The sequence below is a fragment of the Clavelina lepadiformis genome, chromosome 2, assembly GCF_947623445.1.
Source record: "Clavelina lepadiformis chromosome 2, kaClaLepa1.1, whole genome shotgun sequence".
Classification (NCBI taxonomy): Eukaryota; Metazoa; Chordata; class Ascidiacea; order Aplousobranchia; family Clavelinidae; genus Clavelina; species Clavelina lepadiformis.
Window position 1 is genome coordinate 5,754,432 of NC_135241.1, and position 107,300 is coordinate 5,861,731.

Here is a 107,300-nt window from a genome sequence, read left to right on the forward strand (position 1 = left end):
ATAATATTATTACTCAACATAATATTTGCACGTAATATAAGGCAACACAAACCATATCTTTGTAAAGTTTAAAACGCTCTGAAATGAAATGTCTTTTCATCTTTATACGTACAAAGCTGTCAATTTATGATGAACACGTTTGAAACGCCGTTTACTCAACTAATTTATAAGTTGTCGCAAAAAAGGAAATGCGACAACTCTAAAAGACGAAGACGTTAAAAGACTCACGACCCAAAAAAATTGAGTTCGTGAGGGGGAGCGGGCATGACGCTACGACAGCTCTAAATACGCTACTATTCATGGCAACTCCTTAAGCGCCGACAAGCAATTAGCGTGTTGAAGAAAGTGGCAAAGCCTCGAGATCTTGGAACGTGCAAACAGGTGGATAGGAGCGCGCTTTGCACAAGATGGAATGGATTGAAAGTTTTTTTTTTGGCTTTTTAAGACTATCATTCTATGTAGTAAATAAAAAATGGCTGCTTTGACTCTAAATGCACGCACAATTTTTGCTCCGCAAAGTTAATGGTGAAAAATAAACAACATGCAACACAAAGCACAGCATGTTAGAGCCGTTTTGACCGTTCGATATAAGCGCTTTGTTTTATAAGCTGACAACGATGAGCGGAATTGTCATCATAGTGTGGTTAATTGAAAGTATGTAGTGTTACACCTAACTCGAAATTTAATTGTGTACTTTACGTGTCCGTAAGTAATTTTTCCTGCTACTGCGCGCTTTGTTTTGTGGTAATACTGTGATATCATTGTTGTTTATTGGCAAAGCGGGTTTACAATTTACATCACAAGTAACTGCTTTACATTGAGTTTCAGTTTCCCATAATTTGCGTTTCTTTTCGATGGCAGTCACCAGAAAGAGTCGTCATTTCGTCTTGTTTTATGCTAAAGGCAAGTTAAAATGTAAATAAAGGTTATTTATTAGAAAGTGACTATTTCACCGAAAGTGGGTCATGTAGCTCATGTAGTTAAATATAGGAAGACAGTCGGTTAGGTTAGGAGAATAGGAATGCAAATTGTTGATTTTAGTTATTTAGGGTTTAATTAGAATTAGATTTAAACTGGAAGGTACTTTTAGGTTAGGTTTAGATTACTACGTTATAACATTTATAAGAAAAAGAGTTTTGAACGCACGATTTTTCCGTTGAAATTGTAACAGCCTCTTTATTGTAGTCATTATTAATCAGACTTATTTTCTGACATTGCTCATCGTAACTTTATCTATGTCGTGTGCGATCTACTTTTGCACAAGACGAGAAAGCGATATTTCTCATGGGCTTCGTGCAGTGTGATATCATTTGAACAGTTTCCTAATATCACCAAGAGGTATCACAGTCATACTTTCATACTCGATTTATGGTCGTATAACAATAGTTATCAAATTAGGGCTATTACGAAACATTACAAACATTGTTTGCTGCTATTGCCCGGTTTCGGAACCGGGCAATGTGGGCCAAGAGCTGAGTGCAGATATCGCACGCTGTTCAATTGCGTTTACTTAGTGAATGCATACAGATTAAAAGATAGTTATCAATATTTTGTATGGATAAAATATACCAAAAAGTAGGTTAAGTAATAAATAACGTAATACAGTATATATTATTAGTTTTTATCTGCTGTAAAATGGTTATGAATAACAAAAATTTCATTTTAAATATTCAATAAATATTAAACATAATATAACTTAGTCGCTATAACTTTGTTTGACAACTGGCAATTTTTGATCGTCAAGTTATACGGTCATTATATTTGTATCAACGCCATTATAGCCATCATATATATATCAACAGCAGTTAAATAAATAACCATTATTTATTTATTTTTTAATTTGAATTTATCGACATTGACTGTGGGAAAGAGATTGAAAAACATGCTCATCTTTAACACACGGAGAATGACACTGAATAGAACGAAAAAATGTGGCAAAGCCGATAGGCTTAAAACATGGAAGATAGTAACCTACTTTTAAAATCGAAAAGGATCGAGCATAAACAGATGGCTTGTAAATACAGAAATAAAACTCAAGTAAAGTGAGCTTACAAGAAAAGAAAAACATTTCGTGTCTGACAAGTAAAGGACAACAGACTACAGAAAATAGGTACTTGTTCACCAGGATTGAAAAAATTAAATATCATCCCAACGTCAAAAACGTTTCACCAGAATTGTTACATTCTAATTTATGCAACAATGATGACTAGCTTACGTAGGCTATATAAGGCTTTAAATCTGTTCGTTCTCGACTTTGTCGTCTAATAAAAGCTGAAGATTTTAGTTAAGATTTATTGACGGGTTATTTCTTACATTAATTGTATTTAGGATAGGTTATTCAATAACATCCACATGTCCGACTTAACCGATGTTCAAGATGACAAAGAAGTCAACAACTTCAACAACTAAGCCTATAAGGCTAGTTTTAAAGTTATACAACAACAAAACATTTATTTATTTATTTATTCTTCTTATTGTCATGTCACCCGCTCTCCCAATTATGCAATATTATTATCGATGATATCGATAATAGGTTATACGTCCCGTTTTAGCCGGGACAGTCCCGGTTTTTAAGGCTTTGTCCCGGCGTCCCGGTCAGTCAACGAAAAATGTCCCGCTTTGGCATTTAGCCAGCCAGCATTGGCCTACGCTACACAAATATTAGCATGCTGTGATTAGTCTGTTTAGCCAATTCATTAATGCTCATTAATTTCAACTTTCTAACAGTCTTGATTTAAAAACGCGATTAATAGTACAGTAATGGCCAAGGTATTTATTGGATCGACCGCCATTTAAAAGTCTATCGAGATAAACAGACACTTCTAGTCGCGAGGACACACGTTTTCATGAAGGTCTCGTAACAATATGGTGGCGTCCTGAATTAACTTGCCAGGCTGGGCATGATGTTGCTCATGGGTATTTTGCCTGATATCGTTCCAGCCATTTTGTCAAGACTTTTATAAATGTAAATGTTAACATCGCTGTTTGAAAGAGAGATCGGGAAATCTTTAAATCTTCTTTTACGTCTTTTTTGTAGATTAGCGTAATCAAGAATTTTTTACTATACAGTAGATTTTGGCGTGTAAGCATTTGTACACCACAATGGTTTGGGCACAATGTCACCACAGCTGTATTTAATGTTTGATAAGTTATTTACCTTAAAAACGTCAGTTTCGTTAGCTTCTAAAATTTAACTGTCGAGCGACTCTTTTTTCGGGCGCTGACCGGGTGGTATTATAGTCGACAGTGATGTTGAGTCTTCACTTCGTTCTCGTTTGTCGGCTCTTTCTGGTTCTTCTGTTGATGGGCATTGGAATCATAATAAATCGATGGGGAGGTGGCATGCGGTGTACGACTATCAATCTGGATGCCGAGTAGATTGGACAGTTAGTGACAAATTTGGTGTTCTATTGTGCGGTTTTCCAAAGACAGAACCTTGTTTTCAATTTTGTCCCTGCAAAATGTGGTCAAAGGTTTCAAATAAAACAAATCCGCATACACGGGAATATTGAGTATGTCATAACCGCCGTGTAGTGACGCTGACCATCGAACGCAGCCGGCATAAACGTTCGTTTAACATTGTAAGTAACGTGGCAAACTGCTGTGCTTAGCTCTTAATTAATGAAGAATATTGCCTCGCCTTGGCGAGGTAGAAAAATAAATTAGACTCATTGTATTGCTCCCAAACACGGAAATCTTTAGTAAAAGGCGATATTTTATTACGGGAAAAACAACAATAAAGAAAAAATATGTACAAGGCAAACTTTTCCAAAAACTACTTGCAAGATACTTCAATTGAACATGTCGGTGATGGTAATTGATTTAAACAAATGACAATAACAATAACACAGATCTCGAAATCTTAGTGATAATACATTCGTAAATTGTAAGCAAGTACGATAAAGGTTGTACATCGCAATTAACAATTACAACAAAGTGTATCTAGAATTTACAAAAGTTCTAATTCATAAAACAGTTTGATAAGGACGTCCAAGCAACGGGACTAGCGTGGTCATTTGTCATCAAAAGCTATGGTAGGGGTGGCGTGAAAAACTTTTGCATTGCAGCACACAGTTTTTCAATCTGCTGTTTATAGGGGCCTTCATTTCGCCGGTCCCATGTGCGTCTTGCATAGACGGTCCTCTTAATAGATCGGATAATTTCGTCAGGGTTAAAAGTTTGGCTTTCAAACAAAATCGCGTTCCTATGTTTCCAAATTTTTTGTTTTACCACTGTTAACCAATAGGTTAACATGTCTGCGGACTCGAAATCTGGGCCACTTATTCCGTCAAAGTTGGTTATTGTGGTTGGATCGAACTTAATATCGTCCCTACCAGTTAAGATTTGCGCAACGCCGGAAGCACATTCCCAAATAGCGTTTATTTTTTTACATTTTACTATCGTGTGCAGCACCGAGTCGGGGCCGTTGGCGCAAAAACGACATGCTGTTTCCGTGTAGGGGACAAAGTTGGTCATATCACCTCGAGTAGGTAAATCATTCCATATTACTCTGTAGTTGAAAGTTTTTTGGGCGTTGGAGAGAATTGCGTTGTGTACTCTGGGCCATGTCGACCGCTCTGGTGGAGTCAAATACAACTGCGGGGCACTTTCGCGTATGATACGCTGGTATATTTTTTTAACCTTTCCGCTTACGATCTCTTTCAGTGAGATACGGTGTTTTCTGATTATTTCGAGCATATGCTCATAATAAATCGATGGGGAGGTGGCATGCGGTATACGATTGTCAATCTGGATGCCGAGGAGGTTGGACAGTTGGTGACCGATTTGGTGTTCTATCGTGCGGTTTTCCAACGACAGAACCTTGTTTTCTATTTTGTCTCTGCAAAATGGGGTCAAAGGTTTTAAATAAAACAAATCCGCATACACGGGAATATTAATTATGTCATAACCGCCGTAATCTCTGGGTCTTTGAAGAACTTCGATGTCTGCGAACGTATTATTACTCGTCAAAATGTACCTTTCAATTGTCCTGTTTATGGTCTCGGCTGTCTTGGTCGTTATGGGCTGGCTGAAGGCGTTGTATGAAATTAAAGGGAGTAATTTACTTCGAACCAATATGCACTTGGCATCAAAGGTGGAATGTACTTTTTTAAGGCGGGTCGCTTCTTTTTTGAGGTTTTCTAACGGTCGTGACCAACTTATCGTGGGGTCGTAAGTTCCTATTGCTGTTCCTAATAATTGGAGTTGAGAGTTTGTCCACTGTATTGGCGGCAGTTGCGTCGTGGTATTTGGTTTGATTTCTGGGGTAAGGCCTTTGGATTTTGAGATATTGATTTTTAGGCCAGAGGCTTCGCTGAAATCATCCAGTAGTTTAAAAGTCTTTTCGGCAGAGTACGCATCTTTGAGGGTGAAGGTGGTGTCGTCTGCATACGCGACGCATTTTGTACAATACTTTGGGGTGGGACCCAAACCGTCTATTTCGACCGAGCTATTAATTGCGCATATTAGCGGTTCTACTGCCAATATGAAAAGGTATAAACTTAGCGGGTCTCCTTGTCTGACTCCTTTTTTTAAATGAAAAGGTTCAGATAAAAAACCGTTGTTGATTATCCTGGATTTCGCGTCAGAATACAAGTTTTTAACGGCAAGTAGGAAGCGAGAAGGAAAATGCATTCGTTCAAGCACCTTAAAAAGCCATGCGTGGTTGATTGAATCGAAGGCTTTTAAGAAGTCAATCGATATGAACAAATGGTTTTGGCCTTCATTTCTACTTTTTTCATACAGATCGCGAATCTTGATGATGGCGTCGTGGATCGATTTTTGGGGTTTTGCGAATTGGTTCTGGTGCGTAATATTGTTTAGTTTGCCTTTTAAACGGTTAGTTAAAATTTTCGTGTAAAGTTTCAGATCGCAATTCAATAGCGATATTGGGCGGTAATTGCTGAGGTCATTCGTAGGCCCTTTCTTATGGATTAAAATTATAACCCCTTCTTTGTTTGCATTAGTCGTGCTTGCGTCCCTAAACCACGTTTTGATTACTTCGAGGAAGCCACCACCTATGATGTCCCAACATTGGACGTAAAACTCAATGCTGAGACCATCTGGGCCAGGTGTTTTACCTTTTTTCATTTGTGTTAGTGCGGTGAATATTTCTTGGTCGCCAATTTCAGCGTCTAACGTCTCTCTTTCATAGGGCAATAAATGGGCTTTTAAATGTTTCAAGAAAAACCGTTGTTTCTTTTCAGATGTTATTTCTTTCGAGTAAAGTTTGTTATAAAATTTGCGGGTTTCTTTCAATATCGCTGGGGACGAGCTGTGCTTTACACCTTCCGAGTCGGTTACTTCGGTAATTCGGGTTGACTTCCTATCTTGCATGAATCTTTGAAAAAATTGTTTGGTCGGAGTATCCAAGTTTCTTTGCAAACTTTTACGCAATTTCTTATCAGCGGCTTTTCGTTGGAAATCAGCCAGTGATTTTTTGGCGGCTAGGTAATCGTCGTAATTACATTTTGCTTGGGATAGTCGTTCACAAACTAATTTATAATCGTTTTCGAGGCGAGTTTCTTCTTCCCTAGTTTCTTGCGCGATTTCTCTCGTGATTTCGATTATCAGGTCTTTAATCCTGTTTTTAATTTCCACCCACCATGCGGATAAATCTGGAATGAGTAAGGGGTGTAGGGTACGCCAGAGGGGCCATCTTTCTTCAAGCGTTTTGCGAAATTTGACGTTTTGAAAGACGTTTACATTATTTTTCCAGACTCCGCGGCCTCTTTTTTCTAGGGCGAAAGAAACGCAATTTGCTAGTAACATTTTGTGATCGGAGAGGGGATTTTCCATCGTTTGCAGACCGTCAACTTTTATTTGTTGGGATACATAAAAACGATCGATTCTAGATTTTGATGAACCGCTTTGCCATGTAAAATCTACATCACCATTTTGGGTTTGGTCATAGGGATCGTTGAGATCAAAAGCTTGGGTGAAGTTTTGGAGCTCTATTTTCGTTCTAGTACTTCGCTTTTTGTGGGGAGGGAAGCGATCTCGCTCTGGATCGTCGACAATGTTGAAGTCGCCCCCTATTATTAAAGGGACATTGGGGTTGACATAACCATAAAGCTTATGAAAAAATTCATTATTTTTCACGTAGTGTCCTACTTGAACATTTGGGGCATATACGTTGATGATCTGTATTGTTTTATTTGCTATTTTGATATTTGCGGCAATAACTCTTCCTTCGGCGTCTCTCCTAGTTTGTGCAAACGTGATTGCTGGGTGGTTTATTAATATCGCCGTGCCAGCATTGGCGTGTTTTTTCCTATTGGCTGCGTTAAATATGGAAGGGCCAACATCCCATTCGTTAGACCAGTTGTTTACGTCCTTCGGATTGCATTTTGTTTCCTGTAAGAGGATTATTTGCGCTGCAAGTTTCTTGAGCGTTTCGAACAAGGCTTTCCTTTTAGATGCGTCGTTTAAACCTTGGCAATTAAAACTGATGATTTTTAAAAAGGTTGTCATTACAAGGGTTGGTTAAACTGGTTGTTATCAATGAGCGTTGGGGAAAAGACACCCGCATTTCATTCTTCAAGTGTTTTTTGCTTAAGGCTCTGGCAGAATCTAGCGACGTTATCAGCAGGCTCAAATAGTTACTTATCTCGAGTTTGATGCATGTTTTACTGTCGACAAGGGTTTTTGTGCGCTTACGCGTGGGCATGGACCGATAAGCGATAAGGCTTGCACCTGTTTGTGTCGAATAGCCACGTGGGTCCAAAGCTTTTGTAAAAAACGAAAAACGGCTTTGACAAAAAAAAATCAACCTAAAATAGGAAATCTTCGTGTAAACGTAACTAAGAATTAATACCAAAATCATAATATTGCAATAGATATTTTCAATGTGTTGGAGATACATAAATAGGTTTAATATTATATGCATGAAGTGGCGTTCAGTTCGTGAGCATCTGGTACATATCTAAAATCACATGAGTCGCACGTACCTTGTTTGAGTCTGTTTGAGGATTTTATGTTTTCCTCCAAACATCGGCATTTAAAGTGAACCATAGGACAACAGTTGCAATATACCAACTGCTTGTAACTTGGTTTGGGCAGAATGTCGCCACAGTTGCATTTGATATTTGTTATGTCATTTACCTTGAAAACGTCCGTTTCATCAGCTTCTAACATTTCACTGTCGGTCGATTCTCCTTTCGGGCGCTGACCGGGTGGTATTGCGGTCGACAGTGTTGAGTCCTCACTTCGTTCTCGTTTGTCGGGTCTTTTTTGTCCTCCACTAGATGGGCATTTGTCGGTCTCAAGGGTGTCTTTGGGAATGTCGTCTAAAGAGTCTTCCTCGTCGCTGAATTCGACGATCGATCCGTCGAAATGATCTATGAGTTGGCCTTTTGATGTTTCTAATTTGGGTGGTTTTGTCTTGGCAAAGGGTGTTGAATGGCGGTTGTTCAGAGCACCCGAGTTGTTTGGCAGTTCTGGAAAATCTTCTTTTGAAGGTGAGTATCTGTCTGGAGATGTTCTTTTCATTTGCCTAAACGACACCCCAGCGAAAGTGCGGCGTGTCTCGCCAACTGCCTTCCACGACTCATTTACGACGTCTTGGTTTTTAACTTTGTTTGGACAATCCTTAACGAAATGTCCGGTTTCATCGCAATAATGGCATGTTTTTACCTGACCTTCATACTCCAACACGAACTTGAGATGGCCGAAACGGATGTAGGATGGTGGTTTTGCCTCCATTAGGTCTTTCTTCAAAACTTTGAAGATTCTTCTGCCGTCTCTCATGCCTTTAAACCTATCTCGGCCATGGACTGCCGATATGACCAAACCGATTCTCTTTAATGCTTCTACGATGCTTTCTTGTGGAAAGTGAATTGGCACCCATCCAACGCTTAAGTTGGTATGAGCATCACCTTGTGCGATAACATTCATTACCTCTTTGGCGTCTCTCAATTTTTCGGCAAGTTTGATGGCGGTTTCTTTAGTTATACAGGCAATTTCGACATTTCGGCCAGGTCTTTGTACGATTCCTTCTATGAACTGCAAAGGAATTTTGGTTTTGTCTAGCAGGGTGTAAATATCGGCTCTTCGTAAAGGGTCTTTTAGCTTTATAGAAACTTCCCTATCACGGTTGTAGTTTGTAGGTAGTTCAAACCGCCATTGCTTGTTTACTCTATCTGCATAAGTCTTCATCTTTTCAATAGTAGTCTGTGTCTCCATGACTATTCTGTAAAAAGGCGTAGGCTGCCTTTTGCTTGGCCAGCAAGCTGGTTTTCCTTCTGTCTTCCCGGTAGAACTTTAACCTGACTGGTTTTCTTCGGAAGGAGTGACTCAATAATACTGATTTGAGCGATCTTTAGTAAAAGGCGAAAGATTTATACTGTGAAGGGAAGCCAGAGTGATGATTTCAATAAGCTGAAATTGTACTAAAAAACAAAAATAACTTTGCGTTTGTGGTACTTTAGTAATATATAACATCATAGGCAATTATTGATAGTTTCATGGCATATATTTACGTTTTAATTGTGTTTAATACAGTTTAACTAACAAAATTTCTTTTTTTAGAACACTCTTAAAGATAATTACCTTGCTGTAGTTCAGGCATAAACGTTTGTCAAACACACGCTTCCCCGCTTAACCGTAATTGCTTGGCCGGCGTTTGAAGAAAAAGCGGGTTTCCGATTATAATTATTGAACCGTGACTACAGCGGCTTAAACTCACTCGGGCAGGGGTGACCAGCCTTGTTGGTTGTGTTAATTCTTATTTCTTGGTTTGTTCTGTATAGGTAGGCTTACCATACGTCCCGTTATAGTCGGGACAGTCGCGGTTTTTAAGGCTTTGTCCCGGCGTCCCGGCGTCCCGGCGTCCCGGCGTCCCGGCGTCCCGGCGTCCCGGCGTCCCGGCGTCCCGGTCAGTCAACCAAAAAGTCCCGCTTTGGCATTTAGTTAGCCAGCATTGCCCTACACTACCCGAATATTAGCATGCTGTAATTGGTTTGTTTAGCCAACTTGCTGAAGAGTCATGCCCGATGCGTGTTCTTGTTGCGTTGTGTTAAATGTAAAAGTAATTGTTACGTAATTCTCGCGGTTAATTGGTCCAGTAGTGGGTTGAATGTTAGCTAGTTAGTAATAGTAGGCTTGTAGGAGCAGGTGTTCTTTTTGCGGTTAAGTTATTGAAAGAACTTATTTCGTACCGGTACTTGTTTGCATTTCATTCTACAAACATCATTGTCTGACAAGACTCGTTGTTCTGAAGCGTCCCGGTTTTCAATCACAAAAATATAGTATGCCTAATAATAGGCTACGCCTAAACTGTGTTTTTTTTTTTTTTTTTTTTTTTATGTTTGTTTATTAAACGTTCTTAAAACAGTGTTAAGGCACGCTTAATAAGAAATAAATAAAAAAAATGATCGTATAAGTTTCGGGGAGAACACAGAGTACTTCAAAATTCGGAATAGACACAAAGTATAACGACGTAATGCATTTCGTAATTTTGGCCTGGGCCACGTTACAAATCAAGAAGGAACATAGAGGTTACACTCTTAGTTTACAGTTGAATTAAGATCGTCGGGGTTTGGTTCGTATATATATTCGCATGTTCCGCACTGGAAAGGCTTAAGTCTGTCTTACGCCTAAACTGTGTTTTGAAAGTACGACTTTGACGACCGCTAAGAGATTTTTAAAGACCGAGATTTTTAAAAAGTAAATGTTAATTTTTCGCTGCAGACGGAGAAGTATAAAAGTTTGAGAGGCAGTTGGATAAATTTAAGAGCTCGTTTCCATTGCCGAAAAAACGGGTTTAAAGACTGAATGGTGTTTTATTTAAACCACTTAATTCTGTTTAATTCTAAAATACCAAGAATAAGGACTCCAAAAAGAAGCTAATCTGTTAACCTTATGACAAAGAAATAATTCGCTTGTGCACTACTCGTGTGAGGTATTACACAAGGAACTCATCTGTCATAACGACCGCGAATGCTGGCGATAGTTGTTAGAATGTGAGCGAGGACGATTGATGGTTGATAACTTGTTTTACTTCTGCTTCGATGGATGAGTTCTCATTTCTCAAATTTGCGTGACTATGCTGTTAGTTGCTTGATTCTGTCTATACAAATTACTAAATTATAAAGTTCCCATTTTATTTATTATAAGACACAAAGGCTTTTGCCTTTGGGAAAATCTTGCTGAATGTTACATCGCGCTCAGTAACACGTGAAACGGTAAAAGGGGAGATCGTAAACATTACAACAGTATATATATGTGGCACACTAGTTCAATCGAGGAAATTATCTGACGTCATTAAGGAAAACTCAAGTCTAGTAAACACTGAATTACAAGATCCCAAATTAAATTCCAAACATCTCAAAACAACTCGTGACTCGTGACGTAATCGTCACATAGCCTTCCTACCCAGAGTAAAGCTTGCCTGAAATGAAATTGAAGGCAACCTTTACTCGACAAAATTATGTCTGTGGTATAATATTCATCACAGTTTTTAAAACAAGAATTTGGTACAGTACAATGACAGAGTTCGGTAAATATAACAAATATCGATACACCGTTTCACTTGAAATACAAAACATGAGACATAAGCTTACAGAAGTGTCGCATTTCCCTTGCGTGTCGAAGGTAAAAAAATGAGCGATCACGTCTGCGTGTGTCGTTCCGCGGCTGTAGCAAGCCTTGTTTGCGGTAGTAAGATGCACTTTGTTGCGATGTCCAGTGGACGTTGTTTCTTGATGCGTAAAAAATATATACAATAGTTTGCTCATGCTCTTGGAGATGTATAACACGTTAGTTAGGCGATCAAAACTTCATCACATCAACCAGGTATCAATGCCATTAGTACTGTTGTTTCCGAATTGATCTGGTTGCTAAGATTGTAGATGGAATGTCGTGAAAACTTCCTCGTTGACTAGCGTTCGTAGTTGGCTGATCTTGCTGTTGAAACTTGGTCATGAAAACTTCATAAATAGCTGGTAACATTCTTTCTCGCTCAATGTGCAACTAACTCAGCAATTTCGAACTTACTCGGGCACCAATTTATGACAAAGAAAACGATGATCGTTGAATTGATATCTTGTTTTTCTTCTCACTCGATGAGATGGTTGTCATTTCTCGAACGGTTTGCTTCTGCTGTTTGTTTAATTTCTGTCTATATATATTACTAACTGATAATGTTGCTATTTTATTTATTATAGGACACAAAGGCTTTCGCCTTCGGGCGAAGCTTTCTGAATGTTACATAGCGCTGTAGTAACCAGTGAAATCGATCACACGAAAAGGAAAGATTGAAAACATTACATCAGTATATATATGTGGCACACTAGTTCAATCGAGGAAATTATCTGACGTCATTAAGGAAAACTCAAGTCTGGTAAACACTGAATTACAAGATCCCAAATTAAATTCCAAACATCTCAAAACAACTCGTGACTCGTGACGTAATCGTCATAACCTAAGCCAGCTGAAAGTCTCAGCCGGACTGACTAGTGACTATTTCGAAAGTTCTCACACTCGCACCGCACGTGTGCGCTAGCGGTCTTTATACTTTCAAACCTCTGCTCCATCGCCTTGTGCATTGCAACGTGAAATGATTTGGGGTCAGGTAAGTTGGTGGACTTCACTCACCTTCGCCCAGTTTACTAAAGAGTAGACATTATGTTATTGTGCACTGGGTAAAGTTTGCATTAATTATTCATATGTTTTGCGTCAATCTGCTTTGTGCTCTGCAGTACACACGTGCGAAATATGACCCTCGTGAGTTACAAACCTTGCTATTTTACATAGGACTAGCCTAGGAATGGAAGTGACTAGGCCTATAATTGGTCACCATAAATAGACCATGCATCCCGTAGTTAAAGATTAGCCAGTTAGGTTAAGAGTTCAAATGAGTATGCAAAAGCTGGTTTAAGCTATTCAGGGTTTAATTGAAGTAAAATAAATGGAAAATTTAAGTTATTTGCCTATGATATAATATTTAAAAGGCAAATAAACATGAAACTATGAGAAATAGCTTGAAACGTACAATTTTTTTTCGGTGGAAGAATGGCAGCCCAACTTAATACGTTCTTGGTTTTAGGCTAGGCTATTCCATCTCTTAAAGGTTTTATTCCAATATTTTTTATTTTGTTTAGAACTGTGTTGATCTTCAAGACTAAAGTGAGTACAGGAAGATAAACTTCCTTACTGCCTAAGTTAGAAATGCCAGAATGTTCTATAAACCCTGTACAAGTATGCACGGCACTGTAAATCATACAACGTTTGAAAAGGGCGCTTATTTTCTACTTTAAATGCAACAAACTGGCCTAAATTTTTTCAAAACAGTCATCATTCATCATCACACAAATGAGGAGATGATTCTGTTTTAACATAAAATTGCAATTTTTGTTTGCGCAGTGTGTACCATTAAATTAAAGTCCAGACAGGAAACTTGGGCCTTGAGATGTGTATATATATACCTGTCCAAAATGTGTGGACAGCAGCGATAAAATTGCAGATATTTGGCAAAAACACCAATCAACAAGTCTAAGTCAGCAACAAAGTTGTTAAGGGTTCTTATATCATAGCTTTGTCAGTTAAGCCTGTGATTCAAAATAACAACGTTATTAGGAAATGTTGTGACATCACAGTGGCCAACAAACATTTTAAATTTTTGTCTGCTTATATTGTGCAAGTGCTTCAACAAGAGTTACTGCACAATAATTGTCATTCATTATTTTTAAGAACAGAGTGTTTTCTGTATGAAACTAAATTTGCGGCTAGGTAAACTATTGCATAATGGCAACAGTTTGTTTGGTATAAATATCTTTAATATATTAAAGACTGTTAGCTATTATATTTCAAGAAATTATATTATTGTTTTCAGAAAAAAGGGTTTAAGTTTGGTGTTTGAGATGTCCATTAACAGAGAGGAGAATGGAATTGCTCCTCCAAGTTTTTTACCACTAGCTCATTCTCACAACATTGCTCTTGATGGTATTGTTGGCAAAGAGAAGGTTGCAGTGGAAGAACCAAAAGATACAAGAAACCAGCTTACAATTTCTGAATCCGAGGAGGATCTTATAAATGGAAACTTCCAAGCGGAGTCATCAAGAGGTGAAACTTCAGCTTTAACTTCTCCTATTGATGAAGTTACCTCCCTGTTGGAAAATAGCAACGATGGTGATAGTTCAGCCATGTCTCCATCAGTAACTGTACAAAGTGACATTCCACATGCGGTTTATTCATCACCCAATGAAGATTGTAAAACTGATTTGCTTCAGACTGATTCCTTACCTGAGGAACTGTTAGTGGATTCTGTCAATGCAATGTCGTTAGTCTCACAAAATTTAGTCCAGTCTATCTTAAATGAAAATGATGACGCCCATGATGGGTCAAAGCTTGTTTTTAAGGAGTCTGAAGTCCTGACTCCCGGAGTTGAATTACTTTGGGAATCTGAGTTTGCCAGGCAATACAGCGACGCAAATGAAGATGGTCCGAACAACAATTTGTTGGACAATAGCGACGATGATTATAAAGAAAGAGACAACAAAGCTCATAGTGGATGGAGAAAGTTAATGGACGGTAATGGGGCCTACTACTGGAATATTGAAACTGGAGCAACACAGTATGAAGTGCCAAGAGAATTGGAGAATGCCACTGATAATAGCGATTTAGATACCCAGCATTTGGAATCTGTGGATTCCAGTTTAGCTGAATTGGAAGGTGCTGCATTTCGATATGCGTCCCTGCATATTAAAGATGATGATACCACAGATCGTGATGATAGCAGTGAATGGACAGTTAGCAGTGATACCGGAAGAATGTTTTCGGTGCGTTCACTTGGTTGGCTACCAATGAACGAGTGTTCTTCTGATCCTGAAACTAGCAGTGCAAATGTGAATGCATGCATACGTCATTTATCAAGCAGTCACGGTCAAATAATGGATGGCATTGGATCTTGGGGAGATGGTAAAAACCTGATGCTGATCATAGAGGATGAATTTTTGAAGCTAGTTGACCCCACCACGCAAACAGTCTTGTCATCACAGTCCATAAAACACATTCGGGTTTGGGGTGTGGGCAGAGAATGTGCGCATGACTTTGCATATGTCGCCAGAGACAGTCGGAGTAGGACTTACAAATGCCATGTGTTCCGTTGCGATGTATCAGCCAAAGCAATTGCACATGAGCTTCATACTGTTTGTAAAAGCTTATCCGATCAACATAAAAAGGCAATACTTGAAGATAAAGAAGCTGAGAAAGAAAAACTTGCCATGAGTACTTCTATACCAGCACAAAGGTCCGAAGCAAGCACCAAGTTTCCAGTAAAATACTTGGGTAGTAAGCCAGTTGAATCTGTGAATGGAATACAAACCATTAAAAGCGTTATTCGGGACATAACAACAGACAATACAGCTTTATGTGAAGATGCGACTGCCGCTATCAGTGCCTCTGTCCTGTTAATCACAAGTACAAGCACTCTCAAAACCCATGTTAATTGTCGCATGCGGTATATGTCATTTATGGGCATCGGAGATGATATAAGCTTGTTTGCTTTCATTAGCGTTGTTGGTGATAGTGCCCATTGCCATGTATTGCAATGCCTTCCTAATGCTGTAAAACTAGCACTGTCCGTCCAAGAGGCTTGCATGTTAAGGTTTCAAAAAGTGGTAGACTCCAAGCAAGTTCTGAATAATCCACCAAAAGCTGAAAGCTCACGCCGGTCAGTCAGACAGTTTGTAAAAGGGATATTTTCTCGCAAGAAAACATCTTAGGAAAAATCTCGAGAGCTTATTGAATAAGGATTTTATCCGCCAGTATTACATCATGAAGCATTTTATTACAGTTCTTTCATATATTTTATACGTATGAAATTATATATAGCATATTTCATTGTTGTATAAATTTATCTTATACTTATGACCTCCATTTAGGTGCAAACAGTTATTAAGCTCATATTTATAGTTATGTTTTAGTCTGATGCTGCTTATTTAAATTCATTAATTTATCAAAGAAGTATTTTGGTATAATATATATCTGACATAGTGTTCAGGATTATACATTTTTGTATCATAGTTATCAAAGTGCTTTATTTCAAAACATACAGTACGTCCTGAAAGGGTTTTATTCATTATAATGCTCTTTATTTTATTCTTTTACATGTTGCCTTCATGTTGCAACTTTTAGTTTTCTTTGATTTACACATCAACACTTCATATTTGTCATCTCAATGTTCACTGTTCCTCCAGCGATTTTAAACATTTGTTGCTGAGTCTTGTAACGCTAATAAGCTTTCTCAGAAGTGGCCATACCCAATGAAGACCTTCAGTCAAATTGTAAGTTCTGTTTTGTACGCATTACAAAATTTGAGCCAAATCATTCTTAATTATAGTTACCATGTATATTAGGATGTTTCATTTTTTCACCATTTTGGAATTTAAAAAAGCTTGGGGTCTCCCTAGGCGGTATTTTGGGCACGATGAAAGAATCTAAACTTTTTTTTTATTTATGACGTCATTTTGAGGTTGCACCCCCTTGCTGAAGTTTCAGTGGAGGTGCATTGTTTTAATTTGGCGATATCTTGGTAACCGATTGAGCTAGGGCCATTATCAAGATGTCAAAAGATGCAGAATGGCTGGTTTCCTATAACCACTCAATACATTTTAATTGCATTTTCGCTCTAGAAAAAAAGTTAAGAAAAACCTAAGTTTTGACATATTTTGTATGTTGGGAACTACATTGTGATTTGCATAAAAAATATGTCAAAACTTAGGTTTTTCTCAATAACTTTTTTTCTAGAGCGAAAATGCAATTAAAATGTATTGAGTGGTTATAGGAAACCAGCCATTCGGCATCTTTTGACACCTTGATAATGGCCCTAGCTCTATCGGTTACCAAGATATCGCCAAATTAAAACAATGCACCTCCACTGAAACTTCAACAAGGGGGTGCAACCTCAAAATGACGTCATAAATAAAAAAAAAGTTTAGATTCTTTCATTGTGCACAAAATACCGCCTAGGCAAACCCCAAGCTTTTTTAAATTCCAAAATGGTGAAAAAATGAAACATCCTAATGTATATACATAGTATAATATTTATTTTTGCAACCATCCAGTATGCCCTGTTTATCTTGCAATTAACAAGTAGATGTAATGTAAGAAGAAATCTTGTTTTAGTTTTGCTTTTGCAACCTGCTTTTTAGGTTACATGAATTTACTGGTACTGATTCTCACTTTTTACTTGCAATTTAATCTATGTGATTATTCTATTGATTTTCACACATTTTAGTTGGTTGTGTGCTGTATATAATCTTACTTCAATATATATACTTCCTGCTATTGGTGCTTTAAAAAATTGTCAGTATTGTGCTTTTATTAAATTTTTTGCCATTTTACCAAATTGTATTCATATTCCAGTCATTTTTACCTTTTGTTATAGACATATCGTTTATTGTGTATGATACATGTTTAAAATGTTTTTTGAATAATTTTTATTTTTTGAACATTTTGTCGAAGACTACATGTGGCCAGCGGCTGATATACTTCTGTAAATTATTTGTGTAGGTTTTGAATTTATATATATATATATATGGGTAAAATTTAAATTGATTACAGTCTGCTTGTTGGTGTTTTTATTTGTTAAACAGTTGTAGAATTATGTTTTTGTGACCAGTATATTGTTGCATTTTTATTTGCCCATTCTCAACATTTTACAAATTTGGTCAATACTTCTTTGCCTAGTTGACTGTAGTTTGCAATTTTTTGTAGGTTTGCTTGAACTAAGCAGTTGTTAATAAACCATGCAGTATTTGAAAAGCACTTATTTTGTCCTACTCATACTTTTTGGGAAGTTTTTAATAAATGAAGCTGTTAATACCTTTGTAAAAGACAAGCCACCAGATAGCTATAAAACTGGAAGACTAAGGCAACATGTTAATGATGATAGTTACCCATTTCGAAATATAAGCTTGTCTTATACAGAACGGGTGGAAGACTTGGTAAGTGTCATTTGTGTTAGATCACCCTTTTTCAAAATATATAAAACTTAAACCATTGCGGTTTTAAAGACATTGCACAAGTAATTTTTTAACTTACCATTTAAAGCTACAAATTAAAAATATAAATTAACCGCATAACTTCAATCCATATATTAGCCAATGCATACCACTATGATCAATACCTGGTACGAAATTGTATAAATTGTTTGTTTTAAGGTTTCTAGGCTGACCTTAGATGAGGTTATCCTTCAGTTAAGCAGAGGAGGTGCTCATGAAAATGGTCCTGCTCCTGCCATTGAGAGACTAGGAATTCAACCGTATCAATGGAACACTGAATGTCTTCATGGATATGTCACACAGACTGGAGGAGGAACGGGCTTTATTTCTCCTGTTGGCCTGGCTTCTACTTTTAGGTAAACTTTAATTGATAAGAAATATAGATTAATACTGTCTTTTAATCAATGTGATTTGTGACTTATAGTTTGCATGTTGTCGTAGTCAATTAATTAGTTACTAAAGATCATTTTCTGTTGTTTCATAGCACTAATGTTTTTAATGTGTTTAAATAGATTAACTTTTCTCCACCACATTAGTTCGTCTGGTTTTTCTTCTTTAGCACTAACCGTGCTTACATGGTGGGAAGGGTAGCAGCAGATGAAGCCAGAGCAAATCACAATAACTTTGTAAAACAAGGTGATTATGGAGATCACACAGGACTTGGCTGTTTTGCCCCTGTTGTGAATATTATGAGACACCCGCTATGGGGAAGAAATCAGGTTTGTATTTCGTATAATTGCATCCTGTATTTTTAGTTGAAAATAAATGAAATTGTATGAATCAATTTCCAGATGTATATTTCTCGGTGTGATGTGTTGTAAAGAAATAAATGTTTTGATTTTCTTCATATTGGGTTGTGTAATCGTGTTGGCAATCCAATTCAGCTTACGGCAATAACTTATTGAAAAATTTCTCGTATCAGTCAATGCTGCAGTTGTTAGGAAAATATTTTTTGCCTATAATTGCTACTTTACTTCCTCGAGCACATGCAAAATCTGGGTATGATTCCTTCCTTGTGCAATGCTAACGTAAACTTTTTATTTATTAGTCACCATTAATAATAATAGGAATACAAAAAAATTTTAAAGTTATAAAATTATGTTTTCCACATAAATATAGGAAATTTACAGTGCTACCTGCTTATACTCAATCATATTTACATGCATGTGTGCTCACTGAGGTGTTTTAGTTAGCCATGATGTATCAATTGCAATGTAATACTTTAAGGCAAGCATTACGCTTGTGATGTAAAGTATTTGTTAATAGGAAACCTACGGAGAAGATCCTATTCTCACAAGTTTGATGGCACGAGCTTATGTTAGAGGTTTGCAGTCAACCACCCCACTCCACAAGTCCTACAATAAGGAAAAGAAGACTTCAAACACAGCATCCACACACCAATATCCTGGCACTACCGCAACTTGCAAGCATTATGGTGTTCATGATGGTCCAGAAAATATCCCTACCTCGAGGTTTGATTGATTTGATTTTTTTAAGTAGACTGGATCAAATATTGAAATGAAACACTACACACTTAAGCTATTTTCGTCTGAAACAAATTTGGTGGTCATTGAGTAAAAGAATACTTTATCAATTTTGCAATTTTTATTAAATAAATGGAACATTATTGGATGACATTACCAAAACTGCCATATCCTTAAGTAAGACACTATTGACAAATGAAATACGTTTCTATTTACAGTAACAGCTGTTTTTAACATGCTTAAGCCAATAAAACTATCTGGAGCTGCCTTTCTGTACCTAGATTCAGTTTCAATGCAAAAGTTAGTGACCATGATTTGGGAACAACATTTTTGCCAGCATTTAGGCAATGTGTACTTGCTGGAGCTTATGGTGTAATGTGCAGTTACAATGCTATCAATGGTGTACCAGCTTGTGCTAACAAAGAAATGATGGGTAAGCTTGTGAGATCTAACAGGTAGTAAAAGTTTTTAGTAAAAATACTTTTATATCTTAAATGTAATTTTTATATTGCAAAAAGTGGTCACGTTTGTATATCAATAACAGAATAATATAACAGAGTTATATTCAGAATGGCCTGAATATATTTTATCAAAGCAATAAGTTTCCATATCATTTTCATACTTTTTCTGTTTTTTGGTCTTAATTCATTCTTTAATGGTGTTTTTCCTAATATTTTTTGTTTATTTTCTGTGTTGTTCTTATTTCTTTGTTAAATTTAATATGGGTGCTCTAGCAAATTGATTATTATTATCTTTAGTTGTTTTGTAATTTTTATGGCTGTTTTTGTTTAGTTTTTAAATGTTTGGATAAATATATCAATATAAATCTTTTTCTTACTTGTAACTAATCAAATCGTTTAAAAGTTGTATTCAAATTGTAAGAATTATCAAGTTATCACAAAGTATTTGATGTTACAGAGGATATTCTTCGTGGAACTTTCGGTTTCACCGGATATGTGGTGAGCGATGAAGGTGCGATTGAACATATTGACACTTACTTTCATTACACAAACACCCCACTTGAAACGGCAATTGGTAAGTTTGCTTTTGTTATAAAATTTGTGAATAGAAATGCTTCATTGTCAGTGCAACATATGCATTGCTAATGACATGTAAATGATGTCAAAAAGTATTTCGGCAGTAAATATATGGTAAAGGTGAACTACTGTAATGTTGTTCTGTCAAATTTTATGCATATCAAAATAACAAGTAATAATTATCGCTGAAAATTTACATTCTTCACTAGTTTCAAAGAATGCCGGTGTTGATCTTGAGTTGACATATATTGGCAAGACAAATCGCTTTACCTTGCTGAAAGAAGCAGTATCTGAAGGCAAAGTGAATGAGAAAGGTTTGAGGGAGTCGGCAAAGCGTCTCTTCTTCAATAGAATGAGTCTCGGAGAATTTGATCCTCCGGAGATTAATCCGTGGACATCTGTCACAACTGATGGTAAAATTTGAATCGTAAGCAAGTGTGGTTGTTACCACTCGGTATCTCAACCAAATTTCTACTTTTTAGTTATTAATTGGTAGAAGTCAATCAGTGAGTAATGAGTTAAGTCTGCAACTGTAGCTAAATTTTTAATTGCAAGTTATTAGATTAAATTAAAAGCACCCTGAAATCTTGACAAAAATTTGACCTGATACTTTAATTTTGCAGGCAGAAATTAAAATTTAACCTCTGCACTGAGTCATATGTCTTACGCATGCAAAACAATTGTTTCACGAACATACATTTATTGCAATGTCGGTGTTTGCTCTGCAAAAATGGTGGACTTTCCACTGAGCTATCTCGTTTTACTACGCAGATATTTTAAATGCGAATCACACGAAGCTTGCAGCTGAAATTGCACAAGATGCTATGGTTTTGTTGAAGAACAATGGCCTGCTGCCACTTCCGGAGAATAAATACGAGCACATAGCTGTAAGTGTAAGCTGATTGTAGATTAGTTTGCATTTATTATCTTGTGTTAACGCAAGTTTGAATTGTCAAACATGCGCGGTCTATCTTGCTTGCTTGTCTATCTTTTTTATTTTGCTTCAATTCTTGAATTCACTACTTTATAGGTGATTGGACCATTTGCAAATAACACAGACGCCCTCATGGGTGACTACGGAACCAACCCTAATGGACATTTTAGCACGCCGCTAGATAGCGCTAAAGCGCTAAGCGGAGATGCCACAGTGGGCAGTGGTTGTGTCGGACCATGGGACGTCAATCTACCGAAATGCCTGGTATACGACTCCAAGCTGGTTACACAAGCCATCACGCCAAGAACTCAGCTTATTTTTGTGACCTTGGGCACAGGTAACTCCGTTGGTGATAGCTATATTTGTAACCAATTATTATTATTGATGGTCATACTAAAAATTGTAGTCTGTGTTTCGCACTGCGTAAACTTGGACTTGCTAAGTTGTGCTGGGCGTGTATCCTTTTAAGCAGCATTTTAGCGCATTATTATTATTTTTTTAGATTAACTTAAATTTGTTATAACTATGAACTGTCTCATGTTTTTGTCACTATTTTCAGGCAGGGCGTTGGAAGCAGAAAGTAACGACAGGGCCGACATGTCCTTAGCTGGACACCAATATCAGTTGCTTGCTGATGTACTGAAATACGGTGAGTAAAAATAGCGACGGAAGATTGTATTCACGATTGAATACAATTTTGAGTATTCCCGTATTCATAGGTATAACATCATATGTCTTAATAACAAACTTTAATTCACTTCAGCCAATAAGCGTCCGGTCATCGTGCTTTTGTACAGCGCCGGACCACTCGCCATCGAGACCGAGGCTTTGAACGATCCTCGGGTCAGTGCCATATTCGCTTGCCACATCCCTGGCCAAGCTGGCGGCGCCTTCACTGACCTCATGTACGGCAAGGTGGTTCCAGCCGCCAGGTTACCCTATACTTGGTATCGGTCCAACGCTACGGTTGGTAAAACGTTTCCGTGCCTTTTGTGATACCTAATCACTTCTAATCAGTAAAAGCTATTAAATATGCGGTTTAAGCAATCTATTTTCATAGCCGCTTACTGTTGACGTCATTAATGACGTTATGTTCTATGACGTATAGCTGGCATCGATTACAAATTACGACATGCAAGACGCAAAGCTGACTTATCGATACACTGATGATGCCCTTTTTCCATTCGGTTATGGCTTGTCCTACACGAGCTTTCTGTACAAAAACGCCAGATTTCATCCAAGTGACGTTGTGAGCGGTTGCACTGAACCTGTTGTTCTTGTCGACGTTAGCAACGAGGGAAATTACGACGCCGATGAGGTAATTTATGACATTATAAACTAGATTTTACCTTCTATTAAGCATTGGTAAAATGGCTTGTCTTTGTTAGTGATGGATGCCAGTAATTTCGAGTAACTATCATTGTATTTATACTTTTTATTCAATACATTTTGTAATATTTTAAACTATAAGCGCCGCTTAAATTTTTTGGCGTTGTGGTTGCAGTTACAAGGTCACACAATTTAAAACACACAGCGGTGTTAGTGAGTTTTCTTAATCAAATCTTCCCACTTTTCTACTTCGTTTATTTTTCCAGGTGATCCAAGTTTATGTGCAATCCCTGAACGCTACCGTACCTACTCCAAGACTCCAACTAGTGGCTTTCGATCGGACCCATTTCAACAAGGGTGAAATGAAAACCATATCATTGACCATTGAATCTTTTGCCACCGCTGTGTGGAAGGAAGTTGGCGAAAGTATATGCGCTTTTCGTGCTGTGGTTTTTCTAGATTGTAATTGTGTCGTATAACCATAGAATTCGCCCGATTACGTTTGCTCTTAGCAATAACTATATAATACATGTAATAAAATGCTTTCAACTGCAAACTAAACCACAGAAAGCTTTCCCATTCTACTATAGTCGGCGAAACTGGTAATGTTTCTTCTGCCAAAAACTTACTCACTTGACTAACTTTGCCATTGATTAAATCCATAGAATATGACTACTACCTCGAGCCTGGAAAGTTTCTCGTGTTCATTGGTGGACAGCAACCCGGCCAGGCGACAAGGCTGGATTCGGACGTTCTGCAAATCCCATTTTCACGAACAGGCTCGACCGTACCGTTGAAGAAGTGCGACATGTCATAAAGGCGAGTTTTTATCATTTTTTTGTCGTTTGTCAGCTGCGATGTGCAATGATTTCCACATTTAATGTCACATGATCACGAGTTTATCACTTAAAGATTTCGTGCCAAAATCGTATTAGTATGTACATTGCTTTGATTTTTGTTCAGTTCTGCACAGCCAAATTAGTGTTTCCTAAGATCATTTTTATCCAAACGCATCTGAATTTGTATCAGTTGACTTAAATCATGATTCTGAATGACGATTTCACAATCAGCTGCTTGCACTTGTCGTCGTCATATACATTTTTCTCGAAGTTAATGCCGTTAAGATTTTTGTATGAATCCATGTTGCATTTTATAATTTATCGAAGATTTGCGCTTAGATGTTTTCATAGCCGAGCATGGCATTGTGTGATATACTGTTTTGTCCAATTGTATCATTTATACACATTATTACTGTACATCCAAGTGATGCTGATTGCTTAAACCTTGCTGTTGCGAATGTTGGTCCCAATGTTGTAACGTACTGTACCCATTCTGCGCTTAAAAAGGGTGAAGTTTTCTGATTGAAACGTTTGTGAATTACCCAAATTTCGTAATAAACGATGCCAGAAACTTTGTTTAGCACTGCTATCATACGCTCTACACATTGGAAAGAATAGATATATGAATTATGCAAATCCTTTGTGATACTGAAACGTTTAAGACCCTAAAATCTAAGTAATCGTGTGCTTTATCACGTAAATTCATTTTCTGGATGAAATGCTTTCTATTGCTAGCGACTCACGACAATCGCATTATAACTTTTTCCATTGCAGTATATAACGTCATGCCATTATTACAATTATTTCTCAACCGAATAGTGTGTTGTCGTATTTCGCTAGTACGGCCAGGTGGACTTGACAGATGACGAAGAGGTAACACCCAGTCGAAAATATATTGGGTACAATCCTTTATTGTTCTGTAGTCTGGTTTTTTGTCTAAATGATCTTTGGTGATAACTTTCAGCAAAGTTAAACAGAAGCATCTCGTGGCAATATTATCCTTTCATTGTCATTGTAACTGGTCCTATTCATACTTTCTCCAACCGGTAGAAGTTAGAGTTAAACTTTTGACTTCTTATGTTTGCTTTGGATGACAGGTGGTACCCAGCGTTTTTCTAAAACATTTGCTTAGAGTATAGTGGTTGTTTGGCTGGCTGGTTGTTACTTTTGCCTTTAATCACATTTATACAGAGTAGTTCTTTTTGCATGTTTTGATGCTTTTGATTGCCCTCCCATGCGTATAACAATACCGGTGCCTGAACAAATATTAGTACTGTATGGGACTATGGGCATATAACCTTAGTTGTTAAGGTTTTGTTGTCAATCAAAGTTAGTAGTTAGTAAAAGAATAGCTAATAGCTCTTTGTTTTGATAGTAATGTCTTCAAAACATTGTTAATCGCTATATTAAGGTGCACATAGAATTTTATCATGTGGTCATTGACATTTGAACAATAACAAATAACACATTTTAATGTTCTTATCCAAAGCTACCGTGCACATCAATGGCACTGCGAGCGTGTTCCTTCTCGTATATCATATTCACATTCGACCTCCGTCGGATAATAGTCATCATATGCCGATAATTTTTATCTTTTTCGAATCATTTGTCCGATTTGTAACAAGACACCACGTACACGATGCGGTACAAATAGTTCACCCAAACGAATATGTAACACAATTCCGGGACTATAAGCACCTGCACTGGTCGCACAGGCGGGCTGAAACTTCTTGGGCGGGTATTTGTGATCAGTCAACAGGTAATAAACCTGAGCGACTGTCCCTTGTCTATAGATTGATATATCAATACAGTTGAAATGTGCGCTATTGTGTTCTATAAAAACCGAATTATGCGCTCTCTGTTGCGCTGGGACGGTTGTGCGGCAGGTTATATTAAACTTCTACCGTCTAACATCATTGTTGGTCCAAAAGGACGATGAAAGGGGCTTTGAATGTTTGTTTTAATTGGCTGAATGGCAGTGTAGGGATTGTTACCAAGGGTAGGCTTAACCACAGGTGTAACTCTTCAGACTGATGATAAACTATCGCGTAAACTCAAGTAGCTCTTCTTAATATGGTTTTCTCGCGGTTAATGATTAGAAATTATACGTCGGTTAGCAAGAAAACACTTCAGTACACGTCGATTGGCAATTCAGTCTAGTCATTGTTCTTGGCTTTAAATTGTTTTTCATTAGGCTATTAGTCACTCGCTCGTTATCATGAGGCTTAATAGGTGTTTCTACTTTTTGCATCAACAGACTAGATGTGCTTATTGGAGGAGAGTTTTTTTGAATATATTTCAATGTAAGAGTAGTTATTTCTTTTCCATATAGGTTGGCTTTGGGTATAGTCGGCAGTTTAGGTGAATCTCAGCTACGAGGTAGTTAACGCTTTTTGATTTTCAGTACTAATAGTTTAGTTTTACTCTGAAAAAGATAACTTTGATAACAGTACAGACCCAATTTGTTTGACTTTAAGTCTTACATGTTTTTGATTTCCAGTTGCTTGCGTGAGAATTCAACCCATCCACTTTAGAAGATTTAACGTATTTGTTGACTGATAAGTGCTCTTTATAAATTCGTGAAGGAACAACGGTAAGTATATAAACGTCAAAAACAGAGAAAATGAAGACTTTAAAATCTCATTCGTCCTTGCACGGTCACGTGGTTTCCTCCCATCTTCCCGCTGGGAAAGATCGTGCGCTCGCCAACGCCCTCTTGCGCATGAGTGAAAGAACGACAATCCAGGAGAGAAACAAGACTGATGACGTCATTTATTGTGGTGACAACGAACCTATGTATGGTTGGACGAATGCAGTTCCTAACCCAAAGTAAAGGAATCGATTTTAGAGTTTCTTTTGCTTCTTTTAGCAACCAAAATATTTATTATTTGTAAAATACAGAACATTACCAGTCAATCAGTTCCCGAGACTAACCTAATGTAGGTATAAGAACTTTTAAAGCTTAAATCTGCTAATATTAATATTGATAACTTTGGTAATATACTAAACGGACGTTTTTCTATTCTGCTAAAACAGTTTCTTTGGCTTTTGACGGTTTTTGTTATTCTGTATTTTAATCCATTTTTCTTCCTAATTAATCACCTTATTTCAACTCCCTGATTTAACGTCACGCTGATCTGTAACCCCAGATACTCGGATGGAAATAGACCAAAGAAGATTGTGGTAAAGAAAAAAAAGCTTGCAAAGAAGATTCAGATTGATCTTGAGAGAGCTGAACAGCTGGATGAGTTGACTTTGAGTCTCAACAACGTGTCAACAAATGTTGACGGCCAGTATCATACTTACGCCACGTTACGCGATATGTATGACAACTATAAGGTAGGTACCGCTTGAAATTGAAATACTAGATACTATTTATTAATATTTGCTTTAAAATTGCTTTGATACTTGTTGCTCCCAATTTTTTCATGCTTTTGTACATATTGTTTGGTTTTGATAAAGGACTTTAGCTCTATCATAACATATAAATCATTTTCTCTTGTATGGCAGAAAAATATGCAGCTTCGCTCTTTTTCGAAAAACAAGGAAATAATTGATCCAGTCACGTTCAAGTACATTCCATGGGACGAAAGGAAAGAAGGGAACAGTGGAGAAATTAAACTTCCCACTCTTAAAGTATGTTTGCTTTCACGCTTTTGTTGTCTATAACTATAAGAGGGCCCTGAATACATCCACTTACAGTATATAATAAATGCCGGCATGGACAATTCGTTATATTTGGTGACTTACAAAAGTATGACGTAACTTCGTGGTTACAATATTTTTGATTAAATTTTCGAATGAATCAAATAAGCGAAGTTTATTTTGCTGTTTTAAACCCTTTTGAAGATGGCGCACGCCACTCAACCAAGCAAATTAATTGAAGTGTTGGAAAAGTATATGAAGAAACAAAAACAACCTAAGCGCAGAGGAAATCGAGTTAGTGATAGCAACTCATCATCGGAAGACAGTGAAGCAGCAGAATATTCTGACAAGTGAGCATCTTGCTGTTGTTGTGTAATAATATTAACACATACAGTATTTGTTTACATAATATTTGTCATTAAGCGTTGTTTTGCTAAGGACAAGCTGAATGTTATAAAATAGTTAAATAGAAACTTATTTATTCCATTCTAAATGGTTGGCCTTTTAATTGTTGAAATTTATGTAAAAAGGCTTTGCTTGTGATAATTAGACGCACTATTTATTGAGTTTATTCTTAAGCCAACAGTTTCAAATCGAAAAACGCCTGTCAGTGTCTAGTTGGTTTCATAGGCCAGTCTCTGCTGTTGTAAACCTAGGAGAAACTATAAACACACGTTCCATTATTCTTCGTATAGAAGGAGCTTGTTTGATATAGCAAAAGACACTGATATTTTGTTTCCCTAAACTATAACACTATCTAACTGTGAAGCTACCTGTTCTATGTTGCGGAGAATCGTCAAAACAGTGTCCGAAAAAAGAGCACTGGGCAGGCAAAGAAACTGATAAATCTATTTACTTAGTAAGAATTCTATCGTGAGTTGAGATTTAAGAAAGGGAAAGTACATAAAGCATACCGGTATTTGGATTTGGCAGTCCGGATTTTTGTGGCAATGAAACCTATTGACTATGCCGAAAAGGTCAGCGAGTTGTTTTAGTTGATAGACGTTGCAATGAAAGCAATGTCCAAAACCGTACAACTGTCCAACTATTAAAGTGTTTCTTGATTTAAATGCAGATAAACTTGACCTAACTCAAGCATTTGTTCAAACTGGGGCTTTGTAGCATTTCGAGAATTTGGGCATTGTTGTTTGTTCAATTTGAAGGTACAAATGGAACTTCAAGAAAGACAAGTCGAAAGATAAGATAGCACAACGACGAGTTGCAGCAAAACGAAAAAAAGAACACATCCACCTTCCGGCCATCACAACTAGAGGAGATAATGTCGAACCGAACGTAAAAGAACGACTTATCAGGTTAAGCGACTTCCCATTTTGGCTTTAAGAACGAATCTATTTTTACGGACATAATCGACGATAATTAAACAAGCAGAGGTTATTTGTAACAAAAGTTTCTTGTTTGTTGGTGGTAAAATCGTGTTAACTTCAATAGTATTGTAAAAGTAAAAATTGGGCATAACCTCAAGGGTTAACTACAATTACTTAACGCGAGTTTAGGCAGGCTTGATCTTGTTTCTTCAGGTGTAACTATAAGATGACAAAACGATTCTTGGTTGACAAAACACTGCTCACACCACACATATTAACATAGGTTCCTGTTATTATGGTTACTTGTTTTTACCGTGCACACAACCCCACAGGTACGTGAACGGAGCCGTCCACAACAAGCGGAAAAACAACACAATCTACAACAACGGAAGAAATGTATTCTATATAAACGTTCGAGGCGGTGACAGCAATTCAAACGGACCGGAGACAATTAAACTGGAACGCAAAAGAGATATGGGACCAAATGGTGGGGACCGATGGGTAGCGCGAGTGATTATCAAAGAGCCGGAGGAACCTGCTCCGAATGGTTCATGCAAAAATGATACAGAGTCGAGCTCTTCTGTCATCATTGTTCCGGATGACAGGTGGAAGAGAAACCAGGGTGGAGTCGTAGCTGGGGAAAGGGAGAGAATTCATCGCGAAATCGAAAATACACATCGGCGCCAGAAGCAGGAAGAAGGACTCAAACAATTAAGGAGGAGACTCTTTCAACATACAGTTCATGAAGCGAATTCCTTTAGGGACAAATACAGACGGGTATGTCTATTTTGTGTGGGTTTATGTATCTGTGTTCTCGCTTGTTTGAAGTTAATTTAGCATGTAAATGTCCATCAACCCATATTGTACAAGCAACTGCTAATTTCAGGCAGTATGGTGTTTTTCACATTGTACAATATTTCAGCAACCATCTTTTCCCATGCCGCCCAGCTATTCCTTGGTTGAAACTGCGAAAGTATCTGTTAAGTATAACGTCGAGACAGCGAAGAAAAAAGGAATCGTTCGAGCTGCCAACCAGGAGGAAGCTCTCATTGCTTACTCCAAACCGGGAGTAACGTCGCATAAGAAAACTGATCGAAGAATCTCCGATCCTCATGCGAACCGGAACCTGACAATAGGCAGCGATCACGTGACCCGGATATTACCGCCTGTGGGGAAAAAAAGCGATCACGTGTCGAGGAAGGAGGAAAAAGAGCATTCGAAACCGGGAAGATTAATCTTAACTCGGAACACCGATCAAAGGGATGAAAAGCGGAAGACCTCCAGGAAGCAGATAAGAGTTAAACTTCCGGTTCTTCCCAAGCAGATCGAGAGGCCAGAACCGCTTCAAACTCCCGATACTTCCGGAGATGAGGACTCGCCCCGGCGAATGGAAGACAAGGCGATGCAAAATGAAGATGATGGAAATAATAAAGATGAACCAACTGTTCTTCCTCAAGTCCAGGGAGCAAGTACAACCTTTTACGCCGCACTTGGGTAAGTTTTTAATCATCTAATGCAGGGATGTCAAACTCAATCGCACCAGGGGCCAAAACTCAAAACTTATTTAACGTTGCGGGCCGTTAGGATAAAACTTGATTGAACGTTTCATGACACGAGTACATGAATTGGAACAGGCAGCGAAACAACAACAAGTTTTTGATGTTTTTGACGATTTTTGACGGGGCTATTTTTGATTATTCTTCTCTTACATCATTATGTTACATTCATCTCCTTGCAAAAGCATTAAAGAATTAACAAACAATAAAGAAAAAGGCAGCCCAGATTACAAGCGATTGAATAAATCGATTTGTTCTATCGTATGATGGGGCAACTGTTGTGCTGCTGTATTGTGCGATTTGTAATAATCTTGTTTCTTGCCTGAAAAAAGTAAGTTATATTGTACAATGATCTCGCGGGCCGGAAATAGTTCAATGTATAAAATAGCATTGCGGGCCAAGTTTTATTGTAAAGCGGGCCGGGAGTTTGACACGTATGATCTAATGCATACCTTCATTAATATTTTATGCGTTTGAAATTTTGATATACTGCACTGTACTGTAAATGCTATATAAAATTTATTAAGAGGATTTTCGACATTTTTATGTAAATTATTAAAGTAATTTTATTGAAGGTGGTTACGACAGAAAGCCTCCGCGTTATTTCGTTTAAAGTTATACGTGCTACGTATGTCAGTCTTGCTCTAGCCTGAAGCTCGTAGCCTACATTGTTTAGTTTTTCTTATAGGAACAATGAGGTAGACCGAGCACAGAGTCCTTCCTCGACGTTTGGGTCAGACGTGAAGTTGAAGCAGATTGTTGACTCTGCGCAAACCCTTAGTCACTCTCACTTTAGTAGGGATGCGCAGTTTTTGAGATACAAGGTGACGATTCGATAGTTCCTCCAAAGTATCTGAAAGTAGCGATTTAAAAACAACATCATCACGTATTTCGAAAGGTGATTCCTCAACCGGGAGCAAAATCATCCAATGTCCCGGATGTTCATGATCGCAAGCCCATCCATCCTCCGCACAATCGAAATCGAGGACAGAAAAGGATACAGGATTGGATCGACCACGAGAAAGGATTTGTCAACTCAGTTGCCCACCATCTTCACTCAAGTTGGATGTATGGAGACAAAGCTTATGTCCAGGTTTATTGGCAAATATTATGCACGTATTCTCAGTTATACTGTACCGTCACACCGAGTTGTACCCAATTTATTTACTTCTAATAATATTTGTATAGTTTATGGTATTGTATTCAGTTAACTTTGGTTTTGCTTTGTATGTGTCCCTTGCTTAATGTTGTCAGCATAGAAAGCTAATAGAGAAACTTCTGCTTGCTTTAAGGAACAGCTTGGACATTCTGATGGTGTGAAAGCTGCGCTCGCTAAATCTAAACTGTTGGAAGAAAACAAAAACAACCAGGTAGTTAATTTTAACTCGCATCGACATACACTTCTGCATACTGTAGAATAGATAGCACGACAATGAGTACGTCGGCTTGAAGCCAGCGCAGTAATCGCAACGTAATAGTAACAAAATACATTAGTCCCGTTAGTGGGTAAGAATGTGCTAATTAAAAGAAATTATTGCATTGCATAAAGCAGGTTCCCGCCAAGCTTGCCACCAATGGCGGCGGCGCTACCAACATCATCATGAAGAGGCGGGTTGTCCCTCCCATCATACCCACAACCTCCCCGACCGCCGCAAAACAGCCCGACAGAGACCCCCAATTGGACATACCGGTTGTGTCTTCCGGTGCTGCTAGAAAGTTTGATGACTCCTCATCTAAAGACGTCGCATCAACTACTAGGAAGCCAAAGACGAACAAAAAACGTCAAGTCAAAATGACCAACCGTCACGCCCAGGAGCGCGCCATGCGGCGTCACGAACTGGACTTTATCGATCCTAATTTCGATGACGTTATTTGCAGCGGTGACGTCATCGTCAGGCAAAGACCGACGCCGAAATTGCTCGAACATTCGTTTGCAGCTTCCATTACGTCAGTTAAGCCGTCACGAAGAATAGTTAATATCGCACCGACGTCACTAGCCCAACAGGGTTGAACCGTTAATTTATGTGCATGTTTTATTTGTCTTTTGTCAGTATGTAGCACTCTGCCGCATCTCAGATGACCGCCAGTAAATCTATACTATATCTCTGCATAATTTTCACTACCATATTTCGGTCCATTTATATAAAGCTCTTATATCCTATACGGTTGGTGGTATATGCTATCTGATAGTTATTTCTATGCGTTTTACTTGTTTACAGCAATCTCTTTTCTTATGCTTCTAATTAACTGCCGCCAGGTCTTCACTTTACTGTGTGTGTTTGGGTTTAGAATTTGTTATGTGCTTTCCAAACGTTTGTTGATTTTTTAGACGCAGTCGTATTGAAAACATTTGTTTAAATGTTATTCGGTCGTTGTCGTCGCTTTGTTTTCAGCTCGCGCGAAATTTCCGGACAAATCGCCCTAACTTATTAAATTTCTGTTATTGTTTTTATAAAAATGAAACTTACGATTTCTCTGAAGTGAAGGTTTGCAGCAATTGTTATACAGCCGTATACTTAGTTCAATGTTAACGATATGTGACCAACAGTTAAACCAAACGCTTACACCCGTCAAGTATAAAACGATTACACCCTTTGTAGATGATTTCTTAGTCTTAGCCGGCCTTTTTTGCACCATTTATATTAGCACAACACCGATAACATGTTCAAGCATCTGTGATTTAAGTATTATTATAATAAAGATGATAAACTGTGGCTATAAGGCCTATGACAAAAACTGCTTGTTCTGTGTTTGCACAACATGACACAGCCTCAGCTCGTGAACCCAGCTTGTAATTATTATCGTTACAGTTACAGATAACGTTTTTTCAGCCGACGGAAGAAGACAGTTAATTTAACTTTTCTTTATTCTTGTTAAATCACCTTGGCGAATTGAACTCGAACCGTTGACGACTTAATTACCTCGCCCTAGTCCAGGACACAGGATTAATTTCTTTAAGCGTAACGTAGAACGTAACTGGACATAACATTGTATTTGAGAAATTAATTGTCATAACTTGTCATTGCAGTTTAGCGTTTAGTCGTCTGTCTGCCAATTTGGATCTATAGATAGTTAACTATAAATACTTTCGCGAACAATATTGCTTGTGGACTTAACTGCTTGTAATAACCATTATCAAGGCCACTGTATATGTAATAAACTTCTTTTGTCGGTATGAGTTTTTCGTCAAGATTTCTAATATTTCTATATGTTTGACATAGGGTTTAAGTGCTTTTTTCAGCGCTATCAAACAAATCAAACAGTCGTATTAATTGACGTTTTGTTCTCCTTGTCACTCCAATAACATTTTAATATTACAGCGTGTCATATACGACGTTGAAGTATATGTTTATTATTATGAGATTTGCACAAGTATTTCCGCAACGTTTATAACGATTGGCTTCCAATGCACGTTAAAACGTGCTGTCTAATATTCAGGTTCACACCGCTATATCTCCATATATTGTTTTAAATCTAAATGTACAGGAACGTTTCCCAGAAAAGCAAATAGATAATTACGCTGTCCCGTGAGCGTCTCTTTGATAGAACTTTCTAAATTCAAGCAACGTTCGCAACGATCAGGTATTCTATTGCATTTGCGTGATACAAAATTGAGAAAAATTTCTTTTTATTTTTGATCGATTACCCCCTCGTAATTAATATTATTGTTTGAACTTTAAGCGCTCTATAGAGCCCCAATTGTCTAATTCCTTTCATGCTAATCATTTTCCCTTCGGCATCTGACCGCATACTTAAACGCAATTTACTGCACGTTGCCGGAATAACTATTTAGATGCAGGTATTCAGCAGATGTCTGGAACGACAGAAAATTTTCTGCAAGGTTGTATCAAAGCGTTAGGTTCTCACAACGCGAGGTAAGAGGCACAAAGTAAGAACATGGTTATGCAGTCCAAGTCAATCCATAGGGGATCGAAGTGTGGATCGTGAGCCATGTCCTTAGCAATTTGGTGTAAAAGTAACATTTAGTCTTGATTTTTGTAGCTGCAAAGCTTGCTGTTTGTCAATTAAGATCTGAGAAAAGGTCGAAGTTTGTTAAAACTTTCTGAAAAAGTTAGGTCTGCAAAAGCCCTTTGTAATCGTACGAGTAGAACTTTATCGCTATTAAGTTCAAATCGGAAGAGTTCAAAATGTTATTGACACATATGTTGGTGTTAATAACGACCTTCGTCTGTTCAATTCATGTCAGCGGGTTATCAAATGATTCAAATTTTCTGATAGAAGAGGTAAATTTTCAACGTTCTGGTCTTATATTTTACAAAGACATTGATGATACAAAAGCTTGTATGTGTATTAAGATTTTTACAAGTCGTTTTCTTGGGCAGGATCTTCCATTCGAATTCGACGTTGAGAGAAATGTTCATAAAACTGTGAAAAGGCAAGCGGAAGAAAATGTTATTCAGGTTGAAAAACGCTGCGAAGATCTACACAAAAATTGCAGGAGATGGGCAAAGCGTGAATATTGCAACCATCCCGACTATACGCGTTTTATGGTGTTAAAATGTCAACGCAGTTGCAATCTTTGCGACGGTAAGTCCAGTGCATAATTCATTGACTATTAGCCGTTTTTCGAATGTTAGCCGTTGATTTTATAAAATTATACCAGCGTTAACTATTCGTTAAAAAAGAAATTGTTTTTGTAGATGGTGATGGCGTAGCGTCCTCTAACGTCAGTAAATCTTGCCATGATCAGCGCGATGAATGCGAGTACTGGGCCGACACTGGACATTGCCGAGATGAAATGTATCAAAAGTTTATGACCCTCAACTGCAAACGTTCTTGTCGTCTTTGTCCTGGTAAGTCTTTATTTCAAAACAATGTAAGTTTGCAAGCTACGTAATGAAATCTGTACAAAAAGTGTTGTAAAATACTATCTTTCAGTAGGCCAAAACAAGGCTAAATTTTAGCGTTGCACTATTCTAGATCAACAGCCTTCTACATCTGCCAGTACAACCAGTACATCCGCGGTTGTGGTTACTGTTTCAACTTTCACCGTTTCCAATGTCACGATTCCTTTCGAGACCACTGCTGAGGCGCAAACAAGTTCAAAGTTGACAACAACAGTTACCGCATCTTCATACACAACAGGTAATCTGTCATGGCTCATTTCAAGTTATGATTTATGATAGTTACATGCAGTCTCACAGATAGTGTGTCTTACAAATCCTTGATGTGTCTTGAAACGATATTTGCATGCTAGGCTGAAAGTGAGGGGTAAGTTCAAGTAGTCTTAAATCAAAGAGTAGTTGCCGGTAACAGTAAGTATACTGAAGAAAGGATTTTTAAAAGTATGTAGTGGTTAAGCAATTTTTGCCAAAATTGTCCCAAATTTGGTTTATTTCATGGCAGAGATGATTTTTTAGGAAGACATTATGACGTCACAATGTAAACCAATATGCTTCATCATTGGGATTTGCATTAGGTATGGTAGCATAGTAGCTAGCTAACGTGTTTTAGATGTCTCCATGGACCATACACAGGTGATTAGCAGCAGGTAATGTTATTTTCGGCATGGGAATGCCACATATGACAGTACATGGAATGGTAAGGCATTCTTGTTTTTACGACAGTTACGAGTACCATACTAGGCTAGTAGAGGCAGCCAATACTGAGCTGTGTCGTAGCATTTACATCCATCAGTACATATACACGAACGGTAAGTCAGTTTAGGGTTATTTAACGCAAAATATACCTGTTGTACACTTAATTACGCTATAATTATACCTATAACTTGTCGGCCAAACGAAACATTCTATTCATATTTGATCCACATACATGCGTCATCGATGTTGATGCTTTTATTGTGACATAATAACAGACGCTGTCTACGTCATAATTAAGCGACGAATTTGCGTATTTTTGCCACATATTTATGGTAATAACTGCTTAAACACTACAGATTAGTACAAATCTTTTTTGGAGTATATTTAGTGACAACTACTCTTTGATTAAAGGCCAACTTGGTTTCTGACTTAACCTTCACTTTAATATCTTTGTGAAAGTTCCTAACTAATTCTTCAAGCAATCTTCAAATCTTACCTAATTCCTGTGAAATGCTACTTTAGTAGGGATGTACAGCACGGAATACTTAGCTATTGTAGAATAGTTTATAACAAATCGTTTAGAGTCGTAGTTGCACTTCGGTATTTGTAGATGTACAAGATCAGACAACGGATATGTATTTCATTTCCACTGCCAACGTTACAGACGAAGTACGCCAGACGACAGAAATTCAAACACCCACGCAGTCGATTGTAACTTTTGCCACCAGTGCAGAGAATTTGGTTTCATCCACAGATGCCACTATAGAAAGTTATGTTTCGACCGTTGAAAGCTTGGTTGATAGTAAATTGGCAAATGATAGTATAAGCACCCCCGAAATTGACACTCTGACTACAAAAGTAATACAGAAAACCACCGCAGCAACTGCAATTCCGCAAAAAGAAACCGCCACTCCAAACGTTCACCATGCTAATGACGTCACCACAGATGAAACTTTTACCACCGAACAGACAGATGTCACCATTCATACTTCCGAGTCTGCTGTCGGAGCCGCAACAACAAGACCTGAGTCGCAAACTCAAGGAGCCCCTCAATGTGAAGACAGACTCACAACTTGTCGTTACTTTTCCGAGAACAGCTGCAAGACATCAACGCTGATGAAGCTTTTTTGTCCAAAAACGTGTGGATTATGCGGAGGTACGTGCAGTCAGTAGCCTACGCATCTGATCACAGCAATTAATAAAACCAAAATGGCATAATCTTTATTGCTCGTCATCGTTAGTGATTTTCGTCCAAATTTTGCTTGCAGATGTTGCCATGAAGACTGAAATACCATCAAGAACAAACACTGCTACAGATATAAACCCAACAACTAATCACGTAGACATGACAACAGTTTATACCGCAAGTGATGTTAGCTTCGTGTCTACACTTGCTCTCGACCTAATCGGCACAGGGCAAACGAGCATTAGCAGTGATATCAGCACTGCTCCATTTAAAACTATTCCCAAGTCATCTACTTCAGCTACAGTAAGTTCAAACGAAACGACATTCATACCAGAAATGACGACAGTAACAACCACAATCATTTCTGAAACAAGTCTGCCTTGGCAAGATAAAACCCCAATGGAAGAAAGCACATTTAAACACAGCACTATTCCTGCAACCTTTGAATCAATAACGAGTCCAGCTACCAGAGGTAAAATCTACATTATATAAACTTGGTTCTCTCTGAAAGTTGCAGTCACCGTTCCTGATCTATAGCGAGATTTTTATGTTTACCACGTAGAGTGTTTGGACTTGTTTGTAATTTTGTATCAGGTTGTTTCGATGAATATGCTGAATGTTCAACTGTATCTGTGTTCTGCGGTATCGTGGCGAATGTAACCGAAAGTTGCCGCCTAACGTGTGGCGTGTGTCAGGTGGCAAGTACTGTGCCGGCTGGAACAATCTCGGTCACACCAAGAACCACTCAACTAGCTACGACAGGTAAAAAGTTGCAATTGACAAAAATGGAATACTAAGTACCTATATGCCTTCACCTTTACGCAAATACCTATCCAGTAAATTTCTAACCGATCTGTTACAAAAGCAGCTTCAGTCAAATGTGAAGACACTTTCCCGAACTGCGCTGAAATGCTCTTAGGCTGTAAGCAGCCTCAAACGGTTGCTTTTCTCAGCAGAACGTGCAAAAGAACATGCGGTTTTTGTAGCGATGAGGTAGAGCTGACAACAATGAAACCTACAGAAGCTGCAAGTAAGTTAACATTCTCTGGCGGTTTCACAAAAAAGTCAATGGGTAAATTTCAAATCCAGTTACGCATATACCCTGGTGTTCTTTGAACAAAGGAAACAACGGTTACAACTTCCTGAGCATTCATATAATGAGCCTTCTGCCTACCATTTAATTTAATAACCGTAAGTAATTTGTTTAACAGAACCATGCAACGACACCGTAGAGGTTTGTCAAACTTGGGCAAACGCAGGGTTTTGCGATACATATATTTATCCACAAATGGAAGAGTATATGAAAGTGCATTGCAAAAACTCTTGCAAATTATGTGGTGAGTACAATACGATGTTGCAACTACTTTTAAAGCGAAAACCAGTTCGCATAAGACGGTCATTGGTCACCCTCAGTACAGCGTTTATGGTTGAAACGAGTTTTTAAATTTTAGATGTCAGCAGCTGGTCCGAGTGGTCGCAATGTAGCACGAGTTGCGGTGGAGGGGAAAAAACCAGACAACGACCTTGCAATGAAGGTAATGGAGGGAAGGGTAAATTTTATAGACAAAAAGAAAATTATAGCAAACCTATATACATAAACATCTACATATAGTTCCAGTTGGTGTAATAATTTATTTAGGTAGTTAGGCTAAGTCGTTCATCTTTCTGTTTTAGTGGGCTGTACTGAGCCAGTGATTGAACGACGCGAATGTTCCAGTGAAGTTTGTCCATTAGAGCCCAACAAATGCGTTGACCGAATGTCTACGAGGTCTTGTGTCCAGTACAAGGAAAAGGGTAAGAAAATATCCAGGCATATGTTCGACGTTTTGAAAAACAAACAAGCATTTGATTATTGTCAGGTGCATGCAACCAGGAACCCATCGATATTCTTTGCAACGCAACTTGTGGGTTCTGTTCAAATGACCCCCCTGCAGGCAACAATACTTCAACGGGTAATGAGCTTGGTTGGCTACATTTCGATCAGTCTATATATAAACAAAAACTTACAACAACAATAATAGATAATCATGCACTTGCAATGTTCTTAAAGGCAGTGCATTTGCTCATATTTCTCATATTAATTGGTAGAAATTTCAGGTAATGAAGTATGTGAAGACCAGCACGAACGATGTACGAATTGGACGGAACGGGGATTTTGCCGTCAAACCTATTCAAACTATATGAAAGCAAATTGCCCCAAATCTTGTGGATTATGTGATGGTGAGTGAATTGTTACATTCGAACTCTCATTGGCGAGTGCTTGCATAATTTACATCCTTGTGTTTTCAGTATGGCTACAATGGAGCGGTTGGTCGCTGTGCAATGCTACATGCAATGGTGGGGTACAAAGCAGAAACCGAACTTGTGCAATAGATAAATGTGTCGGAGAGACAACTGAGATGACAACGTGCAATACATTTCAGTGTAATAGTAAGTTTAAAGAAAATATAGTCTGAAAAAAATGTGGAAATGGTTCATGCAATAGACCTAATCCAAGCAAGTACACTTGCCTAGGGAACAGTTATGTGCCTAAATTACTGTATTTATACTTAGCCTGTGTCGACCAAACATCTAGCTGTTCTTTGCTGGAAAAGGTCGGAAAATGTCGAGAAGTTCTCTGGAAGTATATGTGCAAAAATACCTGTGGGCTATGTGCGGAGCCCCCAATGACAGGTAGACGTTATACCACTCATTTATTAACAGTTATTTTTGTTGGTTGTGAATGAGTTGGTTGGTAGTTAGACACTGACTTGTGACATAAAATATATTTTAGGTCGTTGCGCCGACACCAGACAGGAATGCTCGAACATCACTTTGAGCAGCCAATGCTCAAATCCTTCCGTAGCCAACGCATGTCCAGTAACATGCGGAAAGTGTAATGCTCCAACTGAAGCAACCCCCATTACAACAAGTGAGGACGACTGGCTTGAAGTTTGTTTTTATGTCATGATCTCCCACTTGTTTGCAAGCGGAATATCGTTTATATAGCACTAATCAATAACTTCACAATGTTTGTGATTGAGGTACGCGGCGTCCGCAGAGCTGCGTAGATAACGACACTAATTGCCCGCTTGTTGCAAAATTGGGTCAATGTTCGGACAATCGAGTTTCCAGCACCTGCCCTTTCTCCTGTGGAGTGTGCGTAAAGAAATTCGCCGGACCCTCAGATACTTCCGACAACGAAGCACCAGAATGTATCGACCGACTGAGCGTGTGTGCTAATCTTACTGCTGAGTGTGGAAACTCACTTGTGCGGAGTTACTGTCCCAAATCGTGTGGACTTTGCCAAGAGCAATCAAGTATGTCTTGAGAAACATAACCGAAATATTTGCCAGAATAGACGTTGTTACGTATAAACCTGTAAGCTATTAGCATTTTCTACTTCAACTGTTTTCCCTTTAAAAAATTCTTATGTATACGTCACAGATTATGAATGTGTCGACATAGACTCGACTTGTCCAAAACTTGCCAGGTTAGGGCAATGTCAAGTAAGCTCATTGGTTGCTCAAAGTTGCAAGAAGTCCTGTAATCCTTCTTATTGCGAAACGCAAGTTCCAACTCTGATTCCTGAAAAACCCATCGCAATATGTGAAGATAAAAACCTAAACTGCGCCATCTTAACGACTTATTTCAGTTGTAGCAACCAGCTAACGGCTGATTCTTGTCCTAAAACATGTGGCACTTGCATCGAACCTACCGCGACCAAAATACCTCAGGGTGAATTTTTTGAAATAATTTACAATAATTTATACTGTATAACGACTTGAAATCAGGAAAAAATAAAGTATACGTGCTTAACATGGTTTTTCTTACAACGTTTTTCGATAGTTCAGAACCATTTTCAATTTAAAAAATGGTTTAGGTCCCACAGAATGCAAAGATAACCACACAAAATGTCGGGAATACCATGCAGTCGGGAGGTGTCAGAATATGTTTATTCAGCATATCTGTCCATACTCTTGTGACTCGTGCGAGGATGTGGAATATATCCCACCCGCCTGTGAAGACAAATTTGGCAGTAGTTGCAGATATATGGAGTCAAAATGCAGCTCTTCAATTATGAAGTTTGGTTGTGAAAAAACCTGTAAGGTCTGCGATGAATGTCAAGACAGGAATACGGCAGCATGTGAAAGTTTGGCCGACGTTGGAATGTGTTCTCGCGGAAATTTCCAGGCACTTTGCCCGCGGACTTGCAACGTGTGCGCCGATGATACTATAAACGGTAAAATAAGACAAGATTTATTGATGACCTTCTTTTGCTTTTGGCGGTTATGTTTACGTTAAGTTTTTCACGTCACTTTCGCATAACTAAACCATGAATAGGTAAACTTTGAGGTCCAACCTTCTAGTGCTTAACATGCAACCGTCGTTGAAATGTTTCTTCACTTTATCTATTTACAAGGAAATGATAACGCTGATGGTCGACTGGAAGTTTGTAAAGATGACATAAGTGAGTGTGCATTCTATGAGCAGCAAGGTCTTTGCAAGAACCAACCATTGATTCAAACCATGTGCAAAAAGTCATGTGATTTATGCCCTGCAACTGGAACAGGTATTGCAGAGTTTTTGTTTTTATTAAAGAAATATTTGTGAAACATTAATTACCAATATCATTCTTCAAAAATCTCTGCGTTCTTTGTTTAACGTTTGTGATTTCCTCACTTCAGCTGCAGATTTTCCCTGCGAGGACTTCAGCGCTCAGCAGTGTCAACTTATTAAGACTTTGGGCCAATGTCAACTTCACACGGAAACCTCGATGACATTTTTCTGTGCGAAATCGTGCGGACTTTGCCAGCGACCAAACGTTAAAAAAAGTTGGTATACCTAAGCCTATAACATGTCCTACTATTAAAAAACAAATCGTTATGTTAAAGATTGGGTTAACCAAAAAGCTATTTGGTCAAAGTCACATCTGTAACTATTAAGACTTGTTCTCGATGTGAAAAATGATCGGTTTACGCCTTGCCGCAACATTCAAATAATATTTTCTTGTCCAGCCGTGCCACAGTGCAGAGACGACGACCCGTTCGAATGTAACCAGTATAAGGGATTGTGTTCTTATCAATCAATCTGGACAAAATGCAAACAGACTTGCAACAAATGTGATGAAATTGATCAAGAAGGTGCAGCAAATGACGGCGGTGAATATGATTATGGTATGCATACTTTAGAGGCTACATTTTATGGAACTGACTGCTGACTTAAACATGGATGAACAAAGGTATTTTTTGGATATTTTTCTCGCTATTGTGGCTACAACGGTACAAGTTCATGTTCTTTCAAAAATCTTTTCTAGAGGAAGGTTGTCAGGATAACATGGTCCACTGTTCGAAACACAAAGGCTACTGTGGCATGGAGAGGGTGGGGAACTACATGGACTCGATGTGTCCGAGAACGTGTGCAGCATGTCGGAAAGGTAAGGCGACGTATATAGGACAAAATTACTTTGTTATATCGGAAAGACCAAGATAACAAGAGGACAGGATCGAAAATCTAATGAAATACTTAAACGACAGATAAACATTGTAAACGTTGTTATGCCCATACTGTAGTATACGCTATAACCAATGGTCCATTCGACTTCTGCAGTAGGCACCTGGAGCAAGTGGGGATCATGGAGCGGCTGTAGCAAGAGTTGCCACGACCAACCAGGGACCACGAACTTTCCGACACGCACCCGAGCAAGAACCTGCAAAGACGGTGCTTCCTGCAGCGGAAATGATACAAAGATTGGGTTCTGCAACAAGGATGCTTGTCCTTTAGAAGATGATCCTGCTGGAAATGGTAATGCTACTTTCTATTAGGAATAGAAATGTTTTGTTTCAAAGTTTTGAATACCGTAACTCTTACTAGAATCTCTTGCTTAATATTTTACACTTCGTAGCTCCTGTCGCGTGTGTCGATAAAGATGCCCAATGCAGAAAGTGGAAGGAGAAAAAAAGATGTCGTGAACAAAGATACAAAAACCAAATGCAAAACGTTTGTCCTTTGACATGCGGCTTTTGTGAGCCACGTAGGTTCTTACTCTTAACTTTTAAATTTGAGATTGAAATTTTGTACCATTTTAGTTTAATCAAATGTCTAACCATGCGTGTCTGTAGAGTTAATATGGTCAAACTGGAGTGACTGTAATGCTACTTGCGGAAATGGAACGCAAACCCGAACTTTAAAATGTGAAGTGGAAAACAAGTGTCGTACTAATCCTAATTTTAACACTACCGAACAACAAAACTGTTTCATTAAGGTGATAATGGAAATTTCTTGAAACTATTAATGTGTCTCATTGACATGGCAAAAGCTACCAACCGTACTGGATATAGAAAACTTGTTCATTCTTTTAGCCTTGTGAATCCTGGTCGACTTGGTCGTCGTGGTCGAATTGTTCCGCAACTTGCGGAACTGGTACCAAACTCCGTATCAGAACTTGCTCGGACGGCGAGGCTGGCGGGAAAATGTGCCCCGGACTTGATATTGAAGAGATCGCATGTGCTTCAGATACACCGTGTTCATGTTAGTTAATACGGCTAAGATAGGCGATAAGACTTTCTTCTGTCTCAGCTTGTCTTATTGTAGCATTCACAACTTTGTCGCGTTTCTTGTCACAAACGCCAGTCTTGTCGATAAGCTGTTTAAAAGCTAATGTCACACAGCTTGGAGCACCTGGTCTCACTGGAGTGTCTGCAATGCAACTTGTGGACAGGGCTCCAAAACTCGATCCCGGAAATGTCTAAACGCATCTGAAAACTCTACTTGCGCAGGAGAAGCTACAGAGTCTGATAATTGCAACGGAGTGTCTTGTGTTCTGGTAATTTAACAATACTTAAAAGATAATCTAAATAAAGCTTTAAAACTGAATTTCAATATTCTATCAGTGGTCTGAGTGGCTGCCATGGAGCACCTGTTCATTGCCTTGTGGGGGACTGGGCACGCAAAAACGCCAGAGGACTTGCTTTGGCGGAAACTTGGCATGTGGTGATGCAAGTGATGCACGTGAAGAACGCTCATGTGGAAGATTGCAATGTGCACCTTCGGAAATTTGGAGCAATTGGTCAGAGTGTTCCGTTACCTGCGGCGAATTTGGAGTACAGGAGAGATTTCGATTATGTCCAGGAGAAATGGTATTTAAAAGCTTTTAGCTTCGTTCTTCAAGCCGCGTTAGCGTTAATCCTTAGTTTGCTGAACTGCTTCGAAACCTTTATATGATCAACGCCAAACAACTGTTGTCTACTCAGGTTTGTCCTGGAAACTCAACTCAAGTTCGTCAATGCGGATCGAATTTACCTTGCATTCGATGGACAGCTTGGACTGGATTTTCTGAATGCACCGTCTCTTGTGGAGGAGGTGTCCAAACCAGAAAAAGACATTGCAAGTCAAGTATGTGATTCATTTTTGCATGCTGACCTATCAGTATATTTTATAAAGTATATTTCATCTAGGCCTATATGTTATCGTTTTTGTTTTGAAAGAAATGTCAAAACTTAACAAATCACGTAAACTTTCTAGTTGCACTCGACAAGAGTGGAGAGTGTTCGGGAGAATCGACGCAGTCTATGCTATGCAATTGCAGAGTTTGCCCCGACGTCGGAGTGTGGTCAGCGTGGGGAGCTTTTGGGGAATGTTCAGTAAGCTGCGGAGGGGGTAATAAGTTGAGGTAAGCGTTTTGCCTTTAACATTTCACGTCTTTTAAAGAAAAGTTAGAATATACAAATTACAATACCTGCTTTAACTATTTTTGCCTGAGATTAACTACAACAAGCTCCATTTAGACGACGTATTTGTCTCAACGGTATTCCTGGGCGAGGAGGCTGCCAGGGTCCATCGCACAACGAACAGTCTTGCGGAAAAAACGAATGTCCTTTTGGAAGTTGGAACGACTGGACAAGTTGGACAGCATGCAGTTTATCTTGTGGCACGGGAGTACGTTCAAAAGAGAGGTAGGATAGACTTTCGTTTCTAAATCGATTGTTAAACAAAGCTAGACATAAAAAATATCGGACATTTATTCACTTAATATATGCAACTGGTCAAGCCTATTTTTCAATTTCTCATTTACACAGAGTTTGCATCGACGGCGAGGCGGGGGTAAGCGGATGTCCAGGTTTAAACGAGGTTGTTGAGTTGTGCAACAACCAATCATGCCCAGTTTGGTTTTGGCTAGATTGGTCTCCTTGCAGTACCTCGTGTGGCAATAATGGAATACGACAACGAAACAAAACATGCCTAGACCCATTAAGTAAGCAAAATGCCAGCCTTCAATCAAGGCGCATTATAGAAATTGATCCAATTATTTTGTTTGGTTTTTGGTGCTAATTTGGCTGTTTTTCTTCAGGTAAGGAAACGTTGAATGAATCATTCTGTGGGCCAATAGTAAATATGGCCGAAGAAACACCTTGCAACGTTCGTGTGTGCCCCACCTGGGGTACGTGGGGTAATTGGAGTGAATGTACCGCTTCATGTGGCGTGGGATGGACCGGTAGGCAACGAGTGTGCTTAAATGGAAGAGCTGGGGACACTGGATGCGACGATGGCGACGCACAGGAAAAGGAATCGTGTAATGAATGGGACTGTCCAAGTTGTAAGTTAATAGAATGCCGTCAGTAATTTGTAAATCAATGATTTCATTTCCGCAAAATATCCTTGTGCTTCTTATAACGCATGTGTAGCATGTGTGTCGGCTCATGTAAGGGTTTGACTGCTGCATTTTCAAGTGTTGTTGTTAAAACATGAAGGCTGTACTGTTGTTTTTTCAGCTTGCCCAGCCGTTCCCATGCAATTGATCAATGCTCCTGGAGCTTTGTTTTCCGCTTCCAGCGAACTGGAGGGATTTGAAGCCTATCGCAGCATCATGAATACAGACTTTGCTTGGTGTCCGAAAGCTAGTGACAATGCTAAATGGATTCAGGTAGATAAATGATCTGTGCCTGTTATTCCTACTTCTGAATTTCCTTATCATTTCATTTTTATTATGAAGCTTTATCAAATGCTTAAATGTACTTCAAACTTGTCTTGCAGATTGACTTACGTATTGCCTACTCTGTGGCTGGTATATCCGTACAGGGCTATCTAAATGAATCAACCGGCCAACCGTTTTGGGTATCTCGTTTTCAGGTGCTATACGAAAACAGTAAAGGTAAATTTAAGCCCCTCCTGGATAACACTGGTGGTGCAAGAACCTTTATAGGGCCTGTTGGACCAATAGAGATAGCAACGAGGTATGTCAATAGTGGATCTTGAAACTCATTGCTTTGTGCACTTCGGTGAATTTCGTGTTATTTGCTGTTAGGCTACGTTTTTACGCAAATAGGCTATAACGTAAGATCGTTTAGGAAAATATTTTATTTTTAATCAGGCATTGGGAACCAGTGGAATCACAAAGTTGGAGGGTTAAAGTTTTATCAGTTGAGCCCAGAAGAAAGGGCTGCCTGCGTATGGAGTTGCTTTCATGCCAAGGAAATCCAACTTTCGGTGGGGCTTTATCTGAAGTGGCAAAATGATAGTAGGCTATAACAATTAATGGTTTTTTAAACTTTTTAACACGGCATAATTAATGTGTAAGTAGGATAATGGGCAATCACCATACCAAATCGACCATTGAGTTACAATTAGCGTGATAATTGTCAGTTTTAAATTTGTAGGATTGCAATACGAGGGATCATCATTATAATAATCTGACGATTACATGGACAACCATTGTTTGTAGCATTCATGTAAATGTTGTGCGCTTGCTGTCAAAATATTTTGAGATATTGTTTGACCTGGTGGTGAATTGGTTGGGTATAGCCTACTGGCTATTGCAATTTATGTATCGTCAGATGTGAACAGTTTGTAATAACCTGCTGCGTTTATATCACATATGAGTTAATAACAACATTAACTTTATTTTGTATTACCCAATTGCACATTATCTTATCTTCATTTTAGATTAACCTTTACTTTTGTTGCAAACAATTTCAACTTTCATAACTTTTTAATGCAAAGTAACAATTTTTAACAGGAACATTTGTAATACAATTAACAGCGTAAATTTTCTTTTCTGATTACTAACTTTTATTTGATGAAATTGCTAAATGAGTTTTAGCATTTTGTCCAGCTTATGGTTTAGCTGAAATCAATATAAATCGGGTTAAATAGCATTGCAGACTTTAATTGGAATTCTTATTGGTTTAAAGTTTTGGTAGGCTATAAAAGAGGTTTTTACACTGTAAAAGCTTATAGCCTACATGTTTTGCAGCATTTTTTGTATTTCCTTTTAGACTACGTTTTGTGGGCACTTTTGGACGGTGTCATTGTATTTTTTAAAATAATGTTTTGTGCTATTAATCACTTTTTTGCGTTTCGCTTTTTTAAATAAAATTACTTTTTCCTAAATTTTTATTTGTTTCTAACTTGTACTTTCCCCATGTATCCATAGTAAGATAAATTTAGTGATTTGCGTATTGAGATATTTGCGATAAAAATTATTTTCACCTGAATCTAAGCAAAATATCTAATTAGGTACTTCGCTCCCATTTTAATTAGAAAATAGATATTCAGTTTGTGGTATCATGACTCTCCAGCAGGGTTATTTACAATTTACCGTCTCAAATTTACTCAAGCGTAACAGTAGTAAAGGCAGCGGTTTTGACCCAAGATTTGAAACTTGGAGCATTGGTTTAAGCTATAGACTTAGTCAGTCACTTATGCTGCTGTTGTGTGTGTGACCAGTTGAGTATAAGGACTTTGTGGATGCGATTTCGTGCAGATTACAGCACATTGTATTTTGTATTGTTTATTTTTCGCCATTAACTGTGCGGAGCGAAAGGTAAGATGCTAACCGTTGTAGACTTGTTGACTTGTAGTTATAGCACAATAAAACACATGCTGACAAGCAGCAGGAAAAAGTGGCAAAGCCCAAGGGCTTAAAACACGTAAGATAGGCTTAGATCTTAGATAACAATAACAGAATTGTGTTATAAGATGGGTAGGTTTGCATGCATGCTAACTTACCATGGCCACCAAACCCACAAAATAGTTCCTAAGTTTAACGAACTTAAAACCATAATATAACAAATAAAGAAATAACTACTGTACACTATTGTTGGATACAGTTTGCATTAAAATGTCAGCTGATCTGGGAACATAAGCAAAATACACAGGCCTGCAAGGCACAGGCTATGTCTGTATGTCTTGATGTTACATAAATGACATATAGCTACAGGCTGGCTCTGACTCGCAGAACAGTAGGACTGGATTTCCGACCATCGTGCCATTTAATATCTTTGCGACCATCATTCACACCGGAAAGTTAAAACTTGTTTTTTTTAAGTTTCTTATTTTTGCATTCGTACCTCTTAGACAAAAACTCATTAGTGCTATATTCCGGTCGGCCCGCACATTTTGGAATGAGAACATAGCCTGGCTAACTCTAATACGGTATTATTTGTATGATCTATAGGTCTGATAGTACTATTGCATTAACAGAAAAAAATGAGAAATGTTTTAACTTTGGTACACCTCACATGCCCGTAATTCTGTAGCCTATGGAAAGCTTGTATTTTAGCACAGGAGATTTATACCAAAAAGTTAAGATCTATGTTTTACGCCATGCCAGGATTAGAACTCTAATAATTTTCCAACAAAGTTAATTCCTACTTTAATAAATGAAGCTGATTCTAAGGACGAGTTGGCTTCGCTCTGATTTATGCGTGCCACTGTCAAGGGAATTTAACTGCATTTGCAATCTTTGGATGCCTGTTTCTTGTAACACAATTTTATGACACTACAACTTTGGATGGGGCTGGCAATTTTGACGAAGTTGGAACATCCCGGCTTTAGGTCCTTCAGACGTCTCGCCCAATTATAATGCTAGTTATGAATTTGTTAGATAATGTCCAGTAATAGATCAATTACTTTAATAGCATCAGATGACAGCATCAAATTGCAGTCTGGATTTATAATCACTTGCTTGTCTGATAGGTACGTGCTTTAAAGTGCTTTTTAGGGTTTTTAGAGAAAATACTTAAGTGAGTATTACAATAATACCCTAAGCAGGATACTCTGACATGAGTGACCGTCCCCAACAAATCAGTCATCCTTTAAAATCCTCAAGGATGACGTCATCTTATAGGCCTACTGAGAATCGCTACCTTGGTGATGAAACAAATGCATTCATAAAGCAATTGCAACAACAAGTAAGTTATGCATGCTAATAAAAATTGAGGGTTAAAGAGGACTAAAACAGGCGCTTTTTTGATACATTTAGCTAGAAAACATAAGAAGTGAAAACCATGATCTGATGGAGAACACAGCCCAACTGCAAAAAAAAATTAATCAATTGCAAGAAGAAAAGGTTACAATGTCAAACAATTTGAATCGGGTAATATTATCTGACAACAATGCAACTTGTTATTTTTTAAAAACAGTTTTTTGTAAAGTTTGGTATGTCGTATATGCTTCTGTCTGGGCAATGGGCATACACCAGATTAGTTCTCATTCTTTGAAGACCTCTGTATGCAATCGGTGTTACACTGTTCGTGTCACTATAGTGGAAAGTGTGACAAACGAAATTTGATGACTTATCAATGTGCGCACTAATTTCTTTCATGCATGCCTGGGTTTACAATGGACAGGAAAATGCAAGTCTTCAAGCTGCTGTTGCTCAAGTCCAAGCTCAAGTTGAACGTGGCGAAGCTACCAGGCAGTCACTTGAGTACGAACTTGCCGTGTCAAAGAAAAGGTCAGTTGAAATAATGAGGAACAATACCCACAAAGAAGTTACCTTGTCCAAGCAGAATATCATTCTTTCAGGTAACATGCTGTTTGTGTGATACAAACATAGTGTTGTTATTGTGTTTACAGGGGCCATAGCCGTGTTGTGAGAAATGTATTTGTACATGTTAGTGCACGTGACTAATTGTAGTGTTGCAAAATTAGATGAAAAGTCTTCACTTGAGCTTCATCTTGGTGAAATTGAAAATGAATTGGCACTTGCCAGAAAAGTTACAGCAGAGAACGAAACACGGATTGCTTTTTTGGAAGATGACAAGGTGAAGTTTTTGTTTGTAACTGTGATTTGTTGTAAGAATACTTTTCTGAAATAAATTCATATTTATCCTTGCTTAACGCACAATTTATGAGTTTTCTTACATGCTCTTCAATGTACTTGCTACTTTAGAAACAATTGGAGTCAAATTCTGTAGCTGCTGAAGCAATTCTAAGAGCTGAGAATGACAAGCTTGCCAATCAAATTGAAGATCTGAGTTATCAAAAGGAACAGATAAGCAGTAAATTAGATGATGCCAAGGAATGTTTGATAAAACAAGAAGAAGATCTCAGGAGGACTGTTACTGATCTTCAAATTTCCGTGGAACGGTGAGAGTGTTAAGTATCCTGCACACTTTGAGGAGAAAAACGTTCCATTTCAGAATTTTAATGGCTAAAATTGTTAATTTTACCAGAGAGCAACGTATGCGCCATGACCTTGATGAAATCACTCAAAGAGCCCACTCACTAGAGGAAAGTGTTGAGGCAGAACGTGCCGCTCATCTTGAGTCAAAGTTCAACTCAGAAATAATACAGGTTGGAAATTATGAGACTCTTTTGTGCTAAGCGAATAAACAAAATGGTGAAGCAAAAGTGTAAAAGTACTTGCAGTGCATTAAATGTATAATAATTTATACAGAAAATACAGCATGTCGTAGTGCCTTAGCGTTCCTCATTTCAACTGTAGGATATTTGGTTGGTTATCAAAAGTCTTGTTGTTAATGCAAATATGCAATGCTGATTTGTGTAGCTGAAGCATCAGGAATTTCAAGAACTTCTGGAAAAAGAACGAGATTCTTCTGACCATCTTAAGCAGGAAGTCGAAGAAGCAAATATGCAAATTGAACAACTTGAAAAACAGCTGGAATATGAGAAACGACACACTAATAATGCCCAAGAAAAACTAGACAAGTAATTTAACAGGAAATTTTTTACTGTGGGGTACCGGTAATTGTTTGAGTATAAAGCTCATTTAGTTCTTTTCTGATATAAGCATTACGTCATATTTTTTATATTTTCCGCTTTTCTTGACAATTTACAGAAGTGAGCAGGTTTTTGCGGACGTGAGAAAGAAACTTGATCAAGAACTGTCTGTAAAATCTCACTTGATTGAAGAGATGACAGGAAAGTTGGATGAACACGAACAACATCTGGAGCAGCTTAAGCAGGAACTGAGCAAAGCAAGAAAGAGACAGGCAAGAACCATCTATCTGCTATGTACTTTGATCTCAATTTTACCATCCTGTGTACATATAAATGGAACTGTGATATTGTTCCAACTACCATATTATTAACTGAACATAAATTTAAGTTAATTAATTAATCAATTAATGTTACTTGAATGTTATATGAATAGTGGTTAATTATTGTATACAATATGTATATGTCATTGGCTAATAGTTTTGTTTAGATACGCACAATCGGTGTGAAATGTAGTCGGGTATTACTTTGGTTGATGTGAGAATTTTGTATTCCCCAGATATTCTTAGAAGAAACATACGGAGGAAATGTCCGTGAGCTAGAGCTCCTTCTTGACAATTTTTGCTTGGATGCATGTCGAGGTGATGTCATGATCATGAAAAGGTTTTCGGATCATATCAAGTCTTATATTTATTTCAGTTTTAATTCATTGTTTCTGTATAGGCATATCCACAAAATCTAAAGGAAAAGAAAAATCTAAATCAAGCAAGAAAGACCTCACTGATCACCCGAAAACTGTATTGGAAGAGTTAAGGAAAACTTTGTTTGCTTATCAGAAGAGAATCAGTGATCTGGAGGTGGGTAGGAATGTGAACTATGAAATCTTGTTTTTAAGTCAAATTTCAGCATGCATAGGTGTCATTGCCAAAAAAATCTCGGCAGTGCAAATATGAAAATTTTCCAGACAGTTCAAGGGTCTATAGGCAACGACGCCTATGTCAGCATGTTTCCATAAGCTGTAGATTATAATTTTAAGTAAAAATTTTAAAATATCCACTACTAGAATTCACTGCTTAGCTTGCTTTGTTTTTCATGGAACTTGCATTATGTTTTCAGCATGAAGTAGACAACAGGATCTCAGCTGAACGTCAGACACAGAAAGATTGCAATACCTTCCGAGATCTGGCTTTGACGAGGGAGAAGTCACTGCAGCTTGCTCAGGTAGTAAATGACAACACATTGCGTTGTTCAGTTGATGTATACAGCGACATTTTTTGTATGAAATGCATAAATGTTGTCATTACACAGTCTCATTTATGCCTCTTGCAGTCAGGTGGCATACAGATTTTTCAAGAGATCTTTCTTACTATTTGCACAAGCTATTTCTTGTAATGTAACGAAACTTCAAATAATTGACGACCGAGTGATTGGCATCAGTCAATACTTTAAGGTCAATTAAATTGTCATTGGCCAATTTGCCCATCAGCCCTACTACAAACCACCTACGGCCTTACTCATGAATTATATTATATACTGTACTGAGGAAACCTCCAGTATTACCCCAAGTCCCTAACCTGTGCTAACATTAGCAGAACTGGTCCAATCAAACAGGGTGGATCAGTTTTTTTTTCACAGACTCATAATATTTTTTATTTAGTAAATGGCTATTTTTATATTTTTAAATGTGGAACTAATAAAACATATCAGACTAACGTATTTGGAATAAAATATTTTAGTGCCTAGGCGTGAACACGTCACGTCTGTATGGAAAAGTGCTATTGCATGTGTCATGCAACTATAAGTTTGAATATTTTTATTCACTATACAGCAAGAACTTGCTCAAAATAACCAAGAACTTGAAAACATTCGGGCACAGCACGTTGAATATGAGAGAGAATCTGGGAAAACCTTTCAAGATCTAAAAGATGTGACAACTGATCTTCAGCAACAAACTGAACGCTGTCACCAGCTGGAAGAAAAGGTTATTTTTAAGCTAACTTACTCATATATTAAATGCCAGCAGTAAAAAGCTTTCAATGTGAATTATTTTTATTACCCAGTTGTAGTATATTTGAACGAATTTGTCTTGGAGCTTATGATAGCTCGCTTGGTGGTTGTCACTTTGTTTAAGTTTGATTTATTTAATAACAAAACTGCATAATCGTTTACAGGTGAATGCTGTTCAAGAAAGGCATAGCAATGAGATAGAAGTACATATCGGTTATCTACGTGAACTGCATCATGTTGTTTGCAATACTAGTGGAGAGAAGAATGCCTTAAACAGGTTTATTTTATGAAAACGTGTACAGCAGCATTATGTTACTGACTTGGCATTCAAGTTTAGTGATTCCCTAAATTCATTTCAATGCCGGAATAATCCAAACACCATAACATAAAGTTTAACTAAAATGTATTGACAATCTCCTCAGTTTTATTTAATTTGATTGCCCAAACCAATCCAAACTTCCAAAATTATCTGAAAATATTAGAGTCATTGTAAAATTTTGATTTTTAGCCTGCTATCTCTTGTGTAGTGGGGTTGTTCTGGTATAGGTATACTTATGCATTGCTTAAGGTTATAGTGGAGAAAGTATGTCTTGTATCATTTGCTAAATCACATAAAACTGCTGCAGTACAACAGTACTATAAAGTAAAATTCACTGATTTTAAATATTTTTTTGCAGATTTACTTGGTCAGATCTATCAGTTACACTTAGAGAAGCTTTAGACACTCTTGTCAACATGTACCAAAGATCAAAAGACAAGGTACTAATTGTCAACTCAATGCCCAATGCAACTTGAATTCAGGGAGAGTGAAAATGAAAATGACCAATTATTACTAGAGCATGAAGCACTTCTTGCTGTTGACAAGAAGGAGACAAAAATAAAAACATTTCCATATATGTGTTTCTTGTTGCTGAATAAATAAATAAATTTTTTATTCGCAGGTGAAGCAATTGGAGACTTCATGCCAGGAAATGGAGCGCTCCATTTCTGAACTTCAGCGTGCTCACGAATCTTCCGTAGATCGGCTCGCTGAGAGATGCAGGGAGCGAGATGATGAGGCAGGAAGACAACGAAAGCAACTTGAGCAGCATTATGAAGCTCTTCTTGCTGAGATGCATGCCAGAACACAGGTCAGAGCTAATTTGTTTAAAGTGCACAAGTTTTTCAATTTGTTTATATTTCTAACCTACTTTCAAAAAAAGTAGAAGGTTGTGATTTTATTCATATGATATTGTATTACAGGTTTTTTGCTTTTTACAAAAGCTAGATTGCATTTTACTTTCAACTTTGTATAACTGTTATAGTATTTAAATGTTGTGCTGTCATTTTACAATTGCTTAAACAGTTACAACTTAATTCTCTACACAGAAGACCCAGTCATTGTGCGATGAAGCGTGGGAGAGAGTTCGAAGCAATGATGGCGTGCATGACGGTTTGCAGGCTGAATGTGCACAACTAAGAGGGGAAAATAGCAATCTCCAACAGGTATATAATGTTCAAACCAGTAACTTTTTGTTTGTATTTGTGGCCAACTTAAGCGTGTTGCGCAACAGTCTTTACGTTACGTTTTCAAGTTTGTTATGTTTTGATTTGATTTTACGGAATTTAACTCTTAAATACCAGGAAAGGAAATCTTTAGCCTGCGCTTGTGCCATATTGTTCGGCGCACTGTACCCCACGTTACGTGCGAGAGATGAGTTGGTCCAACAGCGCTCCCTGCTGGTGAGAATAAACATTGACGGAGAAGCGTGCAAGCAGAAGATGAGGTAAGCTTATTCACGGCTTTCTTTGGCATGAGTGACAGATGGATCATGATAAGTGTACGCTATAAATGTTAGGTGTAGAATTTCCGACATTTTTGATTTATGGATTGGCTGATGTTCGCAAAGAGTGTTCCTCCTAAGCCAAATATCTTCAAACGTCATTCTTTGTCTCAAAGGTTATTGGTTGATACTCTTAATGAAGAAATGAGAAAACCAAAGGAAAAAGCTCGCATGCCTGTCGCAGTCAAGTCTTTCAGCGCCATCCACCCGCTCATAAGGTGATTTGTTATCTGGTTAATAATATCTCCTATGACATAAACTTATTCAGTTATTAGGTAAGAATAGGTAGAAAGAATTAGCATAAGTTGCAACGTTTTGAAATTGTGTGGGCGGAGCATTGTAATTTGATATGAATATGCACATCGCCTTCAAAAAATATTCCTACAAATTTAGCTTTCTAAATGAAGCTTAATTTCTTTTGGCGACTTTCACGCAGGTTTAGAGTAGCCGTTGTTTGTGTGCTTGCGGCAAGAAGGCTACGACTTTTCACGGAAGAGAGCAACGTTCCCATGTTTACATGCAACGAATCAGCGATTAGTAGCAGTAGGATAATCGTCGTCGCTGGAAAAGGAGAGAAGAAAACTCCACGGATGAAGTCAAAAAGTACGATCCGTGTTTTTCCATCCTTTACAACAAAACAGTATTTTACAAACCTAGCCTACATGAACTGTTTTCATACACAGCACAGTAAATGCGTGAAGCTTTTTTGTTCACTTTATACTTACGTCTATGCTGTATCCGATTCTTCGTTTGCAGGCGACGTCCCCATCCAGTCTCGATCAGATGCCGCTGTTGATTGGTTGTCAAACAATCACGTGATACATTCTGTGAGAGACGCAACTTGTGGAGTTGTTGACGCAGTTGCGAAGAACAAGGGTGATACATCCGGTAAATCTTATATTATGAGTTTTATTTCTACATGGGAATTCGTTACCATTTTTTGGTCACATCATATAATTCATTCTCCATAACGCCGGGAAAAGTAATCTATTTATATGCAAATTCTTGCGATACAAATCTTATTCTGTATTTCTAAACAAACCGCGTGTTCTCATGATGTCCACAACGTCTGAACCACTTCTTGTCCATGGGCATACAAAGGTCACAGGTTCAGTCTGCAAACATATCCTTAAAATATTCTATTTTGTCCCACACAGGTTATATGTCTCGCGCGGTTGCGAAGACAGCGAAAAACGCCTTCCTTAACTTAATGGAGGCAACTTATACTCACTTTCCTTCATACACTGTGGATGCCCGTAATATTATCAGGTAATCCGTCCATCACATACCGAGCTAGCACTGAAGTGTTTATGGGGTGGACCATGGTATTGCACCGATGAACATAATTTAATGTTTGGTAACTTTTTAACTGGTTGCGTTGTAGATATTATCTTACAAAGCTGCTTATGATTTATTATCAAAATTACGAGTTTACCAAGTGAGTATGCATTTAAAATTCGCGGTGCTGTGATTCCAAAGGACCCGTTTAAAGGATATCTCTGACTTCCGTTTATTTTCTTCCCTTAGTAAAGATCAGAGTAAGACCTAGCTGAGTATTATATTGCAACAAATTCAAGCAGCATAAATCCGCTCTACCTATTGTAATCGATGCTTTGTTTTCAGAGAGCGCACCTCCCTCTGTCGAGTTTTGGCTGATGGCCTTGATCGCATAATACACAGAGCTGGACTACGGCAGGTCGTCAATTTGTTTTCGGTTGAGGTAATGCCATTTCAATAAAAAATGTGATTTGTTATTATATACAGTATTTAAATAATTTTGTTGTTCTTGTATTTCTAATCAATAATTCGTCGTAACTTAATGTTAAAAGTCCAAGATTTTCACCAATTCCTGTCTCATATAAATCTAAATTATTCTCATTTTATTCGATTGAAAAATCAAATTCATGTTTTTTCATTTTATCTGGTTATTTGTCCGATTTTTCTCAGATATCACACACATAGGTTTTTGCAAGCTATTTCTTTTCTCTTCAGCATTCTTTCTCTGCACTCCAAAGGCACCTGCTTACTTTCACAGAGCGCCTCCATGCGGCAGAAGTCGAAAAACGTTCTTTGCGAAACAACGAATTGAACCTGAGAACAAGTCTGGAACAGCTCAACATTTGTAAAGGTGAGAACAAATAAGTAGACCGTGAGTGCATGCTAAGTAGCGCTGTATATCACCAAGTCTTGTAAGCGGGCCAGTTGCATTGCTCGGACCTTCGCCATGTGATTTTCAATTACGGTTGCCAACTTTTCGATTATGCTTTTTTTCACAAATCCAGTCGAACTTGAGAAGAAGGAGGAAAAAATGAAGAAATTAAAAGAAAAAGAGAAGGAATTGGTTGCTAGGGGCAGATTCGATGGTGTTTGTGCGGAGTTGAGCGCCGCCTTGGAGCGAGAAAAAAGAGCCCAAGGTCTTCTGCACGAACAGAATGACAAGCTTCAGGTAAATTTATTATCAATTCGAACTCAGTTTAACTAAGTCAGTCATTTCAGAGATCGTCTAATCATCAGCAGAATGTAGTGTCATAACTTGAAAATTTAACAATCAAGCCAGTTGTATGATTAGTGTTATCACGTCTATTAACGTATGAGTTGTTTTCGTGCAATGGGAGTTGTCATAGTAAGCACACGTCTTCATGTATTACTAATAACGATAACTATCCATAACTGGTTATCAACTTATCATTATAAACATTATGTGCAATATTTGTAGGAGATGTCTCAGAAATTCGAAGAGCAATGTACGGATGGCGCCGAAAGAGATGTCACTTTGACCCAGGCTGTATCAGTGAGTAACTTTCTCATATGTTCGTCAAACCGAAGTCTCGCAACGATTCTAAACCACACGTGCCGATTTTAGAGTTTAACGGAAGTGAAGATGGAGTTGAAACGCTGCACACACGCCAAGCGCCAATTGGAAAAACAACTTGATCGGCTTCAGCATGATCGAAACACTCTCAACCACCAGGTTGACGATGCGAAAAAAGCTTTGAAGAAGGCGGCCGTGTAAGTATTGGAGAAACTGCGAAAAACACTACTTTTCTTGAGGACTGAAACAGTTTTGAAAATTACTTTCTAAGAAGTTGATAGCTATCGACTTTTAAATCGTAAACCGCACAGGTTAGAGCGTGCGCTTAAAATGTTCATATTTGCTTAAACACAGTGAGAAAACGACAATCGCAAACTACTTTGCAACTCTCGAGAAGACCTTGCAATATGCTGACGATGAAGAAATATCATCAAAGGTAGGTAACGGGGTGGATTAACCTGTGTAAATTTCTTTGAAGTGTGTTTTAGTTGAAACTCACGTTATGGCCTCCATGCTGAACGATTTGAAAGAGAAGCTTTTTGAAACATAAACTTAATTATTTATTATCGCAGCTTCAAAAGCAAGGTCAAGAAATAGGCAAAGGCGGACCAGGCATGAAAGCTGCACAGGTTTGTATCAAGCGAATGTAATTTTTCAAAACTTGTATTTTGTAGCGGTCGGGTGCTCTTGAGCGTTTGATCATGAGCTCTGACATTTGAATACGAATTTAGTAATTTACGTGATTTATTTTCACGTATTTTGACATAGTGTTGTGTTATCAAAAGGGTTCCAGTTGATGTGCCAGATGAAGTATGGTAACACTGCCAAAATATATTTAACTAACCGGTAATATTTAATTTTATCACCTTTAATTTAATTAAAGTTACGTTTCTGTATAGCGGGCTGTAGAATCATTTGTGCGTGTTCAATCAAGTGCAATTGGCCGTATCAACAACCTGGAATCGCAGATAGCTTCCTACCGTAGCCACATTACCTCGCTCAAAAGAGAGTTGCACAATGTATGTCAGAGGGAGAATGAAAACACTCCTGATTACGATGTAAGTTCATTCATCCGTGAGTTCTCTTCATTTTTAGCTTCCCTTGACAACGTGTCGTTTTCGTATATTTATTGGCTTCTTGCGATTTTATCAACCCTCGTAAATACACATATTAGGAAGATTTATTCTAGGAACTTGATTTAGGTCGTAAACATTTGTTTAATTGAAAAACACACAAAAACAGAAAAATGAGGTTTAATCTGTAAGTTAAAATTTGCCATAAAAAGGATGGTCGTTTGAATCTTCACATTCCAATATTTCGCTTTAATTTCTACAACTTAACAAAGTGATTCACATCTATTTTTTTCATGTCGTAAGCTCGGATGCTATCCCACAAAAGACGATTCTCAATACACCAGAAGTCAAACCCTCTTGTCATCTACTCCTTACGGTGGTCCTAGCGAGTTCATACCTTTACAAGGCGAAATTGTCCACCAAGCGTCGTTTGAAAATGGACTCTCAAGGTAGAAAGATGAATTGCTTAATTCCTACCAACTACAACAGAAATTCGTTTTTATTTCATGCTTTGCCCTACTGCCGTGTCATTACGAATAAAGTACTTCCTAATAACACACCATGTTCCTGGTTTAGGTTTGCTGTGCAATTGAAATTTTTATGTTTATTTCTAGCACCCATCGTATCTCTGACCCGACCACAGACAAGGCCATTCGTGATTTGACCAACACCTACGGCGTCTAGATGCTCTTAGTTTTGCATATATGAAAATATACATACAAGCAGTCTTTTGGTGCATTTTAACACGTTTAATGGTCGGTGAAAAAGTTTGTTATTGGAGTACTGAAGTAAGGGTATTTCCGTATTATCTTTTAGTATTATAAACGTTATACAAGTCCTTACACTATTTATGTAAGTATAGTGTGACAATAGCAATGTAGTAGACTGCTGTATCTCAAGGCATTGTTTTCGTGCTATACTAGAAATTTCTACTGCACCTGAATTGCGATTTTTAATGCATTTTACTTTATTAGAATGCTGATGCGTACAAGTGTCTGCTCTTGTTTTATTTTTCAATGCATATTGTGGAAACAAAATTAATCGAAATTTTTACGTATGCATTCCTTTATTGGATATTCTTATTGTTACGTGAGCGAAAGTTAGGATTTTAATTAGTAATAAACTTGTGAATTTATTTACGCTTTGTCCACAGTATTATTGCACCTTGCTTTGCTGTTGTTCATAACGTTTGTAAATAAGAGACGTTTCTATTTTAATAAATTAACTTTTGAAGTTTACACGCTGAACTTAGTAAACATAATTTTTTGAAAGTGTTGTGGAGATATGCAACTGTTATAAGATTTGTATGTCGTGGAAGCGTATTTCTGGCAAATGTGAGCCGAGAGTTGATGTTTTCTCCGCCCAAATCATTCTTGATTCGTCCAATGCAAACTTCAGCGAGTGGACAACTTTTTTGTAACTTTTTGACCTAAAGCAGCGTGTATTTGTATAAAGAGTATTTCAACCTCAACACGGCATTTTGCTGACTTACGTGGTTAGTCAAAAATTTTTCTCCACAGCGTTTGACGTATTTCGTTGGCCAATTCAAATCCGGTGTCTTCTTCATTTTGCGCTGCAATCTTTGCTGATGTTTTAGTTCATTTGGTATTTTAGTATAACTAAGTACTCATGTCATTGTGTCAGAATTAAAGCGGGTCGTCGGTTAACGGCGCATTTGAATTTGGTTTCATATATTTTTCCCCATTGACTTTGGGGAGCGAGAAGTATGGTGCTTGCCTTGTTATAGGATAATAAAACAAGAAATACGCTCAATGTTCTGGCTATTTTACTGCGGTTAGCACGAACAGAAAGCGTTTACGTTGAGACTAAATAAATTAAAACAAACATGTCACAGAAAAAATAGCCATAAAAAACATAAGTCACATTGAACTGTAAAACTCGATCAAAAAAACAACATGCCAGCAGCATAAGAACGTATCCCCAGGCATCGGAATCCCGGATTGGCCTAGTCCTAGTAGGTCTGTTCTTTACATCATTTATGAGGGTTGTTAACACGGGGTTCGAGAAGGCTATATGTAGTTAGACCTCGTAATTGTTAACGGCCGAACTTTCCTATTTGGCTGTCGGCTCCACAACTTGCAAACAATATTTCGATTTTTGCTACACCATTAACTACAGGCGCAAATGCGCAACGTATGTCGAAGAAAATAACCCAGCGGAAACTAGATGCCTATTGCTAGTTGCTACTATAATGACGACAGCGTCAGACGCAAGACGGAAAAACTTATGGAAACGATACGTTGCAATTTGCATATCTATGAATCAATACGACACCCACTTAATTTATTACCAATCTTCACTCACGAAAAAACTAACTTAGGTTAGGCTTACTCTATGAATTAAGTGGGGATTATGTATGGGAATACTGTAACATCTTTTCAACAGGTGGTATAGTACAAATTCACTACAGCGTGTAGCATAAGCAGTAAAGTACTTTCCCCGTTCACATTATTCACAATTTGCTGTTAGCGTGTAAATTATTAAGAAATGGAAATGTATCTACAAAACTTTGTGCTGTCCACAAACCAACCAGTTGATATATTTTTGGTGGATATAAATAAGCAGTTACGTCAAGTTCTGTTAGCTGCGCCTCTATAGCTCAGTGGCAGAGCGCTGGTCTTGTAAACCAGCGGTCGTGAGTTCGATCCTCACTGGAGGCAAAGAATTTTGTTTTTCAGTATTGAGAGATGTGTAATAAATTAATAATGAGTTTATAAAGTTTTGTATTTTCAGAAATGCTTAAGATCTTTGTTCGTACTTTAACATTGACAGTAACATTTTAAACTTTTTCAATAGTTTGAAAACTTTTTGTTTCATGACGTGATTAATTTATAATAAGTATACCCTAGTTGGCCTAGTAGAAGTAGGACTAAGTTGCGCTTACTGACAAATGCCTATATTTCATAATCTAATAATTGGAAGAATTATTTGCGAATTATTGCATGGTTGTTATTAATCAAAGTGTTCAAATTTTTTTAGAAGATGTTGCTTACCACTCTTTGCGTTTCACATCTAGCCTCTTTAAATAACACGAATTACAGTCTTATATAATCACATTTTTAAAATTTTGTTAAGGTTTTAAAGAAAAATTGAAAAAATAATAAATGAAATAATTCAGCTTAATATAATAATTTGCTGGGTTTTTTTAGATCAAAATTTTATGTTTAATCTGAATTTATGCTCAATGTTTTGAATAAGCATCAAGTAATGGATTAAAAAAATAAAATAATTTCTACAACACCAAGAAAAAACGGTGTTGCGCAATAACCAGCAACGTATTAAGTTGGTGACGTAAGCTGAGTCAGGAAAAAGACCGTTCCTTTTCTTAGCAGCCAGTTGGAGAGTGGCGGTGTTATCGTAAGTGAAGAAAAGTAGCCAAAGACAAGCAAAATGGTGAGTATTTTAGTGTAATATTTTTTGCATGTAATTTAGAATTAAATAGGTTATGATAGTTTGTAATGATAATGGCGGATATAGTGTCATTACTTGTCGGATTACTCGGATATAAAACATGTGTCTTAGTTAATCCTATCGCCCAAGCACGCGAAATACTTCTAACATGGATGCAACTTGTTTACTTAAACTTGAAAGTTTCTGACAAGTTGTTCTAGTGCGTTTTTTTATCTCAGAGTAATGGTTGGGCAATTGTATCGCACTGATGTTATGTTTTAACGCTGAAAAATAGACCACTAGTAGCAAACAGAATGTCTTTGTGAAAGTTTCTTACTCTGAATGGATCATGGCTAACTACGGTAAAATTATAAATGGTTAAACGGTGAACTACTATGAACAATAAAATCTGTAACGCTTGAAATATAGCATCAACTAAGCCCAGATTCGAAAGTTTGCTGTATTTAAGTGAAAAACCCCACCCAATAAGCTGAATAAGTAATGATTATGCACGTCACATGCAAAATAATAACCAAGCATTGTTACTAACTCTTGCTGAACATGCTCTGCATGTTTTAGATTTATACGAGCAAAGAATTTCGTTAATTTCAATCCCTCGAGCACTTGGCAAATTTTCGAATCAGTAACTGGGCCAAGTTGAATCCCATTAAGCTGCAAAGTTTTGCTCTCCTACATATGAAATTATCGCCTCTCAACCTGTGTTTTAAAGCATTTCATGTTACCTGGTGTCTGTGGGCTAATAAAGCTTATTGCCGATGTTTTTTCATTCAAGTCAAAAACTACAGCTTGTGGTGTGGCACGAAGTCTGTCTGACTGTTGCTAAAAAATGCTAACTTATTTGTTATGTATATGTAAATAAATATCAATAAAAATCAAATTCATTTTACATCTAGAATTGCGAGACCTTGTTTATGATTTCGTAAAATTTTAATGACTAATATGTCATTTGTAACTAATGCTTACTTGTATTTTTAACAGGTTAACTTCACGATAGACCAGATCCGTGGAATCATGGACAAGAAGGCGAACATTAGGAACATGTCCGTCATTGCCCATGTCGATCATGGCAAGTCCACACTTACTGATTCCTTGGTAAGTAAAGCCGGCATCATTGCTGGTGCCAAGGCTGGTGAAGCTCGTTTCACAGACACTAGAAAAGACGAGCAGGAACGCTGCATTACCATCAAGTCAACGTTAGTAGACTTTCAAATTAAATCATTGCCCTTAGGCAGTGTTTTTGCTGAAATTCTTTTGTGACTAGTTACAATTTTTACCAGCTTTTAGATTTTTAACTTGGACATTTCAAATAATTTTCAGGGCTATTTCATTGTACTACGAACTTTCCGACACTGACATGCCATGGATTAAGCAAAACACCGATGGAAATGGTTTCTTGATCAATCTTATTGACTCTCCTGGCCACGTTGATTTTTCTTCAGAAGTTACTGCTGCCCTTCGTGTGACTGATGGCGCTTTGGTTGTTGTTGATTGTGTCAGTGGTAAGAAGCTTATCTGAAAATGTGTTTGCTTTTCAGAAAATACATAGGATGGCATTAGCTATGGGGGATGATTTGGTAGAATTTTTTTTCCTGCAGGTGTCTGTGTGCAAACCGAAACTGTTTTGCGCCAGGCAATTTCAGAACGCATCAAGCCCATTGTTTTTATGAACAAGATGGACCGTGCTTTGCTGGAACTGCAGTTGGATCAAGAAGATCTTTACCAGACCTTTCAACGTATTGTTGAAAGCGTAAACGTCATCATCGCCACTTACGCTGATGAAGATGGTCCTATGGGAAACATTATGGTAACTACTTGAGTAATTTGGAACTTAACGCTGGTAGCCAACAAGGTCTAAAGTTAAAATGTCTTCACAACGTTATTTTGGGTGCATTTATTTTACGTATGTTTGATTGGATCTATACCTGTTTGTTTTCTTAGGTTGATCCACAAAGTGGTACCGTTGGATTTGGTTCTGGCCTTCATGGATGGGCATTCTCTCTTAAACAGTTTGCTGAAATGTACTCAGTTAAGTTTAAAATTGATGTGCAAAAATTGATGAAGCGACTCTGGGGAGACAACTCTTTCAATCCAAAAACAAAAAAGTGGAGCAAAACCATGGGTGGTGAAGGTTATGTTCGTGGATTCAATCAATTTATTCTTGATCCTATTTACAAGGTATTTGAGATGCTGTGATCGATTTTTTGGGGGGAAAGTTTTTGCCTTATCCAAGCATGTTTAATTGTTTATGGTAAATTGGAATTTATTTACATAGCTGATGTTTAGATTTTTGATTCCGTAATGAATGGCAAAAAAGATAAAGCCGACAACATCATGGAAAAACTGGGAATCAAATTAAAGGGAGATGACAAAGACAAGGAGGGCAAACCTCTTCTCAAGGTAATGCAGTATATTAGCCACTTACATGCATTTCATGAAAAAATAAGACAGCAAGCTGTGATGATAACATTCACTCGCCGATCTTAACACAAAGTGATGATTGGATAACATCTGAATGCTTATACACTGAAACAGTTTTAGTTAGACAGTTAAAAAGCAACTTCTAACCGCAGTTATGCATGATGTGGTTTAGACTGTGATGCGGACATGGCTTCCAGCCGGTGATACCCTACTTCAGATGATTACCATCCATCTCCCATCACCTGTCACTGCTCAGAAGTACAGATGCGAGTTGTTGTACGAAGGTCCCCCAGATGATGAAGTGGCACTTGGTATGTCATTAAATCCAACACAGCCGCAATAGTCAGCAGTCGCTCTTATCATGGTGGTTTATTCCTATCAAACTGATAATTCAATCGTTAATTTGCTTATTCCATGACAGCAATCAAGAACTGTGATCCGAAAGGACATCTTATGATGTACATCAGTAAAATGGTACCAACCAGTGACAAAGGTCGTTTCTACGCCTTTGGGCGTGTCTTCTCTGGAAGGGTTGGCACTGGACAAAAAGTTCGCATTATGGGGCCAAACTATGTTCCTGGCAAGAAAGAAGATCTATACCAGAAACCGATCCAGAGGTAAACAATAGCAATTGTGTCTGTCGTAAAAGTGTAACACAGTGAGCCATGATGATAAATATCACTCGCCGATCTGCATTTCTTGTGATGATTAGTGTAACTGAGCTCTTCACTTCAATATATACAAATACCTGCAAATAATAAATATATTTCATCTAAGTTAGAAAAATATTTGTGCAGGACAATCTTGATGATGGGACGTTACATTGAGGCAATTGAAGATGTTCCATGCGGAAATATTGTTGGGCTCGTTGGTGTTGACCAATATCTTGTTAAAACTGGAACCATTACCACTTATGATAAGGTGTTTTTCACTGAAGGTTTTAGTGGTATTGATTGTTCATGTTGCTTGCATAGATGTTTGTGAAATGACAACTTTTGAACGTTGCAGGCTCACAACATGAAACAAATGAAATTCAGTGTGTCCCCTGTCGTAAGAGTAGCCGTTGAGGCCAAGAATGCATCTGAATTGCCCAAGCTTGTGGAAGGATTGAAGCGGTTGGTTAAAATTTATATCATTAGGAGTGGCTGATAGTAAACTTGCGACCAATATCCTTTAAAGTTTAAACCAATAACAAACGTTTAATAATAACCTTACCAATCTGTAGCTTGGCCAAGTCTGATCCTATGGTTCAGTGCATTATTGAAGAAAGTGGGGAGCATATCGTTGCAGGAGCAGGAGAATTGCATCTTGAAATTTGTCTTAAAGACCTTGAGGAAGATCATGCTGGAATTCCATTGAAAGTACCAAACAATTTTTTTATGTTAATTTGTTATTGTCTAACACCCGAGTATAAAAAGATCCAATCATGTATTTTGTAGAAATCTGATCCTGTTGTGTCTTATCGGGAAACTGTAAGTGCCGAGTCCGACAGAATGTGTTTGTCCAAATCGCCAAACAAACACAATCGTCTCTTTATGAGAGCTTGTCCAATGCCAGATGGTCTTCCAGAAGATATTGACAATGTAAGATTACTTTCGACTTCCTTGTGGCTTTGTATAGAATTTGCATTCGTAAAGTAGATAAAATCTTTAACGACAAAGTGTTACAGTACATGCTCCAGTCTGATACATGTTTTTGTGCGTCTATAGCAAAAAGTCACTCCTCGTGATGAACCAAAGGCAAGAGCAAGATATCTGGCTGAAAACTACGAGTTCGATGTCAATGAGGTTCGTAAAATCTGGTGCTTCGGACCTGATGTTAATGGACCAAACATCCTCGTAGATTGTACAAAAGCTGTGCAATATCTTAACGAAATCAAGGACTCTGTGGTGGCTGGCTTTCAATGGGCTTCGAAAGAGGTATGTTTTGTTTAAGTGATTGCTCTTTTGCTATTAAGTTCCAAGTTGAGGCTCAGTTTTCCCCGTTACATTGCTTTGATTTTAGGGTGTAATGTGTGAGGAGAATATGAGAGGTATCAGGTTCAACATCCACGATGTTACCCTTCATGCCGATGCCATCCATCGTGGGGGTGGCCAAATTATCCCAACAGCACGTCGTGTCCTGTACGCTTGTGCGTTGACTGCCTCACCAAGAATGTTAGAACCAGTCTATCTTGTAGAAATTCAGGTAAGTGCTAATTTTGTGCACAGTAGAAATGTGATAGGCAAAGTGTCAGTGCAACACTGCGGTTGTGCTTTTTGCAAATGAGTTAAAGCACCGCTGAAGAATGCTGTTAATTTCACAGTGCCCCGAATCTGCTGTTGGTGGCATCTATGGTGTTCTCAACCGCCGCCGTGGTCATGTGTTTGAAGAAAACCAAACACCCGGAACTCCAATTTTCCAGGTCAAGGCATATCTGCCTGTCAACGAGTCATTCGGTAAGCGACCAGTCAGTAACCCATGCTCTGTACGGTCAAGAGCAATATGCAAATTATACTTCGATATTTTTTCCAGGCTTCACCGCAGATTTGCGTTCCAACACTGGCGGACAAGCCTTTCCACAGGCCGTGTTCGATCACTGGCAGATACTGCCAGGCGACCCTACCGACCCGTCCACGAAGCCGGGAACAGTCGTAGCTGATACCAGGAAGAGGAAGGGTCTGAGCGAAGGCATCCCATCCCTCGAGAAATACTTCGATAAATTGTAACCGATCAGTGCAGATGGATCACTCTTTAAAGTGTTTTTATTTAACGCCCTTTCCCCTTTCAGTCGCCTCTACGTTACTATATTCTTTCCAGCAAATTAAAAAGGTTAGCCTATTTACTGACAAGTCAACGCTTCATTGCATGGCTTTGTGTCTCAGTTTACCTTAACTCTTTAAACACTCTTCTATTAGCTGTGCACTGAACGTGTGGGTTGCAAATAATTTTAGATCTGGGATGCGGTTACATGCATAGGAACTGTACAGAGTATTGACATGAATTCCTGTGATAGGATGAAGTGCGTCCATTTGCAAATACAAATACTTGGTGTCCGACTTACTTCTAGTACTATTAGGACCCTTTGAATAGGTTTAGCCAAGCCTGTTAGAACAGTAGCGCCTATATTGAGCACTACTTTACATCGTTGAGAGCCCGACTTTAAGCCGAGTAACCTGCATTTCCGTTAACGTAACGACAAATTGAAGTAGGCAACCAATTCACCATTTAACTTCTCGAGCCCTGGATGCCGAGCTTTTCTGATGGATACTTTTGAGTTTGTGACCATTACTGTAATGAGGCCCCCATAACGCTCTTCCTACTTTGTCGAAATAGACGACGGCTGACAGAGTTTTCGTTACCGTCTTCAGAACCTACAGCGAGCATCATTTCCTTATGAAGTTGCATGTCTTTCGCGGGGATCGATCGGCCAACACATACGTATCAAAATAAAACTGCATTGAACACATAACTTAAGAAACAAATGAACAACTGAATGACTTGATAAGCGGTGAATGGAATATAAAGCAAAGCAATCAACGCGAAATTAACTAAGAAATGTAAAAGATTCAGTTAAACAAAGAAATTAAGGGAAGTGTCCAGTGACGTGAAGTTGACATGGTGCTAACTCCTACAGGCCTTTCAACCCTTTACAGTCCTTTTTTTGCCGTTTTGGTCATCACCGGTCCGACTTTTCTAAATGAATTTTTCGGTAATTTTTATGTGTAGGTCACGTTTTTGAAAGTTTTCTTTTTTATAAAATTCTCGAATTTTGAGACATTACAACACATGTCGCAATTTAACTGAGTCAACAAAACCACCACCTTGTATGTAAGTTGTGTGAGCAAGAATGCAAGTGTGAAATTTCACAGATTTTATTTCTGCATTGAACTTTGATTTCGATTTTCCATGCTTAAACGATAATGAAAAAAGGTTATAAAATGTGATGGTTTTGTGGCGGAAAGTGCCACACTTTGGATATTTTCCTTTTAAGTTTTTGTTTTCTTGCTTAATTTACACTCTTTTGATGATTACTTTCTTTGTTTACCCTTGCGTTTTCAATTTTGTTTAGTATCTTACTTCACATTAGCTTCATCAATTTGCAAATAAAGTTTTATTATCTTTTTATTTTTCGGCTATTATGCTCCTTTGAAGACGTAGTTGTATCACCCGAGAAGAACACGCAACTTCACTAAGAGCTAAATGAAACCTCCTCCCATGTTCAGAAAATCTGATCGCCCACAGTTTTAACAGTGGCCTTATGTTTCGTGTCGATAAAAGAAATTTATATCCATAAATTGCAAATTCAGATAGCGATGAGCGACTTAACTGTGAATCGCAAATTTACCAATTTATTTAAAAAGTTGCCCATTTTATGCTAATTTCATTCACAGTGGTGTCCGCACACGTAGCATCCTCGCACCAACAGATATCACTCGAATCTGGTAAAGACCATGATATTTTTTCCTTAGTTACATTGTATAGTTTATTATTATTGTTTATTATTCACTAATATTGTTTCACAAAATATTCAACAACTAACTTCAAACTTGCAGTGTATTATAGATGCTGCATTCGTATAAATCTTGGAAATAAAACTTGTTTTGCACACTTTCCATTTATTAGTTTTTATAAATAGTTTTATGCAAACTCTGGCCAATTTATAATGTGTAGTTGTATTTATAATACAGTATGTATAGTTCAAGTATAGATAGTATGACACTTATAAAACTAGCATTCTGTTCTTCATTAAAATATACTTTGATTTAACAGACAAATAACCATTGATTAAACCAAAAATATTGTCAACTTAGCGCAACTATTTTTCAACAAACTTTCAGACACTTTTCATCCACACGCTAGCGCTATGACTCCGTTTCACCGATTAAATATTTTTGGTGTTTTTGTTTACCAAACTAGGAATATCAATCTTTACGTGAAAAAGGTAAAATTGATTTTAATTCAATCATTGTTATATTCAGAAACTGGTCATATAGGAAATGACATTAAATTATGGCTTATAATTTTTATAAAAAGAGGTCAATTTCCTAAAAGCAAAGATTGTTGTTTCCAAAACCTTGAGCTGGTTACAAATAATATATATACACATTAGGCTTCTGACGTAGAATTAACATGTTTATCGTTATTTTTATCGAAGTGAACCTTGGCAACTCTGTTTTGGGCTTCAGTATCTGAAAACCCATATTCTCTAAATCAGAAAGACTTTTCATATCGTATTGTACTTTATGTTTTCCTAATATTTTACTGTAATTACCCGTCGTTTATGGTTCGAATGCTTTGAAATAAAGAACATCATAATGGCGATGCTAAGCAATTTTTTTTTCGATAACTGAAGTCTAGCTTAAACCATTTCTTTTAATGGCTTAGCACACACATGACGTATTTGATGAAGGCGGATAGCCTGCATTGGAGGTTAAGTGGCTTGAGTTTTGAAATGGCCCTTCCCGCTATCGTTATATCCTCCTGCGAAAATAAATTACGTCATACGTAGTTGTTTATCGCACTATGGCTTGACTCAGTGCGGCAAGACGCCAACAAGCTTAAATTTCAGAGAAATTCCTCCAAAGGACGCAAATTACGTTATGACTAGATCGTGGTAAATATACCAACATTAATTTCACAAGTCTGTCCACTTTTTGTATAAAACGCAAATCAAAGCAACTTGTGACTGATAAGGATTGATTCATGTTGTCAATTATACTTTTATGGCAACATTATAATTGGATGAAACCGCTATTGGCGACTGACGTTTTGTTACGGCAAAGGATGAATCAGTTAAACAAATTAAGCTGTTACAAACAGGCCGGACAATACTTTAGAAACCAATCTGGTATACATAGTGCTATTAACTCATGAAGTTGAACTTGCAACTTTTGCCAAATCACTAATTTAATGATCTATATGACAAAATTCTAAAGCGTCTTTTTAAATTCACAGTTATAGCAGGCAGTGGGAGAACATAATACAAGTTATAAGGAAATTAACCTCAACTATGTCCCAGACGCCATGGATAATTCGAAACTGAATTTAAACACATTTCCCCGATTAGTAATTGATGTTTTCGGCAGATGCTGCTCAAACCGTCCCATGTGAAACGAGTTTAAGTCAACCTAGTTTTCCACGCTACAATTATTGTAAATCCTGTTAGAAGCGATTTTTGACTCTTCCCTCATCGATGCGTTGCCGGCTGATGTGTAGCATTAGCTATAGTCAGGTAACCAGTCTACATTCAAGCAACGCCTATTGGGTCAACACATGTGGCTTACCGCTTGCTATTTGCGGTGGTCACTTTAAACCGGTTCAAATAGGGTCGCAAAAACAAACTCGTTTGGCTTGATATACCTCACATGGGAATACAGAAATGTAAATATGAAATCGGAATGCCTAAAAAAAGAAACATCTCGGAATCAATCTAGGTTTATCAGTTTAAGGGTAAACGGTTTTTGGAGAACTTGAAGGGTCGAACCGGGGTCGTTTGTCTCTCGCTGTGGAAGTAGTATCGTGTTTCTAGTTTTCATAATATTCTCACGAGTACATCAGCGGCCGGTTTGTTTTTATTTTATTAAACAAACAAGCTAACAGAAGGCTCAAACAAACGCCCAACACTCGTCGAGTATAAACCAAACATCTCAAAAGCTCTCAATAGCGTCGTACAAGAAAACATGACAATATTAGGCACGGACTTTACACGAAGACGTCGCCAGAGTAACACAAAGGGAAAATGTTTGGAAAGAAATTACGACCGGTGGGAAGAAAAAAACGAACATTCAAAATTTCCACTCATATTCTGCATTTTATGCGGTTACTGTAATTACAGTGTTTGTATAACACAAAACTTGCCATCAAACTATATGTACACGTCAACTAGTTATAACTTGTTCGACGCAGAATTTGATTATAATAAGGATGAAAATTATCTAAAAACAGCCCATCTGAGTATATGTTCTTCATTTACAATGTATGACGCATTTTGGGACTTTAAATAAATCCCTACGGTATATACTATATAGCTTGTGACGACAGATATGGTTTTTAGAAATGCATTTGCAGGCAAAGGTGAGCATCGTGCATTGACTTTCGTCTACTTGTGTATTAGTCACCAATTGGCTATTTTGGTATCACGTATATCAGCTACCATATCACGTTCTTCAGCTACGACGATCAGTATAAAAACAGTCAAACTATGCACTTGAATAGGATTTCTATTATTGGGTTAAACGTGTGTTATCCGTGGCTACTGACTCACAGCGAGGGCGCCCTTTGCTGACAAAGGTTGCAAGTGTGACGTTGAAAACAGAAAAAGGGTTTTGGAGATCACACAAAAGCATTATTTTTTTACTAGGACGTCGCAATCAATCAAAGAATAGTCGTTTACGTCTCACGTACTTATCATGGCATTATGACGTTTTAATGAACTTGTTTTCATGTCTCAAAACTTTCGTGCCTTTTATCAATCCATCCGAGCGGATTGTGACATTTGCGTGATGAGTAACAAAAACACGTTTGTTTTGTGTTTTTCACTAACGTCAGGGTTCTACTTGTAAGGAGATGAATCAACTCCCAATGCGGCACCAACGGTATGATGTATAAGGCTAAACCCCTCCAGAACTGCGCTAGAAAAAGTGTAAAAACTCGAACTGAGTCAGAAAGGCAACCGTAAAACGGACTCCCGCGGAAAACACATTACATTAGAGCGGAACAAAACACTATTGATTTCCCGGGCGTTGTTGTTCAGTACAACGAAATTGTTTGTCTTAAGTTTGTTAGCTTTGCCTACTGTGGGCGGTTTGCTGATGTGCTTATGTGCTAATCTTGCTCAGTTTGCGAAAGAGCTTTACATAGACCATGTAGTCATCCAATTCATCATGAGTTATTTGCCGCCTTTAACCATAAATATAACACTCACAATCTGTGTTTCGAAAGAATCAGTCATCAAAAAAAATCGGGAAAACATGGATCTTATCAACCGACCAGCAAATTACTCGCTAAGAGCCTCATTTATTAAAGTTTCTGCGTTCCTTTTAGGGATAACAAACGGTAAATAGTCCCATAGTGATAGCTGCTTTCTGTTTTCGCCTTAAGAGAAATTACGACAACAGACAAAAAAATTTCTTTTCCTGCTATGTGGGAAATATAAAAGAGATAAGGCTTTATTTCTCTGATGCAACTGATATCAAAAAAGAAACAAAACGAGTGAAACTGGTGGAATTCTTTTTCTTAACGCAAAGCAGGTCAAGTTACGCCTTCGCCGAATTAATGACGCAACAACCCAAGTTTGGCCAATCAGAGGCCAAGGCTCAGTTTTCAGATTCCTTTGTTTTTGTCTGGGATGACTCAGCGAGCCACAGCAGTCAGCTGATGTCTAAACATCACCATTACCTGTTGTTTGTGAAGTTTTCAAAATATTTTGAAAATGAGCACGGGTGTGCATTATATAGTATAAAAATGTTTGACCATTTTACCACACCAACATGCTGGTTCGAGCCTATGCAACACATACAAGTGTATAAATAGTAAAAATTGTTCTTGCTAAAAGTGACGTCACAATTTGAACTTCAACCAACTAAAATGCTTTTAATTTTGTCGGTTTTAGAACAAAGGGCGTTATTTAGAGCAAAATAACATTTATTATGGTGTGCGTGGTGTGTTTTGTTGACCCCTATATTTCATATCTATGCATTGTTAAAACATCGGTTAGTAATTAGGTTAGTTGGTAATTAGTTATTTTTGCACTGAAGTGAATGGATCCAAAAAATGCTTTTGCAATTGCACAGGTGAAAATTTGTTGCTTTCTGCTATTATTTTTCTCCAGTAGAAAAATGTAGGGCATTTGTTCTACATATAGTTAATGATAATTTATTTTCCTAAAAAAACTAAAAAAATTTGATTTAGCACAGAATGAGCTAAAATTGAAAGTGCGCAGAACATGTTTTATCAGCCGAACAGATTACGTCTTGTTTTATTTTTAACAATGCCAATGAAAGGCACTTTTTACCTTATTTGCCCGGATGTGATGGCGAACCCAACGTTAAAAACAACTTGAAAACGTGGGCTTGACGTCATGGATAGGCACTGTTAAGAATGAGTAGAGTTTGTTATTCACAGTTGGACGGGAGCTCGATAAGCCCTTACAGCGAGCTATGAGTCAATTTGAGCGTGCGTGGAGTCACGCAGAAAAACACCGATCTACTCCACGTTGTTGTACTTTTCTTATTTCAGCCGAACATGAGCCAAACGGTCTATTTAGTCGAACGGGGTGAATAATAATAGTATTTAAGACAAGAAAACAACAAGTGGAAAGAATGTCATTCGCTCGTTTCTCGTCGTTTTAAAAGGAAATGGTCGAATAAGCCGGACAAAGCTAGACGCTAAGGTGCTTAAAAGGGGAAATGTCCTCGTATCATCCAGTAACTTTTACCCCTTCTTTTATTTCACTTTGCTGACCAGATGTTGGGGATGATTCGAGAATGACGTATAAATGACCGAGATAATCCATTTATTTTGACTTTTTTCAGGCGTTTAGGTTACACGTCATCACTTCGTCATAGTCTTTTGGTTAAAATAACTCCGAGCGACTGACCAACGCTATAAGCCGTTGTTGTTGGCGGAGACTTGATTACTTTATGGACAACCACAAATTAAATGAAAATCTTCTCGATACAAAAACAAAGTTTTGTACTAATTGCTGCTAAGCGGCAATAACAATATAGAAATGCAAAATACAGAACTTTACTACTCAATGAAGTAACTAAATAACCATCTCTGTTTCATGCGGTGTATATTTCATCCAACCAAACTGATTTTCGGGCGTGTCACCTTAGGTTCAATTGGGTTCGAGTCTGGCGTTTTTCCCGTCGGACTATAATTTGACAGGAAACAGGACTCGAGTGCAGTAATGGTTGGGCTATTTACGCCCGAATAAAACACCCATTTAAATCGTATGAAAGTAGCGCTGTCTAAATAGATTCGGACACGATTTTTCACGCCCCATGGCCCTTTTCTGGAGTCAGCTAGGATAATCGCACTGTTTACCAGCTCGTCTTTTGAGCTCTTAAATAAGCTCAGTGTTGGTCATACACGTTATCTTATTGAACGGCCATTTTGATCTTAATTGGGATCGCATGGGTTCGTTTTAAAAAGCTCACCGTCGTAAGAAGCCGTACGACAATAAAAATGAAATTTTACTGCACGTTAAAATTTGTTTATCATACTACGGCTATATTTGTAGTTTGGATTCATAACTTTTGGTTTAAGCAAAATTAATCCGGTATTACATGACTTTACAGCAAACGTTGTAACGCTTTTGCAAAGAGGATAATGAATAAAATTGTATGCCGGGAACGATTTGAAAAGAAAATATAAACAAACAGGGAAAAGCTCCCAAGCACAATCATAAGCAAAAGTGCTTTGCCTGCCAGCGGAAAAAATACAAATCCTGTAAAATATACTGCAAACGCGCTCGTGTCAAAATGCCTGCACTTTAATGTCATTTAAAAAGAGTTAATTGTACAAGAAGGCGTGTTAAGGCAAGTTTTAAACAAAAACCTACAACACGGACGCAGAAATTGTGCAATAAAACATTGAATAATATATGAATAAATAAATAATACATCATTGGTACGTTTAGATGGGTGCTCTTCAACAATAAATACTGTGATAAATATTTGATGTCAAAAAGCTGAAAAGAATTTTCATGGACAAGTTGTTTCACATAACGTTAGTTGCCATTTGACGTGTGCAATTCCACAGCTTTGTAAATATTTTTCATGTTGACGTGAAGTCGAACCGCAACAAGCACAAATATACTACACTCCCAAATACTCCCCTCATGGCGCTAGGAATAATCGCCAGTTGGCTTGTTGCTGATTTAAATGCCAATCTTCTATGAAAAAACATAATATTTTTCTTATCTTGCAGTGTATCGTAAACGGCTGTTATGTTTTCCAGTCGTCAAAACATTGGAATTCCCAAGTCAATTGAGTACAATTAGATGGTGTTTAGCAGGCAACCGCGCCTCCGCCACATTGCAGCGACGAAGGCAAATCAGCGAGTGCAATACAGTACAGTGCAGAAGTTGAAAGCTCAATTATTAAATCAACACATTGTCATGCGACTGCACGTAACAATAGAGGAAGTATGTCAGTGGTGAGAAGATTTAAGTAAGGTCTACGACCAGCTGACCATGATCGATTGATTCTTTTATAAGACATATGATCTGAAAAAAACATCCAGTGTTATAACTTATAACATAATATAAATGTGTATCACGCACCATAACTATGGGTAATATCAGGTATTACACAATCTAACAACGCAACGTTACGTAAAAAGGATTTCTGCTACCATAAAGTAAAATATTACCTTATGTAATTGCTTATTGTGTATAAGGCATTCCTTTTGCAGTTATGATGAATTTGACTTGGTTGGTATCACTGCCCAAAGCAAACTTCAGCGTAATAATGTAGTAAGAGGATACCCTCACGGTGGCGCAATTGCACTAACAATCCAAGAAAGTTAAGGCGAATTCAACAGAGTTAGGTCATGTGCTGTGGAAATTCTATGACAACTCCTAGTTAGATAGATTGTACACAAAACTTACGGCGTTCACATCAAGATATGTACGCCAGACAGTTCACATAAAAATAATGACGCACCCATAAATCTATGTATAAATCCAAGAGAAGCCTTTAACATGTATAAGCATCTTTCAGTTCGCTGCACTGAAGTCGAAAGAAAAATACTATATTCAATTCTATACAGACCTTGATTACAATTTCGAAATATATTGTCATTGACCTATAATATGGTAACGATTTAAACCATGATTCATCACAAGTATATCTTGGCCGGAGCACAGATTCCAATTCCCAGAAGAAAGATTCCTAAAATTACCGATGCCGCGAAATGAAAGTGTGCGAGGCCAAAGGTTGGTTGGTTGGTTCAACATACGTTGAGCAAACATCACGTTGTTACAAAATTGGATTCGTTTTAGACTAAATTCCAAAAATAGAACGTCTTCAGGAAAAAATATTATAAGATATTTATCACACGGCGGGAAAAAAGCTGGAACATTTGGAATGAAATCAATTTCTTAGACAAATAAACAAAAGTAAACAACAGATGAATTTGGTGAAAGCTAATGCTATTTGCACACAAAACAAACTCCTTTTTAATATTCGGATCATCATGTACGTTCACATTTGCTTGACTTTCTTCATAAGGAGGCTTTACGAGCCATCTGTGAAGGTTTTGTCAATAAATGCTCCATGTTTACTTTATAGTCGTAAAGTTGAAGACAGTAACAATATAACCTTCAGCTTTCGTTTTTTAAAATCTTTACAAAAGTCACCACAATATTCACTGGAATATTTTACCAGGTGGCCTCGGTTTTGTTTGCGGATTTACAGCGTTCAAGCGGTCTCTTGCACAAAGCCTCCGTCATCATTCGACGTTTCTAGAAATTTAATACGAAATTGAAAAAGCGAATCGAAAGCCACTGCTCATTATTAAACAACAAAGATTTCATTACTATGCTATTTTCGCAATAATCTCGATTTCTACACCATCGCCATAGGTCCAATGGGAATCAGAGAGGTCAGAATGTCAACCGAGTGCACGGAGCAGCAGGTTTTTGACCGTGAAATAATTTCCGTTTTGGGTTATTGGTGTGATAAAAATCACATATCACTGTACAAATAATTAATCGAGCATGACGTCAAAACTTAATCACGTCATTTGACTGGAGTCGATGTTTTTTCGTGCACTGACCACTTCCCATAAAAATATATAGCGGATGTGATAGCATCATGGTCAGTTGCCGATCACTTGGTCATTAACCTAAAGAGATTAAACAAGAGAAAGGCAAAAACATTTCTCGAAAAATTAATGTATGTCCTGCAATATGCATCCTTTATTGACGTCAAACTAGAACGTTATACAGCTATTGCAAACTAAATTATAAAACAAACGTTTACATTATTTTCATTCGTAAAAATACCCTTAAGTTTGCTGCAAAATGTACATGAAAGTAACTAAATTTAAAACAGTAATGTGTTTTGACCCATCATAAGTGCACTTCTTTGTTGATATGTATTATTGTGTTTACATTTTATGAATGTGACAAAGTTTCCATTTGTCTTTCTTGTCGCCATGTAGTTTGTCACGGACATAATCACCACATAAAATTGAGACCGTGGCCTCAACGTTCTTTGCTGAGGTTATTAGTGAAACACTTGACCTTTTGCTCTTATAATGAAGTGGGGGTTCTCCTAAATTCTATTACTGACGATTCTCAACCGGTCATAAAGGATGCTGTATCATTAATACTGATTATTGTTTTTGTCCCACTGGTATTGAAGATTAAACTGAATTTGATGTCTGTAGCTGTGTATTTGAGGGTAACACAAAACATTTGCAATTCCTTTTCGTAAAACATTAGAAAATGTTAGCAAAAAACACAAATTTAATCAAGTTGTAAAATGAGCACAAGCAAACTCTTTCGGCCATGCTTCGTGATTCTGGGTAAAAGACTGAAAACAGTAACATAGGTTGATTTGATTCCACCAACGTGATGTAGCCAACTCCAATGCAAATCTAATTCACGTAAAACGGCTTGCATAAACACAACAGCCTTAGCGTGCACGATAACAATTAGTCGAAAATTCTCGGAAAGTCAACTGTTGGTAAGCGTGAATCAAATGAACAAAAATGGCAGGATTTAAAGCTTTTTTGGGCCCAAAAATGCCATACTCTGGCTTAAACCGACGCTAAATCCAGTCACGAATATGCGACATGGTGACGGACACGACTTTTAAAGTAACGCCTCTTCAGTTGTGCTTTTCACCCAAGGTTAAAACAGTTCACGAAAGTATTCGTGACAGAAAACTTTGCAAGCAAATGCCTTCGGGGTACAAGTGTAGAACGACTTTAAGCAAAAAATGGTCAATAAAGTGTTTGTGTTTGATGACAAAACAACTCAGAGACAAGCAAACAATGCGGTCATTATGATACATGATTGCATCACTGACAATGTAATCACGAACGAATGGTCGTTACGTACATAATTCATGCGATTCTTTTTTGGGCTCTGACGGCGACATCAACTAATGGCAAGCCGCAAGACTTAATACAATTTGTTCTTTATGAGTGACAAGCATAGATAAGCATCTGCGTGATTTCAGATAAATCAGGGTACACGGTTTACGCCTTATATGCTTCGACTACACTTTCTCATTTGTGACAGAAAGTTCTATTTTTATGCAGAAGTTTTTTTGCTTTGTTAATAGGGGAACATTGCCGGAAAAGCAGTCACTCGGTGGTGCTATTCCGTCCAAGTGTCTGTCACGTTTACAAAAATCGTCGAACCAAGTTTGCCAAACCACTTGGTCCGATGATTTAGTGGCCTCAGTCATATTTAGATACGGTTAGACAATATTAGCTAAATCATAATAATAACTGTATGCCTTGTCCATCTCAAACTGAAGTGACTTTGGCGACCACCTTCGAAAAACGCTGCCATAAAAACAAACAAGTAATTGTTATCATTGCGTCATTCATCATAATTTTCTAAATGGGTTCGATGTTGTAATTCTACCCGGTCTGATATGAAAGCCAAGTGATCTTTTCTTCTCAGCAGCAGCGCACAATGGAGCTTTTGGCCTTTCACATGAATCTCCCCATAAAAGCCACAATGGCTCCCGCTAGGCAAGAGTGTTCAATTAGATGATGAATTTCAAACGACTTGAATAGCAGGGCGGACAAAATAGCCAGCGCAGAGAAATCAAGCTGTTTTGTATTTGGGGTTCGCTTCAGGTGTGTAATTTTATCACCCATGCCGCGATCAACAGGAGCAGGTACTGGATGAAGCCAACATGGCAACAGTACTTGTGAGTTTAAAATGATGCCAGGGGTCTTAATTTCCGGGTTTAGACGTTGGTTGGGTGAAACGGTTTGCAAATATTTCCACAACAGGATGACTCACGGTTCTATTTTAGTCCTTTTTTAGGTTTAGCCGAAATCGTTTGGCTTGCGACAGGTAAGCACTTAGTCGAGCGGCCTTTTTTGCAAAAGGTCTTTTTTTCTTTTTTTTCTCTCTCCTTAATCAAGTCTGTGAGTTATAATAAAGAGAAAAAGATTTTCTCTCTTCTCTTATCCGTCGGCCTCGTGGCTAAAGGCTAAGTGCTTTTTTTCCTTGAAAAGATGCCATGTTGCGCCATAGCATGTCAAACATTTCCAGATTGAAGTGCGCGTTTCTTCACAATAACACGTTGTGCGCAAAGAACTTAAGTCGTGCTTAGAATTTCTTGGAATAAAGTACTTTTAAGCGATTCGTTTTGGGAGTTAAGTAGTTCGGTTTTTGTCTTAGGAGAACTTGTTCGAGCACTACTAACTCTGCTAAGGGCATTTTGACCCGGCCCTGTTCATAACTGTTGTAGAGCTTTTGTGACGAGTGTTCACAAAGTATGTGACCGGTGTCACAAACCATAGACCTTGAACAATCATTCCAAATGTTGTAGATTACTTAAATACAATTTTGTTGCTTACTTGTGGCCATTAATAGCTGCTGTTCAAATTGCATTTTATGATTAAACTACTTCGTAACGACGTAATTCAGCAAGCATTGACTATTGCATCACTCCATTCAAGGCTTGCTCATATTTGCAAATGTCCGGTAACAACATTTCGACAAAGCGGCTTTAAATTACAGTCTCGCATAAATTTTTACTTTGTCATAAAAGTAAACAACAAACAACAGCGCAAAATTGCGCCACAACTAAACTATTTAGGCTGCGTCATTATTTTTGATACCGTTTAAAATAAAACGTGAAAGTGAATGAAAGGCAAACTTGACTTAAGGGCATTAAGAAATGTGTTTAAAATAGAGGAACCGGTGGTATTGAAAGTCGATACGTTATTACCTACATCTCCACAATCGCCGGCAAGCCGGTGTTTCACCACTACTTATCCGCCCACACAAAAATAGAGTGGGGAATTACCTGAAAAAATCGAACCGATCGGGTCGACTTTGCTGGAGAATTTGTACAGTGCTTCACTTTGTTAAACGGCTCTGTTGTTGAAGGTTTGCCCGTACATTTTGCAGACGTGATTGTTCGTACACATTGTTGCACAATATGGTTGCATTGCCAACAAGGGAACGTACGCTAATGTGCATACGACAGGAGGAACAGCAGTTAGTGATGGCTTCACAACAAGCATGCCAGTCGCATCCTGCATCCGCGTTTGAATGCTATTGAAATAACACACAATAATCTTCTCAATAAATACTGTATTCAACGAAAATAAACAATGACGTACTGTACTTAGAACAATATGGCAAAAATAATTACGCTTTTAATTAGTAAGGATTTTCTCAATACAGCATAATCAATCCAACTCATTACAATGGGCAGAAACAAACGCAATATGAAACGTCAGGGCGCCAAATATATACACATACAATGTAAGAGGAATAAAGTCGTCAATTCACCACTCTGTCAAAAGAACATTCCTCAACCGGTCTTGATAAATGCGATTCCGTATCACTGACTGTAAAGAAACTAAGAACCGTGTAGTACAGAGACGTAGGAGAAAATCTTTGTCATGTTTTTGCAAAGCTGATTGCGACGTCGTACTGTACCGTCTCGTTGTTGAAAAATATCTATTATGATGTTTAATAACATACAAAAAGCTGTCTACGACGCACAAGGCACCGGGATGTCAGATAGACGTCTTTATAATTTGACCAAAGAACGAACCAGACTCAACAGGCTGCCTTACTGTACGGGTCATGACAAATCAGTATATTATTTACATCATCTGGCCAGAGTAGTGAGAAAATGATAGGACAGGATTGCCGTTTAAATCAAAAATCGTTTAACAAAGCTTACAATGAGAAAGTGTCCGATATTCCCCCAGAAGCAACTGGGCAAGAGTGGGCGATAGGCAAGCACGTGATTATTCAATCGTTTCACATCACTCTCCGAGTAAACTTGACCGCACCGATATCGCAATAGGAATAATCCGCTTGGGGTAAAGTGGTAGACCATGAAGCTAAAGTTGACATACAGTGACGCAATCACTACATCACAATTCCTAGTACGCTGCTGTCTAATGCATCGCTTAATTAGTACGATGAACGTAATGTCCCGACGAAATTAAGTGTTCGGCCCCAAGTTAAAATGCTTAGCACAACGACTTTCTCCTAAACTAGCTCTTATTGTAATGAGGAATGGCTTTCAAGCGGTTTTACTGTGACCGGATTTGCGTGTTCAGCAGTTTTAATATGCAGCCCTTACAGAACAGTGGCACTTTCAAGCAACGGTCAAGTGATGTCCTGGTTTGAGAGAAAACTTCTCGTTTTCAACAGAGCACTGTCCCGAGTACTTGTTCCTGTTGTTTGTCGGGCCCCGTTCTCGACGGGGAAGCAATTGAACCGGCACTTAGGCTTCGCCACTCGCCGACAGAAAAGGTCCTACGTTGAGTTGATATATGTGTTTTGAAAAACTTCTCGATTGGTAGCCTGACGCTCTAATGAGCCGCGCAGTAACAAATGACCTGACGCAGATTTATTAATTTAGCTCATCGATTTTGCCACTGTTTTCTCACTTGGTCGCCCAAAATAAGCACTCACCGGGGGGTACTTAAGCACTCCGCGTGAAGGTGTGGTAAGCGGTTAAAGCCCCCTCTTGCTGCGGCTCAGATAAAAAAATTGTGGAAAACATCCAAGAACAAAGACGTGGTTATATTTTACGCTGTCCACTTCTTTATCGACCGGACGCGCCTATTGCGTAATTGCAGCGTAGGTCTTAAAAATGATAAATGAACCATGCGGACGGGTATTAGGTCAGCTTGTTGTTGACCAATTTAACACAAATATTCCTTGAGAACAAAGATTTCTTTGTGTAAGTTGCACATTTCTCTGATGAAATGCGAGGCGTTCTACTGTGGCATCATGGCCGTTTGATATATTATAAACATTTAATTTGTTCGACCGCAAAAGTCGAATGTACAGAAAATTGCCAAAATTGCCTTTACATGAAAGTCGTTTACAAACAACACTTTATTACATTGCTTTAAAACGAGAAGTGTCTTGCGCAATGTGCAGTGCCGTAAATGACTTTCAATTCCCGTTGGATTTAGTCTCAGCGGCATTCAACTTGTCAGGCTCTAATATATCCCGGCGAGAGACACAAATTGCGCTGAAACAGTTTAGCATTTAAAACCATGTCCCGGGCAATTACAGAGCTTTTTATGAGCCTTTTCCACTTGGCATCAAGGACAAAAGCAGGAAGACCCGTAAAACTTTTGTTGAAGGCATAGCGACTCAAATGTGGTGTATGGAAGGATCTACTTTGAAGAAGTTTAAATGTATTGGTTTATCCATCGGCCCTGTGGTTCTGACGTCATGAAACATTTCAAACATTGTAAAACCGCCCCTACAATCTAAATTAATCTCTATAAATTCTGTTGTAGATGTAGTGAGAAAAAATATTCAAACGCAGGACATTCTTAAAAGACAAAGAGTTCAGAGGTAAACACTGTCGAGTTATAGTTAACACTCGAACACTCGTCTAAATAGGATATGACACGCATACTACATTACCAGAAACTATCACTTCAAAATTGCTTTAATCTCTTTGAATAACGGGAAAAAATAGGTTACATATCGTTAAAATCTTGTGTCCACTTCCGGTCACGAATCCTATTAATCATTCAAGTACGATATGTTCGCTGACCGCAACGATTTGTAGTGTTAGTTTTTGCACCATTGTATGTGCTTTTCTCTCTCTATTCTGAGCTTTTCTAAGAACTTGAACGGAAAATGATGACGTATGAAATGACGACATCGCCTGCAGTTGGATCGCTGAGAAATCGCACTTCAAAGGAAAATAACTTTAAATGGTTTGCGGTTTTTCCAACTTTATTCCAATTTCTTTTCTTGAGGTCATCACTCTACATTTTTCACCATTTGGCCAATTACATTGCAGCACCGTTGTAAACAACAATTATGTCATACCTAAAAAGCCTAACCGTAGTAAGCGCCTATGACGCAACTAAAGCTGGCAAGCGGCCTCTGTGACGTCAGTGAACATCATAATATGGTTGAAAAAGAGTAAAACGACGGTAATGTTCGGGCCACCGCGAAATTCTAACCACTTAATTTAATTTATCAGCTTTTCTTCTTTAAGAAAAACGGTGAGCAAAAAAGCAAAACCAACTATTAACCCCTGGTCGATAAAGTCACTGACTTCGTAGCTTTCAAAATATCAAGTTCCGATAACACAAATCCAGTTATCTTAGCTTGACCTTCTCAGCGTTAATGACACTGCCGTTCTTTTGAGCAACCTGCCTAAGAAAATATTTTGTAAATATGTTAACAGAAAGGTCGTGACGGAATTTGACTCCTGGCAAAATTGAAACAAGTTGCATAAACACGGTAATGCACCTACCTTCTACCTTCTGCTTTTCAAAAACATCCTCTGGTATAGTTTCACTGTATTTGAGAAACGTTATACAGGTAATTACATTCGTAGGCTGCTTACAGCAACCGCAATTCTTCTACGAGTGGTGCAATTTTTGTTTAAAGGATAGAATTTATTGTTTTAGAACACCAAAACTTGTCTCTGACTTGTGGTTACAAATGACATAAATCGCCACTTTTGTTTTGACCAAAACAAGACGATTATTGAAAGACATTACGTCATAATACGAAAAGGTTTTTCGCTAATCACTTTATGGCATAATAACACAAAATCAAAGATTTCCGCGTTTTTCAACGGTTTTATGCCGTGGTGAAATGCAGGTGACCGGCGGCACTTATACAGATCACATGACGCCACCTCGGTTGACGTTCTGTGGGTACAGATCACGTGATTGATGGAAGATTTTCGCTTTTCTGAATACGCGGATGTATAAGTTTCGAAGATAAATGAGGTCATTTGAAAAAGTTGGTTCTTTCAATAAGAATGGTAAGGCAGGTGCTATTCGTCTACCTGTAGCAACCACGCGGCGAGAAGCAAAAGAAATACGTCGCACAAATCTCCAGAGTCATTGACATGCTTGTTTGTGATGCTTGTATGTACTGAGATGTGAAATGTAAATTCTTTTACTCATTTATAGATAAAAGCCCGCATTTCAACAAACATGACAACGTCTTAAGACGGCGTATTAAAAAATTGTTACAGCAAATACTTTCGATATATTTGGAAGCAGTATCGAAATTTACAAAAATAAGGTCCTAAAAATAGACAAAAATTGTATTTTTTTCAATTTTATACGTTTTTGGGGTTACGGCAAAAGGTTAAGACGTGAGTTAATGGTCGTTGTTAACATTTCTAAGGTTGTAAACCCCGAAATGTTATATATAAAATTCTATCGTTTTGGACAGTTAATGTTTTTTTTTCTTCGGAGGCCATTAAACTTCAGATTTGACTCGTAATTGCCAGGGCTTAATCATTAATCTCATTTACACACCCACAAAAACCCATACAGTACGTCTTCTTATGTCAATTTGTTAAATTTGACCTTCTAGAGACCTTTGATCACGTGATAACACTGAATAGGCTAAACCACATATGACGTAGCACTTAACAAAGTGGTATGGAAAACATTAGGGCTTCAATTAATTGTCATTAATCTTAAGAATATGACAATTTTTAATACCCTTTTAGACAATCGATTTAAAGCGGTCACTGCTCCAAAGATGTACAAACTGTAGTACAGTAACACTCTGGGTAACACTCTGGTATTAAAGGTAACACATGTCAAACGCTGTATTTCCTAACCTGCAAGTACAGGTTTTAAAAGATTTATACCAGTTTGGACCACTTGGTATTTGCGACAAACCATGTCAGAATCAGATACATCAGGAAATCTTTACAAGCATCAGACAGGAAACGACCTAAAAGTATGCTACATAGAAACGTGTCATTCGTGACAATTTTGTAAAACTAGCAAAATTTTCAACTGCTTTATAAATAATCAGGAAATGACCTAACTAGCTAACAGTTTGCCGCAAAAATTTGACCTTTTACACCACTAAACAGCGTGATGCGGAATTACCCTACACTACATATTCGAACCTTATTTCAAAGCGTACATGGGAACTGTCTGGAAGACGACCAACACAATCATTCATTTGGACATAGCTATTTCTTTGTCGTAGTTAATACGTGTCAGGCCTTTTGAGCGAGGCAAAAATTAAATACCAAAACGCAGAAAAAGACGAATGGACAAAAAACGATAGTGTTTAACCTTTGACCCTTGAGTACTTGTAATGCCACAAGCAGGCCAAATAACCAGAAACGGTCACCGTACGAATATAAACTTCGACCCTGCGATTGGATGTGGTGCCATCGACTGAGGTTACTATGGGTCAGAATCCGCAGGCAACATTTTGCGCGTCTGTGCAATGTTGCTGTTGCTGATAGGGTAGAGAAAATTCGAAACACAAGGAAACCGCTGAAAGTTTCTGTAGTAAATCCAGCTGTAAAAAGGCCTTTAATTGTGGATATTACCTTTCCCCAAGAGGCGAAACACTAGCTATGCGACGTGCACGGTTACGGTCACACAAGTGGCCATGCAACAGGGAAATCCACTAAAGCCCTGCCTTTCCATGTTTTTTTGAACAGCGGGGGATCAACGGGAGTACATGTCCTGATCAAATTACTTAACTTTACTACAATCGGAGTCCCACAGTTTGGCATATTTCTAAAGTCTGGTATTTTGTGTCATGACATCGGTATCTCTACCAAGCATATAATGTCGCCGCTGATAACGCACCATCTTTCGTCGACGGAAGTGAAGAAAACAACAGAAGTAACGTTCTCCGAAACAGGACTATTGTAAGATATAATTGTTAAAAACAGGACGTATATGGTAGCTTAATGTTGCAAAACTATTTTGTGATCAAATTGATAACAACAACGCTGTTTCAGTGTTATTAAAATTGAAGCCTACAGTTTAAGGCCTTATTTTAATTTTAAGAGTCGCTTAATTACTGGACTCTCTTGCCAAATTATTCCACTTTCAAACATATCAACTATGAATTTTGAACGGGAAATACTAATTATGTCAGCTATATTTGTAAGCGCCGTATTAAAATTTTGGTCTTTTATAGCGGAGGTATTTCTGCGAGCGCACTTTAGCCAAAAACAGAATGACGTTTCTACGCTGTTAAGTGTCAATTAATTTTATGAATTAAACTCCAGATAATTATGAGAAATTCTGCTCGTACAAGTAATATTTAGCCGAGTATCGGTACTTGAACTGCCATAAGCACCCAAGAGGAAATGATAACAACAATTGGCAATCCTCTCAAAATCGGTTGAATGTCCTCAATGTGATTTCCCTGCGAAAATATGTTAATAATAAATACTTGTGGTTCGTTGACCTGCATAATTCAATGTTGACCAATTAAAAACAATGACACCGAGCGCCTCATCACACACGTCACAATGGACTTGACTCACGTAAGCAAATCTGGTTAAAATAATTATGCACGTGCCTGCTAGCACACCTGAAATGGGCGACAAGCGTGGCTTGTCAAAAGGAGGATTACTCGCTTGAATAACCTGCATGTGGAGAAGCCATAAGCTTGAGGGTGCGCCAACCATAAGAAAGTTTGGCGATTATAGTACAAAGAAACAACAGAGTCGCCCGAAATAAGTTATAGCGTTGTGCATACCACCCTTATTCCAACCAATGGCAATCAAGATTTGACTTTGTAATGGACTTATAGTGTCGTTTGCTTTGTGAATGATTCATGTGAATTGTGATTTGCTTTTGTTAGTACAACGTATGACGCACAAACAAAAACATATCACGACACCCGTGGGATAAAAGAATAATCTTCAAGCAAATTAAAACCAGCCACCTCTCAACAGGATGCAAAAGCATTAACACGTAGCAAAAATATATTCTCCAGATCCAGGACTTAATGCCCAAAGTGATAAATTTAGCTTAAAGAATTTCATATTTCACATTGAGTGTGTTGTGCTTAAAGACTGCAGCATTCTCCATAACATCTCAGCAAAGCGATAAAAGAGATCTGAAAGCGATAAGTTCCGAGCAACGTTTACCTTTACCAACTTGGAAGCGATAGAACGGGATTATGAATACAATGACAAAGCTTCTCTGGAAGGTTCAGCAAACAGGGAATTTTGAAAACACTCGCTTGGGTCAATGCCTATGCAAACTAAAGTTTCTGCTGAAAAGCGAGCAACAGACTCGAAATGAGGGACTATATCGCCGAAATCTGATAAGGCCGGCTATTTTTGCTGTGGCCTACGGCAACAGTATAACGTTAAAAGCTCGGAGGCTCAATTGTATAAGGGCAAATAAGAGTTTGTCGTATTACGCCAATTCGTCAGGTCGTCTTGCTTGTTTTATGGCCAACATCGTTTGCTCAAAGCTTGTATCAACATTGGCTCCTTAAAAATTGCCAAATTTTAACGACTTGCGATTGGGCAAGGGACCATCTACGTAGTAACGCGGTCATTAGCGTCCATTAAAGCTAAACAGCAAACGGCTGAAAGAAAACACGTTTTGAAAATTGACGAGTTTGTTTAAGCTGATCAGATTTGTTAGATAGCTGATATCGCAAGTGCATTTGTACTGGTTCAATGTTACTGCGGAAACGGGATGACGTAAAAGTGTTTGATGTAAAAAATCTTAAAAACCGCAATGACCTAATCATCCTGATGAAACTACAGAAAGGGCTTTCTAAGCTTACGTACGTCATCAAGGTGTCTTGTTTACGTCAACTGCAGGCATAGAAATCCCATACCCGATTGTTGTTTGGTTGCTTCGTGTTAGGTATTTACCCTTTATCACAACATCGCTACTCGAAAAAGAGTTCAACATCCGATTGGTTATAGGGTGATGGTAATGCAATACCGGTATCGTATCACAAACAAAGCCTTGTGACGATGTGTAACAAATAATGAGAGCTTCAATTGTCTTCGTGAAGTTTTAGAAAAGTTTGCTTTGACAAGAAACGCACGAACTTCTCTGCACGTAGCACGACCAACCAGGAAACCACCCTTACTAGCCGTAAACAATTCCTTTTGAAATTATAGTACTGTAGTAGGCCCCAACACTGTTAACTTACTGATAAATACGTGACATGGAACGAACACAACGGCCAATGGTCTCATTGATTCCGCATCGCAATCAAAACCCTGGTGCACAGTGTTTTCTTAAGAAAGCTTTTGGCGAAGTTCATTTTCCCGAAGAAGACTGATTAGATTTGATTGGCAATCGCCGATGGTTCTATTTGTTTATTTGGATTTCAATCTGCGGACTTAAATCGGCCTTTTTGCCTTAACATCGTTTCGTTGGCATATATAGATGAATGGGTTCCGTCGTTGTTTGGCCAAGAAAAACTTTAAACGTCCACTAAAACGAAAAACACATCAACTAATGTTTATTTATCGTCAGTAGGTACCTGCCATTGCGCTTCACTCTACTGGTCACGTTTTTGTAATTTTATTTTTTCCAAATTCACAAAAAAAGCAAGATAGCAAGTAATAAATCCTACCAAATCAAATTGACAGACGTTTGTTACATTAGATGTAATTTAAAATAGATGATTGCTCGCATATCAATGTTAACATTGAATACAAAACAACGACAAAACGAAAAACGTAACCAACTGTAGAAGTTAAAAGGAGGAACACTCACAGATGGACGCCGAACAGTGAAATTATCAGACTTTTCACAACTCATTTGGTTACTTAATAAACTGCTTATTGTGGAAATGCAGCACGAGCAAATGGTGTGTAATTCGTAACGTTCTTGTGGGTATGGCTTATCCGCTTTCACACCAGGACGGTTTTGAACAGACAAGAAACTTGGACGTGTTGAATAACTGTCTTGATCTTTTATAATGAGAAAATATTAAAATGCTACCCACTCGACCCTGTGATTATTACGCTTGTGCCCCCGAACAATAGCCTGATCCAAGCTAAACATTATATTAGATATTTGCTTATGTAAAAGAAGGTTTACAAAAGCGGTATTATTTTGAAGTAGAGCGAATCCCCAACCCCTGCACACAGTCGTAAAACTTCCTTGAAATTGAATGATGGCTGTTGCCGTTGATCATTTCTCGTTACGCATTGTACACAACCCGATTATTTCTTACGCTTATGCATCAACACGTTTAACCTTACAATTCTGATTAGTACCACAAACGCAAAGCCTACGCAATGCGACCATTCATTACACACAATCTTATTTTTAGCCGCCAAGGCGTAGGTAGTCACCAACTTATTAGTTAAATGTTTTTAGCAGTAGACAAAACCAATGGTTGCAGCTTTAAGACTTTTGTTTGATTAAGGAATATTAGTTGAGAGATTTTGATTAATTGAAGAATTGGAAAATTGGTTAGTAAACTCGCATATGACCATTGGTATGTATGCAGTCACTTAGATACGCTTTACTGGTTAGTGGTTAATATGCCTTGGTCTTGTTCATCTTGAGCACCCACAAGATTCGTATCATTGGTTTCAAAAATATGTCGCATTGAGCAAGTTTGGCTGTTGAACCCACGTCACACTTGGCAACTGTACATCAACAAATGCAGTCACATTATAATATCACTTTGTGTGTCAAAATACTTGACATTATGTCAAAGTTTATTTTTTAATACTGTGTTAGGATCAAGTTCGAATGAATATATGTGATCTTACGTCGTTATCAGGACCCGGTAACCTATTATACGCTAAAACAGACGTGATTGACAGCACATTAATAACACCGAATAAAACTGGCTGCCTTCGGGTTATGACTGGAGAAAGTTATCGGTATTTCAATCAAGTTTGGACCGAAATATCAATCGTGTTTATCACGACGATGGATATTATCTTATTTTGGCAGCAATGTTGTCAATATAAACTCATGTACAGTTTTCATACCTGAACCGTAAGGTCGTGTCGTATACATAGAAAAGCAGTGTATACATGTACTTGCGGTTGCTGTGATGAAATCGAGATTAACTAGAAACGTCTTGTCCTAAGACCTATTTAGCAGGAAATTCTGGCAAACAATTTACTAAACACAAACATCGTACGTGCAGCAACTTCCCTAAGGCCTAATAATGTAATTACCTGAATGACCAGAGCTGCTGTTAGTTGAGTTCATCATATGCAAAACAGATGCTATTTCTAAACAAAATAAGCCCAATTTAATAATTCGTTTGACGTAAAATGTCGCTGGAATGACATAATGCATGGTCATTTACATGCAATTTGGTTAGAAATGGCTAGCTTAACTTCGGCAGGGTATAGTGCAATCTGATATCAACACGGACAGTTTTGTCTAAACCTGACACACTTACAGTCAATTTGCCGCATCATATAACACCAGCACTGAAAGCATAGACACCAATTTGAAAATTGGTGTATTTCATGCACCGGAGCACAAATGGAACGAACTCAGCTGAACCGTTAAAATGAGGCGACAGACGGTTTTTAGGTTTCTATTTTTTTGAAATTAAAAATGAAACAAAATACATGCCCTCTCCTAGACCATAACGTCTAGCCGGCAAGTCTCAGCACATATCTGCTTCGGTTTTTGAAGGGAAAATTTGACCAGAAAATCTTTACTATACTGTATGTTACTATTAAAAAGCCGCATGTTGAACATTCACTCAAACTTGATGTGTTGCCTACGAAATGATGGGTTTTAAAAATGTGTGCACTATGAACAAATCAGATTCGTTGCATACTAAATGGGTAATCGGAAATATTCCGAAACCTTTGATGATTCATTGGCTTGCTGCTTGTACACTTGAAAGTGACTCATACTGTTTAACTCATCACATCTTTAACCAAGAAAACGGTGGTAATGTTTTGAAATACTTTTTGCTCATAGCTTCCTCACAAAGACGCAAAGAGCCGTAATGAAAACTAAGTGGTAATTTTTCTGACATTATGGACCCACGATAACGCCGTGCTATAGCTGATTTTGACAAACTGCCAAATAACAGCGGTATATGGTAAGATTAACACGGATTTGACATGATTGCTGAAAAGGTTTCACTCAAGTTATGCTTGTAACCTATGAGTAAATGTACCTTAAGGGAATCTTTACAACTGGGTTTGCTTGAGTATAGGTGACATTAAATCGCCGTAGTGCACGACATCATACTACATGCTTTACTGAGACAATTTCACTTTTACATGACTAGGTGACAGCCACATACGTGATTAAAAACAACATCAATCAATCGCGGAAATGTTGCTTGCAGGGAACCTAAATTGTTTTTAATTGCCCATTGGCGCCATGACGTTTCAAGACATGTCATTAATTACGACGCCAGCAATTGAAAAACAGCAAGTAGATCGAAAATAATTAATTTTCAAAATTGTAAAAACTTTTGTCTGGCTCATATAGGCCCCAATTCAACCAGCGTAAAAATAAGACATTTCCAAGAACCTTTAGTCATTACAAGCTAACTGGCATCGAAGACAAAGGCTTGGACAAAGTGTGGGGAAGAAATGTGTGTGTAATCGGCGGCCGTCAATTGTCCCGGGTGCGGTGGGCGTGAGGCTAAAAATAGATGATGATTCATAATGTATCAGACCTATTCGGTCCACTTATGAGCTAATGTCGGCGATAAAAAGTTTTAAATAAACAAAACTCCTTCAATCTGTGGCGTAATTCTTCACTGTAAGGAAACCTGGCCTATTTCACGGAGCGAAATTTGACTTCTCGAATGAAGAGTTTGTAGCAGAAGGGTGCACCGACGACGGGGAACAATGCTTATTTTGCTTGCCAGTGAACATAATTAAAGGTTGTGCAAAACTTTGTCTCACCAACAACTCACAAACAGAACTATTTCCTAATTTATCGTTAATGTTAAGTATACTTTACTAAAATAACATAACTGCACAGAAAATTACAGTTTAAACAGTTCGATAATTGTGACTTGGTCCAACGAAATTAACGAATTTTGGTTGTGAGGTCGACCATATACTATGATTAATAGCCATTATTTTACAGATGCACGACCAGACAAAGTTTTACAGGCCAAGCAAAATAAATATCTTGTGATAGTACAACGCAATTAAAAGGTCTCATGACCATAACTGAATGAAAATGGCACCTTCAGTAGTATATAGCCTGAAGCAGAATTGCCTGCTACTTTGGGCATACTACCAACATTTTTGTAAATATTACATCGACGTAGTGGAGAATTGCACTTATTAATTGATAAGGCAAATTGCAACACAATTGCATTTCTAATGCCACCAATACACGTTTGCAATTCTACATAGAGTATAGCAGACTAAACATTATAGGCAAACTAGCAACACTTGGACGAACGCATTGTCTGTGCTGGTTTAAGATCGGCCAGTTATTCCATTGGTCGAGACAGCGCGTGTTCTTGCAATAAATTTCAAGCATTGACGTCATATAGTGCCATGTGCCTTCAAAACTCCATAACTCTTCGATGGGTGATTTTGGTTTAAATAAATAGAGCGAGTCTGTTTGGAGAAGAGATTTTGTGTGTGCTGTACAGCAACCTTTGCCTTTTCAGAAAATGGACAACAGTCACAACAAGACAATGTCGTGAGACCGTAAAACCTTCGAGTTAACGGCTTCGTATGTTGTAACAAAACACACCTACGCACATTTGAAAGAAGTGTAACAGTACATTTTTGTAGTCTTATAACACAGATACGTTTCGTAAGTATTTTCTAACTTGGGTGATTTAAGCCGGCGACTTAACTCCTGTTTTGTGTATTTCAAGAGCTCGTGACTAAAAACCGCAGACAAGGGTGTTGCAAGCCGCCCACGCCAACCCAAGATCTTCTTTGGGGTAAGCACGTGAGGTGAAGGGTCACGTGTAATATGTCATTGTTGTTTGAAGTGAATCATCGGCGGGCATTTTTTCAATAGCCCACAACGTAAACGCGTTCTAAGTAATCGGCTCATTCCACATCGATGATTCAAAGGCAACAGTTTGAGGTTTCTTTCTTTTTAAGGCCTCTTGCAACAAAAGCTTTAATTTTACGGAAATAGTTCTAAAATAATCGCACCACATGATTGTGCATAGATCGTATTTGCAAGATTGTAATTTCTTGGACACCGAATGACTAATAACTGAAATTTAGGTAGGCCAACATTGGCTATATTTACCGGGTTTCCTTTGGAAAGATTAGGTCGTATTCTAAACGATTACATCAGCATCCAATCAAAAATGATTACTAAAAAACCTCAAAAATGAAGAAATGTTCAAGTTAGAATTACTGAGCTTAAATGTATATCTCGTATTACAGTTCTTGCTTAAACGCGTAATAAATACATCAAATATTAGGAGTTCCAGTTGAATGACGATTTGGCGTTTTCCTATTACAACATGCGTTGTCATGCGGTGATGAAATAAGTGATTTACATGAATGTGCGTACCATACCCAGACCATATATGGAAACCATGTAACCCACATGACGCAATTTGCTATTTATTGCACATATTGGTAGCATCCAACCTGGTTGAAAGATGCAAACGTTAAAAATGGCACCACAAAAAAAGTTTCGTTACGAAATGTTTTGTCTATGAAGATTTAGAATTGGACATTTCAAGAACTTTCAAAAAGTCGTTTTTTTCAATAAAAATTCCTTTTGCATGATTGTAATCGAATACCAGCGGTTTATTATGGATATTTTACATTCGAGCAGGCCTCGTTAATCTTTACAACATTTATCAAGATCGTTTTAAAAGAGATAGCATCGGTTCAATTTCCAGCTTTTAATCTCGATTGATGAGAGTATACGATATATTCTTTCAGTAATCCAACCTAATATCTGCTATTATTATCACAAAAGTACATGTAACCGAAAATCAACTCGGCCACTGTTTAAAGCTTTGCTTAGTTTCAGCCAAAGCTGCTTTCTACGGGTGTGTACTTCACCTTATATGGGAGCGTATTACACGATTTAGAATAATGTACTAAAAGTTTGACAGAAAGATTCAAACTGTACTTTACGTCGGATCGTCTACTTGTGGTCACGCTTAGTAGAAACAAATTTCAAGTGCTATGTTTTAATAAGGTGGTTCAACGGTTGTTGTTGGTGACAACGTATTTGCCCGATGGTACTGCTTTGGCCAAATTTATCCGAAAGCCTGTACTGCTCACATGTCCAAACTTTAACATATAATTGGCGCTAATCTAATTAAGTGAATCTCTGCAAACTTGTTTGTAATGCGTTTTTTTTTCGAAACTTTTGAGCGTAATTGGCACAACAAATTGCAGCGGCATTTGCACAAAACTATGAAAAGACAGACTATGTATGTACTTGGAGCCAAAAACCATTGAAGAAAACAACGAAATTACTTTGGTCAATTAATCTGAATGAAACTGAAATTAAGTTAACGAGCTTCCCTATTTGTTCACTGTTTTAGAAGAGAAACATAGACCCGGCAAATGGCCTAAATACTTTTATATTGACCGCCGGCATCCCAACTGTAGCGTTCAAAAGTGCTATAGAAGGATGTTCGCATGACATTAATCGAACTCTGAATTACTCGCTTGATGAGTTTATAGTCACTAGAATCGATCTCCAAATCAATCAATGAGCAGTAGAGACCATTGAAGTACACCAGACACAATTTGAAAAGTGACCTTTACCTCCTAATAATGGATCGTTTTAGTTTGTTTAAGAGTTAGGTTTTTTGCCGTCCCTTGTGCATCGTGGGAATTCACAAACTGTTAAGATAAACCTTACAAATGACTTGACGAAGATCGAAAAGCATACCATCTTTGTGGCCAAGCGACAATATTCCGGATTAAGGCGGCATACTGCTGTAGGCCGAATATTTGCATTTTTTGTCAGGTATTTTTCTCACCAGGACGCGTTAGTCATTGCCGTTAAGAGGTTAATTATTATTTTGCTGTTTTCATGCAACACATTTCACTTTAACTTTCAAAACTGACAGAATAAAGTGATTTAATAGGATTTTACCTAACACCTGTTTTTGAGGATTAATTTCATTAGCTGACGCATTCTGTGCCTATTTGCAATATCTGCAGATTAATGTGAACTTGCAAAGCAGAAATTCTGTGACCCCGCTGGTGGCATGGTGAAACAAAATCTCACATGCTATTAACACAATTATCAGGCATGATCAGTGCGCATGCGTACTGCGCTACATAAGGTTAGAACAACTGCGCTGGGAGCAATCCCGTCACTCAACAAATACATCCTTGGCTAGAAATTTTCTAAAAATAGAAATCAAAAGGAATCAAAACAAGGCTGAAAAATTGTTTGGAGCTGTCACTTATTTGTCACACAAGAGCCGTTTACTGGGAATGTCTTCTACGACTGTCCAGCTCACTGTCTTTCAGGAAGCACATACTTGGAATAATAATGCTGCGTAAGTCATGTGATGGCAGCAAGGTTGGAAACAGATTGGTGACATTCGTCCAATTGTGATAAAAATTGGGGAACAGCTTAGACAAGAAGCCTAACTGCGTCAGCCTTCATAGCCTTGAGTGAGTTTCCCAAAGGTATTGACGCCAACATATTTTAAAACGTAGAAGTATTTCGTCACGGATGACTGGAGAAGCTTAAGTGAAACGAGGCTGAAGAGCCAACATAAACAAAACACAAACGTCATTACGACAACTATGACGCTGATGTAACTGTAGTAAACACTTTTTTTCAATTTAACACCCGAATTCAATGCACATACTCGTTAAAGCCCCATGACGTCACGGTGTTTATTTTTCGGAAAACGAATAAGGCAGGTTAAACGTCAGAATTTCGGTAATGTAAACGACATTTTCTCCTGGGTATAGTTCCAGGCAAGTGCGTATAGTTATTAGACAAAGGATTTGATAAATTTGTTGTTTATGAAAAAAGAAATCTCGTAAAAGAACGAGATAAGCTCGCTGTTAGAAAAACCGATACATCCACAATACGTTTATACACCGTGCGGTAGTAGTATCATGGCTGTACGTAAGATAAATCTGTTTGTATTCTGACGTATGCTCTATACCACTGAAAACAAGCTGACGGTTTATGAGAATTACCTAAAACAAACACATTCTGTTTTTATCAGCGCCAATGCCTAGACATAATCAGACAGAATGCATTCCTAAACGAGGATTATGCTAAAAAGAAACGACATAATGTAAGCCATCAAACTAATTAATATACGCTTTAGAGCGCTTTAATTTCCTACCCCTACCATTGTTATGTTAAGAGTCGAAGAGTCAAAGTTTAGTATTACAGTCTACAATTTGGACTCAATTTCCTTTTAGTAAATGCGACCTTATGACATTGGCGTCAATAGGAAATGTAATTTTGGCAGGTCACAACTGGAATGTAACGAAAATCGCCCAGAATTTACCCAACACCTTTCCGAAGTTCCGAAAAGCTCGAAGTGGATTTCCTCCCGTAAGCAGTTGAAGATAGACTTGAATTCGCGCTATGATTGGAATTTTGGTCATTCTACGTATAAGCTAAATATAGCTGAATACCGGTATGGAAAGTTTCGAGGCACTTTTTTATGTTCCGGTCTGGTTTTTGTGAAACTTTTCGCCAACAACTGCGTATGTATTTATACATTTTATAGTTTTACTTATGTTTACAGTTACGGTTATTTATAAGGCAGTAAAAAAGTTACATCCACACCTCCTGTAAAAATGTATTAAATCCGAGCTTTTCATCTGGCAAATATCAATAAATCTTTCAATCGCCGTTCATCAGATCGTAAAATTCATTACGAGACTAATATTGGAAATTTAATTTTTAGAAATGAAACAAATTTCAATTTACTCAAAAATTTTCACGAGCATTTCATGTTATGTTTGGGCGTATATAGTAAACGTTCAGGTCTGCAGAGGCAAACAACTCCCTGAAGCAGTGAAAGTCTATTCAGTGCTCAAAATAGTTTTAAAAAAGCGATTCGAGTTTCTGCGGCCGCTGTAACATGTGTTTCTAGTGGCGTAAGATATTCATTTTAGTTTTTATACTTGCTTCCATCACCATAACACGGACCATCTCGAAGTCAAGCCATTCCTCATATCTTGTCTAGTGGAGCACTTTTATTTGAAGGGAGATAACAGAACACAACTTTTGTTACAAGGCGTCGAAATTTCCGCCTGAGTGACATTTCGCTTACAAGTTTGTATCTGTAAAATCATCGCAATTTCTATTTGCAGAAACTAAAGGGCTTGTCTACATCCTTGATCACTGATTGTACATCAAAACATCAAATGGGTTAATCCTGATTGAAGAGCTAAGCGTTTCGAATTGTGACAAATAATTACAAGAGAAGAAAAATAAAGGAAGGAATGCTAGAATAATTCCAATAAAAAATCTCCTTTATAAGAGATTTCGACAACCTAACCCAGAGCCTATCAATCAAGTTTACCAGACAAATGTAAAAGACCAAACGGTAGATTAACAACAAGTGTAATATCTGTAACCACCAGGGATTCCATTGAAAACAAGCCTTATGAAACATGTAGATGAAACTGTCCGGTAAGGGTTTCATCAGCATTACGGAGAATAACATCAGCAAAGTCAGCTTTTTTTTCGCCGCTTCCATGGTAACAGCTATGACGTAATCGAAGAAGGCATTGTGTCGACTGGGCCAATGTTTGCATTGGGGTAATAACAAAGTGGAAAACAAGGCCTTTGTAAAGATTGTAATGTTGACACGACATGCAAAAGTGAGTCTTAACTCTGATGAATGGATCAAACAATGGCTTGCAAAGTGTACAGCAACGCTGAGCAAATGTTTTTTAGCTAACAAAGGGCTTTGTGACGTTCCATTTCCGAATATTACAAAGAAAGCGGCTCACGTGACTTTTGGGCAGCCTGGCTTGGTTATTGTATTTTTTCCGAGCTCATTGAAACATCGGTTTTGAAATAAAGCACATCAAGTGTTTGCTTAGCCTCGTCTAAGCTTGTTAAAATTTTCACCCAAACAGAGATTTTTTCGAGAATCTAAATTTTTTATGGCATGCATGATGTCATCAAGGTACGTGTTGTAGATGAATTATTTTTTCATCACTATTCTACAAGCAAGCATCTTTCCAAACATGTCTTGTTTACATTGGCTCAATTTTGTGCAGATTAAACTTAAGTATGTTAATTACATGTTTATTCCAGGCGTTTATTGGCCATTTTACAACCAAGTCGCTGAAGGGTGGGTGAGTTACTCAGAAAATAAAAAGCCTATGGACAGGTTTTGAAAGAAAATAGAACCACCACCACCACTACGTTTCGCTGACCCATTTACCCAGTTGCAAGTTATCGGTTATAACTTCACGGTGGTAATTATAACGAGCCGAAACCAAATGAATTACATACAAGAAACACAGACCCAATGAGTTAGCGGTTTATATAACATGGAAATTTGTGACTAAATAACTTAAAAACGTTGGATTTCACCTGATTTACAATAACACAACCATCGCGTTTAAATGTTATGCGCAATAAACCATCTTGGGAGGTTGTTTGGAACAGTTTATAACAACTAATTGTCCTGGGAGAGATTTTAATGAGGCTAAAGACACTCAATAAGTATGAATTACAGCAATTAGGTCCGATGAGAAGACAATAATTTGAAAAGTTAGCGCCAGCATAATAATTTTTGAACAATTTATTGGACACCAGAATAGGCCTGAGAAAATTGTGAAGACTAAAAGGAAAAGAGTGAAATTATAATTATAAACGAGAAAATTGCACCGGATTCGCGCATAACAATTCTTACGAGTTAATTTGATGAATTTCGCCCACTCATATCACGTTTTAAATGCGATACTGTATTCTGGCTCGCAAATGCGATTATGTAAACGTTAAACCGCAATAACACGGAATTCGTAATGGTGTAATTGGAGATTTCCTACACGAAACTTAAATTGTTTCGCCGATCTTTTTGATCAAGCGAAGGTTGCTGCAAAATATTTATGTTGCAATTAACTTCAAAAGAAATGGAATTTGGTGAATCGAGCTGACAAACTGAGATGACTGGACAATTATGTACTCCAAGTTTTTAAAGAGGCACCTGTTCATGTTCAGGTCAATTGTCTGAAAGTAACAGTGTGGACCACACTCTATTGCACTCTATTACACGAATTTTCTATTGCAACAACCTACACCTATGTCAATTGTAGTCTATGATTCAACTAACATCATCTGAAGTATATTGTTGTCAAATTCAAAAGACCCACCCAAAATAAAACCTTTTTAAATCCACTTGAGATAATTTTCAAACATCTGGTATTACATCGAAGTACTATGCTCGAATACAAAACGTTTACTTCTTTACGAAGACACACATGACTCAACTAAAGGTCAATTAAAAGTAGTAAGTTTTATGTGTATTTAACAAAGGTTTTGAATCACGTTTACACAATTACCATCAATCATCGTCTTTCAATGATAGGTTTTCGTTTTAAACCGAAATTTTCTTTACCAATTAGCACTTTTCATCGGTCACGCGGTACTTCATTGGGTCGTTTTGGATAAAATTATAACGCTGTTGGTGGTGTACTGGTAACGTTATGTAACGAGGTATAACATGCAATAAATGATTAACGCCTGTTTTACCTGTAGACATGGAAAATATAGTAGAACACAATAATGTTACGTACATGCGTACCTGTAAAATTGTTTTGAAGCAATTCATTAATCGGTCACCATAACCGGGGCATATTGTCGCTCGTAAGGATTTACGACTTTGTGACTGTTCAGGGTTCAACACAACTGTTTGTTGTAGGTTGTGAACGTGAAATGATTTTGTGCTCGAGTTGTGCACACTGAGCAAGATTATTCGCACGGCCGCAATTTACTTGTTGGTGTTTTCCCTTCGAAACAGGATCTGCGCAAATTAATTACACGCTACAGCCTGACTCAAGTGTAAGTTATAACGTTACCTACATTTCCATTTTTTTTGCGATCATTGTTTACATCACACGGCGTTTTTCCCAACATTGAATCACTTTTACGTAAATGCAAGCCCAAACAAAAGGTTTGTAAAAAAAACATTCCAGTTCGTTGGTTACAAAGCCCTTTTTAAAAACAAAATTAGATCACTAAATCATTGAGTGTTTCCCTAGGTTATGTTACTTTGTGGTGGTAGCACAATACAGAGTTTACATACTGATTCACACGAAGAAAGCAAGATACTTATTATACTGGGTTTTATTGACTTTAAATATGGAAAACATGTTTTTGCTCTCCAGAGGTTTAGACATTGTCTGGCTAAAATACATAACGCCCGTACGTAATAAAGACATTTATTATGTCGGACCGTCAAAATGTTTCCAAACAATAGATTGCTGGGCTGAAATAATCTTGCTGCGTAGTACAGCAAGATGGATAAACCATTCAGAAGCAATGGCCGGATAAGGTGTGACGTCTTAATCACAATCATTTCACACGTCATAACGTCAAAAAGAAAAAGCAAATGAAAAAAGGTAAATAAACCAACGCTATTGAATTTGATGACGTTAATTCTCTTCACAAAAACGCCACAATAAGCCGATTTCTACGTCAGCAGGGTAAGGGTGCTTTGCGGCACGTTGACGTTCAATCATTCATCTCGATCAAAATTGCAACCGGTTACAGCCTGCCTCGAACATTGCCGATATCAGTTCAAATACTGGAACTGCTGCCCATAATTAGGGATGTTTTTCCCGTGGATCTTATGGGGCAAGGCTTTGTTAACTGGATGAAAAGCTAACGTCGTATAGATGAACGGATACAAAAACTACTAGCAAATACAGTACATGTTGCAAGTGACAATCTTGGTTTATCATGGCCGGCTGTAACTATGAACCTACGGATCTTAGGTATGCGAAGGTTTCAGGTTGTGGCATAATCTCTTTCAACAGAAGGTCAAACAGCATTAAAACCCATTTGAAAAGGTCGCTTTTGTTTACAGCAAAACTGCAAACCGTAAATTCCACTCTGCAAAATAACGTAACCTCTGTTCGTATACTTTACATCCTTTTGGTTACACATTCGTATTGACAAATCTTCCGCCGTGCTTTGTTTACCATTAGAAGGTCCAATGAGGTTAGGCGCTTCCTGTTTTTCTACACTAACGCTGTTTACTTCGAATTTGGGCAAAGTTGAGTTTAATATTAGGTTACTATATATGATAGCCTAATACATACGTTAGAGCCGTATGGTTGCTACTGTTTCTTTCCCGAAGTAAGCGTTGCTAGGTATGACGTCAAAAAATAATGCCTTAAAAGTGCAAGTAAACAACAACGTCACCTAATACGACATTGAATGGTTGAGCTTATGCGCCGCAAGGTCTTTTCTCCCAAACCATGTGTGACTCAGAGCAAACTCCAAAGCCGGTAATTTCGTTTCAATAAACCGATCGAAGATACGTCAGAGGTAAGTTAATAAGTTGCCTAATCCAAATACTGTTCAAAAGTGACACACTGGAAACTCGGGAAAGAGAACGATCGAGAAACGCATTCCAGATATTTCGAAGCGTGCAAATATTTTGCAAACAATGGCCAATCGCTCGAAACGTGTGACAATCTCTGTAGCCAGTTTTGAGATGAGTCATATTGTCGTCAACCTAATTGATATAAATAGACTTTCGTATAGCTAACAGTAGTTCGAATTCATATTTCGTATAGATTTTCTCGTACTGTATGTGATATTGAATGAAAATTCATAAGAGAAACCGAAATTCGTTTCGTCCCATAACAAGCAAAACTCAGTCTCCCCAATGCCATGGAGACTACCAGATTCTGAAAAATATATTTTAAGGTCTAAGCCGGCTTCTGAAAGTTTTAATTTTATGGTAAGCGAGCATATACTTCACAACAGATACCGGCCCCGGAGCCAGCGATATTAAAAAGCATATGTTAGCGACAGTTACATCACGGTAAACAAGACGAAGTTTGTGTTTGACAACAATGGTCACGTGATCGCATTTCTCTCCCACGAAAGAACGACAACAAGGGGCTCATTGTTTCGGGGCCGGGACATGTAGTCAACATGATCATAACACAATATTTCTTTGCCGTCTGAATAAGCGAATACACTTTGTACTTCTCCATAATAAATTAAGACGGTGTATGAGTTTTGGTCTCGGCCAGATCTGGTTGCATCATGTACCACCGTGAGACAATACCACAAGGAATTTTTTTATGTACAAGAGGTTTGGTCGGCAAAATTTCTGATTTGTCGTGTCCAAGGCTTTACAAAAATACTTAATCTGGTAAGAGCTTTCAAACTGTTAATTTAGAAGAGACCTGAAAACGTTAGCTGTAGGCTTAACAAAACATAATTTTATCTAATTCTTTTATGAGCTTTTATGAACTGGAAAGTGCAAAATACAAGTTTAATGACCACTTGCAAAGCAGTGGTATGAGCGAGACACGCAAATCTTTTTGAATCAATTTAATGTTTTAATCTTATGCTTGGTAACACCTTGCTGTGTAGATTTCCAACACGCTTTTAAGCGAGGTTTGAAAACTGGGTCGTGTACATGTGGCCAGAAAAACCCTGAAACGTGATACTAGTCGCGGGTCTAGCGTGGGATTTCAACATCAAACCATAACAAAGCGTCTTATAAAGAAGCTCGCTTGGTCAGGCAGCACTTGTTACTCACATCTTAGCCATAAAAGAAAAAGTGGGTCTTTTTTCAATTCTAGGCGCATTAGTTAATGTGTGTAGGACGCTATCGAATCTTTTTGGAGCTTTAGAATGCCTACAATCAATTTAACCAACAAAAGGGATTTATTTCTCCTCGCCATGAATACACATCTTGCGCACACACAAACACTTACCAGTCTGTTTACCATTTTACATAATAGCTTAATAGGTAACAAGATTTCGTAGCTCTACCTTTGTTTTGACTTCGTAGTGCTCGAACAGGCTCAGGAAAAAATACATTACTGTATTGTATACAATGTGATGTCCAACTTCCCATTCAAACACACTCGCAGTTCATTACATGACGATTTTTTACACTTAGGCCAGCGTTACTCGGTCAGTGGTAAATGGGTGTTGGACTTTCATTTTTTCCAGTTTCATTTTTATATTGTAAAATGCAATGACACATAGCCCTAATTTGACATACAGTACATTGTACTTGTATCAAATTTATACTTTAAGATTACGTTACAGTCTAATAGAAAATCAATATGCTTGGAATGCTGCATCATTATCACTCTGATGTGCGAATGTTACCAGCTACGACACTAATATGGTACCGGTAATTTTCAAAAAGGCTTTACCGGTAACCGGCGTGAATTCCTGAATGAAGATATTTATCGATTTTGAATAAGGAACTGAATAATTTAACCTCAAAACCGGTAACCAGCTTAGCGCCGGTTAACCGGTCGCCTTCAAAAACAAAGTGTGAATAGCGCCAGGCGCTGATCAAAACAATCATGAATGCAGATGGTTGGTTATTGAATGGCTTGCAATAGCGGTTTCTTCTGTACAAAATTTTAAGGCAGATATTTTAGCCTGGAGAAATTCAAGATAAACGACATATCAACAATCAGCTTTTGTGGTTATGTTAATCAGCTTAGATCCGATTATTGCTTAGAGTTTAAGTGGGGCAAAGTTCACTCTGCTGATGTTGAGATAAATGGTAAGGCCTACATCTTTATAATACCGTGACTAAACATTCTTGAAACTTGTTGATTTGGTTTCGTAGTTGCTTGTTTATTTTTTATGATCTTAAATCTGCGGACAATTTTACGTTGGCCTGGTTTAATGCTCTATATCTATAAATATGTTTAGTCTTGTTTACATTGTCATTTTAAACTGACCTCATTACACATAATATGAGCCAGATGACCAGTAGTTCTCTTTTCCTGGTCTAATTTGGTCTAATAAATATCTTGATTATTGCATCGTTAACTGTGGTTAACGAGAACGCTGGCCACTTTTGCCATCATGAGTAACTCTACAAGCACAGTAATGTCTATCTTTATAGACGTTAACTCCTTTACAAGTTATTACTCGCAAAACGGTTTGCAATCTGTAGAATTGCTTTTTAAATCCACTGCTTGATATCACGCCGGAAGTCGTAATTATGTACCCATACCGGAATAATCACAGAAAAAACTTCATGAAATGAAAAAATTTGTTGAAAACTCTGATAGGCCTCTATATCTCAAGATAATTTTTAATTAATTAATCAAGACAAGCAAGATCATGCAATTAGAATTGTTGTTTGGGACTGTATAGTGTATATACTTAGTCTCGAGAGAGGGTCCCACCAAGGGATTTAGCTTTAGCGACAGGTAACGGGGATGAAAGTATTTTGGGTGTGTAAAAACACAGACATAAACTAACCACATAGTACGTAGAAGCCAATTTAGGTAAAAAGAAATTGGAATTTTGCAAGAAATCGAATGTTTTATGTAAATCGCACTATACGGACCACATCGTTATCACATGGCGACCTACTTTAGTCGCACATTGGTCTCTGGCTTGCCGTATCCCATGCGCATGCACTGCTATGAAACACAACAGGAACTGAACCCTCGTCGGCCGTCGTTTGGATTAGTGCAGCCTACTTAGCCATTTTGATTACGCCAGGTAACTTGACCGTTGGGTTGCCGATTGCCTATATAAAAACAGTCGTATAATTGTGTTTGTTTTGGCAATTAAAGGGGCCCGAATGATAAGTAAGTTAGATACACAACTTTATTCTCGAATAGATCTTCTTTTAGTCCATACAACTCAAAGATTTAAGCGCTCAATACAAGACTACTGAATCGCACGCAGGGTTAGTCTAACTTTACTGAATGCCTTGTAGGCACTTAGTTACAGCAAGTCTTGTATTGGCGTTAATTTGAACACAGAAGATCAATGTTAACATCTACACATTCAACATTTCATTGATGTGTTACATGTAAGTCACACACGAAGCATAGTTCCCCAGACTATTAATCACTGTAACACAGTATTGGTCTACTGGAAACCAAATCGTAGCAAGATGAGAAATTGCATTGCCGTGATCCACTACAACCATCAGCCAACAACACTTCATGCGTATGCCGTATCCAATGAGCGGTTTAAAGTCGTGCAAATTGGTTTCATGCGTTAGTTTTAACCGAACTCTATGGCCCAACATAAAACGTTGTAGATCTATACATCGTACAAAATGGCAACATAAAGCGGTAATAGAGAACTAGGCTAGTATGCTAATGACTTAATGTTTGTGTATACTGTTCTATATGCAGACTGAATGTTTGGCAGTGTAACAGTGCTGCTATGTTGTGAATTCCTTGAGATATGATCGTTATACTGGAGCAGTTAGTCTTAAATTAAGTGACATGAATATTCACTGTGGAAATTTTCACAATCTACAAAACCACGCTCATACAGAGCAATTGTGTAAGAAAAACGCTCTTTGTAACGAAGTTAGTTATCTTCGCTTCACGCACCAGTGAATTAAAGATGAGGTATAGCGTTTCGTCAAGAGACCTTGAAGAACGCAGTGAAAGCCAACGTCATAAAAAAATGCGTTTCAATCCAGTAATTTACCGCACTATACTCCGTCCGTCTTAACTAAAGCTTTTTGAATGCCATGGACGCGCAGGAGTTTAGAGAAGTGTTATATTAAGTTTTTTGCGCTCAGGGCAAATTTTTATCTCTTTCTTATCACGCACCAAGGAATTTTGTTTTCAATATCATTGAACCAGCAAGGCTGAAAATCTCAAATGACTTGGCTGATCGTGCACCCAAGTGACTCTGGGGCGTCTTGCTTCATAGAATTTTGAAAGACCGTAGCATTAACATTTCGTAAAAAAGCAAGTTTATGTTGCATTTGCCGTATACTCTGTGAATACCCTGTGATCACAATTGAGCTTTAGGTGACCTACATTTTTTCTGCAATATTTCCAAACCTATTTTTGACATATCAGAAACTTACCGATTTATAGACTTCTATTTCCTTATTTATTTATTTATTTTCTTATCATGTCTAGTTGTGCTATAACTAGACAACAGAGTTAAGTCCAAGTTAACAGGCCGATTTACATTTCACCACAATTCATTCACTGTAGGCCTACTGGGAGCTTTATGTGATGTTGCTGATTTGAAAGTTTAGCAAAGAAAATGACGTGTATTGATTGCTTTGTTAATGGATGTACGGATAGTGTAAGAATCACATGACAGAAATTTTTCTTATTAGGGCAACAATGAGCAAAGATTACATGACGTTGAGACATCTTAACGTCAGGGACTCGGCATTGGTATGAATCATCACTGCCAGCCAAGCAGCTATTGCGCCACACTGCGGCATTCTTTACAACGATTTTGGTCTCTGTGGGCACCGCTTTTTTCTATTTTTCTGAAGACCAGTGGTAATTATTGGAGATACTTACAAGGAGTGTGCATGTGGCCACTTCCGTAGCACAATTATTAACATAGTGTATCAAACCGCTTTCATTGTTGCGATCGTCTAGGAGGTTATTATGCTTGTTTATTTTTTCCATTACGTATGTCGCGGGGCTGTTACATGAAAGGAAAATGCAGTTTGAAGGTACTCGGATTTGCCAACACAGTATTATCAATTCAATGCAAATTCGCTGATAGATGCACTATTTCTGCAAGTTGGTTTCATAATTGTGATAGCCGCTGTTCCAGACTATTACCAGGCTAAAAACAAACAAGTCGCATGTAACATCACGCAGCAGCTCGCTTTCAACTGAAATGACAGTGAAAATACCAACAACTTGGCCAAATCAATGGCAGCAGATATAGCATTTTTGTATGGTAAACAGTCTCCCGCGATTTTACGCTGGATTAGTTATTTTGCCTCTGGTACAATGGGACATACCTGAATGTGCTAATATTGCTCAAACCTTTTTTCAGATCGGCCTACTCTTTCGCCAGGAGTAAAAAGCATTTCTTTCTAATAATCGCGAAGAGTGTTTCTT

General features: G+C 37.9%; 6 protein-coding genes, 2 long non-coding RNA genes and 1 other non-coding gene across 18 annotated transcripts; 8 read left to right on the forward strand and 1 right to left on the reverse strand.

The window, feature by feature from the left end:
* The first annotated feature begins 13,802 nt into the window (after positions 1-13,802).
* LOC143445489 (amyloid beta precursor protein binding family B member 2-like) lies at positions 13,803-16,348 on the forward strand. The gene has a single exon (XM_076944628.1). The coding sequence runs from the start codon at positions 13,860-13,862 to the stop codon at positions 15,720-15,722; it is 1,863 nt and encodes a 620-aa protein (XP_076800743.1). The 5' UTR covers positions 13,803-13,859; the 3' UTR covers positions 15,723-16,348.
* A 683-nt stretch (positions 16,349-17,031) lies between these two features.
* LOC143445485 (uncharacterized) lies at positions 17,032-24,441 on the forward strand. 2 transcript variants are annotated; one of them, XM_076944621.1, is made up of 14 exons: positions 17,032-17,945; positions 18,162-18,358; positions 18,562-18,721; positions 19,269-19,474; positions 19,768-19,919; positions 20,405-20,521; positions 20,733-20,936; positions 21,295-21,410; positions 21,554-21,794; positions 22,017-22,106; positions 22,221-22,423; positions 22,566-22,775; positions 23,053-23,212; positions 23,452-24,441. In XM_076944621.1, exons 1-14 carry the CDS (start codon positions 17,748-17,750, stop codon positions 23,601-23,603), a joined length of 2,406 nt encoding a protein of 801 aa, XP_076800736.1. In that variant the 5' UTR covers positions 17,032-17,747; the 3' UTR covers positions 23,604-24,441. The 2 variants fall into 2 exon arrangements, with proteins under 2 accessions (XP_076800736.1, XP_076800737.1); XM_076944622.1 differs by lacking the exon at positions 17,032-17,945 and having other exon boundaries at positions 18,220-18,358; positions 18,515-18,721.
* Positions 24,442-25,021: 580 nt separating this feature from the next.
* On the forward strand, positions 25,022-33,202 carry LOC143445483 (uncharacterized). 3 transcript variants are annotated; one of them, XM_076944616.1, is made up of 12 exons: positions 25,022-26,004; positions 26,126-26,454; positions 26,775-26,964; positions 27,136-27,261; positions 27,475-27,620; positions 28,434-28,583; positions 28,928-29,372; positions 29,518-30,089; positions 30,840-30,975; positions 31,050-31,244; positions 31,444-31,521; positions 31,701-33,202. In XM_076944616.1, the coding sequence occupies exons 2-12, from the start codon at positions 26,249-26,251 to the stop codon at positions 32,160-32,162; spliced, it is 2,706 nt and encodes a 901-aa protein (XP_076800731.1). In that variant the 5' UTR covers positions 25,022-26,004; positions 26,126-26,248; the 3' UTR covers positions 32,163-33,202. The 3 variants fall into 3 exon arrangements, with proteins under 3 accessions (XP_076800731.1, XP_076800734.1, XP_076800733.1); XM_076944619.1 differs by having other exon boundaries at positions 25,023-26,004; positions 31,704-33,199; XM_076944618.1 differs by lacking the exon at positions 25,022-26,004 and having other exon boundaries at positions 26,025-26,454.
* Positions 33,203-34,071: 869 nt separating this feature from the next.
* Positions 34,072-47,266, forward strand: LOC143445480 (uncharacterized). Of its 6 annotated transcripts, none has more exons than XM_076944603.1 (38): positions 34,072-34,395; positions 34,495-34,699; positions 34,813-34,965; positions 35,093-35,257; positions 36,323-36,868; positions 36,981-37,370; positions 37,493-37,660; positions 37,764-37,928; positions 38,110-38,235; positions 38,350-38,448; positions 38,573-38,692; positions 38,758-38,850; positions 38,996-39,118; positions 39,188-39,328; positions 39,452-39,571; positions 39,672-39,809; positions 39,922-40,197; positions 40,325-40,615; positions 40,761-41,120; positions 41,298-41,450; positions 41,566-41,712; positions 41,896-42,054; positions 42,195-42,314; positions 42,488-42,682; positions 42,783-42,911; positions 43,000-43,142; positions 43,240-43,408; positions 43,549-43,703; positions 43,771-44,016; positions 44,131-44,272; positions 44,402-44,549; positions 44,665-44,832; positions 44,956-45,131; positions 45,228-45,473; positions 45,649-45,800; positions 45,911-46,110; positions 46,248-46,394; positions 46,534-47,266. In XM_076944603.1, exons 1-37 carry the CDS (start codon positions 34,300-34,302, stop codon positions 46,390-46,392), a joined length of 6,768 nt encoding a protein of 2,255 aa, XP_076800718.1. In that variant the 5' UTR covers positions 34,072-34,299; the 3' UTR covers positions 46,393-46,394; positions 46,534-47,266. The 6 variants fall into 6 exon arrangements, with proteins under 6 accessions (XP_076800718.1, XP_076800717.1, XP_076800722.1 ...); XM_076944602.1 differs by having other exon boundaries at positions 46,248-46,363; XM_076944607.1 differs by having other exon boundaries at positions 41,896-42,039; positions 46,248-46,363.
* A 1,567-nt stretch (positions 47,267-48,833) lies between these two features.
* LOC143446731 (coiled-coil domain-containing protein 171-like) lies at positions 48,834-59,792 on the forward strand. Its single transcript, XM_076946496.1, has 31 exons — positions 48,834-49,068; positions 49,140-49,253; positions 49,507-49,684; positions 49,811-49,923; positions 50,052-50,248; positions 50,335-50,455; positions 50,670-50,830; positions 50,961-51,114; positions 51,399-51,480; positions 51,563-51,696; positions 51,956-52,060; positions 52,668-52,820; positions 53,011-53,123; positions 53,524-53,605; positions 53,788-53,976; positions 54,215-54,331; positions 54,470-54,612; positions 54,786-54,887; positions 55,106-55,272; positions 55,426-55,557; positions 55,827-55,938; positions 56,293-56,389; positions 56,662-56,797; positions 56,952-57,115; positions 57,386-57,460; positions 57,533-57,678; positions 57,836-57,917; positions 58,054-58,110; positions 58,381-58,539; positions 58,858-59,003; positions 59,169-59,792. Exons 1-31 carry the CDS (start codon positions 48,940-48,942, stop codon positions 59,236-59,238), a joined length of 3,930 nt encoding a protein of 1,309 aa, XP_076802611.1. The 5' UTR covers positions 48,834-48,939; the 3' UTR covers positions 59,239-59,792.
* Positions 59,793-61,163: 1,371 nt separating this feature from the next.
* Trnat-ugu (transfer RNA threonine (anticodon UGU)) lies at positions 61,164-61,235 on the forward strand. The gene has a single exon. It is a non-coding gene; the product is annotated as a tRNA-Thr (tRNA).
* A 575-nt stretch (positions 61,236-61,810) lies between these two features.
* LOC143445516 (eukaryotic translation elongation factor 2-like) lies at positions 61,811-67,442 on the forward strand. Its single transcript, XM_076944668.1, has 16 exons — positions 61,811-61,968; positions 62,965-63,179; positions 63,304-63,485; positions 63,582-63,790; positions 63,925-64,161; positions 64,270-64,383; positions 64,577-64,715; positions 64,826-65,021; positions 65,202-65,325; positions 65,413-65,519; positions 65,630-65,765; positions 65,844-65,987; positions 66,114-66,323; positions 66,409-66,591; positions 66,710-66,842; positions 66,919-67,442. The coding sequence occupies exons 1-16, from the start codon at positions 61,966-61,968 to the stop codon at positions 67,110-67,112; spliced, it is 2,526 nt and encodes an 841-aa protein (XP_076800783.1). The 5' UTR covers positions 61,811-61,965; the 3' UTR covers positions 67,113-67,442.
* A 7,426-nt stretch (positions 67,443-74,868) lies between these two features.
* On the reverse strand, positions 74,869-91,054 carry LOC143446361 (uncharacterized). Of its 2 annotated transcripts, XR_013113921.1 has the most exons (4): positions 90,743-91,054; positions 90,321-90,569; positions 75,766-89,969; positions 74,869-75,286 (listed from the first exon to the last, which is right to left on the reverse strand). It is a non-coding gene; the product is annotated as an uncharacterized LOC143446361 (long non-coding RNA). The 2 variants fall into 2 exon arrangements; XR_013113920.1 differs by having other exon boundaries at positions 75,766-90,569.
* A 4,877-nt stretch (positions 91,055-95,931) lies between these two features.
* Positions 95,932-97,116, forward strand: LOC143446198 (uncharacterized). The gene is made up of 2 exons (XR_013113903.1): positions 95,932-96,544; positions 96,725-97,116. It is a non-coding gene; the product is annotated as an uncharacterized LOC143446198 (long non-coding RNA).
* The last annotated feature ends 10,184 nt before the right edge of the window (positions 97,117-107,300 follow it).

Coding starts and splice junctions, on each gene's coding strand:
- LOC143445489 (XM_076944628.1), top strand. CDS start 13,860: ATGTCCATTAACAGAGAGGAGAATGGAATTGCTCCTCCAAGTTTTTTA.
- LOC143445485 (XM_076944621.1), top strand. CDS start 17,748: ATGCAGTATTTGAAAAGCACTTATTTTGTCCTACTCATACTTTTTGGG. Junction 19,475..19,767: donor GAAAATATCCCTACCTCGAG/GTTTGATTGATT, acceptor TTCTGTACCTAG/ATTCAGTTTCAATGCAAAAG. Junction 21,795..22,016: donor TTTTGTGACCTTGGGCACAG/GTAACTCCGTTG, acceptor CACTATTTTCAG/GCAGGGCGTTGGAAGCAGAA.
- LOC143445483 (XM_076944616.1), top strand. CDS start 26,249: ATGAAGACTTTAAAATCTCATTCGTCCTTGCACGGTCACGTGGTTTCC. Junction 29,373..29,517: donor TTAGGGACAAATACAGACGG/GTATGTCTATTT, acceptor ACAATATTTCAG/CAACCATCTTTTCCCATGCC. Junction 30,976..31,049: donor CGCAGTTTTTGAGATACAAG/GTGACGATTCGA, acceptor GTATTTCGAAAG/GTGATTCCTCAACCGGGAGC.
- LOC143445480 (XM_076944603.1), top strand. CDS start 34,300: ATGTTATTGACACATATGTTGGTGTTAATAACGACCTTCGTCTGTTCA. Junction 36,869..36,980: donor AACGTGTGGATTATGCGGAG/GTACGTGCAGTC, acceptor TTTTGCTTGCAG/ATGTTGCCATGAAGACTGAA. Junction 45,474..45,648: donor TGAATGGGACTGTCCAAGTT/GTAAGTTAATAG, acceptor TTGTTTTTTCAG/CTTGCCCAGCCGTTCCCATG.
- LOC143446731 (XM_076946496.1), top strand. CDS start 48,940: ATGAGTGACCGTCCCCAACAAATCAGTCATCCTTTAAAATCCTCAAGG. Junction 53,977..54,214: donor AGATGCATGCCAGAACACAG/GTCAGAGCTAAT, acceptor TTCTCTACACAG/AAGACCCAGTCATTGTGCGA. Junction 54,613..54,785: donor GCGTGCAAGCAGAAGATGAG/GTAAGCTTATTC, acceptor TTTGTCTCAAAG/GTTATTGGTTGATACTCTTA.
- LOC143445516 (XM_076944668.1), top strand. Junction 63,486..63,581: donor TGTTGTTGATTGTGTCAGTG/GTAAGAAGCTTA, acceptor TTTTTCCTGCAG/GTGTCTGTGTGCAAACCGAA. Junction 66,592..66,709: donor TCTATCTTGTAGAAATTCAG/GTAAGTGCTAAT, acceptor TTAATTTCACAG/TGCCCCGAATCTGCTGTTGG.